We start from the raw sequence: 121896 nt of genomic DNA, 5'->3' as shown, positions 1-121896 counted from the left end.
GAGAACATTATCTCGGAAAGCAAAAATGGGTATGTTTGAAGGAATAGTGGTTCCAACAATGTTGTATGGTTGCGAGGCGTGGACTATGGATAGAGTTGTGCGCAGGAGGATGGATGTGCTGGAAATGAGATGTTTGAGGACAATGTGTGGTGTGAGGTGGTTTGATCGAGTAAGTAACGTAAGGGTAAGAGAGATGTGTGGAAATAAAAAGAGCGTGGTTGAGAGAGCAGAAGAGGGTGTTTTGAAATGGTTTGGTCACATGGAGAGAATGAGTGAGGAAAGATTGACCAAGAGGATATATGTGTCGGAGGTGGAGGGAACGAGGAGAAGAGGGAGACCAAATTGGAGGTGGAAAGATGGAGTGAAAAAGATTTTGTGTGATCGGGGCCTGAACATGCAGGAGGGTGAAAGGAGGGCAAAGAATAGAGTGAATTGGAGTGATGTGGTATACCAGGGTTGACGTGCTCTCAGTGGATTGAATCAAGGCATGTGTATGGGGGTGGGTTGGGCCATTTCTTTCGTCTGTTTCCTTGCGCTACCTTGCAAACGCGGGAGACAGCAAAAAAAAAAAAAAAAAAAAAAAAAAAAAAAAAAAAAAATTTCATACTACTACTATTCGCCATTTCCCGCATTAGCAAGGTAGCGTTAAGAACAGAGGACTGGGCCTTTGAGGGAATATCCTCACCTGGCCCCAATAAAGTATAAAAAAGAAATCTTTTCTACACTAGTTAGTTGTGAATACAGGGCACAATTAAATGAGTCGAGAATTGAAAACGAAAATACCTACTGATCTATGAAGCATGCTTGTTTCTTCTTGTTCAGTGTTATTGTTTTCCTTTCAACCGACACAGTGGTATGCATATTGCTAGATAATTTGGGTATAAAGTTTCTTGACTAGTGTTATTACTAGAGCTGTATTATATCAATGAGAAGGGAATACATTTTTTTTGTTAATCATGGAAAATAAAGCATCACAATATCACTGTAAATATTTATTGTAAAAGCTTCTGTACAACATACAGGCAGGAATAAATACTCAAGAAATACTACAACAAATGTATGGTATGATCTGTTTGTATATATATGGATATTCTAAAGTTAAGTTACTTACATTGGAACTGCAAATACTGTATCTATTTTGCTTACAGAAAAATGTGAAAATAATATGACTTCCTCAAGGCAAAATAAAAAATCCTTACAGTTAATCAAAAACTAATCTAAAGAATTTTTGGCTTTTACACAAACTTTATGAGGAACAATGCTTGAGGTTATATGCACTGCTTTAAACAATGCAGTAAATAATGGAATTATGTGCAGCTTTTGGATAATGATTAATGAATAACAGTTCCTTACTTGTTCACTTGGCATGATAAAATATTTCACATAATTCAAAAGAAAATTCTCCACTCTAAGCTGTGAAGTTCTAACTTATGTGGTCAATAGTAGTAGTCATAAATCAGATTCTTAAGTTGCATTATCTTCAGGCCAGTGAAGATATGATCAAATTTACCATGACAAGTCATTCACAGAAAAATAATATACCATTTCCCATCAACATAAGAAGAAAAGAGATTATGGTGCTTAGGATGACAAATTTATCAAGCTAATGATGAAGTACAATCTAAAAGGTGGAGATGAAATACATCTAAAACACTGAAACATCAAATCATTAAAACCAAAACCTAATGAAAAAAATAACATGAAAGCATGATTTAAGAAAGTAAAATCTGATCAAACTACAGCGCTGTTTAAGAAGACATATTATGTATTTGAGGCCTGGAACCAAATACATTCCAGAAGAGCTGAGAAACTTAAACTAATTTCTTTCCTTTAATTAATGATAAAAAGTAATTCTAACATATTTATATGATGTATAAACATAACCCTCTTTAATGATAAAAAGTAATTCTAACATATTCATATGATGTACAGACATAACCCTATGTCATTTAGTTGGAACTGTATTTTACATGTGAACTTTTTCAAAAACTTCACATCTAAAGGAACTAACCTTTGTGTGTGTGCATTTCAAAGCACATAATCATTATATTGATTAATGTTTCAGAATGAAAGTCCAAATACCTTTTTTGGAATCTGTCTTTTTGATAATCACTGAATCCTTAGTTAAGGCTGAGGAATGTCTGGAGATAAAGATGCTTCAAACTATCACAGTATATCCAAATACTGAAGCATAGATACTTAACAGATACATAAATCATAGTAAACTGCCCTTATTTCAAATGCAATGATCCTGACTAGGTCACAATGGTGCAAATTCAGTATGATTACAATTTACTTTGAGAAAATTAAAATACCTCATTGTATTTTCATCATCATCATCATCATAGAGAAAAATATCTTCCATGGTAAAACAATGATTTTCTGCAAATCTTTTTCTCATAGCAATTACTTGAGATATCTTGCATAAAAATACTTATACCACACTACTTAGTATCATAAGGCCTCTTATAAAAATCCAATCAAAAAATCTCTGCTCACCCTAAAAATGTGAGCATGTAAATACAACTTCCTTGTCTCTACCATAAAATTAAGTTATAATCCAGTGTGGTTTATTCTCTTCGTGCCTTGCGAAGCCTTGGGGAAGTGCGAGTCGGGGCATCCTGAAAAAAAATAAAAATGGTCATCTAACCTACTATTCATTTAATTTATTATACTTTGTCGCTGTCTCCCGTGTTAATGAGGTAGCGCAAGGAAACAGACAAAAGAATGGCACAACCCACCCGCATACACACATATATACATACACATCCACACACGCACATATACATACCAATACATTTCAACGTATACATATATATACATACACAGACATATACATATATACACATGTACATAATTCATACTTGCTGCCTTTATTCTTTCCCGTCACCACCCACACCACACATGAAATGACAACCCCCTCCCCCTGCACGCGCGTGAGGTAGCACTAGGAAAGGACAACAAAGGCCACATTTGTTCACACTCAGTCTCTAGCTATCATGTATAATGCATCGAAACCACAGCCCCCTCTATAACCTATCAGTAATAATTATCTATTATCATGATCTTATTCCCAGTTTTACGGGGAGAATCGAGGATATAAAGCCACTGAAATCACTCATATACAACTTCAATCCGTGTCCTGTTAGTCAAAGTGTAACAATGACTTCAGCATGTATAAGTCTTTTGTAATGTTTCACCTTAAAACTGATTTGTCAACTGAGATCAGTATCTCCATCCGTCTTTTTTTTTTTTTTTTTCGCTGTCTCCCGCGTTTGTGAGGTAGCGCAAGGAAACAGACGAAAGAAATGGCCCAACCCACCCCCATACACATGCATATACATACACGTCCACACACGCAAATATACATACCTACACAGCTTTCCATTGTTTACCCCAGACGCTTCACATGCCCTGATTCAATCCACTGACAGCACGTCAACCCCGGTATACCACATCGATCCAATTCACTCTATTCCTTGCCCGCCTTTCACCCTCCTGCATGTTCAGGCCCCGATCACACAAAATCTTTTTCACTCCATCTTTCCACCTCCAATTTGGTCTCCCACTTCTCCTCGTTCCCTCCACCTCCGACACATATATCCTCTTGGTCAATCTTTCCTCACTCATTCTCTCCATGTGCCCAAACCATTTCAAAACACCCTCTTCTGCTCTCTCAACCACGCTCTTCTTATTTCCACACATCTCTCTTACCCTTACATTACTTACTTGATCAAACCACCTCACACCACACATTGTCCTCAAACATCTCATTTCCAGCACATCCACCCTCCTGCGCACAACTCTATCCATAGCCCATGCTTCGCAACCATACAACATTGTTGGAACCACTATTCCTTCAAACATACCCATTTTTGCTTTCCGAGATAATGTTCTCGACTTCCACACATTCTTCAAGGCTCCCAGGATTTTCGCCCCCTCCCCCACCCTATGATCCACTTCCACTTCCATGGTTCCATCCGCTGCCAGATCCACTCCCAGATATCCAAAACACTTCACTTCCTCCAGTTTTTCTCCATTCAAACTTACCTCCCAATTGACTTGACCCTCAACCCTACTGTACCTAATAACCTTGCTCTTATTCACATTTACTCGTAACTTTCTTCTTTCACACACTTTACCAAACTCAGTCACCAGCTTCTGCAGTTTCTCACATGAATCAGCCACCAGTGCTGTATCATCAGCGAACAACTGACTCACTTCCCAAGCTCTCTCATCCACAACAGACTTTATACTTGCCCCTCTTTCCAAAACTCTTGCATTCACCTCCCTAACAACCCCATCCATAAACAAATTAAACAACCATGGAGACATCACACACCCCTGCCACAAACCTACATTCACTGAGAACCAATCACTTTCCTCTCTTCCTACACGTACACATGCCTTACATCCTCGATAAAAACTTTTCACTGCTTCTAACAACTTGCCTCCCACACCATATATTCTTAATACCTTCCACAGAGCATCTCTATCAACTCTATCATATGCCTTCTCCAGATCCATAAATGCTACATACAAATCCATTTGCTCTTCTAAGTATTTCTCACATACATTCTTCAAAGCAAACACCTGATCCACACATCCTCTACCACTTCTGAAACCACACTGCTCTTCCCCAATCTGATGCTCTGTACATGCCTTCACCCTCTCAATCAATACCCTCCCATATAATTTACCAGGAATACTCAACATATTTATACCTCTGTAATTTGAGCACTCACTCTTATCCCCTTTGCCTTTGTACAATGGCACTATGCACGCATTCCGCCAATCCTCAGGCACCTCACCATGAGTCATACATACATTAAATAACCTTACCAACCAGTCAACAATACAGTCACTCCATTCGTACACTTCAATAAACAAAATGGTTCCATTGCATTCAATCCCACAACTAATCTAGCATCTTCATCTGAAACATTCCTATCCCTAATCAATTCTCTTACTATTTCTCTTCCATAGTCTACTTCTCCTCCTTGTGTCCTTTAATGCACTACTATACATATTTTGTTTATTAATCTCTAATCGGCTATATGCTCTACATAACCATATCATCTATGTGCCTTTTTGATTTTTCTGAACATATAACCTGCTAACAGCTCCACTTTATCTACCAGTATTATCCTAATTCCAACTGTAGTAAGCAAGTTATCCATCTCTATGAAAGTGTACTAAATTTTTTTTCCTATCCTGACCTGCATTCATTTGGGTTTTATATCTATATATCAGTGGCAAAACAAGGACTCTCAAAACTTCTTGCATAATCTGTGCTTAAATTTTTTCAGTTCCTCAGAGCTTTCTCCCCTGCATGACTGCTTTTAACTTCAGCTTTCCCATTGCTATCCCTATCAAACCTTATTTCTAATAAAATGATTTAAACATCAACATCTTTCTGTTCTCAAATCATTCAACTTTGTAACCATCCCTCTAAAATATATGTATATGTTTGTAAATTAATCAGCTCATTAAGAATGCTAAAATATGCATTTCAAAAATCTAAGCGATAAATGCAAAAATGTTTTAAATCATTAACAAGTACACTATCAGGATATGATCCAAATACTGAGAGGATAAGTAAAGTAGGTAGATGCACAAAAGGAGAATGGACATTACAGACATTTTCTAAACCAAATGACACTAGAATATAATTAAATGTAGTGTGTATCAACTATGCAAATATTCATAACTTGAAAGCAGAAGAGCTGAAATGCAATCCAAGCAGGATGATATGATATGAGAGAGAGTTAAAGAAAAGTATTGAATAAATTTTGAAAACACTAAGTCATGTTACTCTGAGAAAGGAGGTACATATATCTGCAGCTTTGATGAAAGCCTTGCACAAGATGAAGTGTAAAAGAGTGACTGGAGTGTACAGAATTGCAGGTGAATCAGTCATCTCCCAATTATCAGCACTCCTTCCTTGTAAGTACTGCCCCAATGACTTTACTTCCCTTTCACTAGGAACTTTACTTCTTCATCCTACCAGTCATTACCCCTTTTTACTCTGCCCACCTTCCTCCTTTCGCATGTCACATACATCTCTTGCACATGCCATAACTGCTTCCCTAAATACCTCCCATTCCTTATCCACTCCCCTCACTTCATTTGCTCTTACCTTTAGCCATTTTATGATCAGTCTCTCCTGGTATCTCTTCACACAAGCCTCCTTTCTAAGCTCTGTTACTCTCATCACTCTTTTCTCCCTGACAGTGTCTCCTCTTTTTCGAAAACCTCTACAAATCTTCACCCTAGCCTCCACAAGATAGTGATCAGACATTTCATCTGCTGCCCCTCTCAGCACATCTACATCCAAAAGTCTCTCTTATACACACCTATCAATTTATACATAGTCTAATAATGCCCGCTGACCATCTCTTTTTAAACTAGGTACAGGTACACCACTGATTTTCTGGCAACTGATGGTTCGCTACCTCCTTTAGTCTGGACGAAATTACAAAAGGGAACTTGAAATTACTGCAGCCACTAGACTAGTTTACTGGGCGGCCACAGATGGCATTGTGTGTAGGTCACGCTCATTTAAATTCTTTACAATGCACTTGGTGGTGATACCGCAATTCTGTGAGATTCTTAGCTTATTTTGCTTAAATTCAGCCCTAGCTATGGCTTCTATGACATATGAGAGAGTCAGTTGTGGTGTCAAATGTAAACACCAGTCCATATGGATCCAAGATAAAGTAGAAGTGTTGAAAAAATGGACCGTGGTGTTTTGGTGCTTAAGCTGTGTGATATCTACAGTATTGGTTCATCAACTGTTTATGATATAAAGAAGCAAAGGGAGAAAATTTTTAAATTCTATTCAGACAGCAATTCCAAGAATCAAATGATGATTAGAAAAACTATGAAAGATGGTAAAAGTACTGAGCACGATCGAGTGATGATGCAATGGTTTCGACAGCGTCGGAGTGGACTTGTCAGGTAGCATGATAATGGACCAGGCTAAGTTGTTCCATAAAGAACTTAAATTACACCATGAGCGTGACTATAGTGAAGGATGGATTCAAAGATTCAAGAGGCGTCATGGAATTTCCATGAATAAACTGTGCTGAGAAAAGCAGTCTGCCAATCATGAAGGAGCTGCTGAGTATGTGGACGAATTTGAGAAACTCAATATTGACGAGCACCTTAGTCCTGAGCATGTGTATAATGCATTTCATTTATCTATTTAATTTACATTTAATATTTGTTTACTTTAAATTTCTAGCAGTCCATGGTATACTTCGGACACATGGGAGATGTATAATTAGTGGGTTACAGGTGTGTTGATGAATTATTATTACGTGACCATGGTTGGTCCGGCAAAATGGTAAATTCGGCAATGCTTTGGAACAAAGAGTGCCAGAAAATCGGTGGTGTACCTGTATTCCAAATCACCAGTCTTTTTACAGTGCACAACTTCATAAGCCCTTCACCATTTCCATTCATAACACTTAATACCTCATGTGCACCAATAATACCCTCAACTGCCACTTTACTTACCTTCACATTCAAATCACCCACCAATAATACATGGTCTCATGCATCAAAACTACTGACTTAAGTGCTCCCAAAACACTTGCCTCTCATGATCTTTCTTCTCATGACCAGGTGCATAAGCACCAAGAAGCACCAGTTTTACCCAAATCAGTCTAGAATTTACTTTCTTACACTATATCACACACTTCCATAATTCCTGCTTCAAGAGTAGTGCTACTCCTTCCTTAGTTCCTGTCTTCTTGTTGGGTATACATGAAAAATTGCTATCAAACACAAATTTGTAAAGGCGTATCAATAATAATTCTATATTTGGTTACACGATTCTTTGCCTTTCCAGATGAAATATCTCACCTCAGCTCCACTGTCCTTGTCATCCTTCCCTTGCTCCAACTCTTCTTCCTCTTCTTTTCTTTCTTCTTCCTCATCATCATCATCATCCTCTGTGTTGTCTGCAGGCTCATCAACACCTGATGCATCCTCAACACCTGTTGCATCCTCACCACCTGCAGGTTCACTGACTCCTGCAGGCTCACCATCAACTGCCCCTCCCTCTTCCTCAGCATGGGGATCATCTTCAGTAGGTTCATCAGTCTTTTTACGTTCTGCTTCCTTCTCTATCTTTGAGTCCTGGTGTATATGTGATGTTTAATATTGAATGGACAAAAGATTAATTAAACTGGCTAAAGCAAATTTCATTAAAAAAAAATTTTCAGATGTAATTTACTTTTGAAACAGTACTAATATAAGAACACTATTTCACTCACATATGAATCAATATAATTCATTTTGCCATATCAAACTTTCAATAAAGGTAAAGGGTCACTTAGTGTGAGGTGTACTTATGTTATCATAGAGATTTTTATACAAAATCTAAACAACTATATCATCAAAGCTAGTCTGCTTTAAGGAATCTAACTAGTTATTAAAATATTACCTTTGCTTCTGCACAGCAACAGGTGATTATCAAAACTACAGGAATGGCCACAAGAAGAACGTAGATAGCATACAGCCAAGGATGCTTATTGGAGTAATTAATGATGCGTCGGAAAACACCAACCTATAATACAAACTCACAAGGATGGATTCTATACAAGGAAACTACACTAATAAAATGGATAACTCACTCACTCACTTATCCAATACCACAGACAGACATATTAACCATCCATATGTTAACAAGCTTAAATCCAAACCCAAAATCATTCCACATCCAACAATTCACTTACTTCCTACAAACAAAACACACTCATTCATTCTTACTCTTTCTCAATAACTCACATAAAAAAGGGCCGATGCATGTACATGCACGTAAAAAAACTAAAATGGAAACTATATTAACACACACACTGGCAAAAACAAACCCACACATACCAACACAATGACATCAAATACATGTAAAATGAATTAGCATTTGTAAATGAAAATACACATAATTCATGGTAAATCTATGTAATATCCATGTACATGTGTACACACACACATACATTCAAGACATTGGGCCCCATCAGTGTAGAATTTCCTCCCCATACTATGTAAACAGGTAGAAACACATGGATAACAAAGAAAATCCAAAGGAAGCCAACAAAGACTGTGCATGAAGCAAGAGTTACAGTGAAGGTTAAAGGCCAAAAATATGCCCATTATGGAAATAAAGAAGACAGAGGAGATTTGATCAAAATCTTCAAGTTTATAAACCAGGAACAGTTCCTCAAACTAAAAGGTAAAGCAGCTTCAGGTCACAAGAAACTACAAAATAAGCTTGTATAAAAGATGTAAGAAGGTACTTTTACAGTAACAGAGAATTACCTTAATGGAGTAGATCAAAGTATGAAATGGTGAATATTGGAAAAAAAAAAAAAAAAAAAAATTGCTCAACATTAGAGAAAGTTCAAAATTTAGGGACCCAAGAGGATAGACCTGATCAATCTTCATACACCAATGTTATGATGTCAACTGTGAACATTTCTTCTCAAGTTGAAAAGGAAGAGCAACCAGAAGTCACAAGAAACTACTCAAGAAGCTTGTTTAAAAGATGTAAAGAAGTCCTTTTATAGTAACAGAGAAGTAGAAAAACAGAATAGATTGAGTGATGAAACTGAATGCCAACTGCATACGAAATTTTATTAAGTTGTTGGAAGTAGTGAGAGTTTTAACATATGGGGCCCTGTAAGTGTACAGCTCCCTCACTCTAATGTAAAAATAAGTAAATGCAAATAAATCACATTTGGTCATCCCATTTATGAACATTTTGCCCTGATTCAAAAGGTCCAATGAAGGAAAACACAGATGGTACCCAAAATAAAGTGGGAAAAAATATTTAGGAGAAACATAATTAATCAAGTTTTTGAATGAGGCTGGCAGTCAACTGAAAAGTTCTTTATAATCAGCAAGATGGAGTAATATGCAATAACAACACTAAGTAAGAAATACACCTGTTCTGTAGTGGAAAAGAGATGAAGAAGTATTTCTACAGTAATAGAATAAAAGGAATACACTGTCATAAGAATGAGGATGTAAACTATAAAAACAGAAAAAGTTATGCTATAGTAAAACAAGTTTAAAAGATAGGCCCCATCAGTAAAGAAATTCCTCTCTGTAGTGTACAAACAGATAATTACAAATACAGGAACATATAACAACACCTAATGGAATCCATGCCACAACCACTTTACCACAACCATCTATCTCTCATTTGTATATGTGGTTTTGTTCATATATCATCCCTAAGTGTATCTGCAGAATAAGCACACACTCAAACACATCATAAATAAGGCCAAAAAAATAATATGGAAGGGCCAAAGGAGAGCAAAAATGATGGTACAAAAATTAAGAGAGGTGAGTTACAGGGAAAAGCTAGAGATCTTAAATACACCCACAAAGTAAGAAACGCAAGTAAAGGGCGATTTGATCACAAACTATGTTATTAAACAGATCTTGATGCAGATAGTGACGGTTCTTCAAAGAAGTAGGGACTGAACAATCAGAGGATATAACATGAAATAAAGCAAGAAACTTATAAAAGAAAGAGTATGTGAAGAAGTACTTCTAAAGTATGAGTGGTGGATGAAAGGAATAATGTAAACAGAATACAGAAATTTCAGAAACTTTAATAGAGAATGTTCAAGAGATGGGGCCTCATTATTGAAAAACTTTCCCATACAGTAAAAACATGGAATTCCACACACACAGAGCTGACTACACTGAATCCAAGATGTGCTCCCTGTCTTTAAAAGATTCTGAAGGTTCGAAACCTCATGAAGTCTATCATAAACAAGTAAGGTGGAAGTAAAATGTGTGTGTGTGTGTGTGTGTGTGTGTGTGTGTGTGTGTGTGTGTGTGTGTGTGGGGGGGGGGGGGGGGGGGCTCCTGAGTGATACATGCATGGGAAATTGTTTGAATGTGCTAAATTTTGAGCTTTATTAATAAGGTTTGGGAGCAGAAGTTTCCCAGCTTCAAATCGAATGCTCAGGAATGTTGCTAATTTCAGTACATCATTTTCTTTTAATTACTGTGCTTTTTTAAGGAGATTCAATTTCTAAGGGAGTAAGTAGCTACAATGATGAAATGAACAAGTGTCGCTAAGTTCTACTGTATAAAAGTGCAGCTTTGACTTGGCTAAAGAGAGCTGAATCTTAGTCTAATCGAAATGCAATATTGTCTGTGTCACTTAAAGGTTATAATCACTCTCATAATTGAGTCTATTTTGTCTAAACTTCAACACTGTTACCAGAATTAATATGGGGATCATTTTAAGACCTTTAAGAGGTTTTCAAGATGGTAGATAAATTAGACCAGAAAGTTGGGACAAATTTGTCAACAAAACACTAACAAAGATAAATACTGTACATTAATTTTTCGTTTCACCTTGGATTACAGTCTGGTATGGACTAAAATAAGGGAATGTTCCAGGATCATAAGATCCAGAGGGAAGAAACATAGGGAGAGATGAAAGAGGAACTACCAGAGGAAAAAATCTTTGGAGTTTCCATGAGAAAACAGTAAAAAATTAGGACCAGAAGATAACACAACTATGATGAGGTAAAGAAACTGGGTGCAGACAAAAATTCAATTTAGTGGAGGAGATTCTACAGGCACATAATAATCAGAGGAAATATGGTGAATTCATTTAAAAGCAAATATAATCTACAGGTAGTTTTATAGATGTTCTAGAGGATGTTCAGTTAGAGGAAAGGACTAAAACACACAGAGAATCTATTGAAAAGGTGCAGAGGAGCAACTGCAACAGTTGATCAGTTAGAATAAGGACAAAAATATAGAGAACATAATCTACTGACAATAGCTGGGAAGGCACTGTAAAATGTGCATTTTTGGAGCTGATCAACAGATGTATCAAGAATGATGAAAATGGACACAGACCTGGGATCACATAAACAGAGAATGATGATGTGGATAGGTAGGCAGCTAACGACTAGGGAGGTGTATTACCATTACTACCTGCCTGGGTATCAGGAAGGTTAGTGAGCCTGCACTTCACTGGTTGTCAAGTTGCACTTCTCCAAACTAGATAGCTGAATTTTCTTTGTCTCACTGACAAGTGGACTGCTGGCATTGTGTCCATAAACATACCAAATATCTCTCCCTGTCACATACAACACTGAACTCACACAGCTCAATCTTAGTAACTCTAGATTTCCTGCGGTAAGTGCTATGTGCTAGCCATGCCTTTTGGTAAAATGGTATCAGCAATAGATAGCAGCAGTAGGTAGAAACATACAGGTAGAAAAATTAGGCAGAAGCTTCTGTTCATACAGTCTTAAAAGTTATATATGCTGTCTGCACCTACCATCCCCTTAAACAATCTGTTTTACAGTCTTAAACTTACATATGGTGTCTGCATTTACCATGTTGTCAAGCAATGTTTCATTCATTTACCACTCTTTTTATACTATAAAAGTATTTCTTTACATCCTTATTGATGAGTTTCTTACTTAATTTCACAGTATGTCCTCTTGTTGCTCTATACCTACATCTCTTGAAGATCTATTTATATCTCTTAACACCTGCTCCCTTCAGGAACTCCCTCAAGGGGGTGGCCACTGCAATAGTCTTTCCATAACTAGACTGGCCCTCTGCCAGTGGCCTGTTAAGGGTGAGGCACTAAAGGCTAAAAGACTGGATAACCACACAGGAATAAGGGGGGAAACTCCTTCGAAGGACTATAGAATATTTCAGTCAAAGGGAGCAAAGGACGCACGTCAGAGGAGCCTTCTCCAAATGGGTCAAGGTGACCTGGAGAGCATCACAGGTTCTGTTCTGGCACCATTATTCTTCTTTGTCTTTGTCTATCTTCTTTATCTATCTAAATAACTGGACAACCATGCAAGAATAAGGGGGAAACTCCTTCGAAGGACTATAGAATATTTCAGTCAAAGGGAGCAAAGGATGCACGTCAGAGGAGCCTTCTCCAAACGGGTCAAGGTGACCTGAAGAGCATCATAGGTTCTTTCCTTGCACCTTTATTCTTCTTTATCTATCTAAATAACTTACCATAAGGTATAGATTACTACCTAGGAATATTTGCAGATGATGCAAAAGTTATAAGGAATGTGAAAAGCAAGTAGGGTTGCATCATCTTACAAGAGGACCAAAACAGACTCTAAAGTTGGTTTGATACATGTATGATAAAATTAACCAAAGTAAATCTAAAGAAATGAGGATGGTTGAAAGTGAGAGGTCTCAATATCATTATTTTCAATCTGGAAATAAGCTTACGGATTCAGTGTGTGAGAAGGACTTGGGAGCTGACATCATCCCTAACCTGTTGACAGATTCCCACTTTAGAATGGTTAGGTCTTCATGTATATGGACAAGGAAATATTTATGAATCTGTTCATAACATACATAAGGGCAAACTTAGAAAATGCTTCTTCAGTTTGGTTGCTGCACTAAAACAAAAGTCCAGAGAAGGGGAACAAACGAGGTACCAGCATTAAGCGAGCTGAGTTATGGGGGAAGATTAGAATCCTTAAATTCCCACCCTTTGGAAGAGATAAGAGTGAGGAGTTACTAAATCAAAACCTTTAAGCTTCTAAGCAAGAATGATGATGACTAAGCAGTTCTTTAAAAGATGAACAGAGAGGATAAAAACTTGTTAAAAAAGACGGAAAGAGATGATGACAGTAAGCAGTTCTTTAAAAGATGAAAGGAGAGGATAAAAACTTGCTAAAAAAGATGGAAAGAAGTATGTTTAGTATAAGAGTAGGGTATGAATAATAATGAAAAAGTGACAAGACAAGGTTAAGGCAGACAACATAAATCTAAGAAGCTGTAAGACAGCAGAGAATATTCAAGATATAGGGGCCCTACAAGTGTAAAAAAAACACCAATACAGTACAAACACTTAACTATAAATAAGTGATCACACACATACACACACACATTCAGATTTCATGGCCACATCCTCACATCTAAGAGTGCACACAGAGAAAAAAAAAATCCAAGAACGAACACCACATATATACACACAAACAGGCATACGGATACTTAAAAGATCAACCTAAAATACAAAAATACTTGTATGTGGGATGCAATTTTACTTGCAATGAAATAAAAGCTCCTCCTGAGTACTGTCACCTTACATGACTTTAACAATAATAATACCAAATGATATACATGAATAATTGAGTTAAATCACCTTAAAATTTTCCTTAATCACACTAAAGGTAATTCATTTTTCTTTAAGCATGTACTCCTCTGCTATGAATGACTACCAAAGCATCATAGAAAAAAGAAGCATTTGCAATATCCTACAGCTGGTTACTTTAGCTATGCATAGTACCATCCACATGACCATAAAGTATATCCCTACAAATATATTGTATATCAAAGGTATCTCACAAGACAGCTAAATTGACATGAAAATATTTGGCGATGTTGAGTACTATAGTTGGCTTCAATTATAGCAAACAAAGCAAAAAATACACTGAATATAATAATCAAAACAACTAGTTATTCTATCATTCTTTAAGTTCTGGGATCACTATATCAAACATGGTATCAAAGCTTTTTGGCAACATTCTTTTTTCCACATACGAGAAATACTCCTTACATAAAATAAATACAATCAAAAGAGGAAAAGAAAGTGAGGGTGGACTTGGGACAGGGGGATAAGGTGTCAGGTGCACTGGGAAGTCAATGGAAGGAGGGTGTGTGTGAAAGTATAGTAGTCCAGACAAGTGCTGAATGGATGCAAGTCTTTTGCCTTGAATACAAAATCAGTGGAAGAGAGTGGATGTGTTGGATGTAATATGTCTGATAATGTGGTGTGAGATGGGTTGACTGCATAAGAATGACAATGTAAAAGAAAGGTGTGGTAGTAAGAGGAATACGTATAAAGCAAGTTGAACTGGATTAGACATACAGAGTGAGAAAAGAGGGACCGACTCAAGAGACATATGTCAGAATTGGAGTAAAAGAGGCTTCAAGTTATTGAGGCCCAAGCATTCTGGAAGGTAAAAGGTGAGCATGGGACAATGAACTTCAGCACTAGGCTAAACCAGGGAGTATATAAAGGTCAAGGGAAAATGATTAACATATTGTTCCCTCCACCTCTGACACATATATCTTCTATAACAACATTTCCTCACTCATTCTCTCCATATGTCCCACCATTTCAACACAGCCTCTTCTGCTCTCTCAACCACACCCTTTTCATTACCACACATATCTCTTAACCTTTCATTACTTACTTGATCAAACCAACTCACACTACACATTGTCCTCAGACACTTCATTTTCAACACATCCACTCTCCTCCGTACAACCCTATCTGTAGCCCATGCCTTGCAACCATATAATATTGTTGGAACTACTATTCCTTCAAACATACCCATTTTTGCTATGAGATAATCTTCTCTTCTACACAGTCTTCATTGCTCCCATAACCTTCACCGCCTCCCCCACTCTATGACTCACTTCCGCTTCCATGGTTCCATTCACTGCCAAGTCCACTCCCAGATAACTATACACTTCACTTTCTCCAACCTTTCTCCATCCACACTTACATCCCAGATAACTTGTTCCTCAACCCTACTGAACCTAATAACCTTGCTCTCACCCCAAATATCATTTGCACTCTTTTTCAGCTCATGCACCATACTCTTAATCTCATCATGCTCTCATTTCTATATCTCCTAATTACTGGTACTCCTTACCCTTAACAACCATACATCTCTCCTTTCTCTTTCATCAGCAACTTAACCTTGGTTCTAATCAGTCACTCTACAGCCTTTCTCACATATGCACATTCCACCTTCCACATGCCATACACTTCTCTCTCTCACACGCCTGCACTGCTTCTTTAAATACCTTCCTTTTCCCACCCGCTTTCCTACCTTCATTTACTCTTAACTTTATCATTCTATATTCAGTATCTCCTAGTAACTTTTCACACAAGCCTCTTTCCAAGCTCTCTTGTTTTCACCATCCTCTTCTCACCCATCTTATTTCCTTTTTTTTTTTCTAAAACCTCAAGAAGCCTTCATCATTGCCTCTACAAGTGATCAGACATCTCACCACCTGCTCTTTCAACACATTCACATTCAAGAGTCTCTCTTTTCCATGCCTATCAATTAGTATGTGATCTAATAATTGCTTCCTTTTATCTTTCCTCCTCACCCACATATTACCTTATGTATGTCCTTTTTCTTAAAGCAGGTGTGGTATTCGTAATGACCAGTCCTTTTCCAGTACACAAGTCTACAATCTGTTCACCAATTCAATTCACATCACTGAATACCCCATGCACCCTAATATCATCCTCAATTCAACTACCACATTTGCCAGTTTCACACTCAAATTGCCCAGCACTCATTCTGATCCCTCCAAAACATTCTCTTTGCAGATTTCATTATAACCAAATGACCTTGGTACATTCCTTTATTTTAATCATTGCCAGACTTTCCAAGCTCAGTCAGAGCTAGAAGTCTTAAATTGATCCACTACAGTAATAACTGTCACAGTAATGAAGCTTACGCACATAAAAATAGTCTCATGCATGAGGGTTGTTCATATCTTTAACCAACACAAGTGTTGTCCTTTGTTTACACTAAACTTTTACTCCCTTTTGTTAAGTCAGAGCTGCACTTTCATACAGTAACTTAGCTATGTTTATTCACTTTTCCAATGCAACCCACTCACTCTTGTACAAATTGGGTCTTCTTAAAAGAAGAAAGAAAGAAGGCAACATTCCTGATAACTGATTCGAACCTGGGAAGCTCCTTGTGTGTTTGTGTATGTTCACCCATATAAATGTGCACCTCCTTGTAAAAGCATTTTGGTTATGTGCTATTCATCAATGGCAGTGGATGTATTTTTCTAGGTACCCTAAATAAGAGTACAAGCAATACAAATACAAATGCATACATAAGGCTAAATATAGCATGAAAGCTATCTAAATTAACAGTTTAAGATAACCATGAGCAAATACCTCATATACTCTCTTCATCAGATAATAAATAAGTAATGCCGTTGGAATAGTAACGTACAGCAAGTACAGGGTCCACATTACTGGTTTATAATTGGTGAGCTTCATGAACTTCTCCCAGAGGGTGGTCTAAATAAAAGTGCTTGGCTGTTTAGGATTGTGCTAAGAAACTAATATAGTAAATTTTCAAGTACATTGCTGATTCTTCATTCAAAAGTATTTTCCTGTCTAACATGGAAACAATTTCAAGATAAATAATGAAATAAATGCAGGTGCTAGACATTCTCCCCTTTTTGCATTTTCATTCCTTAACAGTGAAACAAGAAAAAGCAAAGCAATGTGCACATCCTCCTGAAAGGCTCAAGGTGGATAGTCTGAATATTCGTGGATGCAACCAATAAGAGAAGATAGAGATATGTAATGTTTGAGAAAAGAAACCTATATGTTTCGAATGAAACAAAGCTCAATGCTTAGGGGTATGAATGGTCGGGGAATGACTTAGATGAGTTAGTGTGTAAAGAAGTGATAAGGAAGAGGGTAACACTTCTGCACAAGGAGCTATGGGAATGCCTTCTAGAGTGCAAGGCTATGAGCCCTAGACTGATGTGAGCACAACTGAAAGTAAAATGACTAATCATTAACTGATACAAACAAGGGTGAAAATTTGCTAATTATTTTCGGAAAAGAAGAAATGATTTAAGTGAAAAGAGGGTGGTGAAAGTAAGAGGAAAATGGAGTGTAGAATGGCATAAGACGAGAGTAAAAGAAGCTAGGGGAGTGGTTAAGGAATAAGAGGTATTTAGGGAAGCAGAGCTGACATGCAAAGAGAAAATTGTGTGATGTGGATGGTGGGCATTTGATAATGGGTGCCAAAAGGTGGGATGACAAAGATGTTGGTGATAGATAAAAGAGGTGCAAGTGATTAAGAGACATACAAAAGAAAGCATCAGAAGCACAAGAGAAAGGTGAAGAGACTGACAATGGGGAAAAATGAGAACTGGTGTGAGTGAGCACCCAAAAGCTAACTTTTAGGAGAATATGTTTAGGAGGGAAGTTTATCATGTAACAAAAACAAGAAAACAAATGGGAACATAACTGAAGGGGGCACACGGGAAAATGGTAACATTCTTAGATGAGGTGAAGAGGAGGTGGAGTGAGTACTCTGAAGGACTGATGAATATGCTTGATGACAGGGTGGCAGATGTGGGGTGTTTGTGACTGGGAGATATGCAAAGCAAAAGAGTCAAGACAAGTAGTTTGGTGAAAAAAAGAAGAGGGGGGGGGGGGGTGGGGTGTGTGTGTGTAAAAACTTTGTGTAAGATGGCATGTGGTAAGGCAACTGGACTGGATGGTATTACAGTTGAATTCTTTAGGAAAGAGAGTAACTGCATCATTGATTGGTTAGATGAGATTATCAATGTATGTATGAATCATATTGAGATGCCTGAGGACTGACAGAATGCACAATGCATACACAAGGAGAGACATCTTTTAAAGGAACCTCGTATAACAAATTTTCATTTAACAGACTTGTAAAAATATTCATTCATTGAATACAATATGCACAATTTTTTTAATACTTGATCATCATTTCCTATGTTAGTGCCAGGAACAGATGAAGGAAGGCCACATCCGCTCACATCTATTCTCTAGACGTCATGTGTAATGCACCAAAACCACAGCTTCCTATCCATAATCAGACCCTTCACACCTTTCCATGATTTATCCCAGATGCTTCATATGTCCTGGTCGAATATATTGACAGCACATTGACCCCAGTATACCACATTGTTAATTCACTATCCTGTGGATGCCTTTCACCTTCCTGCATGTTCAGGCCCTGATTGCTCAAAATCTTTATCACTCCATGCTCCTATCTCTAAATTGGTCTCCCTTTTCTACTTGTTTCCTCCACTTGACATATACATCCATATATCCTCTTTGTTAACATTTCCTCACTTATTCTCTTATGTCCAAACCATTTCAACACCCATTCTTCAGCTCTCTCAACCACACTCTTTTCATCACCACATCTCTTTCTTACCCTTTCATTACTTACTCGATCTAACCAACTTACACCACATATCGTTCCCAAACATTTAATTTCCAACACATCCACCCTCCTCCACATAGTCTTGTAATGACCCTATGCCTCACATCTATAAATACTGTTGGGACTATTATCTCTTCAAACATATCCATATTTGCCCTCCCAGATAATGTTCTCTTTTTCTAAACATTCTTCAGCACCCCCAGAACCTTTGCCCCCTCTACCACCCTATGATTCACTTCCACTTCCATGGTTGAGGGACAGGGTTGTGGTTTTAGTGCACTCTTTATGATGGCTACAGAATCAGTGCGAACAAATGAGGCTGTTTTCTTCATCTGTTCCTGATGTTACCTCACTAATATGGGAAACGGTGAACAATCATAAAAAAATATAATGGCAGAATCAGGAATCATTATTTCCAAAGGGTACTATTCCTGAAGATCCATTTGCACAATAAGATGTCACCTTAAGTCATAAAACCAATCAACAGCCTTTCTGTTTTCACAACTTTTAAAAGATCCTTCAAATTCTGAAAATAATACCAATCAGTGTACAAAAACCTTCAACCATGTACACTATACATAAAACTGTCTTTATCAAAATGCATGGAAATTAAGGATCACCTTGCCAGAATTATCAGCAATGCTAATGAAAACTGTGTTATATGTTACAAACAAAATATATAAACAAATCATCATCTTAAATAATAAGCTATTGGCATGAGATAAAATCAAGAAAAATACTTTTCCTGCAAAGGTGCTTTGTACACACTTAGTGCATCTGCAGTACTGGTTCTAAGAACATTACAAGGAAGATAACCTTTAACAATACCTTACTGTTCTTGATAAAACTGTTGAACTCCAATGATCTATATTTTGGAGCCAGTTTACATGAAAGTTTGCCTATTTACCTCATACACAAAGGCTTTACAGCAAACATACAACTGCTATTCATTCATATTTTTGCTAAATCCAATCTCCATATCACTTTGCTACAAAAATGTGAGGGAAGGAATTCTACAATAAATCACCAATATGAATAACCAATTACCACTATCTATAGTGCAAAATTTAGTTTAATTTGTGCAAAAAAACTCTGGTCAAATATTTCTAAATTAAACCTTCCCTGACCTTTTCCTCATCTGTTTCATGTTGTTGAACCCACCAAATCAAGAAAAGGAAGAAGAGGAGGGCTGGGGAAGCACATGCCACTATATATGCAGGCCAAAACCAAGAACTGCGGTTCATCCATTTACCCCATAACTGGAATGTGTATCCCCACTGCCCAGCAGCGTTCATGAAGGATATTAATAATTTGCATTCACTTGAAAATGTGAATAAAATCTTAAGTTTGATTTATGTTTTCTAAAAGGGTAATCCATAATCGAGATCCTTTTTTTCTGCTTCTCTCCTTTTCCTGTTCTCCTACAACTAGATATGGGAAAAATGTGATTAAATCTCTGTTCCTCCCTATGTAAACTATCTTCTACCTGGTGAACCTAAATAATACTCAATTCACCATACAATCAGACAATTAATCATATATTGGCCCATCAGCTGCTGCCCTGGAAAGCAAACAGAATAATCACAGTGTAAATACATCCCTGTCCCTTCCAAACTTCTGCATGAAAAAAATTGCAGACAGAAACTGGCAGACCATCAGAATTAATCATGCATAACACAGATGGAGAGACATGCTAGCTTCTATTGTTGATGAGCTAATGGGAAAGTACACAGTGAATGGCTGTAAAGGCATCATGGAAAACAATGAAGATCACTGTGAATGGCTGTAAATGCATCATGGAAAACAATGACTGATTATCATTTTTGGAAAGCAGCATGTATCCAACAGAGTGCTCTAACTTTGGTAGGTCTCAAGAATGATAAGGATGTTTAGTGATGAGTTTATACTGCTCAACATCTGCATGATCCCATGGTATGGGAACTGGGGTTGATCCAATCTTAAGCCTTCTTTTATGGGAATCACAGAGCTTTAAGGCTGCATTACACCAAGATGTCTGGAAATGATGGATTCTTTTGGAGCAAAAAGACCCTTGACAGGACTGTGCTGCTTCTTGTTCACTGACAATGATACAGCCTTGCTGAAGATGACTTTTTGTTCATGTTTTATTCACTGGCTGCCAAGTTTTGTTAACATGGGAGTGGGAATCATAAACCAATGTTGACTGATATGTACATCATTGTGTGTTGAATGGATTCACAGGGGGTAAGGATACGCAAAAACAAAGTGTTTCATTACTTTGAGTTAATCTACTGTCCGATTTGGTGGATCATAAACTACAAGGAGAATACTGCATAAGATGATTTAGCAGCACACCTATGACTAAGCAAAGGACTGATAAAACTAACTTCTCACTAATTAAATCATTACCTGCTTGGTTATTGCTGATACCCACAAAAACAGTCTACCTAACCTCTAAGTACAGAACAATGGCATCTTTCACAACCTACATAATATCTGTTTCTCCACACTAAAATGAAAATTATATTACAAGACTTGAACTTGCCTATTCATTTATACATTTCTTAAAATATGCATAACTTGCCAGAGTAATATGTATTCTGTTTCTGGAATCAGATAGCAAGTGTAAGTTTTCAGTACCTGTCCCATCATACCATCATTTTCAATACAAATATATTTTCACCAACCTGACTGTAAGTAGATACTATTCAAAATTTCTCTGAAGCTGATCACTAGTGATATGTAATTGGGAGGCTGTTAAGTGTTCAAATAAAATTTTCACATTGTTAAAAGATAAACAAGAGGTAATTTTCAAAAGTATAACAGCAACTAAGCTCTCAAATTTAAGGAACATAAAAATGTGCTAATAATGTAAAGCATTCTTAGAACAGAAAATATCAAAATTTTTCTTCATAATGCCAAAATCATTTAGCTTTTTCATGCCATCTCATCTATTCTGCAGAAATAATCTGACCTCATAAAGAAAACACTGTAGAACCTAGGATGATTCATTACAAACAATACTTTTTACCTCATTCATGTTTCTTCTATATATACACTACAAACAGACTAAACTCCCGGCACCTTCCTCATATCCAAATTCATTTTCAATAAACATCTCACATATTTGGAGCACTGAATAGTGAATATCAAGAATCTGTGTATGTGTAAACTTACTTCCAGCCCCAAAAGCCCCTTCCATCTTTACAAGGCTTCTGCAGTGCTCAGGAAGCTGGCCATGTCCACCAGTTGGAGCCACAGGTGATAAAGTGTACACATGTGTGAGTCTATGCGCAGAGGGTACAAAGCAAACAAGTAGTAAGTGCTCAATGTCATCATTGTGACAGATTCATCATAGCCATGAAGGGTCTTCGGACATGTTGAAACAGTGTTTGTGGTGTTGCAGGGATAGATGATATCCAGATAATTGATGGGTGAGTGTGACTCATGCCTGTCTAAAGAATGGGGCTTCTGCTAAGTGGTTGCTCAGTGCTTGACAGTTTATTTCAGCGTGAATATCTTTTGTCAGTATTATATTTGTTGGGGTGGGGGGATCTTTGAATACAGGGTGCTGAAGTGTGGGGCACAGATTGGCTTTTTATTTCTACTTATGAGGTATGAGGTGGTGGTTGGTTATAGAGTGTTTGGGTGGGAGGGGTCTTGTAATGATGCATAGAAATCATTCTGAGGTGGGATGGTATTAGGAGGATCTTTCTCTCATTGTGTTGGTATTTAGCGTTTATGGTTGCTTGGCAGCTAGTGACTGTTCTGTGTTCACTATTCTGTGTGGTTTGCAGTTTTATTTCCTTTTGAGAGGATGTAAGGTAGTTTGATGACAGGGTGGCAGATGTAGGATATATGGGTTCAGGAAGTAAGTGAAGTAAGAGTCATGGCAAAAGGTTTAGTGAAAAAAGAGATGGTGAAAGCCTTGCATAAATTGAAATGTGGCAAGGCACCTAGGGACGATGGTACTGCAGCTGAATGTCTTAAGAGGGTGACTGTGTTGTTGACTAGTTAGTTAGGATTTCAATTAAGCATGGATCATGGTGAGGATTGGTAGAATGCATATAAGGTGCCACTTTATAAAAGCAAGTGGGACAAAAGTGATTTTCGAATCACAAATGTAAAAGTTTGCTGTGCACACTAGTAAGTTGTATGGAAGAGTGGTGACTGAGAAGGTGGTATGCACAGAGCTTTAAACTGGAGAGGAACAATGTGGCTGCAGGAGTGGTAAAGGATGAGTGAATCAGATCTCTGCTTTGAAGACTGTGACTGAGAAATACTTTGAGGAACAGAAGGACTTATACGGAAAAGTTACGGATTAGGAATAAGTATATGAAAAGACTGATAGGGATGCTTTGTGGAAGGTGTTACAATCGTATGGTGTTGTAGGAAAGCTATTAAAAGCAATGAAGAGTTTCCATCAAAAGGGTAAGAGATGTGTGCTAATAGGCAAAGAGGAGAGTGAGTGGTTCCATGTGAAGGACCTTCATGATAAAGTTTGCTTGAAGCAAGGGGAGGTCATATAGGGAGAGACTGAGAAGAGTCAGAGGGAGAAATGCTTCTTGCAGGAACTTCACTGTAGAGTTTAAGCATTTTAAAGGTGAATCTAGGTTAGAGTGCTGAAGGCTTTGGTGATGTCTATTACCATAAGGCTGTGTGTGTGTGTGTGTGTGTGTGTGTGTGTGTGTAACAGACAAAGAAAGAAAGTAAACTCTCCTTATATTAAATAAACAGAAAAACTGTCATCACATACACACTGTCTCACTCTAACTCTCTCTCTCTCTCTCAAACAAGAATGAATATCTGCAGTTATATCTAATGAGATTTTGAAAAATATTCATCCCCTTCCAATTCCTCATTTTCAGGAGACTATGTTGCAGATATATATATATATATATATATATATATATATATATATATATATATATATATATATATATATATATATGAAACAAAGTATAAAAAAAAAAAAAAAAAAAAAAAAAAAATATATATATATATATATATATATATATATATATATATATATATATATATATATATATATTTCTTTCTTTTCTTTTAAACTATTCGCCACTTCCCGCGTTAGCGAGGTAGTACCAAGAACAGAGGACTGGGCCTTTGAGGGAATACCCTCACCTGGCCCAATTCTCTGTTCCTTCTTTGGGAAAAAAAAAAAAAAAAAAAAAAAAAAACGAGAGGGGAGGATTTCCAGCCCCCTCCCCTTTTAGTCGCCTTCTACGATACGCAGGGAATACGTGGGAAGTATTCTTAATCCCCTATCCCCATATATATATATGGATATGAAATTAACAGCCAAAATATGTACAGCACAAACAAAACACTGATAATCTGTTATTGACATTAAACAAAAATTTTTATGATCAAAACTTATTTAACCATACCTGTCCTTTCTCCAATTTCATAACTTTTAAGTCAAATGTTTCTTGGGCCAAACGATAGGCATCAGCAACATTTTCTGCGACAATCAGGTTGTCAAAAAGTATGTTATCAGACATGGACCATAGCTCAATACCAACAGCATCCTGTAAATAGATGATATGTAAATGCATACACATTATTATAACTATTTTATTCTTGTTTGCTGCTTTCTTCATTAACAAGGTGACATCAAGAACAGAAACAGTGGAAGATGGCTCATCCAGACAATGCATAATTGTAAGAGTAAATGGAGGAAAGAACAGCATAGTGGTGTTAATATTATATGATCCTCTAAAAACTGAAGTAAATCAGAACAAATACAAAATGCTAACACTCAAGATGGTAAACAAAACTGTAAAACACTCACGTAAGAGATGGTACAATACTGATAATGGAGAATTTCAAAAATTATAAACAGATTGGGGGAATTGGGATTCTCATGATGATACTCAAAAAACCATGGTTTTAGAGTGCATACAAGAAAATATCCTCATGAGAAGGTCAGTGAGCACACTTGGATGAGAGGGACTGATGCACAATCACTGTTTTGATCCTATCTTCACACATACTTGATGAAGGTCAATGAACACACTTGGATGAGAGGGACTGATGCACAATCATTGCTAGATCCTATCTTCACACATACTTGCATGGATAGAGCATATCAAATATGATACATCATTTGAAAACAGTGATCATGTAAAGCTCAAGTTTAACTATGTGGCAAATGAGGTCATTAAATGAATAGAGGTGAGAGAAGACATAGTACTGGAAACTACAAAAACCTCAACAATTTCTTTGGTAACACAGAATGGGAAATAAAGTGCAGTGGCCTGGAATCAGGGCTTTGTGGTGAAAGGGTCATTGTAAATTATAATGAAGACAGGTACATCTTTATCTTTAGTTTCAAATACAAGGAAAATGATAAGAAAGGGGAAAACATGGTTTAATCAAAGATGTCTAAAAGCAAAGGAACTTCAAGATATTCAAAGACTAGATACAGACAGCACTTCAGCCAGCCAGCTTTTGCAATGCATAAAACAAGAAATGGGTAAACCAGGATAAGACATAAGGAACAAAGTATCAGTGATAAGAGTAGTAGGAACGAGATGAGAGAAAATCCAAAACTTTTCCAGAAATTCATCTGGAGTCAATTGCCAGTTAGAGAGCAGTTAATCAGGCTAAGGGACAACCAGGCCCCACAGACCTCTTTGTAGTTTTCCCCAGCTGTTTCATATACCCTGGATGAGTCCCCTGACAGCACATTGCCCCATCTATACCAAACTACTCCAATTCACTCTATCCTGTGCACGTCTTTTACCCTCCTGCATGTTCAAGCCCTGAGCATTTAGGTCTTTCAGTCCACCTTTCCATCACCAATTTGTTTTACCTCTTCCCCTTAACCCCACCAATTCTAACATTTATATCCTATTTGTCAACCTCTCCTCAATCATCCTCTCCATATATCCAAACCCTTTCAGCACAAGGGCTATAGATGGGGTTGTGCAGAGGATGCTGGATGTGATTCAAATGAAATGTTTGAGGACAATATTTGGGGTGAGGTGGTTTGATCGAGTAAGTAATGGAAGGGTGAGAGAGATGTGCGGTAATAAAAAGTGTGGTTGACAGCAGAAGAGGGTAAGTTGAAATGGTTTGGACATATAGAATGAGTGAGGAAAAGTTGACAAAGAGGATATATGTGTCAGAGGTGGAGGAAAAAAGGAGAACCAAAAGACCAAACTGGAGGTGGAAGGATGGACTGAGAAAGATTTTGAGTGATTGGGGCCTGAACTTGCAGGAGAGTGAAAGGTGTGCACGGAATTGAGAGAACAGTAACAATGTGGTATACTGGGGTCGATGTGCCATTTATGGACTGAATGAGGGCATGTGAAACTTCTGGGGTAAACCATGGAAAGGTTTGTGGGGCCTAAATGTGAATAGGGAGCTGTAGTGTCAGAGCATTACATATGACAGCTAAAGACTAAGTGTGAACAAATGTAGCCTTTTCTGTCTGTCTTCCTGGCACTACCTCGCTGAAGCAGGGGTAGCGATGCTGTTTCCTCTGAGGCCGAGTGGCGCCAGGAATAGATGAAGGCAAGCACATATGAATATTATTTATTTTATTTATTTATTTTGCTTTGTCGCTGTCTCCCGCGTTAGCGAGGTAGCGCAAGGAAACAGACGAAAGAATGGCCCAACCCACCCACATACACATGTATATACATACACATCCACACACGCAAATATACATACCTATACATCTCAATGTACACATATATATACACACACACAAACATAAAGATATATACACATGTACATAATTCATACAATCTGCCTTTATTTATTCCCATCGCCACCTCACCATATATGGAATAACAACCCCCTTCCCCCTCATGTGTGCGAGGTAGCGCTAGGAAAAGACAACAAAGGCCACATTCGTTCACACTCAGTCTCTAGCTGTCATGTAATAATGCACCGAAACCACAGCTCCCTTTCCACATCCAGGCCCCACAAAACTATCCATGCTTTACCCCAGACGCTTCACATGCCCTGGTTCAATCCATTGACATCACGTCAACCCCGGTATACCACATCGTTCCAATTCACTCTATTCCTTGCACGCCTTTCACCCTCCTGCATGTTCAGGCCCCGATCACTCAAAATCTTTTTCACTCCATCTTTCCACCTTCAATTTGGTCTCTCACTTCTCCTAGTTCCCTCCACCTCTGACACATATATCCTCTTGGTCAATCTTTCCTCATTCATTCTCTCCATGTGCCCAAACCATTTCAAAACACCCTCTTCTGCTCTCTCAACCACATTCTTTTTGTTTCCATACACCTCTCTTACCCTTACATTACTTACTTGATCAAACCACCTCACACCACATATTGTCCTCAAAAATCTCATTTCCAGCACATCCACCCTCCTGCGCACAACTCTATCCATAGCCCATGCCTCGCAACTATACAACATTGTTGGAACCACTATTCCTTCAAACATAGCCATTTTTGCTTTCCAAGATAATGTTCTCGACTTCCACACATTCTTCAAGGCTCCCAGAATTTTCACCCCCTCCCCCACCCTATGATTCACTTCCGCTTCCATGGTTCCATCTGCTGTCAGATCCACTCCCAGATATCTAAAACACTTTACTTCCTCCAGTTTTTCTCCATTCAAACTTACCTCCCACTTGACTTGACCCTCAACCCTACTGTACCTAATAACCTTGCTCTTATTCACATTTACTCTCAAGTTTCTTCTTTCACACACTTTACCAAACTCAGTCACCAGCTTCTGCAGTTTCTCACATGAATCAGCCACCAGCGCTGTATCATCAGCGAACAACAACTGACTCACTTCCCAAGCTCTCTCATCCACAACAGACTTCATACTTGCCCCTCTTTCCAAAACTCTTGCATTCACCTCCCTAACAACCCCATCCATAAACAAATTAAACAACCATGGAGAAATCACACACCCCTGCCGCAAACCTACATACACTGAGAACCAATCACTTTCCTCTCTTCCTACACGTACACATGCCTTACATCCTTTATAAAAACTTTTCACTGCTTCTAACAACTTGCCTCCCACACCATAAATCCTTAATACCTTCCACAGAGCATCTCTATCAACTCTATCATATGCCTTCTCCAGATCCATAAATGCTACATACAAATCCATTTGCTTTTCTAAGTATTTCTCACATACATTCTTCAAAGCAAACACCTGATCCACACATCCTCTACCACTTCTGAAACCACACTGCTCTTCCCCAATCTGATGCTCTGTACATGCCTTCACCCTCTCAATCAATACCCTCCTATATAATTTACCAGGAATACTCAATAAACTTATACCTCTGTAATTTGAGCACTCACTCTTATCACCTTTGCCTTTGTACAATGGTACTATGCAAGCATTCCGCCAATCCTCAGGCATCTCACCATGAATCATACATACATTAAATAACCTTACCAACCAGTCAACAATACCGTCATCCCCCTTTTTAATAAAGTCCACTGCAATACCATCCAAACCTGCTGCCTTGCTGGCTTTCATCTTCTGCAAAGCTTCTACTACCTCTTCTCTACATATGAATATGTACATGTATATATATATGTATATGTCTGTGTATGTATATGTGTATATGATGATACGTAATGTATGTATGTGTATGTGCATGTATGGGTGTATTTATTTATATATGTGTATACGAGTGGATGGGTCGTTCTTTATCTGTTTCCTGGTGCTACCCTGCCCCACAGGAAACAGTAATGCCATTCCCTGTGTCAGCAAAGTAACGCAGGGAAAAAAAAATAAATAAAAATAGAAAAGCCACATTCATTCACACTCAGTCTCTAGCTGTCAAGTGTAATGCACTGAAAACACAGCTCCCTATCCACATCCAGGAGCCACATGCCTTTCCCTGGTTTACCCCAGACATTTCACATGTCCTGGTTCAGTCCATTGACAGTATCATAGATCAACTGTAATCCTATAAGCAAAAAGTGACAACTGTTGAATCTAAAATAGCTATAACTAAAATCAAAGTACACATTCTTACAATAGATGTCATCTTGAAAGGTTCTAGATCTTCAAAGAAGTCAGGGTTGGGGATTTTGCGAGGCATCCACTTGCCACGGTAATTGGGATTGTCAATCATTGGTGGCCGCCATTTTCCTTTGTAGCTGGGATTGTCTATCATTGGAGGTTTCCATTCCCCACATCCTGGAGCTTCAGCACATTTTGGATTGTTAATCAATGCAGGCTCCCATTCTCCGTCCATTTCATCATCCCTGAAATGTTTACCTTACTAATAAATCACCTCATTTGGAATGAGAGACATTAATAAAAGTAAAAGTTTCCCTTTCTATTATCTTTACTTATTTCCCAGATATATATCATGGATCAATACAATTGTTCTGAACATGCACATCTCAATTTAGGTCTAATGTCCTGAAGTGAACAAAGCTATACAGACTACTTTTTGTTTTCTATTTTTACACTAAAGTGACTCATCAAGCAACAGAACAAACTTCATTCACATCACCATTAGACTCACATAAACATACATTCCTCTAATACTTACATCTAAAATATTTGCAGCCCTCTACATCTTATTCCTGGCACGTCCATATAATTCATTACCTATTTCTTTTCCTTGTATCTCCATCCATACTATAGATGTACACTGAAACAAACCTACAGTCTTCCATTTACCCTAAATGCAAGTCCTCTTTATAGGCTTTCATTAGAGAGTTTCTCATGATTCCTTCACCCCACTTTCATTCTTTACTAAATCTTAACTTAATCAAAGTTATGTTATATAGGCTACCCATCTCTACAGCTTTTGCTTTCAAAACATATGGACCCAAAACATGTGGGAGAAGCTTCTTTCACATTCTAAACATCTTTTTTCATTATACTTAGTTGCTGTCTCCCACGTTATCGAGGGAGCGCAAGGAAACAGACGAAAGAATGGCCCAACCCACCCACATGTATATACATAAATGCCCACACATACACATATACATACCTATACATTTCTACGTATACATACATATACATAGTACACATGTACATATTCATACTTGCTGCCTTCATCCATTCCCGTTGCCACCTCGCCACACATGAAAAAACAGCACCCCCCTAACACATGAGGTATTCTATTCATTCATAATTCTAAACATATATGCTTAATATTCATCAATCCTTAGTGTATCTAATAATTTTCCTATGACTGATTATACTTTCAGCTTTAACTTTCAAACTTATCAATAATTTTCCCATATCCCTAAACTTTATCGAAAGTTCTTATTCTTTTCTCCATTCAGACAGATATTGCCAAGTGATAGCCCATATCTTTCAAAAGCAGAAACTTACTTTTAATAGAATTTTCTTTCAACATCATTCTTCTCTACACATTATCCAAGCAACCTGCATACAAATAAAAGTGGTAACTTTCATTCTGTTTCACTATTCTTCAGCAGTACCATAAAATCATCTCCCACTCCTCACTTTCTTCTATATTGTTTCACCCATATAAACTTTTATTTTAAACTGTTCACATTTACCCTCGCATAAGCAATGCTCCCATCATAAAAATCTTAATACCATTCATAAGTTCTCTATACACCAAAGAATCGGATCATCCTATAACTCTTCCCTGTCTAACGTTATAAATACACATTCCTATTCTCTACAGCTTTTTCCAATAATGGTTTGAGCAAAAATCTCATTTGCAAACCAGTCCTTCCTAAAGTTAACTACATAGGACTTAACCAATCCTTTAAGGACAGCCATAAACCTACCATCTATTAAGCCAACTTTCATAACTAATTCCCATATAAATTTTAATTTAATTCTTTTGAATTTCAATCAATCTGTAAGCAATGGAAAAGACACTACCTTCACCCAATCAATCAGCACACAACCATTTTCCCACACTCCCAACATGCTTTTAAAAGACATTCCCCTTCCCTCTTTACTCACTAACTCTCTAGCTAGATAATGGATCTAAGTGGATGTGGTCATTCTTTGCCTGTTCCTGGCGCTAACTTGCTAATGTAGGAAATGGCGATCAATTATCAAAAAAATAATCTATCTATATCTCTGAATCCTATTCCCTTTGGGAAAAAGAATCTCCATAACTGGTGAATTCTAGTGCCGTGTCTCAGCCTTTTGGTGCCTAACCCTTAACAGGCCACTGGAAGAGGGCAACTCTTGCAAAGTTCTTACATTTGCTCCAACCTAATATTTCTACCAACTAATTCTATCATTGTCTCAAACTTCTATTTCTACCTAATGCTTACACCTAAATATTCCTATTTACTACTTCTACTTAATTTTCCTACCTACTACTTTAATCAATAAAATATTTTTTCTCATACTTGATACAGTTTCCTGTGTTAGTGAGACAGTGCCAAAAATTGACAAAGAAAGGCTGCATCCGCTCACATCCATTCTCTAGCTGTCACATGTAATACACCAAAACCACAGCTCCCTATCCACAACTATGACTTACAGACCTTTCCATGGTTTACCTTGGATGCTTCACATGCCCTAGTTCAGTCCATTGACAGAATGTCGACCCCCATAATACCATGTTGTTATAATTTTACCCTATCCCATGCACACCTTTAACCCTCCAACATGTTCAGGTCCCAGTTGCTCCAAGTCTTTTTCACTCTGTTCTTCCATCTCCAATTTGGTCTCCCCATTCTCATTCCATCCACTTCTGACACATATATCCTCTTTAACAGCCTTTCCTCACTCAACAAAATATAAAATAAACAAATTCTGCATAAAATAAACAAATTCACCATTTCTATTCACAACACTGAACACCCCATGTACACCAATCATACCCTCAACTGCCACATAACTCACCTTTGCATTCAAATCATTATCATATGTTATTACACTTAGCTGCCGTCTCCTGCGTTAGCAAGGTAGTACAAGGAAACAGACGATGAATGGTCCAATCCACCCACACATGTATATACATAAATGCCCACACATGCATATATACATACATATATATTTCAACGTATACATACATAGACAAACACAGACATATACATATATACACATGTACACATCCATACTTGCTGCCCTCATCCATTCCCGTCACCACCCCGCCACACACGAAATAGCATTCCCCCTCCAGCAAGGCAGCGACAGGAAGAGACAAAAAAAGGCTGTCTTCGTTCACACTCAGTCTCTAGCTGTCATGTGTAATGCATCAAAACCACATCTCCCTTTCCACAACCAGGCCCCACAGACCTTTCCATGGTTTACCACAGACGCTTCACATGCCCTGGTTCAATCCATTGACAGCACGTCGATCCCGGTATACCATATCGTTCCAATGCACGCCTTTCACCCTCCTGTATGTTCAGGCCCCAACTGCTTAAAATCTTCACTCCATCCTTCCACCTCCAATTTGGTCTCCCGCTTCTCCTTCCCTCCACCTCTGACACATATATCCTCTTTGTCAATTTTTCCTCTCTCATTCTCTTCATGTCCAAACTATTTCAACACTTCCTCAGAAATTTCTATCAAAACTGGTAATCTGCGATTGTGTCTGGGCACATATAACAACTTTTTTGGTACGGTGACTTACACAGAAAAAGTTCATCCCCTACATACTTTTTTGTCCCCAATGAGAATATTTTTGTGGGCATTTATGGTTAAAATGCAAGCACAGTGGGCATCTCAGCTATCACATGGCAAGTGAAGATTGCCAAAAGTCTACTGAATAATGGTGGTGCTTCTGTCATTTTTAGATGCTGCAGGCATGACTCATGTTCATCATTGTCCCCTGGACAGAAAAGTATAAGTCTTTTTTTGGAGTTTATATATTGTTACAACTGTGAAAAATAGCCCTTTATCAAAACATTTCTGTCATGAATAATGCATAATTTGATTGTGGGCAAATAAGTGGGGAAGGAATCTGCAAGTGGGAAAATGATCTAAATGAGGAAAAAACGAAATAGACTAACTACTTATTGTATGCTTTAAAATGTTTAATGGATTTACTAATTTGAAATTCAACGGCTCACTACTTTTCTAATAAACTATACAATAAACCTACCAATCTTCAGGTTTCTCTGCAGTGGGGTCAGGCACCATCTCAGGTTCATCATCCATCCAACCACTGGGCTTTACAGCATCTGGATCTGAGATCTGCATTGGAGCATCCTCGTCCCAGTCATCAGGCTTTGTGGCATCTGGATCAGGTATTTTCTCCCTTTCATCCCAATCATCTGGCATGACATCATCAGGATCATCAATTTCCTTTGATGGATTAACTGGTGGAGAAAAGTCTTCAAGAAGGCTTCCAGAGTTGATTACCTGAGAAAATGAATGTTTTAACAAACAAGCATTAAACTTATATACATTACATCACTATGAGAAAGGGATGGTTACAAAAATCTATCTTTGATTAAAGAAACCTGAATGACTTGAATCCTAAAGAAACAAGTTAAAGGGGAGGTGGGTAGAGTGGTTCAGGAACATTTAGGAGGTGCAGAACAGGTTGATGAGAGGACAAGAGAAAAGGAAATGGTGGCACTTCTGATAAGGAATGAGCTTATGACTGTCAAAAAATGCAAATACGTACGTCAAGGCTTATGAAAGAAGACAATGAGTAGTGGGTGACTGCTAGTGCTTATGCAACAAGAAGGGGTAAGAATGAAGAAAGGGGATGCATTCTAAGAGAAATTGAGACCTTTGGCAGTTACGATGCACTGGATCATATCATGATGCTAAGAGATCTAAAGGGAAGAATGGATTAAGAGCAACTCAGGATATAATCAGGGGGAGGGGGATCCCCTGGTGTACAGTGAAGAGAAAAGCTTGTTAGGAGATGAAAGAGGAAATGAAGAAGGTGAGTAAACAAGAACTTTGCATGGTAACAAGTAGCAGAGAGAGAGAGAGAAAAAAAAAAGTAAACAGGAAAGTGCTTGGGAAGCTTCTTAACTTTGAATACTCCAAAGAACTTTTACAAAGGAAACAGTTCACATGCAAGGGTAAGTGGTGGTATAAGTGAGTGGTTTGAATTAAATGTGGCAATGCATCAAGATTGTAATCTGTCACCTAAATTTTCTACTATTTTAATGGATGGGGCACTACATAATAGCAAGTTGAGGTGAAACATTTACCTGTACACCAGTGGATGGGTCTTTCTTCAACTGTTTCCTGGTGCTACCTCACTAATGTGAGAAATGGCAATGCAGTACAATAAATATAAATAACTGAATTTTTTTTCATACTATTCGCCATTTGCCGCATTAGCGAGGTAGCGTTAAGAACAGAGGACAGAGCCTTAGAGGGAATTCCCTCACTTGGCCCCCCTTCTCTGTTCCTTCTTTTGGAAAGTTTAAAACGAGAGGGGAGGATTTCCAGCCCCCCACTCCATCCCCTTTTAGTCACCTTCTACGACACACAGGGAATACGTGGGAAGCATTCTTTCTCCCCTATCCTTAGGGATAAAATAACTAAATACATATACATACATACAATTATTTTTTATTTTTTATTATACTTTGTCGCTGTCTCCCGCGTTTGCGAGGTAGCGCAAGGAAACAGACGAAAGAAATGGCTCAACCCCCCCCCCATACACATGTATATACATACGTCCACACACGCAAATATACATACCTACACAGCTTTCCATGGTTTACCCCAGACGCTTCACATGCCTTGATTCAATCCACTGACATCACGTCAACCCCGGTATACCACATCGCTCCAATTCACTCTATTCCTTGCCCTCCTTTCACCCTCCTGCATGTTCAGGCCCCGATCACACAAAATCTTTTTCACTCCATCTTTCCACCTCCAATTTGGTCTCCCTCTTCTCCTCGTTCCCTCCACCTCCGACACATATATCCTCTTGGTCAATCTTTCCTCACTCATTCTCTCCATATGCCCAAACCACTTCAAAACACCCTCTTCTGCTCTCTCAACCACGCTCTTTTTATTTCCACACATCTCTCTTACCCTTACATTACTCACTCGATCAAACCACCTCACACCACACATTGTCCTCAAACATCTCATTTCCAGCACATCCATCCTCCTGCGCACAACTCTATCCATAGCCCACGCCTCGCAACCATACAACATTGTTGGAACCACTATTCCTTCAAACATACCCATTTTTGCTTTCCGAGATAATGTTCTCGACTTCCACACATTCTTCAAGGCCCCCAGAATTTTCGCCCCCTCCCCCACCCTATGATCCACTTCCGCTTCCATGGTTCCATCCGCTGCCAGATCCACTCCCAGATATCTAAAACACTTCACTTCCTCCAGTTTTTCTCCATTCAAACTCACCTCCCAATTGACTTGACCCTCAACCCTACTGTACCTAATAACCTTGCTCTTATTCACATTTACTCTTAACTTTCTTCTTCCACACACTTTACCAAACTCAGTCACCAGCTTCTGCAGTTTCTCACATGAATCAGCCACCAGCGCTGTATCATCAGCGAACAACAACTGACTCACTTCCCAAGCTCTCTCATCCCCAACAGACTTCATACTTGCCCCTCTTTCCAAAACTCTTGCATTTACCTCCCTAACAACCCCATCCATAAACAAATTAAACAACCATGGAGACATCACACACCCCTGCCGCAAACCTACATTTACTGAGAACCAATCACTTTCCTCTCTTCCTACACGTACACATGCCTTACATCCTCGATAAAAACTTTTCACTGCTTCTAACAACTTTCCTCCCACACCATATATTCTTAATACCTTCCACAGAGCATCTCTATCAACTCTATCATATGCCTTCTCCAGATCCATAAATGCTACATACAAATCCACATGTACATATTCATACTTGCTCACCTTCAACCATTCCCAGCACCACACTGCACCACAGAAACGGCAGTGCCACCCCCAACATTAATGATGTAGTGCCAGAAAACAGACGAAGAAATGCCACATCTGATCACATTCATACACAAACTGTCGTGTGTAATGCACCAAAACCTACACCTTCCTATCCACATTCAGGTCCCACAGAACTTTCCCTGGTTTACCTCAGACATTTCACATGCCCTGGTTCAGTAAACTGACCCTAATATACCACATCGTTTCAATTCACTTTATTCCAGGCATGTTTTTCACCCTCCTATATGTTCATGCCCCAATCGCTCAAAATCTTTTTCACCCCATCCTTCCACCTGCAATTTAATCTCCGGCTTCTTGTTCCCTCCACTTCTGACACATATATCCTCCATGTCATCCTCTTCATTCATTCTCTCCATATGTCCATACAATTTCAACACATCCTATTCTGCTCTCTTATCCAGACTTTTTTAAAATTACCACACATCTCTCTTACTTTTTCATTACTTAATCAAACCACCTCAAACATTTCATTTCCAACACATCCACCCTCCTCTGCACAACCATATTGCTGGAACTACTATTCCTTCAAACATATCCATTTTTGCTCTCCAAGATAACGTTCTCTCTTTCCACACATTCTTCATCACTCCCACAACCTTCACCCCTTTCCCCAACCTATGACTCACTTCCACTTCCCTGATTCCATTCACTGCCAAGTCCACTCAGTTATCTAAAACATTTCACTTCCTCCAATTTTTCACCATTCAAACTTGCATCCCAACTAACTTGTCCTTCAGCTGTGCTGAACCTAATAACCTTGCTTTTATTCACAATCACTCTCAACTTTCTCCTTTCACACACTCTTCCAAGCTCAGTCACCAACTTCTGTAGCTTCTCACTTGAAACAGGAGACCAAATTTGAGGTGGAAGGATGGACTGAAAAAGATTTTGAGTGGGGCCTGAACAAATAGAAGGGTGAGAGGCGTGCAAGGAATACAATGAATTGGAACGAGCGTGGTGCAAGGGGTTGACATGCTGTCACTGAACTGAGCCAGGGCATGTGAAACATCAGGGGTAAACCATGGAAAGGTCCATAGAGTCTGGATGTGGATAGGGAGCTGTGGTTTCAGTGCATTACACATGACAGCCAGACTGAGTGTGAGCAAATGTGGCCTTTTTTGTCTGTTTTCCTGGAACTACCTCGCTGATGCAAGGGGTGGCAATGCTGTTTCCTATGGGGTGGGGTGGCACCCGGAATGGATGTTTCTGGATGGATTTTGAGAAGGTCCTTTATGACTCATCTGTGTTCAGGTGTGGTCATGTGGTTGGTTTGTGGCTTATTTTTGAGTGCTCTCTCAAGAGTGTGATATGTGTGTTCTTTGGGAGAAAGGATTTCATTAGAATGGTATAGGACAGCTTTATGGGTAGGGCTGGACTGGCACCATAAGTATGGATTTTCTTGAATGTGTGCCACAGTTGGTTGCTAAGGGTCTTGTGATTCACAGTGTTGAGGATGGAGTTTCAATTAATCTTTCAGTGATTAGGTTAGTGATGGTGTTATTCAGAGTGTGGATTTGTTCTCTTATTTCTAACAATGGTAAGTGGCTGTCTATGCTACTTCCTCTCAGTTTCTCTAATTTTTCAATGTAAAAGTCCTATATTTCACTAACATACTGGACATGTGTTCAGGATGTATACCAGTGATTTCAGAGGCTATACATACCTTATCCATCCCAAGAAATAGGAAACTTAATAAAAATGACACAAACAGATGGAATGTTTCATACCTCTTGATCAAGGCGAATTTCAAAGGAGTTGTCAGGTTGAATAACTAAAGTATACAGATGAGGTTTTTTGTCCTTAAATGGTTCCTCAATCTTGTCACGAGGTCGCTGAAAAGAAAATAATTCATTAGATAGTTTTTTCATTTCCATAATATAATTATCAAGTGCAAAGAGGTGAGTTTATTGATCCAATCCATGCAGCTGTGTAGTAAACGTCCCATTACCTTTTTTTGCTCATTGTGGCCAGGTCATTTATCAAAAATTCTTGAATTCCTACCTAAGCCTTGATATGAAATATATAATGACATCCAATACAAAGATGCTGCAGCCCAAAATTTTACCCTTCAATGATCAGTCTATGTGTGAATGTCAAGAAGGCCTGTACAAAATCTGCACTCCCAAGTTACGTAATACTTTATGATGCTGACACTCTTACAATATTTTTAAGGGACAGAAACCATTAGTAATTACTTCTGTTTGTGAAAATAGCCTTCCATAATACCATGCATCTATCTTGGTGTACCTCATATGCCTGGCAGTGGAGGAGCAAAATTAAAGGAAACATAGCACATATGAAATTATTTTTCACCAGTTAGAGCTGTGCATGATTTTATATGGATAATCATGTTCTAGCTGAGTGTTTAGGACAAACTAATGGAGACATATTTGGATTATTTGAGAATATCCTACATGCACTGCACAATCAAACCATAAATTACTTTTACCCCTGGGTATGTCGGACTTCAAATTGAACACTACCTCTCGAGTTGTTTCATCAGAGTTGGTAAGCATGAATGTGAAGTTTACCTTTTCCTAGTTTTTTAAGATATTCAAATTACATTTCAAAACATATCATAATGAGTTCAACTCCAAATGAGGCAAACAGCATTATGGTAAGTGACAGGAATAGTGTCACTAATGGCTCCACATATCACCATATAAGGAAGGCAGGGCTACCAATGTGAAAGATGCTAGAACTTTATTCAGATTTTTTCACTGGTTTGTTATGTTTGACACCAATGGGATAAAAGTAATTTATAGTCTGACTGTACAATGGATATTCAGACTTATACAGTGAAGGATTTAATATCTATGCCCCCTTCAATAAAAGCCTTCAAAAGCTATGAGCATCAAATATAGGTAAGTGTACTGCCTCTGCATTAACATCATATCAAGTAAATAACCACATACATCAGCTGCACACAAACCAAATTCATACACTAGACATATTAAGTATACACAGACCCAATCTTTAAGAGAGTAAGCAGGTAACAGTGGGGAAGTGAACATGTGTAGCTAAGGTACAATACCACATGAACATAACAGACAGAATAACAGGCAACAGCAATCCGCTTAAAGCTAGCTCTACATACAAACCAGTCACCATTCAAAAGAATTTATGATAAAATGGATAACACATCCTATGTGGAAAGATGACTGTATGTCAGGTCTTTCTTCCTTTTTCTTTCTTTCAAACTATTCGCCATTTCCCGCGTTAGCGAGGTAGCGTTAAGAACAGAGGACTGGGCCTTTGAGGGAATATCCTCACCTGGCCCCCTTCTCTGTTCCTTCTTTTGGAAAATTAAAAAAAAAAGCAAGAGGGGAGGATTTGTATGTCAGGTATGTCACGTAAAACATTTATCTACAACCTCATACGATGCCCTGATCATAGCAATGACATCAAAATTTATATAAAATCTGTCCATTTTGATATAGGGGAAAGCCCTAATGGATGGTTGGATTTGGACAATGAATTCAACTGTACTGGGGAGGATGAAAGTGAAGACTCAAACAAACAAATTCTATAAGTGATGTGTTCATTTTTCAGCCCTGCCATTGCAAGACTCATGCAGGATGGTGTTTTGGAGACATGGATATTACAGTAGAGAAGCTATAGCCAAGTATTTTTTAATCCAGGAAGAGGTCGAGTCTTGAAACATCTAACGAGTGCAAAAAGTAAGTTAAAATGAAAAAAATGATTGCAATGCATTATAGTTCTATAGAGAAATAAAAGGTGAGAAAATTATATTCTTAGGAAGATTACCTTTGCATGTTTTTCTTCAATATCTCCTGTGAGAGGATTGACATGTCTAAAAATGAAGTGTAACTTGAAGTCATTACCACACTTATCAGGTCCAAACATAATGGTGTACGGGGTCTTGTCATTGAAGTTTTTCAGATCAGGTTTCCCTTCCTTAGAACTCAGTAACTGCAAAAAATAAAAGAAAAATATTGTAAGTAAAGCAATGACAAAGGCAAAAGAATATCAAAATCTACAAAATGACAAATTACATTCACTACAAGCAAAATGTAATATGCAAAGGGAATCATGATAATCACACTTTTTTATTTCTAACAGCCTAATTCTACCTTAGCGAGACAGCATCATGAACAAATGAAGAACAGTTTCATTCATACACATCCTCTCTTTAGATATGAAATGTACTGAACAAGCAACTACCATCCAGAACTGATCCTCATAGACTGCTTCAAGCTTTACTCTGATCACTTCATAAGCCCTTACTCAGAACTTGGCACCATATTGTCATCCATATATCACATCAATCCAATCAATTCTATCCCATGCAAACTTCTCAATCTTCCAAATGATGAGGCCCTGATTGCTCAAAACCTCCATAATTTCATGCTTCCATCATCTTCATCTCATCACTCTCCTTGCTTACTCCACTTCTGACACACAGATCCTCTTAGTCTTTCTTTACTTATCTTCTCCACAAGTGTGAACCACATCAGCAAACCCTGGTCACTTCTTCCAATCAGCCAGTGTAACTATGTTAATCCCAGCATTGCTGTAGTGATGTGTCTTGGGCCTTAAATAATCAACCTACCTCACACCACAGACTGTCCTTCAGCATTTCATTTTCAAGACATTCACCTTCTTTTCTTTTGCATTCACAGCATACAACAATGTTGGGACTATCACTCCTTCAAACATACCATTTTTGCCCAAGCAGACACTGACCTCTCCTTCCATACACTCTTTAAGGCACACATGAATATCAAAAATATGTAAATAAATCTCACTAAACACAGAGCAAACTTTGTGAAAATTTTGCCTATTGTATTACCTATCAGTTTGGGGAGGGTTCTACATTTGTGGGGACCTATCTCTTTAACTTTCTTTCCCATCATTTAACAGTTCAAACTTCATGGTACTGTCTACACTCACAATTTTCTTACTAAGCTAATATCAACTTATCGAAAACTCTTCTTTATTCCTTTTATATCAAGTTTCTTACTTAATTTCTTGTTATGACTTTGCCCATTGTTCCCTTCAGCTAAAACGATAATCTACCCATCAAAGTGTAAAACGATAATCTACCCTTCAAAGTGGTCTCTCCCTTATTCCTTCCCACTAATCCAGCTTCCCAATCAGCCTCCCATATGGTACAGTGAGATTAACTTTCAGGCAGTCCAGATACACACAATGCACTCTGCCTACTCCTTTGTATACAACAGAGCTCGCTCTCTTACAGAAATCTTGTAGTTTTGTTAAATGTGACCTCCTTTTCCTGAAACTGTGTCATCTCACATATGTACTTCCACCTCTGCAAATATTCATCCATTTGCTTTACAATTATCTTTTCTACTACCTTAGAGATGACACTCGCCAGGGAAACTGGTCTGCTGTTTAATGTCTCTTCCCATCTCCTATCTTACAGACAGGTTAGGTTAGGTTCTTCAACTCCCCTGGTACTTTACTATTACCAGGTGATACTGTGAACATTATTTCAGTAAGATTTTAAAAAGTATCCTCAGAAGTATTGAGCACATATGGTGAAATTTCAACAAGTATGGGTCACCCATTTAGTATTTTCCAGATACCTTATTGATTTCTAAGAACTCCTCCCTATGCCATTTCACTGGTACTAGGGCTACAGTGAAAAGAGTTTAGAACCTGTCATTCACTTCCTTGCATATCTAGGCATGTCAATGGAATCACAGTGAGTCTCATGAAACTGATGTTCTCACGGTTAAATGCACTACTCGCAGAAAATGTCATTATTACCAGTTTTGTGATGCTTTATTAACCTTCTAGGTATCTACTGTATTTTGCAATGGCAATAGAGTCTGAGATGTCACAGAATACTGGTAGAGGATTTGGCTTTTCATGTTATCAAATTTCAAAAGATTTCTGGAGAGCATGCCCCCAGAATCCCCCTACAATGAGCAGAAAACAGGTACATTCCTTAGTAATCTTAGTGATTCTTACACTAAATAGTTTGCATCACTCTATATCCTCACATCAGCTTCTACAACTCTTTCATCGGAATCCCACAGGCTGATTTGCTACCCCTTAATTGACCATTCACCCCAGATAAATCTAAGGCAAATTTTAGGATTTTCCCCTGCTTTGCTTACTTTATTCCACATATCTTTGTTCCACCTTTCTTTTCATTCTATACTTGTTCTCTTACAGCTTACAAAAGAAGGCTGGCTGGAGTGCCAACTACATCTTTTTTTACACACTTCTTGAAGCTACTATTTGTTAAACCAATCCCTTCTTTCTTTCTTGGCCTTTCCTTAGTATTTGAGGCTAGATGTACCAATGCTACCTCTACCATGCAGAGCCTTTCACCAAAATTTCCTGGTTCATAGGTATACAACTCAATTTCCAATCTATGTTATCTCTTTTTAAGTTTGTGCAGTTTTTATGATTATAATATCTCCTCTTTACCTTTTGTCTCATCTCTTTTTTTTAGCATCATTTACCAAATAATCAAACTTAAGCACTACATGATCACTCTAACTGGGATATCATAGATGATATTTTCAATATCTATGTATGTATGTGGGAAGAGGAGGTCTAGTAATGAAGGTGTATCAGTCCCTCTGATCATATTGTGCTAACATGCTTAAATAAAACACTTTCCAGGACCTACTTTGACAAGTGGTCTCTGACTCTATGTCACCATGAGAACCTGAATTCCCAGTCATCTTTTTGTTTTTAACTGAAATCATCCATTTTTAGTTCACCATCACTCAGAAATGTAAGTTTTTCTGCTTCATGTACCATCCTCAATGTCCTCATAGAGTCTTTCGAAGTCTTCATCCCACAGAACGGGCTGGGCAAAGTTCTAGACTGTTCATACTCCCTGGAAGCTTATATATATTTATATATATACATTCCCTGGGGATAGGGGAGAAAGAATACTTCCCACGTATTCCCTGCGTGTCGTAGAAGGCGACTAAAAGGGAAGGGAGCGGGGGGCTGGAAATCCTCCCCTCTCGTTTTTTTTTTGTTTTTTTTTAATTTTCCAAAAGAAGGAACAGAGAAGAGGGCCAGGTGAGGATATTCCCTCAAAGGCCCAGTCCTCTGTTCTTAACGCTACCTCGCTATCGCGGGAAATAGCGAATAGTATGAAAAAAAAAAAAAAAAAAAAAATTTATTCATTCATTACAATCACTGTTTCCTGTGTCAGCAAGGTAGCGCCAGGAAAAAGACGAAGAATGGCCCAATTTACAACCCATGCCTCGCAACCATATAACACTGTTGGAACTATTATTCCTTCAAACGTACCCATTTTTGCTCTCCGAGATAATGTTGTCTCCTTCCACACATTCTTCATCACTCCCAGAACCTTGGCCCCCTCCCCAACCCTGTGACCCACTTCCATGGTTCCATTTGCTGCAAAGTCCACTCCCAGATATCTAAAACAATTCACTTCCTCTAATTTTTCTCCATTCAAACTTGCATCCCAATTAACTTGTCCCTCAACCCTACTGCTCTTCTTCACATTTGGGCAAAAGCAGTGTGGTTTCAGAAGTGGCAGAGGATGCGTGGATCAGGTGTTTGCTTTGAAGAATGTATGCGAGAAATACTTAGAAAAACAGATGGCTTTGATGTAGCATTTATGGATCTGTGTAGTTTCCAAGATATCTTCTCTTTAAGTCTGGTCTCATCTTTGACCTTTCAATTTCCTCATTAACCACATAATCAAACTTTAGTTTTATATGACTACTTTTTCCAATTAGTGTATCCATGGTAATGTATAAAGATAAGATCTACTAATGATGGTGTATCAGTACCTCTCATCCAAAAGTGTTCACTAATATTATGATACAAGAAATTTCCCTAAACACATTCTAAGAACTTGTCTCTCCATGAGAATCCAAATCTTTCTCTTTAAAACTGAAAATGCCCATTATCAATACTTTATCTTGTTTGAGGACATGTTTTACTGCTATCTGTATCATGATTATTCCTTCATTGTTGTCACTAGACATTTGTTCTGGATCACTAAATTATTTGGAGTGTTATATAAAATCAACAACATTATGCACTTCTTTCCTACAATTACTTTCCTAATATATATGATCTGAATGAGCCATTAACAACTACATCCTGAAACTTAAGGTTATCTCTTAGTTGGAGGGCAAATGCTCCTCTATTTTCCTTTTTCCTGTCATATACCTTTCTGGACAGAAAAGGAAAGACCACATCTTTTTAGCAAGCTTTGCATGTATTTACTGTGTACCTGTGCATTTGTGTGAACTTGTGTTTAAACTGTGATCAAAACTATATTAATATCCTTATAGATAGCTCTAACCTTAATATAAGCTCCTCCACATTCCTGGCCATTCTGCAAGTTGACTTCATACTGTACAACAAATGGTTTAGTATTGAATATAAATGGTTTCTTGAGAGGTACAGAGATGGCAGCATGTTTTGCCTTTGACTTCAACACCAAACCACGATCCCCAGTCAATGCCATACGTTCAGCAGATTCAACAGCCCAAACACCTGTCAAAAAGAAAAAATTTGTTTACTGTTGGATGAAAAGAATGAATTACAAAACTGTTATCCACTGGCTATCAATCCCTTCAGATGTAAGCTAAAGTATTCAGAATTTCAACAAGTACTCTTGGTATTGATAATGCACATCTCTGAAAATAAGATAATGATCCTTATTTCCTCCATTAGTACTGTAGCACCAGAAAGAGATAAAGAAACTGCAAGCATCTGATTGCATTTACTTTCTGGCTGTCATGTATAATGCACTGAAACCAGAGACCACCAATCCAAACTTGAACCCCATGGAACTTTCATGGTTCACCCTTATTTCTTACATGCCTGGTTCAGCCCTCTGACATCAAGTCATCCTGTGTAGAACGTTACTCCAGTTCTCTAACTGTGCATGCCTCACACCCTACTGCAAGTTAAGGTACCAATAAGCCAAAGAATATTTCACTCCATCCTTCCATCATGTCCTTGGTCTCCACCTGACCATCTGATAGGGGTTAGCTGAATACCATTGTTATGGACTATATCAGCTGTTTCCTGATCTAAATATCTTGGAGATAAGTTATCTGGGCCATTGGATTTGTGAGGAATTAATTGGTCCAGGTATTCAAGTACTTCAGAGCTCTTTATTTCTAGCCTTCAACTCTTCTTCATCAGATCCTTGAAGTATTCATTGGTTGCAACATTCGAGATGTTTCTTCAGTTGTGAATACGGAGTTAAAAGAATAGTTTAGTATGGTAGCCATTTCCTTGTCGTCAGTAGTTAGTGTGTCATATTCATTTTGTAAAGGTCCAATTCCTTCTTTTACTGTCTTCTTTTGTCTTATATATTTGAAGAATTCCTTAGGAATATTCTTAACTTTCAAGGATATTTTTTTCTTTGTCATGTTTACTCTGTCTTACAACATTCTTACACTTTCTTTAGATTTTGATTATTTCCTGGTGATTTTCATTAGTTCCCATTGATTTGAATTTCTTGTATGTTTTCTTCTTTTGGCAAATTCGTCCTTCTGTTCATCCATGAAGGGTTTGAAATATTGCAAGTTCTCTTTGTAATTTGAGAAATGTTTATTTTCAATCTTGAGTAGTGTGTTTTTAGAAGTATTCCACATTTCCTCTACTGTGTAAACATCAAGAAGTTTTGTCCATTTGTGAAAGCGAATTTCTTGTCTAATGTTTTCAAAGTTTGCTCACCTGCAATCTGGGATCAAGAGTTTGTCGTCATTTATTTCATAATCTAAATTTATCTCTAATATAAACAATCTAATCAAACTGTGATCGCTGTTTGTTTGACAAACTTTCACATACTTCGCAAGAGTTGATTAAGTTTGTGTCACTGGTGAGGACAAGATCAAGAAAGTTTTTGCCTCATTGGTTTTTTAATCAACTGTTTTAGAAAAGCATCTTCAATCAGTTCCATTAGTCTTGTTCCCTCTCGGTCACTTGTTAACGTGTTCCAGTTTATGCTTACACTGTTATTATAACCTCTTTACTCTTTATCATAGTTCTGATTTCAGTGTATAATATCTTATCACTGTCTTCTTTTTTCTTAGGTCTGTAAATAACACAAAGACATAGTTTACTTTTGAACTTGTCAGTAATGTCAATATAAAGAGTTGTAAGTGTGTGTGTCTATTTTTTTCATCTTAGAAGCATTAGATTGTTATCAACGTAGACCAAAATTCCACCATCTACCCTGTACAAGCGATCTTTCGTAAATAGTTTGCATCTGGGCATTGCTAACTCAGCAATCAAATGTTTATTCTCATAGGTTACCCATGTTTCTGAAATTGCAATAGTGTTCGTTTTTTCAGCAACTGCATAAGATATGAGTCAACCGCGTTTCGTAATGATGCTCCAGGCATTTGTGTATGTTAAACTCATTTTCTTCTGAGTTGATTTCAGGACTGAACTTGCTTTTTCTTTTTACTGTTGGTATGTGTGTTTTTACTATCACTGTTAATGTCTACTTGTGAAGCGGTGAGAGAGAGAGACAGTTCTCCATCTGTTCTGGGTTTGTTGCCTTACTCTAACCCTCCCCACACTGGACATTACCAGAATTGTTCCTAAAAGTTACCTGAGAGTTGACCTGTACCTGTGCTAACCCACTGCTTATACTACCAGAGTTGTCCCCAACTGACCTTACTTGACCTATCTTTGCTAATTCCTCTGCCTGTGAGGTTACCTCTACAAGCCAAGGATCCCTTCCGCCAAGGTCCCAGCCATCTTCTATCTTCTTCCTCAGATCCCCCCTGCACTGACCTACCCCCAAGAGATACTTCCTCATCCTCCCCCTCTCTCCTAATTCCTTCATTAGCCAGACAGTGAATTGCTCTCCTGAGTAGTTTATCTCTATTGAAAAAAAAAGGCCTAATATTCTCATCCAGTACTCTGCCAAGGCAGGCTTTCCCTATTCCATTTAAGTGAAGACCATCCCAGAATACAGTGATCTATCATGAGTATACTAAGTCTATACTAAACACGCTCTCCTCCTCCCTACTGAGGGTACAGGAATTGACATCATACGTTGGCGGGGTTGAGCAACATGTTGGTTGGGATGCAATGGAGAAAAATTGGAGGAAGTTGAGTGTTTTAGATATCTAGGAGTGGATTAGACTGTGAATGCATCCACAGAAGTGAAAGCTAGTCATAGGGTGGGGAGGGGGCCAAGGTTCTGGGAGCGATGAAGAATGTGAGGAAAGAGAGAACGTTATCTCAGACAGCAAAAATGGGTATGTTTGAGGGAATAGTAGTTCCAACAACATTATATGGTTGCGAGGCATGGGCTATAGATAGGGTTGTATGGAGGAGAGTAGATGTGATGGAAATAAAATATCTGAGGACAATATGGGGTGCGAGGTGATTTGATTAAGCAATGAAAGGGTGAGAGATGTGTGGTAATAAAAATTGTGGGTGAGAGAGCAGAAGAGGGTGTGTTGACATGGTTTGTACATATGGAGAGAATGAGTGAGGAAAGGTTGACAAAGAGGATATATGTGTCAGAAGTCAAGTGAACAATGAAATGCAGAAGACCAGGGCATGGGAAGTGTCTGGGGTAAACCATGGAAAGGTCTGTGGGGCCTGGCTGTGGTTTAAGTGCAGCACACATGACAGCTAGAGACTGTGAATGAATGTGGCCTTTTTTGTCTGTTTTCCTGGTGCTACCTCACTGAAGCAGGGGGTAGTGATGCTGTTTCCTGTGGGGCAGAGTAGAGCCAGGAATTGGTGAAGGCAAGCAAGTATGAATATGTACATGTGTATATATGTATGTGTGTATGTATATGTTGATAAGTGTATGTATGTATGTATGTGTGTATGGGCCATTCTTGGTTTCCTGGCACTACCTCGCTTGATGCAGAAAACTGAGACAGAATAAAATCAATATGTGAAGGGCTGGAAATCCTCCCATCCAGTTTTTACTTTCCAAAGGAAGTAACAGTTAAGGGGGTAAGTGAGGATTTCCCCTTAAAGACTTGGTTTTCTATTCTTGATGCTACCTTGCTAAAATGGGAAATGGCAAATATATATGAAAAAAAAAATACTTGCAGGGGTTTTTATAGGACTCATCCTGGTCCCCTTGAACAGCACATTTCCATAGGTTTCATGTGCATTTGGGAGATGTCAAACCACCCTTTTGAACAATGATGACCCTCCACCACTCTGTACACCTAACTCTATCACTCACCTCTCAACCTTAATGTACTTCTCTAAGAAAGCTTGTCAAGATGATTAAGATAGTGTTCATGTTATTTATGCTGTGCTTTATATAACAATATCTATATGCACTACATAATAATTATAAACTTCTGCAGTTCATCACAAAAATATTCTCAAGTTAGTTTCTTAATAGAAAATGGATTCAATCAATTTTTCATTTTTCAAGAACAGTGAGGGTGTAAAAAGATTCAAAATGCTGATGAACTAATTAATTATCATTAAAAAAAGGGCAAAAGTTGCTAATATTATGGATCCAGGAAAATCCTAAACAATGAGACTGTACATTCATGTGATGGAATAAAACAGTATTTGAAAGTAAATTTATCAAATCCCAAACTAACCATCATATTTAGCAATGTCCTCATCAACTCCGTCTTTTCTGGCTTGAGATTTTATCCAAGAACTTTCAAAGGCTGAAACATCATCAAATGTTTCCATAAGGTAGACACCTTCAATCATCTTTGGAGTTGCATAGATCACCTCTTCCACCTCCTCATCCTCTTGCTGAAACAGGAAAATTAAAATGAATAGTTTCAATCATTATTTGTATCATGTTATGATACTTCAAGTCAAACATGCCTTTCACCAAGGAGCCCTAGAACCATAAACCCAGGATCCTCCATCTAGGGGATCTTGCAGCTCTAAGGCTGCACTACATTCAGCAGCATGGACTGGACGGATTCCTCTAAAGTAAGAAATTCTCAGACAAGATTATACTCTCCTTTATCAACTAATGATAATACATCCTTGCAAGTGTATAGTCTTGACATAATCTCCATTCTAATGCTGAAATACTACATTACAACCTTAAACCCTCTATAACTACTATTATTATACTTTGTCGCTGTCTCCCGCGTTTGCGAGGTAGCGCAAGGAAACAGACGAAAGAAATGGCCCAACCCCCCCCCATACACATGTATATACATACGTCCACACACGCAAATATACATACCTACACAGCTTTCCATGGTTTACCCCAGACGCTTCACATGCCCTGCTTCAATCCACTGACAGCACGTCAACCCCGGTATACCACATCGCTCCAATTCACTCTATTCCTTGCCCTCCTTTCACCCTCCTGCATGTTCAGGCCCCGATCACACAAAATCTTTTTCACTCCATCTTTCCACCTCCAATTTGGTCTCCCTCTTCTCCTTGTTCCCTCCACCTCCGACACATATATCCTCTTGGTCAATCTTTCCTCACTCATCCTCTCCATGTGCCCAAACCACTTCAAAACACCCTCTTCTGCTCTCTCAACCACGCTCTTTTTATTTCCACACATCTCTCTTACCCTTACGTTACTCACTCGATCAAACCACCTCACACCACACATTGTCCTCAAACATCTCATTTCCAGCACATCCATCCTCCTGCGCACAACTCTATCCATAGCCCACGCCTCGCAACCATACAACATTGTTGGAACCACTATTCCTTCAAACATACCCATTTTTGCTTTCCGAGATAATGTTCTCGACTTCCACACATTCTTCAAGGCCCCCAGGATTTTTGCCCCCTCCCCCACCCTATGATCCACTTCCGCTTCCATGGTTCCATCCGCTGCCAGATCAACTCCCAGATATCTAAAACACTTCACTTCCTCCAGTTTTTCTCCATTCAAACTCACCTCCCAATTGACTTGACCCTCAACCCTACTACTATATATTCCTTTAATTTTTCATGCTTGATCACAATTTCCTAAGTTAACAGATGAAGAAAGGCTGCATTCATACACATCCATTCTCTAGTTGTCATGTTCACTGCACTGAGACCACAGCTCCCCATCCACAACCAGGCCCCACAGAGCTTTCCATGAGTTCCCTGCTGCTTCACATGCCCAGGTTCAGTCAGGTGAGAGCATATTGACCATTGTATCCACACTGTTCCAATGCCTATGGAGGGTGATAGGGCCCAATTACTCAAAATATTTTTCCCTTCATCCCTTCTTCTCCAATTTGGTCTACCCCTTCTCCTACCCATTTCTCACACATGTATCTTGTTTGTCAACCTTACCTCAATCATTTGTTCCATGTGTCCACACCATTTTGGCACACCCTCTTCAGCTCCCTCCACCACATTCTTTTTATTACCAAACTTCTCTCTTACCCTTTTATCACTTACTCAACCAAACCATCTTACACCTCATACTGTCCTCAAATATCTAATTTCCAACACTTTCAATCTCCTCTGTGCAACCTCATCTGTAGCCCACGCTTCACATCCATGCATCTGAGTGAAGTGTGGCTGTAAACTGACCTGGGCATAATGAAATGGACATAAGGAAAGGATAAGCAATGTATAACTGGCTAAGAGGGTCTATGTGTCTGAGATGGAGGGATTGAAGAAGAAGGGAAGACTAAGAAGGAAATTAAAGGATGGAGCGGAGGAGGCTCTAAAGTATTAGGATCAGAACATTCAGAAGGGTGAGTTGTGGATAGGACAGAATGAACTGGGTTAACACAGAGAGTACAGTGCTGTTAATGGGCTAACCAGGGAATATGAAGAGGTTTGGCTGTGGATGGTAGGCTCTGGTTTCAATACATTTTACATAAAACCTAGAAAGTGAAGCATGCAAATAATGCTTTGTTCCAGATAATTCCTCACTAGAGCGGGAAAAGCAAATGAGCTTTAAACTGCTATAATCATCAACTGATGATTCATGGTTCAATACTATTATCGTCAACTGATTATTCAATCATTACTGCCCTCATCAGAATTCCTAGCTAACATAAGATTCCACCAATCATCCATAGATGTCAATAGTAATCTCGCACCTGAATGTGACAAAATATCATGTCTTAGTCATCCATGTATTATAAATGCTCCCACTCTCTTTCCCCAAGCAATTCACCAACTAAAACACCCAATAACATATCACTTACATTTTGGAGAAAAGAAAATCACCAGTGTTATTGCATATGCGGTAACAATGATTTACATATATCTGTGTAAAGTTTTGTAAAAAAAAATAAAATGTATACAATATCATAAAGAGAGTAACTCTAGCATGACCAGCATACCATATAGGGTATAAATAAATGCCTGAAAAGTATTATAAACAGAATTCAGTGCTGTGCTTAGGTGCAAGTAAATAAAAGAAAATATGTGATGTCTCCATGGTTGTTTAATCTGTTTATGGATGGGGTTGTTAGGGATGTAAATGCAAGAGTTTTGGAAAGAGGGGCAAGTATGAAGTCTTTTGGGGATGAGAGAGCTTGGGAAGTGAGTCAGTTGTTGTTCGCTGATGATACAGCGCTGGTGGCTGATTCATGTGAGAAACTGCAGAAGCTGGTGACTGAGTTTGGTAAAGTGTGTGAAAGAAGAAAGTTAAGAGTAAATGTGAATAAGAGCAAGGTTATTAGGTACAGTAGGGTTGAGGGTCAAGTCAATTGGGAGGTGAGTTTGAATGGAGAAAAACTGGAGGAAGTGAAGTGTTTTAGATATCTGGGAGTGGATCTGGCAGCGGATGGAACCATGGAAGCGGAAGTGGATCATAGGGTGGGGGAGGGGGCGAAAATTCTGGGAGCCTTGAAGAATGTTTGGAAGTCGAGAACATTATCTTGGAAAGCAAAAATGGATATGTTTGAAGGAATAGTGGTTTCAACAATGTTGTATGGTTGCGAGGCGTGGGCTATGGATAGAGTTGTGCGCAGGAGGATGGATGTGCTGGAAATGAGGTGTTTGAGGACAATGTGTGGTGTGAGGTGGTTTGATCGAGTAAGTAACATAAGGGTAAGAGAGATGTGTGGAAATAAAAAGAGCGTGGTTGAGAGAGCAGAAGAGGGTGTTTTGAAATGGTTTGGGCACATGGAGAGAATGAGTGAGGAAAGATTGACCAAGAGGATATATGTGTCGGAGGTGGAGGGAACGAGGAGAAGAGGGAGACCAAATTGGAGGTGGAAAGATGGAGTGAAAAAGATTTTGTGTGATCGGGGCCTGAGCATGCAGGAGGGTGAAAGGAGGGCAAGGAATAGAGTGAATTGGAGCGATGTGGTATACCGGGGTTGACGTGCTGTCAGTGGATTGAATCAAGGCATGTGAAGCGTCTGGGGTAAACCATGGAAAGCTGTGTAGGTATGTATATTTGCGTGTGTGGACGTATGTATATACATGTGTATGGGGGTGGGTTGGGCCATTTCTTTTGTCTGTTTCCTTGCGCTACCTCGCAAACGCGGGAGACAGCAAAAAAAAAAAAAAAAAAAAAAAAAAAAAAAAAAAAAAAAAATCTACATGAACAGTGTTAAACTCAACTAGCTTGCGGTCATGCCATGAATGAAAAGTCCCTTTTGGCAAGGTTGTATCAAAGGAATGCAATTCCGTCAAAAAACTTGTCACTCTAAAGGGGTCCATCCTTTCCCTTCTACTGACTGACTGTAGTGCAGGCTTAGAGTTCCAGAAACCTCTGGAGAGGGATCCTTGTGGACATATTACAAATTACACCAGCCATTTCCACACCACCGTAAAATATTCACTTTACAGTTTTTCATTTTCAGACAATATACATATATTCTGCAAGAATTTTTTTTTTCCCAATATCTTATTTCTTTTTTTGTGGAGATGATACTCCCTGAGGGTTAACAGCAAAGTCTATGGGATAAGTGAAAATACATAAAATGAAACCTATGCCTAAGTGCCATAAACATGTGCATTCAAGTTTAAGCAAAAAGGCTTTGAAAGATATCTCTGGAATTGTTAGTTGTTTGTTGCTTTATAGTCTTCGCATTACAATACAGCATTGGGCTTTTAAAACATTACAACTGAATACAACATTTGAAATATTCCCCAAAACCCACATACCCAAAGCACTTTACTCTAAAAGTGTGTGAACAGCCTCAAAGCTGCAGGAGCCCTACAAAAAGGGTTCAAGAGTTGTACAATAACAATTACAAAATGATGTTCCTCTTAATCACACTGATTAACTGTACTTACCTTTATCTCCTCTGTGACAGTTACTTCATCCACTTCATCAGCTATTATTCCACAGGGTAATAGGAAAGCAGCTAAAACCACTGCAAATATAGCATTTCTCCGCCGCCACCACACAAACATCATACCTGAAAAATTTAATCAAGTATTGTACTACACAAAAATGTATGCTTTGGAGTGTGAAAAAGCCTTTCTCTCTGGGCTTGCATTCCACGAGTCAAATAATAATTCTCGGACCTCTGAGGATTACACATATCAACCCGTTTTACTAACGAGGCACAAGCCTCTCATCTTCATTAACTATCTGTTCAGTATTTAAGCTGTTCCCCCCCAGTCTGAAATTGTGTTTATGCCACAACCCTCACAATTACCTCCCTCCCATACAATCTACCTGCTGCACTTCTGTAATTTGAACATTCACTTTTTTCCCCACTTGACTTTAAACAGTGGCAATATACAAGCATTCACCTAATCCTTAGGTGCATCCCCATAAACCACAATATTTTGAAAATCCTAACCAACTAATCACCAACAAAATCATCTCCTTTATTAAGGAAATCAACTGCAATACCATTCATTTCAGCCACTTTTCCACAACTCATTTTACGCAAGCTTTTCACCTCTTCTCTTTATGAGAAATCACTTACTGTGACTCTCACACCGCAGACCTTCACATCTGCCACCCAATCATCAAACACATTTAACAACCCTTTAAAATACTCATTCTACTTCCTCTTCATCTCATTTCTGCCTGTTACCACTTCCCTAATTGCCCCTTATGCCAATGTTCCTATTTGTTTTCATACTACTTAACTCCTTCAAAAAATTTTCTTACTCTCCTAGAAATTTGTTGATAATCATTCATCCTAACTCACAGATAGTGTTCTTTTCTCTTGATCTCCTCAAGCTTCCTCTTGTATATTTCCCAATCACTTGCACCCCTTCCCTACAAACAATACCTGTACACCTCTCTTTACTCTTTCCCAAGCAACTTTTTTGACAGTTACACAGCACAGACAAATAACATGCCCCAGTCAAGGCCATCTTGGGTGAAAGAAAAAGTCAAAGAGAAAGAAAGCATGAATCTATCTGGGCTACACATCAGAGTGGATAATTTATACTCTTTTTTGATATTCATATGTGGGTAGTGGGTAAAAGTTGTGGATCCATCAGGAAAAATTCTGCAAATAACATGGGTTTTCTGTGCCAACATATTAAGCTCCACCCCAGGGGCTCAAAATTTGAAAAATATAAAAAATGCACATTTATAGAAAAAATCTGAATCTGAAAATATGTTTATTTTTCAAAGTGGTAGGGTTAATCTTATAGAAATCCACTTAAAGTATTTCTGAAATCTAGAAGTAACTGAACAACTCCTTTAGCCCAAGAAAATTGAAAATATAGAATTTTTGATAAAAAATATCATCTATTTTTTCAAAAAATCAAAGAATCGAATAGGTGCTATAATAATGATGTTTTAGATACATTTGAATATTGCAAAAAGTTTATTACAAATATTTCAACAACTTATCTAATACATGAAAGATGAAATCTATAGATTATTTCACACAAGTACAAAATCTAGCAATTACCCCAACTGAAGAGGTTGCCAGTTAAATGGTTATAGTAAACGATATTTTGAGCACAGAACATTATTTCCCCATAGAAACTAACTAATGTGAGAAGGAGATGGAGTGAGTATTTGAAGGTTTGTTGAATGTGTTTGATGATAGAGTGGCAGATATAGGGTGTTTTGGTCGAGGGGGTGTGCAAAGTGCGAGGGTTAGGGAAAATGATTTGGTAAACAGAGAAGAGGTAGTAAAAGCTTTGTGGAAGATGAAAGCCTGCAAGGCAGCAGGTTTGGATGGTATTGCAGTGGAATTTATTAAAAAAGGGGGTGACTGTATTGTTGACTGGTTGGTAAGGTTATTTAATGTATGTATGACTCATGGTGAGGTGCCTGAGGATTGGCGGAATGCTTGCATAGTGCCATTGTACAAAGGCAAAGGGGATAAGAGTGAGTGCTCAAATTACAGAGGTATAAGTTTGTTGAGTATTCCTGGCAAATTATATGGGAGGGTATTGATTGAGAGGGTGAAGGCATGTACAGAGCATCAGATTGGGGAAGAGCAGTGTGGTTTCAGAAGTGGTAGAGGATGTGTGGATCAGGTGTTTGCTTTGAAGAATGTATGTGAGAAATACTTAGAAAAGCAAATGGATTTGTATGTAGCATTTATGGATCTGGAGAAGGCATATGATAGAGTTGATAGAGATGCTCTGTGGAAGGTATTAAGAATATATGGTGTGGAAGGCAAGTTGTTAGAAGCAGTGAAAAGTTTTTATCGAGGATGTAAGGCATGTGTACGTGTAGGAAAGAGAGGAAAGTGATTGGTTCTCAGTGAATGTAGGTTTGCGGCAGGGGTGTGTGATGTCTCCATGGTTGTTTAATTTGTTTATGGATGGGGTTGTTAGGGAGGTGAATGCAAGAGTTTTGGAAAGAGGCACAAGTATGAAGTCTGTTGGGGATGAGAGAGCTTGGGAAGTGAGTCAGTTGTTGTTTGCTGATGATACAGCGCTGGTGGCTGATTTATGTGAGAAACTGCAGAAGCTGGTGACTGAGTTTGGTAAAGTGTGTGAAAGAAGAAAGTTAAGAGTAAATGTGAATAAGAGCAAGGTTATTAGGTACAGTAGGGTTGAGGGTCAAGTCAATTGGGAGGTGAGTTTGAATGGAGAAAAACTGGAGGAAGTGAAGTGTTTTAGATATCTGGGAGTGGATCTGGCAGCGGATGGAACCATGGAAGCGGAAGTGGATCATAGGGTGGGGGAGGGGGCGAAAATTCTGGGAGCCTTGAAGAATGTGTGGAAGTCGAGAACATTATCTCGGAAAGCAAAAATGGGTATGTTTGAAGGAATAGTGGTTCCAACAATGTTGTATGGTTGCGAGGCGTGGACTATGGATAGAGTTGTGCGCAGGAGGATGGATGTGCTGGAAATGAGATGTTTGAGGACAATGTGTGGTGTGAGGTGGTTTGATCGAGTAAGTAACGTAAGGGTAAGAGAGATGTGTGGAAATAAAAAGAGCGTGGTTGAGAGAGCAGAAGAGGGTGTTTTGAAATGGTTTGGTCACATGGAGAGAATGAGGGAGGAAAGATTGACCAAGAGGATATATGTGTCGGAGGTGGAGGGAACGAGGAGAAGAGGGAGACCAAATTGGAGGTGGAAAGATGGAGTGAAAAAGATTTTGTGTGATCGGGGCCTGAACATGCAGGAGGGTGAAAGGAGGGCAAGGAATAGAGTGAATTGGAGCGATGTGGTATACCGGGGTTGACGTGCTGTCAGTGGATTGAATCAAGGCATGTGAAGCGTCTGGGGTAAACCATGGAGGGCTGTGTAGGTATGTATATTTGCGTGTGTGGACGTATGTATATACGTGTATGGGGGTGGGTTGGGCCATTTCTTTCGTCTGTTTCCTTGCGCTACCTCGCAAACGCGGGAGACAGCGGCAAAAAAAAAAAAAAAAAAAAAAAAAAAAACTAACAAATTATGTGCTCTATCTGCATGGCTCAAGTCAGTCATGTGATAACGGAGTGATAGCTTGGATTTCATTAGCCCAACCAGCAAAGGGACAGCTCATCTCTCAGTCTCATTTGAGTGCTCTTAGAGGAATGGTGTCATATTTATTTTCATCAGTGAAATGGCAAGCTGCAGTTCTAGGCAAGCAACTAAGCATTCTTTATTTGGTCAACTAGAACTGAAACAAAATGTTCTTCCAACATATGAAAATTTGATGAAAGCATGCCAGTTGGAGCAAAATAAATCACTATTCTCTACTTCAAAGGAACCAGCATTTTCAGGTATATATGATGAAGTTACTAACTTCATTATGGAAATCTAGTAGTCAGCATCAATTCCTATTGTATTAAAGTGTATTAAAGATATGATCAATAATTATCACACAAAATATAAGACTTTTACATCACTATAAAGACAGAAATGATATTGCCTCATATCAAGTGAAGCTTAATGAATTTCAGAACCATGGAAAAGCGCTCTTCAATATTGCTGCTTGCAAATGTCCTGAACTGAATTGTAACTGTCCAGCTATAAGAAAATTCGTACAAATGATCATGAATTTTTGACTGATCAAAGGTAAGAAAGATAATGATTGGAAGTGTAGACTTTCAAGAAGGCTTGAGGATTAGAAAAAGGTCTGAATGCAAAAAAATAAGGATAAAAATAAATAAGATATTGAATTAGGCCATTCATCTTTTGTAGTTCTTCCTTAATCTCCAGAATCAGACCTCATATGAACCATTAGACTGAAACAAAGTTACCTTCTTGCACTAAGAGAGATTTCAAGAGAAAGATATTGACCTCTAGTCTCTCAGCCGTAGCATGTGCTTGTGACAGAACAGGTGTATCAGACACAGTAGCTGCAACTATTTCTAGTTCACTACTGTAGGATACAGGTTAAATTGATGAAAGCAATACCAATTTAGTTACTTACAGAGAGAAAATTCAGCATGAACAACAAAAAGCATACAGTGAAAGTCAAGAAAGCTATGATATGGATATGGACACAAATATACAATTTTGGCATTTACTTTGATGGGCACAAGGATAAAACTATTGTCAGAGAAAAAAGAACAAAAAGGCAACAAATTTTCAAAAACAGTTGTACATGAAGAGCATATTTGTCTTCTACAAGTGCCAGGATCAAAATTCATTACTCTAGTTACTCTGAATTCCAGTAATGGCAGTGATATTACAAAAGCAATGCAAAGTTTTATTTCATTAGATGTTGATCTATCATTTTTGAGGGTAACTGTGTGCAATGGCACTAAAAATGGACTAATAACAATTCAAGAATTTTTTTTTTCCAAGCCATTGCAATGGTTTATTTGCCAGCTTCATGCTAATGAATTGCCTTTAAGGCATCTGATCACATCCATGGATAGTAAAACAAGTGGACCACATGGATTTACAGTTGGCAAACAGTTACCAGACTGAGAAAATTCCAGTTGATATAAATTCAAGGTTATAGAATCAGAAGATATTGAAGTAGACTGGTGAACTGAGTAATGATCACAAACACTTATTTGATAATTATCAAGCAATTTCTAAAGGTACATTGGATGATGCACTATCACATCATAATCCAGAAAAAATATCTCATTCACAGTGGTTGACTACAGTGAATCAAGTTCTACATCTCAATATTATAACATTTGAGCCTTCAAATACTTTGCAATTACAAGCTGAATTCATAATGAAAGTTTATGCATCTATGCGGTTCAAGATAAAGTGCAAACCCTCCATCAAATACGGTGCTCAACATTTGTGCGAAACCATTGTCTGTACTTGTTGCTTCACTAGTATTATCAAAGATGGGATGCAGTCCTCCATCTAAGCCAAGACAACCTCTATGATGCATTCAGCAAAACACAATGCATCCAAACCAGAGTGGTAGTATCCACCTCAGGGAAAAATCAATACAGAAGCAGTGCATGGATACGCAGTGAGCCCTCCAAAGTGCCAAAGTTGGTGTAACTGTAGGGTGTATAGAGGTTGGGCATGTCCATTACAGGTAACAGAAACAAGATTGTGGTCAGAGGGCCGGCCCTACAGGGGCAGATATGATGCAAGTTTAGTGGGAGGGTTAAAAAAAAAAAAAAAAAAAAAAAAAAAAAAAAAGTAATGTGTTAGAAGAACATTCATGATGGTCAGGAATTTGGGGAAGGTTTTTAACCAATTGTTCTAGAATGTTGAGGAAAGAAAAAGATAAGGCCTTGCTTCCATCAGAATCATTCAAGTTAAACCCTACCCAATGTTTGATGTGCAATTTGAAATCCTCTGCATTGCTGATCTCAGTGAATGGATTAGAAGACAGCAGAGCTTCATGGCAAGAAGTCAAAAAGTTGAAGTTAAACTCGGAGGAATTGGGGGGAGGGAATAACAAAACATAAAAGCAAGGTCATAAGAGGAAGAGTTTTTAGGCCAGTTGGCATCAAAGGTAGAAGATTCAAGATCCAAGGGGTGAATAGGCATTTTTGTATTACAGTATGCAAAAACTCCACCTGTAGAGCAAAATACGAGAAATTATAGTTGGAGATTTGACATTGTTGAGGAGAAGCACTTTTAGACAAATGGATTTTCGAGAGAAGTAAAACATCAGGGAGGAGGTAGTCGATGGTGTTCAAAAGAGAAAGGATTAAAATCAAAGCCACAAATACAGCAGAAATGGATAGATAGAGCCAGATTTAGGCACTGTAGCTATGGAAGTGGGAAGGATCCCAGTTGCATAATGGCAGTCAAGTTGGCCATAAGATCCACTCACCACCCCTCAACTGGTGGTACTGCTCCGAATCAGTGTTGGAGAGTTCTGTAATGGCTTTACTGCCATAAATTACAAAGCTGAAAAAAGAAACAGAGATAAAGATGTTTGAAATAAGTGCTGTGTATAACAAAAAGAGTGTGCAGTATTGGGGTTAGACACCAGCAATGCACATGATTGAGGCAAGGCATAAATAAAAAGCAGCAATCTGAGTCTGAAAGAAGGTATGTAACAAACACCACAATATTGCACTGCAGCCATAATCTCTCCTAAAATCCAGGCAGCAGTGCCTCCTCGGTCAGTGGCTGCCTGACAACCACTACTACTACAATAGCAGCAGCATTAGGTGTCAGCAACTAAATATAACTACCTAATCCCACCACTCAGTGTCCTTTCTCACCTGTCCACCTCCCATCTTCCATATACCATAAACTTCTTTCACAAATGTAAGAAGAGCTTCCATAAATATCTCCCTTGTTCACTCACTTCCTTTGTTTCATTTGATCGCAATTTTTGCCATTCAATACCCAATCTCTCTTAGTATCTCTTCTCACAAGCCTCTTTACCAGGCTCACTCACTTTCACAACCCTCTTCCCACATGCCACATACTTCTTTCACAAATGTAAGAAGTGCTTCCCAAATATCTCCTTTGCTTACTCACTTCCTTAGCCTACATTCATCTCAAGTGCTTCCCAAATATCTCCATTGCTTACTCACTTCCTTAGCCTAATTTCATCTCAATCTTAGCCATTCAACACTCAATCTCTCTTAACATTTCTTCTCACAAACCTGTTTACAAGCATTCATTTTCACAACTCTCTTCCCACCCACATCATTTCCTCTTTCCCTAAGCCTCTCCAAACCTTTAACCCCACCTCCACCAATCAATGATCAACCATCCCACCAGCTACCCCTCTCAGCTTTTTCACATTCAAAAGTTTTTTTTTAGCATTCCTTTCAATTGTACATAATCCAATAATGCCTTCTTACCATCTTTCCTACTCATTCATGTAAAATTATGTACACATATCTTCTTAAACCAAGTTTTCTAGTCACCAGTCCTTTTGCAGCACTCAACACCATAAGCTGTTTACCATTTCTATTCACTTACTACATACATCATGCTCCCTAATCATACCCTCATCTGTCGCATTACCCACTCACATTCAAATCACCTATCACTAATACCGTACTCCATCCCTTGCATCACAACTGCTGAGAAACATATCTCTCCCTTTTTAGTTACATCCACACGCACATTCATATATCCTAGCTTGAGTCTCTGGAAAGGATGAGCTCTACCCCCAAAAAACAAAAGGCAAGTGTTTTCAGTCCCCTGCTCCTTCACCCTTTGGTTGCTTTCTACGACATGCAAGATAAACATGGAAAGTATTCTTTATCCCCATCCCCAGGGATCATGCCCCCTTTAGTTACTGTCTATGACATGCACAGAATGTGTGGGAAGTATTCTCTCTCCTCAAATAAAGTCATTATTAGTTCTGCCACTAAATCATCTAACATCATAATGTCTACGGTTTTCACAAAAATAGCTGCTGATGACCTGTCTAACCTATAACCCATACTGAATGATACTGAACAAGATTAAACTACATAAAGTATCAGGGAAAACATGGAGTTAATGTAGATGTAGGTAATATACTTATAAAAATCAACAGAACCTATGAAAGCCTTACCTAAACCCCCAAGCAGTCAAGACTCATTCTAATGTTCAACATTCTGAAAAAAATATGCCACTCAAAACAGCTACTGAGTACTATGAAAATGACAATGTCGACTAAGAGACTACACAGCAAGGTCATGCGATTCATAACAGCAGATGAATCTAATGTTGAAATATTCCTGCTATTGTTTTGGCATATGGGTAGGTGAGCTTTTATAGGTTCTAATGACTTTCTGCACAAGTTTACCAACTGTTGTATCGAACTCCACAATTTCCCTGATATGCATACCAGTTATCCCCTTACTACTGCCTTATTTAATATCTTCCAATAAGACAAGATACTTATGATTTAAGTGCTTTGTGTACTTTACTGTGATTACAGAGACACTTGAAGAGCATGATTTAAAGCATTAATTCTACTGTATGATATTTAAGGTGACAGCAGGATATCCAGGATAACATGGGGCTAAACAAAGTAAAATCAAGTAATACAATAAGAAATAGAGCAGAACCTCAGAAACCTCACTTAACCCCAAGAAGTCATGGTTTATCAATTTCCAATATTCCAGTAAAAATCCCTCTCATACCCATAATACATTGTGTGAAGATCAGAAAATAACATTTACCATTTTAGCTTTGCACCAGAACTACCTCTGGATATTTGATTTACCAGTTTATCTCTACATCATCATTTTTTATTGAAAATGCATAATATTGGTATCAGAAGATTAAGTAGCACATCTCTAGGTGATTAAGTAGCACACGTCTAGGTATGGATGAATGGCATTAAAACGTAATAGTTATTTTCCTAGTTTACCTATGTTGACTTGAGTGTTGAAAGATTTTGCCTAGTGTTATTGCACTGAGAATACAATGACAGTTGTAAAGCCCCTCCTGGACCATGACAGTTTGAATAACATTACAGCAAGGTTTTTGTATACCAGGGAAAGTATAACGCTAACTAATGTAGGTAATGGTAATACACTTGAACAGTATGAATAGAATGCATTAAAACTTCACAGCTTATGGTAGGCTCACTCTTTATCAGGATTTTAGATATCTGGTGCCATGCTGAATTGTCATGCAGACTGTAAAAAGACACCATCACATTATACTGATGGATTCGTGGCAGGGCCAAACTACAGCTCCACCACGTTATTTTGACATCTAATTATGGTCAAACAGAAATGACACCTATCCAAGAAACCTGAGCTATACTTCCTTACGTGATCACTGCAAGTACATGAGAGTTCTCCTAAATGAAAAAAATCATAGATATGATCGTTAACATTAAGTTACGAGTTGTCACCCCTGGAGTAAACACCTTATCTTCACATTGGTGAATTGAATTTATCACCATCCACCGTAAATACAGATTTGGTCACCTTCTCAACTAGGTCAGTTAATCTCCTACACATCAATAAAGGTTTAATTTATATCGTTTTACATCTAAGAAGCCTACATTATTATGTAATCAATGACTAAGCACAGGACTAGCTCAAAACACTTATCCATGGGAAACTCACCGACGGCCATGCCCTGCAATTTAGACCATTAACGTTTACAGCTTATATGAAAGAGACCAACATGTCCAAGGCCAATGGGGGTACTAAGACACCTCTCTCTGATTACGTGAGCTTGAATAGTAATGGTCGCATCGTGTCCGCACCCTGATCACGATCTGTAACCACCTAACCAAGCAGACGACAGGCTACCTTAGCCTACCGGCGTCAACTTCTTGGGCTTCTTTAAATGATCTAATATACACTAGTCAGAATCTAGATTATACCTAATCGACATATGAACACTTTAAAATTACTAAGCTGAGTAAATACTAGATACAGCCATCCCTTACAGGGAATTTAGTCACCAATACGTGGACAATCCGTGGTATATTTGGGCACAACAAGCGTCAAAACACAACTTCGATGTCTCGCGACTTCCTTAGCGCGTGGTTGTTCTTGATTGGTCAGCCAACACCTAACCGTGATCTAAAGTAACTTCTCATTGGAGAATATTATATCAAGTTATTTCCTCTACGTTGATTGGCTAGCAGACGACGGATACTATTGTTCTCCGTCTTCTTTGTTTTTTGTTTGATAGAAAACGAGAAAACTCAAAATTTATGAGTAACTTTAACTTTCATCGTTAAGACTATCTTATAGTTCCAGAACAGGGTTCAAGCTGAGACGGAACGAATCGGAAAGCCGCCAGGAAATCATCTTTTAATGATCTATCATTTTGGCTCTTAAGCCGCTCAAAGTACATATAATCAGACTGATACTAGTATGGTAATTATTATACTTATGGTAGTGAGTGCAATTCAGGTATAAACCCGAAGACCTATAAAGCTCCTAAACCAGTACACTTTTTATGAGTCAACATTTCACGATTACTTTAAGAACATTTAGCTTCTAAACTCCGAATACCACAGGTGTTGAGTTTGACTATATTTTAGAAAGATCATAGACTGAACATTTTCAAATGATTTGTCAAGCACATGCAATCAGTTGATACTTGCAAAGTAATCTTCATACCTATGGTAATGAGTGAACTTCAGGGAAAAAACAGAATACATGGAAGCCTCCATATCAGTAAATTAAGTACAAATTTTCTATTGAGTCAGCATTTTAAAATGGCTGAATCAACACTTACTCCAAGTGAGTGTAGTATTCTTAAACTATAAATACCACAAGTATCAAGTATAAATATGTTTTGGCAAAATACATGAAAGATGAACACATTCAAACATTTCATCTAAGACAGCGAATAAAGTAGATGAAATTACTTATTTTTCATGTAGTCCTTAAGAGGAGGGTAGCAGAATCGGTGTAATACGCCTATAATATTATAGAATACTCAGTCTACTAATGAAATCAAACATATATGTCACAGGTGATTACTCTTCTTTATGCACATATCTTTAGAGAGTTTGTTTCGTGTCGAACCCAATGATGTGAATCCATACTTAGCGGTCTCCGAAAAATTGGATGTTATGCAAGTGAAAAATAGTCTCTAAAAAAAAGAATATAAAAGAAAATCAGGGAACAAGTTATATAGGTCTCATCTTACCTAGAGGGAAATGACAACCTTCAAGCATAGAGCGTAATACTAAGATAGCGGTAATTGCTACATTGTCAGCAGTTGGCGAGTCTCACTAGGCGGCTTTAAGTTCTTTTTATATTAACACAAATCTCTTTTGCCAATCCATTTCCACAAGTCTCTTTTGCTTCTGAAGACGTGTTTATAGTTTTTCTATGACATCTATTGTGGTATTCGACAATATTCATTAATGTCCGTTGCTGAACCAAACCCTCGAGCAGTGACCTGGCAGTTTTTTAAAAGCGTTTTTTTTTTTTCTGGTATTCTTGAGGTTTATATGAAAAATAAAAGAGGCAAATGATAGAAAATTAGCGGCATTGTTCTTCAGACCTACATAGTATGAAGAGAATGGATGTGAACTGTGAGGCCTTTTCTTCGTCTGTTTTAATCACCACCTCACAAAGTCAGTAGACAGCGAATAAGTAAGAAATTATATATATATATATATATATATATATATATATATATATATATATATATATATATATATATATATATATTGCAGTAGGTCATAGTGATGCGCGCGATCTAGTATTTGCTGAATACCACAAGAAAAGTTAAACACGAGAAGTCCCTTACCATTTCACTTTCCCCGTGGTTATCAGCATATATATATATATATATATATATATATATATATATATATATATATATATATATATATATATAATATATATTCCCTGAGGAGAGAAATAATACTGCCCTCTTTTCTCCATCAACAGCGATGTTCTGTCCTGTCCCCCACACCTTTTCTCTTTTTCCAACGATTTCCTCTCCACAAATAACCAAATGCACTCGTACGCTGACGACTCAACAGCGCATTCGTCTACATCCTTCAATTCTGCTCCTTCTTCTCTCACTCGATCTGCATCTCGTCTAGATGCAGCTTCTTCCATAAACCTAGACTTGGACAGTATATCTCAGTGGAGTAGACGAAATCAAGTAATGCTTCCAAGACCCAGTTTCTACACATCTCTCTCTCTCTCTCTCTCTCTCTCCTTTGACGGTTTATGATACCACCTCTTGACTCAATGAACATACTTGGTATTACTGGAACATCCACTCTCTTGGAGACCCCACATTACGGAAATGGCTATGTCTGCCTCTGAGAAACTAGGTCTCCTGTTTAGATGTCGAAACTTCTTTTCTTCTAAACAGTTACTCAGTTTATACAACGGATTGATTCGTCCTTGTATGGGGTACTTCGCTCACATTTGGGGTTGTTCTAGCTCTGCGTCCTTACTTGACAGTTGAAAGCGGTCCGACTTAAAAACTGTCCCAGGATAATTTCCAAACTTGACGCTCTTGCCGTAGTCTGCAATGTTGGTTCACTTCCCTTTTCTATGGGTATTACCTTGGTTTTTGCTCCTGAGAGCTGGCTGCTTGTATTCCCCCACCACTTGGCAGACCACGCGATACTTAGCAAGCTGATGCGTCACATGATTACTGTATGGCCATCAGCAACTCAATGATGTGCCGTTTTGATAACTGTTTCGTTCCCTACACGTCGAGGCTTTGGAACTCTCTACCTTCTCATGTCTTTCCCAATAGCTATGACCAGGCACATTTTAAAAGATAAGTTTTTCACTTTCTCCAAAATTCGTAAACACTTTCCCTTGTTGACGTTGACCCCATGGAGAGCGTTGAAAAAAAAAAATAAACTGGAATGGACGAAGTTGTGGACTGCATACGAAAGTGATGATCAACAGAAAAATTAAGAACACAAGAAACTGAATTACTTTGAAGGTATTCTTGTCGATTCTCCCCTGAATCGATGTAACTCTTAACCATGATGACACCTACTCTGAGAAGGGTGGCGAATTCTGCTCCCTGAGGGAAAACTAGACAGCTTTCCAGCATGATGCTCTGTCGCAAAGTCGACTGTCTGAGTCCTGAGATGATATCCACCGTTATCTGTTCAGAGAGCCAGTCCTTGACCATGGGATGTAGAAATGCTATGCGTGTAAGTCTAAGTGCTACCCTAGTTAAATGCTCCCATTTGCCTTTTTTTCTTTATGTTAGCTGAAACGGCACGGGTAACTGAGGCCATAATCAAGGTCATCCCAGTAACGCTATATACATCCATACCCATTTCATCGACCAACCCCTTATGGGTGGATGAGCAGCTGGGTTGACTGCGGACCGAATGCCGCGACCATGAATCGAACCTATGCGCTCGACCCTGAGCGGCCCGTGAATGGGTCACGGCCAGGAACGCTAACCGATACTTCCTCTGGACAACTGCATACAGCCATTTGTCCCGAGGATGGGGATTCGAACACTACTCAAGAGGGGTTATGCGCAACGGCTATGCTGTCCAAATGGGAGCTGTGACTAACTCCCTTCTCCTAAAGGTACGAAGCTGGAGTCAGAGGTATGAAGATCTTGGATGTCGGAGTAGGGAACAGTTTTATGAAACTCATCTGTTCCAGTTCGTCGGAAATGCGTCGGGACACCCTCCGCTGTGGTGGGTATCGAGCAGGTGAAGTACTGAGTCAGCTGTGGGTTGGAAGCTGTAAACAGATCCACTCTGGTCTGCCCCAGCGAACAGTTGCGGCTCCCGGGCCCACTCTGTCTCTCTCTCGAGAGCGTCTGCCCAGAAGTTTGTATTGAAATACAGTGTTCATTAACTCCACACTCCATCATAACACATACTTGGACATATTTCCAAGATCTCTTCTTTCATTCATACACATCACTGCACGAGACAACCTGTTATCACCACCTCTCCTAATTGTCTTAGAGTAGCAGTTACAGCAAGTTCCTTTAGTCTATTTTCATTACTTGGTAGATATAATTCCATTCTCATCGTTTCAGTTTTAGTGTCTCCTAAGGCAACATAGAACTGTTCTCATGGCTTCAATCTGCATGACTACAAGCTTTGGAATAATCTTCTGTTATGAGAATAGGTGCTGCTTAATCTGTGACCAAACGTACCGTACTGATATTCTCCCTTTTTAGAAAAGGCCTGCCTGGAATGGGAAAATCTCGTCATTGGAATTAAATGGGTAGGAACACCATTTTGTAGACTGGAAAGGTGGAAGGATAAGCGGTACGAGTACAACGATGAATAATTTATTCAGCGGAGGAGTGTGAGCAGCTGGAGGGGATAGTGAACACATGTGGATGATTACAATGGGGCGCAGGTGTTCACAAGCTAGCAAGAGCCAACAGCACAATACATATGATCATCGCAAATAGTATGGCGCTCTTCCCAGACCTGGAAGTAGATAAGACAAGTACATCAGGCCATAACTTCCAGGAAGTAACTACAATCTAATTCTTAGAGAGAGAAGGAAGAAATGACCGAACAGAAGAAATAGGATGGCGTTAGCGTAAGTGACCTAAACATTCACGATGACCAGAAATCTAGAAAGAGATTTTATGAGAGGAAGAAACAAATAGCAGAAGCTTAATGATCAATTGAATGAAAATATGGAAGTAAGAAAAAAGAAAATACAAAGAGAGAAGGAAGATAGTGGTTGAAAACAAGAACGTGGAACATGAAAAGGGGAACACCTACAAACGTCCAAAAGACACTACGCTTGAAAAAAGAAAATCATGAACGATAAAACGGTAAAGAACCAGATATACAAAAGTTGACAAATCACTGCAAGACAACATTCAGTACAACAGGCACATGATATACCAACGATGAGCCATGTTATCAGAGTTACAAGATGGTCATAAAAGTTATCCTAATAAATGTAAAACGCCATAAAAGTTATCCCAATCAATGCAAAACGCCATAGATGATAACAATGGACGAACTCGGAGAAAACTGATCACGGGAAGCAAATGGAATTTTTGTTAAGAAAAACTAAGACGTCATCAGTAACAGCTAAGATGTTACTTGCTAAGACACAGCCATGGTGACAGCCGTATGAAGATACACCAAACGGCTCATGTGTCACCAAGACATTACAAGAGGAAGATCTGAGCTTCTACTGAAACACTGTAGACTTGGTAAGTCTGACATCACCTACAATAGAACATTCGGAGAGGCTGAGAGAGAAATATTAGAAATAATCAACAACAAATACCCAACACAAATAATGGCCAATATGGATTTGTACCAGGCAAAGCTGCATAAAATCAGCAGCTAGTGTACTACTGAACTACATACATATACGAAACAAACGAAACACTACTGCGAAGGAAGGCAGCAGATACTGTCCCTCTTAAATTTGTTAAGGCGTTTAACATATACTCTCCAAGACTCTGTGAGATAAACTAGCGATAGCAATATAAAGGTAAATGAAAAACATGTATCAAGGAGTTTGTAACGAATACCAGATTCGAAGTAGTGTGGAGGGTCAAGAGATAAGTTGTGCGATAAGAGAAATCTTCACTCCGGGACATAGAAAGCTGATGAGAAAGAATCTTGAATGTGATGTTAAGGTTAAGTTAAAAGATTCAATTCATAAACAATATCAAGAAAATATATGTAAACTATCAGGGAAAGTTGGGAATTTATTATAGAGTCTAAGAATAATATCAAAGGAGATTCCAAAAACGTGCTTAACCAAAAACAATCATAACAGAGTAGATATGGAGTAAGTCTGCAAGGCTCCTGTGGGATATGTCAAAAAGTGTGTCAATCGTAGAAATAATGGAGCTCAGAAACAAAGATGGAGAGACTTTTTGTTCCTGCCTCGAGAAATAATGACAAAAAAAAAAAAAAAACTGGTTGGGATAGAAACCTTTAATAAGGCAGGATAATGATCAACAACAGTCCCAGAAGGACCCATGAATGACAGCCATGCACGAATGGCGGCAGAGTACAGCAGTTTTGTGAGAGAAGCAATATGTTGCATAAGTCCTCCACGCCAGCCCGGCCTCATTGGAAAATCCGGTCGAAGGTAGTGATGAGTTAGGTACCCTTTCTCTCTCTCTCTCTCTCTCTCTCTCTCTCTCCATACCTTATCAGTTTCCCCTCCTTCCCTTTCCTACACTATTTCCGTCTTCTCTGCCCGTCCCTCTGTCTTCTCTCTTCCGTCAAGAACAGGAAAGTTACGTCCGTGGTATCCCGCCTCACTCCCCTGATGTCGCCGGCCCCAGGATAACTAATATTCCTCATTCTTCACTCCTCTGTCTCCTGCACTTACAGGGAGATTCTCGCACGTGAACTGTGGCACCTCACTTGACTATTTATCTCTACCATGAACCTCGAACTGGTAATGACACACCTTTTGGTAACTTCCATGTGTTGGTTATCTACTGGAGTTCTCATCATCAGAGCAGACACATTAGCATAATAAAAATCCCTGATAAAATAACCCATCATGAAGTCTATATACTATCACAGAGGTCATCGACCTGCAGTGCAGCCTGTCACACCTGCTGTACGCCAGCAGACTGTGTTACTTATGTTAGACCGTATCTGTGGCAACACTCCTCCCGGGGCAGGGAGGGAGCGATGGGGACGCGTCCCTCACACACCACACAGGGTGAGAGAAGGAGGGAGGGAAGTTAAGCATGGGAGATGTCCCTTTCACACCACACCGGGTGAAGGAGGGAGGGAGGGAAGTTAAGCATGGGAGATGTCCCTTTCACACCACACCGGGTGAAGGAAAGAGGCAGGGAAGCTTAGCATGGGAGATGTCTCTCTCTCTCAAATCACACTGGGTGAAGGAGGGAGGGAGAGAGGGAAGTTAGGCATGAGAGATGTCCCTCCAATGCCATATCCTGGTTGAGGAAGAGAGGGGAGGGAGAGGGAAGCCGGGCATGGGAGATGTCCCTCCAACACCACATCTGGGTGATGGAGGAAGGGTGGGAGGGAGGGTATGAAGGAAGCAGGGAATGGGAGACATTCCTTCCACACCAGATCTGGGTGAGGGAGGGAGAGAGGGAGGGAGTCCAAGCATGGGAGACGCCCCTCCCACATCACACGTGAGGGAGGGAGGGAAGGTGGGGGGAAGCCGGGCATGGGAGACGTCCCTCCCACACAGCACCGGTAAGCCTCTTCCTCAGGAGACAGTGCTGCTATGAACATAAGAGTCCACCAGTAACCACACAGTGTAGAGTTATATTCTTTTCCTTCATCAGCCACTGTGCCCTCCTCTCACTCTCCGTGTGTCACCTCTCTGTACTCCAGCATGACGTGCGTCCTGGCCAGTGTTACATCAGCGAGTGGCGGTGGTGCGGTTGGGTTGGTGGTGAAGCGGCACAAATGAGTCGGATATCCCCAGTGGCAGGAGTGTGGGGAGGACTGAGCCGAGCCCCCATGTAAACCAGTTTTCGGCTTAAGTGTAACAGGTTTAATGAAAGGAAGAAGGCTATGCGAATATCATACATACACAACTGATATAATGCATAGCACATGTTCCTCTGTGTAGATGGTCATTTTACTAACACAAGGATAACGTATTCTTAAAAAGAAAAGAACAATCATGACGTGTATGATGTTGATTTGTTTCGTTATTCAGTCTTACACTTGGCTGTTGTTTCTTGTTTTTGGATCATGTGTAAGAACAGAACTAGGTTAAGTCACACACCATTTTAAATACAGCACTGACTTTCATCGACTCAACTGAGTTGAATATCTGTAAAAGGCTCGGGCGTATCTCTGCTGAGACAACAAAAATCTTAAATAGACACCCTTCCAAAAGAGGTGGAATCACTTGAAGAATTAATCTGGGTAAATGCATCAACGCAGCAAACAAGTAAGAAGCTTAAAAGTACCAGCATTTGGAGCTGTTGCAACTAGACTTAACCATGTGTACAAAAAGGCTTAGATCACCCAAAGCTCTAGCTGACTTCAGTCCATTATATGGGTCAAATATTTGATGTACATTGCGTACATCTATTCACTAACTTCTGTTGCTCTACCCCCTGAGAAAAGTTGTGGAAGGCTTGAGAAATCACCGAATGAAGCCATGAAAATAATAATTGGTTGTACCGAACACAACAAAAATCTTAAGAATGAGGGAAGAACTTAGGCTTTCTAGTACCAGTGACAGAATAACGGAAATAAATCTCCTTATAGGATCCGGAAGCTTAGACAAACACATCCCATCCAGGCACAAAAGCCATCCAAACTTTCTACGCAAAAAGAAGTGAGATCCACGCTAAGACAAGTAGTTTAATGCACTTCGTGCATGAGAAAAGGAAGCTAATAGATTCCATGTGAAAACAAATACGAGACATCCATATATATATATATATATATATATATATATATATATATATATATATATATATATATATATATATATATATTTATACGGGTTACGACAACAATTGGGCTCATGATATAAGATATCAATGAACTTTAAGTTGTGACACAGTAACAACACTATCCTGTCAAAAGCCAAGTCAACCTCTGTTACATCACTGATCCTTAATTTCTCCTAGAGTCTTTCCTTCAGATTACAACTGAGTTGAGGGAGGGAGTCAGATATGACATCCTTAGTCATATTATCATCACTATACACAGTCTCTCACAAATCATATAGACAGATGGGTTCCTTCAACGAGCCACTGGTGGTGCCAACAGTGTTATTGTTATAACTGGGTATCTGCACTCCACCAGACTGAACTGCAAGCTGCTCTCATTGCCCTGAAATTTGCGGATGTCTCCAAGAAAGATGGCCTGAGTAAGAATGACTCTATCTGCACAAAACTCCCGCAACCACGACTATGATATGTTGAGTCTGAAGCACGACACAGGTATGACAAAATTACCTATGATGGAGTCAGAGTGCTATTCTCTGGCTTTCTTCACAAACTGGGCTCAGAATGCATGACGGGGCTGATAAATGAGCAAGAACTTATTCCTCGAAGGATATGAATGACTATAACTTGGGTCTACCTACAAATAGCCATAGAACAATTATTCACAAAGGACTTGAGCAAAACCTTTTGGACTCAAGACGAAATAAAATCAACAAAGACAGATCCATCTACCATCACTGTATCACACAAGAAGGACCATATATACTATATGGCTCCAATAAGAGGATCAGTAGACACCTTGATGTTGTTGTCTGGCTGAGGCTGGGCTCTGGGTACTCATGACCGTTTGCCCCTCCTGTAGATCCTGAACAGATCAAACGTAGATTGTGTCTGCAAAATTTCTCTCACACCTGTAGCAGTTTTCACTTGACATATGTAAAATCAGTGCAATCGGAAATAATTCCAACTGAGGACTCTAAGAAATGTGTAAGCATTTCTTCCACAACTTGAAAAGTAGCGTAACTTTACTCACTGTAAATAGTTATTTTGTACATTGTTGTATAATCCGAACACTCTTTCTCAACCTTTCTAAAATTCAACCAGAATATAATCTGTTGAATAACTTACTCAATGTTGCTCATGTTATGGAATAGATGAAGTATGTTTGCCGTCCCAAGGTAACCGCTAGAAGGACTATTGTGCATTTTCATGACACCATCAACCAACGGCGCTGCATGATGTCGTCCACCTACTGCAAACCGTCTCACTATGCCCATTGGTTCTTAGCGCCAGGACCAGTGGCCAATGGTATGGCTGAACTTTTCCTTATGTGCTTAGAGATGAGCCTCAAATCCTGGTACTACACCTGCAGACTTCTAGTATCCGCTTCGGCAATGGCACTTCAAGATGTGGCCCAGTGACGCGTCCATGAAAGCTTCTCACATCCTGCAGTAATTATAAGTCGAATCACAGAGGTACGTGTTGATGAATGTAGCCTTCTTTTTAAGGTGAATGGAATTCTCCCGGCTATGGCCAACTGTTGCCTTTGCATAAGCAGCCCGCTCAAGTTCCTCAGCCCACTGTATTCTTCAGCCAACTGCCAACGCTCATTCTGTAGGTGTCCTAATTTGATAAAAGTCTAACACGGTCCCAAGGCTTACTGTTCACCGCTACCAGGTTGTCGTGCTCTGTCGAGCAGATACCTTACCTTTCGCACCCTTGCACTCACGCGTCCAGTGGCCCTCCTTGCTATAGTGCTTGTTTGTGCTTTGGAATCTTTGATATTGCTTCTTGTCTTCTGACTCGTAAGCTAGCTGTAGCTGCCCTTACATAAGTAAGTACTGCCGCACGCTGTCAGAGTCACTCTGTGTTCTAAACACTCGCTCTCCCTACCCTGAAGCCTGAATCACCTGGTGGTCGTATCACCCTGGTGGAGTCGACTGTACGTTGGACCTGACCTATCCCGTACTGACCAAGGTCTCCCCCGTTGGTTGGCTGGTTTGGACTACTTGACTTACATCGTAAGGGCCAAGGGCCACGCCATCTACAGCATCGATGAATGGCACTGATAACAACTGACTCTGGCAGGGAGGTTGGATTCGCCCTGCTATCCCTCATGAACTCGTGTGGGCTTTTGCTGAGTTTCCTTCAGGGTCTTGCAGCAGTGCCGTTCCTCCTTGAACAAATGCTCCTGTGGCTACAGTACTAATACTTTCAGTCTCGTAGCCTATAAGGCTCACTCCTCTAGCGTTCATCTTCGGCAGTAGCTCGATACGAGTCACACACGCCTCCCAGGAAGTCGAAGTTTTTGCGATCTTCGGCGTAGCGTCCTCTCTGTGGCTGGTTTTTGGCGAAAATTCGTTGTCTAATCAACAAATAAAAGGTTCACATTTTGGCATCACATGGTGCCCAGATGGTGTCCATTGCATTCATTTATATAATCGGGAAATATCTCCAACAGAACTCTGCTTTTACATCATACCTTACAAATATCAATGAAGAGCGACATGGAGGAGGAGGAGGAGGAGGAGGGGAGTGGGGGCCTGGCGTCTCTAACACCCACCATCAGACAAGGGAACACTCGATAAACCACTCATGCCTTTATCATATCGGCCGGTGACGTACCAGTGGCTTTGTGTGCGTGTGTGTGTGGTAGCGAGCGTGCGTACTGAATAAGAGTGACAGACGCCGTTTTTTTTTTCTTTTTTAAATTGACGACGCTAATGCTCTAGTTAAGTAAAGTTTATTGAAATATTCCCTTAATAATGCATGAAGGGAAATCTGTCATTGTAAAACTGGTATCATTTTTCACAGTCATTATTATAACTCACAGTAATCTCGATGGCTTGACACATGGCATTCCTAGATTTGATGCTCCCTCCAGATGATCGACTACTGGCGTCTTCAATAACTGGTGGGCTTGGGGAAGACGTCTCACTGCCCTGTAGTTGAAAAACGAAAAAGAAAATAAGCTACAACGCATACTTTCTGTTAGCAGAGACGGTGTGGGAAGTTGAGGCCCTAATTAATGCCATCCCATTAACGCTCTCTCTCTCTCTCTCTCTCTCTCTCTCTCTCTCTCTCTCTCTCTCTCTCTCTCTATATATATATATATATATATATATATATATATATAATATATATATATATACCTTAGCCTGAGCCAGGCACCCATTTTATCTACCAAAACCTTAGAGAGACGCCCATATGATACATAAAAAATGTGGTCGGTATTGATAGCGTTCGTTTTCTATATTCCATCTCAATTCTCTAACATTCTAGGGTACGTCTGCTGCTGCTGCTGCTGCTGTTGCTCAATCTATACTCCCCAGCTTAACCGCCTGTGGCAGAGGACAGACTCTGGGGTTTCTTGACCCTTGCGCCACAAGGAGGGGGATGGGTAAAGCGGCCGTGATCAAGCCATACGCATTCTTCTTGTGACATTCTTGTTCATTCTCCATGGGCATGAAGGGCTGTATCAGAATGAGGAATTAGACAGTATTAGAGCTATAAAACCACTCGCCATTTGTCATCAGGTAAGTCAGTGTCCATATTACCTAGAATGCGGACATTTTCTTTGGTTTCTGTTGTCAGAGTGACAATCGAAATTCCCCCATGAATTGGTTGGCATCCTGTGGAAGACAAGACTTGCCTGCGATGTGGCTATCATTACCAACTTCCCTCTTTATGAAAAGATTCAGCGAATACCTTTAAGAGTGAACATTTGTTTTTCACTGATGCTCTAAGGAATTCTATAACATAATGGATAGCTTATTTAAACGTATGGAGAGCCTAGCACACTGTCTTTTCGAAGTAAATTCTAGACCATCAGGTTTTAGTCAATATATTTATCTGATTCTTTTAAGCAATGATAAAATATCTTATGGATAGTTTGCGTAAGGTCTGCGATGACCACTGACAATAGGCAATATATCATAGCTGGTTGCACTTAATGTGTTGTTATACTAAATCAAGTCGAGTTAGATCAGGTAAATCTTTATCGACAGACTATGGTCAGTTATGGTAAAAAGGACTACGTGAAGTGCCATAATGGTTATGTTGGTCATTATGGGGAACCAAGTGATTACAGAGACATTTCTTGATTTGATTTACTGGCAGCTTTGCTTTCACATTACACACTTGGGTGCATGAAATTCAAAAGCCAATTATTTTTCCACTGACTACGCACAATCAAAACACCGATTATTGTGTTCAGGGATCTGTCAGACAATCTGAAATTTATTGCAAGATCACAAAGCTAAACTGAATCAAATTTTGCCCAGCTATGTTATCTATTTGTTGAAGGACATGGGTCTAGACTTACATACAACTCATTGATATAAGAGAATAAAAATGTTCTCGGATGATATCTTGTAAAATGATGTGTGAATGATACTTTACATGTACAATGGCCGATCGCACTATAGGAAAAAAAAAAAAGAATGTTTAAACACTAAAAAAGTTGAGTTAAGAATGCGTTGTTGCACTTTGGAGTGACGTAGCATTGGCTGGCATGACCATAACCCCCGGAGAATCGATCTAAGAAACCCAGTAACACTGATGTTAACACCAGCACCAAGGATTATTACTGTGGACGCTTCAGGTACCACTGTCAGTATCGTTCCCTGACAGAAAAGTATGTTGAGGCTTGTCCAACGTCCGTTACTTCCACGTACACGAAGAACACCTTCACGTGTGTGTCCAGCCTGATCTAAAAGCAAATACGATTTCTTAACGTAGAAAAGTTTACTTTACCTTGCGAAAACATTTTTCTTAAAGTGAATATGTATTTCACGCAGAAATTTCTTTAGTAAGAGGAAAACGGATTTTCATGTGTGAACATTATAGCAGACTGTCGTATTCCGCTTTATTGTGGCTAACTTGTTTTACTCGTTTTAATATCTAAGTTTTGCTTCGTGGTTCTTCAGGGGGTGATTAACGAAGTCAGCGGAGACCCAGTAATATATCCACTTACAAATACAAAGCAAAAGAGCAACGTTCCTTGCAACTCGGTCATTTTGAGTACAAAATATTTGATCCTAGAAAACTTTAGTTGATTATTCCATAACCCATGGCCTCAAACAGGTTAGCCATCCAAGCAACGGATTGTTATTCAACAGTATACAGTACTGCTGCTGCTGCTGCTCAATATACTCCCCAACTCGGCCGCCTGAAGCAGAATACGGAATCTGGAATTTCTTGACCCTTGCGCCACAAGGAGGAGAATGAGTAAAGCGGCCATGATCACGCCATACGCATTCTTCTTGTGACATTCTTGTGTAACCTCCAGGAGCAAGAAGGGCGTGGCTGCACCATCAGCCTTTACAACCACCATGAAGGGGGTTCGGTAAGTGAAGAGGAACCTGTCCAACTTGGTGGTCATCTCCGGTTCAAGGCTCGAGAGGAGGAAGTAGATCAGGTCTGTTGCAAGTGATAACTCTTGTAGACCCAGCAGCAGCACCACCACCACAGGGTCTCCTACATCGTTGTACCTGTGGCGTAAGCTGTCCATTGTTGGCTTATTCTCCCTCGATGAGAGGGACGTATTCTTACCGAGGTTAGGCTTATATCTTTATCTTTTACCCAGGCTATCGAGCTTCCTGTATCCTGTATCCTTTCTTACCACAAGAAAATGAAACACGATAAGCTCCCAAGTGCACTTTTACTTAATGATCACATAACAGTCAGTGGTTATACGACAAAGGGACGTAATTAGGACACCATTGGGCAAACAAGTGACTACCCTAATGGAGGTCGGGTACGTTAAGTCTGGCATCAAACGTATCATGAAATCTATTATGTGGACAAGAAAGGGAACTGTTTACAAATTCTATGAACAATAAAGCTACCCAATTTGTATAGACCTTTACTAATATTAATGTAACAATTATTTGTGTATTTGATAAGAGAAGATTCAATGATACTTCTCGTGGTACAAGAGTTAGAGTTAATAACTGAGATGGTATAACTCCAATCAGTACAATGATCAGGATTTTTAAGGCCAGTGTATTGTCTATGATGGTAGACGTCAAACGGTACTTCTGTTGGGCTTAAATAAGTTTACTAATTATTGGCACCTGATTAGGTGGATTGTATCCATGAAGCATGTTCCACGTGTATAGAAAAATTACATGTTATAGAAATATATTAACTACTGAAGTGCGGTTACACCTTCATATATATATATATATATATATATATATATATATATATATATATATATATATATATATATATATAATATGTGTGTGTGTGTAAAATTACCTGTTTGGGACATCCACCTGGGTACCGGAGTTTTGGGTGGGGAAGACAACTAAAATTAGTGATTTGCGGTAGAAATGAAGGTCAGAATCGTTCAGACCATCAGATAAACAAACTCACCCAACCCAAACCTAACCTAACAAACCTAACCTAAAATTCTCTGGGTTGGGTGAAGCCTTACGCTTTTAAAGGATTTTAGGTCTTCCTTTGGTACACAGGATGACTTCATTTCAGTAGAGCTCATTCCTCATGTACACTACCGTGCTGCTGCACAAATGTTTATTTACATCGTGTGTGTGTGTGTGTGTGTGTGTGTGTGAGTTTAATCAAAACATTACCTATTTGCACCGTGTGTGTAGTGGAAGGAGATGGAGGGAGTCCTACACAAGGGGCAGCATTGTGTATGTGTGTGTTTTCACCTACGAGTTTGAGAGGAGAAGGTTGGGGAGTGGACGCTGATGAAAAAAAGCAGAAATTACGAATGAACCCGATCACAGAAGAGGCAAAGAAAAAAGTACAGCAACTCAGCCTGAGCCTCTGGTCAACACAGAGAGGAGAATGATAATAACGGTGATGAAATAATTGCGGTGACTGTGGTAGGGCGGGCGGGCGACAGTGGCTGGGTATACATACATTATCCAGTGTTTGTGTCTAGCCCTGACCCTCTCGCATAACGTCAACTGTTCTCTCATGAAAAAAAAATAATAATAACTTTAATATTCTTTCCACTGTGTAATTCTGTATCTCTCAGGAACACAGGCACATCCTAACTCAACTCATTGAATTAAAAGCTTAGTAAAAGTTCTCAGAAGGTGTGACTGTGTACGCGCCTGTCTCTCACTGGGGCCGTGGTGGGGACGATCGAGTGGGATCGTTGGTCGGTTGTTTGGGCTGTAGGCCTATCGACTGCTAGGGGTCACTCATGCTACAAGTGGGATCGGAGAGACTCATTCCGCGTGATAAGACGCTGTATCAGGCAGCACTGCCAACTCACACTTCTCACTACACGCTCGGTGGGGAAGTTATCAGGTGATTCTTTGATTCGCGTATCTTATCAAGCGATTACCTTGATATGAATATCTTGCATACCTCTCTATGTCTGAGCTATCTATGACAACTTAAATACGTACGGAAAAAGCAGTTCTCAGCGCCTACCGTAGTGATATGGTGAACTATAGATAATAAAGATATTGTATGTATAAAATAGTTAAAACGTACACAGTAGTCGTGATGTTACTTCACAGTAAACGAGTACCATTATAAACGGAACTTTATGAAAGTCGTTATTTGCTAGACGTGTGAGCCTGACTCGACTGCACTTTACACCAGATAATGACGGAGGTATGCCGAAAGATGGTCAGTGTTTCATACTGACAGAGGTTTGCCGGACGATGGTCAGTGATGTATAATACTGACGGACGTTTGCCTGAAGATGGTCAGTGCTGCCGGACGATGATCAGTGTTGCCAGACGATGGTCAGTGTTATATATTGAACAACAACACCGATGCAGCCCGAAGTACATCACTGTAAATAACTATCATCCAAGGCTTCAGAATCTGAGAAACTGAAGCTTCGACGGCAGGGTAAATGAATTCATAGGCAATGTCCTCCAAAGACGTTATACACAAGACTAACATAGCAGCTGCCTGCTCGAGATTACATGGCGAGTAGTAAGTCATTTTGGCGAGGCTGTATCGCTGGGAGTACAATCTCGTTAAAGAACTTTAACCTGTAAAGGAGTTCATCACTTCCCTGATACTGAAAGTAGCGCACGCAACCTTAGAGCTGCAGGAGCTCTTGGAATGAAAACGGAGTAACTCTGGCATCATTTTAAGAAAGGGATCTTGTCCACGACCACCGGTTGGGACCACAGGTTATATGATGGATGTAAGTCTGGTGGGTTGGAGTTTAAGACTGGGTAGGGAGGTTGGTTGTTTAGTGTTTGTTGGGTTATTTCAGTGTGTATGTGTACTGTCAGTGTCACATTTGTTGGAGGTGAGGGGCTCTGTTAGTGGAGGTTGTTGAGTGTGAGGAAAGGCTAAGCTTTTCATTTTTAGAGCAGTGAAAATTAACAAGAACGGTTCAAGGTGCATAATTACTCCCCGAATTCCTTGTTCAAAAACATTTTTTTTTTGTAACAAACATATGATTGTTTCTGATGCATATTGCTGCTTTCACTCAATATTTTTCCAGTAAAATTCATCACTTTACAGTAACATTCCCTTTTGGAGATACAAAGAAACGTTCGTATTTGGTTTTTGCGATAACGGCAGAACAAGCTGTTGATGCACTTCACAGAAATCAAAACTATTAGCTTCATGATAGTAAAGCTTTGTCTTCTAATGCACCTGGGTTCGAGGTCTGGGGAAAACTGAGGTGGTTGACGCTGCCCTGGGATTGGGCGGAGCCAGGTAAACACAGGTCATGAACAACCATCTGATCATCGAATCCTTAGTTCCAGCGAGTCGTTTTTGACAAACACTTGACACCAGATATTTTTGATAACTTTTGCAGTTACATGGGTAACTCTAGTAAGTTATCATGGATATGGCACTATTATCATTTTTAATCAACATACTCTATGACCATAAAGTACATGGCCTATCGACTGACAGAAATCAGCAGGACCATCAGCTACACTTTAATTCTATAATTTCAACCCAAATACACCCTTTTGTGTGTGTGTGTGTGTGTGTGTGTGTGTGTGTGTGTGTGTGTGTGTATGTGTGTGTGTGTGTGTCTTTATTGTACTTTTAACGTCTGAATTTGTATTGTGTATAATTCAATGAGTAGAAGAATGCGGCTGCTTGATAAGACATACATACATGCTTGATAAGACATACAATGTGGCAAGAGTGTAGTGTCCCCTTAAATGCTGACGTTTTCTGTAACATTTCACTGTTTTCTCTTTCATTCCACCTTCGTGTAATGTCTCTTGATAAACTCGACTTATGAATGCTCAGGAGCTCTGTTTACTTATCTTTTATATTTTGAAACTAATTCTCACGTATCGCAAGCCTACAAATACTGTTAATCATTTTGTAAATTGTATATCAACAGTAAGTTGATATACGTCGAAGAGATGAAGCTAGGACTGTTATATTTCTCTCTTGTCTCCCCTGATGATGTGATTATTGCACGAAAGTGCACTTGGGAACTTATCGTGTTTCATTTTACCTGTGGACTCATTGGAATATATATATATATATATATATATATATATATATATATATATATATATATATATATATATATATTTTTTTTTTTTTTTTTTTTTTTTATACTTTGTCGCTGTCTCCCGCGTTTGCGAGGTAGCGCAAGGAAACAGACGAAAGAAATGGCCCAACCCCCCCCCCATACACATGTACATACACACGTCCACACACGCAAATATACATACCTACACAGCTTTCCATGGTTTACCCCAGACGCTTCACATGCCTTGATTCAATCCACTGACAGCACGTCAACCCCTGTATACCACATCGCTCCAATTCACTCTATTCCTTGCCCTCCTTTCACCCTCCTGCATGTTCAGGCCCCGATCACACAAAATCTTTTTCACTCCATCTTTCCACCTCCAATTTGGTCTCCCTCTTCTCCTCGTTCCCTCCACCTCCGACACATATATCCTCTTGGTCAATCTTTCCTCACTCATTCTCTCCATGTGCCCAAACCATTTCAAAACACCCTCTTCTGCTCTCTCAACCACGCTCTTTTTATTTCCACACATCTCTCTTACCCTTACGTTACTTACTCGATCAAACCACCTCACACCACACATTTTCCTCAAACATCTCATTTCCAGCACATCCATCCTCCTGCGCACATCTCTATCCATAGCCCACGCCTCGCAACCATACAACATTGTTGGTACCACTATTCCTTCAAACATACCCATTTTTGCTTTCCGAGATAATGTTCTCGACTTCCACACATTTTTCAAGGCTCCCAAAATTTTCGCCCCCTCCCCCACCCTATGATCCACTTCCGCTTCCATGGTTCCATCCGCTGACAGATCCACTCCCAGATATCTAAAACACTTCACTTCCTCCAGTTTTTCTCCATTCAAACTCACCTCCCAATTGACTTGACCCTCACCCCTACTGTACCTAATAACCTTGCTCTTATTCACATTTACTCTTAACTTTCTTCTTCCACACACTTTACCAAACTCAGTCACCAGCTTCTGCAGTTTCTCACATGAATCAGCCACCAGCGCTGTATCATCAGCGAACAACAACTGACTCACTTCCCAAGCTCTCTCATCCCCAACAGACTTCATACTTGCCCCTCTTTCCAGGACTCTTGCATTTACCTCCCTAACAACCCCATCCATAAACAAATTAAACAACCATGGAGACATCACACACCCCTGCCGCAAACCTACATTCACTGAGAACCAATCACTTTCCTCTCTTCCTACACGTACACATGCCTTACATCCTCGATAAAAACTTTTCACTGCTTCTAACAACTTGCCTCCCACACCATATATTCTTAATACCTTCCACAGAGCATCTCTATCAACTCTATCATATGCCTTCTCCAGATCCATAAATGCTACATACAAATCCATTTGCTTTTCTAAGTATTTCTCACATACATTCTTCAAAGCAAACACCTGATCCACACATCCTCTACCACTTCTGAAACCGCACTGCTCTTCCCCAATCTGATGCTCTGTACATGCCTTCACCCTCTCAATCAATACCCTCCCATATAATTTACCAGGAATACTCAACAAACTTATACCTCTGTAATTTGAGCACTCACTCTTATCCCCTTTGCCTTTGTACAATGGCACTATGCACGCATTCCGCCAATCCTCAGGCACCTCACCATGAGTCATACATACATTAAATAACCTTACCAACCAGTCAACAATACAGTCACCCCCTTTTTTAATAAATTCCACTGCAATACCATCCAAACCTGCTGCCTTGCCGGCTTTCATCTTCCGCAAAGCTTTTACTACCTCTTCTCTGTTTACCAAATCATTTTCCCTAACCCTCTCACTTTGCACACCACCTCGACCAAAACACCCTATATCTGCCACTCTGTCATCAGACACATTCAACAAACCTTCAAAATACTCATTCCATCTCCTTCTCACATCACCGCTACTTGTTATCACCTCCCCATTTACGCCCTTCACTGAAGTTCCCATTTGCTCCCTTGTCTTACGCACCCTATTTACCTCCTTCAGGAACATCTTTTTATTCTCCCTAAAATTTACTGATAGTCTCTCACCCCAACTCTCATTTGCCCTTTCTTTCACCTCTTGCACCTTTCTCTTGACCTCCTGTCTCTTTCTTTTATACTTCTCCCACTCAATTGCATTTTTTCCCTGCAAAAATCGTCCAAATGCCTCTCTCTTCTCTTTCACTAATACTCTTACTTCTTCATCCCACCACTCACTACCCTTTCTAAACAGCCCACCTCCCACTCTTCTCATGCCACAAGCATCTTTTGCGCAATCCATCACTGATTCCCTAAATACATCCCATTCCTCCCCCACTCCCCTTACTTCCATTGTTCTCACCTTTTTCCATTCTGTACACAGTCTCTCCTGGTACTTCCCCACACAGGTCTCCTTCCCAAGCTCACTTACTCTCACCACCTTCTTCACCCCAACATTCACTCCTCTTTTCTGAAAACCCATACTAATCTTCACCTTAGCCTCCACAAGATAATGATCAGACATCCCTCCAGTTGCACCTCTCAGCACATTAACATCCAAAAGTCTCTCTTTCGCACGCCTGTCAATTAACACGTAATCCAATAACGCTCTCTGGCCATCTCTCCTATATATATATATATATATATATATATATATATATATATATATATATATATATATATATATATATATTTTTTTTTTTTTTTTTTTTTTTTGCTTTGTCGCTGTCTCCCGCGTTTGCGAGGTAGCGCAAGGAAACAGACGAAAGAAATGGCCCAACCCACCCCCATACACATGTATATACATACGTCCACACACGCAAATATACATACCTACACAGCTTTCCATGGTTTACCCCAGACGCTTCACATGCCCTGATTCAATCCACTGACAGCACGTCAACCCCGGTATACCACATCGATCCAATTCACTCTATTCCTTGCCCGCCTTTCACCCTCCTGCATGTTCAGGCCCCGATCACTCAAAATCTTTTTCACTCCATCTTTCCACCTCCAATTTGGTCTCCCACTTCTCCTCATTCCCTCCACCTCCGACACATATATCCTCTTGGTCAATCTTTCCTCACTCATTCTCTCCATGTGCCCAAACCATTTCAAAACACCCTCTTCTGCTCTCTCAACCACGCTCTTTTTATTTCCACACATCTCTCTTACCCTTACATTACTTACTCGATCAAACCACCTCACACCACACATTGTCCTCAAACATCTCATTTCCAGCACATCCACCCTCCTGCGCACAACTCTATCCATAGCCCACGCCTCGCAACAATACAACATTGTTGGAACCACTATTCCTTCAAACATAGCCATTTTTGCTTTCCGAGATAATGTTCTCGACTTCTACACATTCTTCAAGGCTCCCAGAATTTTCGCCCCCTCCCCCACCCTATGATTCACTTCCGCTTTCATGGTTCCATCCGCTACCAGATCCACTCCCAGATATCTGAAACACTTTACTTCCTCCAGTTTTTCTCCATTCAAACTTACCTCCCAATTGACTTGACCCTCAACCCTACTGTACCTAATAACCTTGCTCTTATTCACATTTACTCTTAACTTTCTTCTTTCACACACTTTACCAAACTCAGTCACCAGCTTCTGCAGTTTCTCACATAAATCAGCCAGCAGCGCTGTATCATCAGCGAACAACAACTGACTCATTTCCCAAGCTCTCTCATCCACAACAGACTTCATACTTGCCCCCTCTTTCCAAAACTCTTGCATTCACCTCCCTAACAACCCCATCCATAAACAAATTAAACAACCATGGAGACATCACACACCCCTGCCGCAAACCTACATTCACTGAGAACCAATCACTTTCCTCTCTTCCTACACGTACACATGCCTTACATCCTCGATAAAAACTTTTCACTGCTTCTAACAACTTGCCTCCCACACCATATATTCTTAATACCTTCCACAGAGCATCTCTATCAACTCTATCATATGCCTTCTCCAGATCCATAAATGCTGCATACAAATCCATTTGCTTTTCTAAGTATTTCTCACATACATTCTTCAAAGCAAACACCTGATCCACACATCCTCTACCACTTCTGAAACCACACTGCTCTTCCCCAATCTGATGCTCTGTACATGCCTTCACCCTCTCAATCAATACCCTCCCATATGATTTACCAGGAATACTCAACAAACTTATACCTCTGTAATTTGAGCACTCACTCTTATCCCCTTTGCCTTTGTACAATGCACGCATTCCGCCAATCCTCAGGCACCTCACCATGAGTCATACATACATTAAATAACCTTACCAACCAGTCAACAATTCAGTCACTCCCTTTTTTAATAGATTCCACTGCAATACCATCCAAACCTGCTGCCTTGCCGACTTTCATCTTACCAAATAGCGTCCTAGCTTCGTCTCTTCGATGTATATCAACTGACTGTTATATTCCTCTCTTGTGTCTCCCCTGATGATGTAATAATTATACGAAAGTGCACTTGGGAACTTTTCGTGTTTCATTTTCCCCGTGGACTCATAGGAATATACATATATATATATATATGTATATATATATATATATATATATATATATATATATATATATATATATATATATATATATATATATATATATATATATATATATATATATATATATATATATATATATATATATATATATATATATATATATATATATATATATATATAATGGGTTTTAGAGGAACTAAGAAACGGAAAGAATAAGATAGCCTGGTAAATCAGTACACGGTATCTTTTGAACTTTATTGTACATAACAAGTAAGTGTTAGTGATTGATGGTGTACGTACCGTGCGGTGTCCTACCATGACCTTTGCCCTGGACGACACCATCAGTAGCATGACTAATAATACCAGTGTCATCAAGGGGTTCACCCACAGGACAGGTCAGGTATGTGCTTGCAAGCAACTCAACGCTGGTCTCGAGGTCGGTAACATGAACAGTAATTCTAAACATGGTTGTTCCAGTTGGTTCACTCGTCTGGAAAGGCTTGGCATATAAAGTTGTACAGCTCGTTGTCGGCTCCGTCAGCTAAGTAGCCAGTATTGGAGATGGTGAGGTGGTTCTCCGCGTTGCTTCCGTCAGGCTGGCCTGGATACCAGAAAGGCACACCCATTGTCACCAGGTCGTTGTTCCTGACCCACCTCCATATTCCCTCGTGACCCACGTCTGACCCACCGATCCAGTAATGAACCTTCATGTCTGGAACAGAGACGGGCATTTTTCTATACTGCTTTTGAGATAGAATAGTTGCGAGATTTGCTTTCGGGAAGTTTGAGAAGTTAAAGAAGAGAGAAAAGTTGTGAGGAATTTTCGATGGAAGATGGGTAGAAACTGGTTCATGGATTTCGTCTACCCCACTGAGACATCCTGTCTACGTCTGAGTTTACTAAAGAAGTGTCGAGACGAGATGCAGATCGGGTGAGAGAAGAGGGAGCAAAACTGAAGGAAGTGGAAGAATGCGGTGGTGATGCCACACAATGTCAAAGCTTTGGATATATCATTGGCACTGGCTTTCCAAATGTTGTATGGCACAGGCTTTCCTAAAGTTGTATGGCACTAGCCATCCTAAAGTTGCTTGGCATTGGCCTTCAGAATTTTGTATGGCACTGGCTTTCCTAATATGATATGGCCTTGGCCTTCCTAATGCTGTATGGCCTTGGCATTCCTAATGCTGTATGGTACTGGCCTTCCTAATGCTGTATGGCGCTGACCTTCCTAATACTGTATGGTACTGGCTTTCCTAATGCTGTATGGTATTGGCCTTCCTAATGCTGTATGGTATTGGCCTGCCTAATGCTGTATGGTACTGGCCTTCATGATGCTGTATGGTACTGGCCTTCATGATGCTGTATGACACTGGCTTTCATAACGCCCGAGACATGTTTTAGTATGCCCCTCACCACCTTCAAGTAATCTTCCTCACTCTCGTGAACTCATGATGGTACAGGTCTCATCTCCCTGGCTCATACATTCCCTGTCTCCCCACAAGTCCCTCAGACAGCCTAGCCTCCACGTCTTCACGCTGACACTTACGCAGGCTGTAGGCAAGGTAGTTCCAGATGTAGGAGAGCTGGGAGCAGTCGTCCAGGATGGCCAAGTCTGTATATCTTGACTGGGGTAAGTTTTGGCAAAAGTGTCTCGCGTCAACCCTGCAGTGGGAGACAAGTTATAAACTTACTCCGAAATGGTGTAACATCTACAGATGTTGTATACAGTTAGGAGAGCTCCTTATCTAATTCGTATTCACCACTCTATCATTACTTTTGAAATGAAAGCTAGTAAGTAGGTAAAACAACATCAATGATCCTTGAAGAATCCTGTTTGCCACGTTTGTAGATACAATATGAGGTTTATTATATTTTTAGAATAAAGTTTATATTATCTGTTCTTATTTCATGTTTATCATTCGTTCATATTTCATGATGTTTCCTTTGGAGTAACAATACATAACGTCTATAGATACTATAAGGAAAACAGATACAGTGTCATAAGAAAGGCTGAAATGAATAGGAAGTCATACTTACCAATTCATTTTCTTTTCTGGCGGGACGTGTAGGCAGGAGTAGTTACCAATCAGAATAAAGGGGTCATGGCAAGTCACTGAAGGAAGAAATGTTAAAGTTACAATACACATGGCAGTGATGTATTGAGGATGGCACTGAACACTTGAGAACGTCACTGGAACCAAGTGAGACGCTACAGGCCTGAAGAACATCCAACACTGTGTTGTACAGTGAGAGGATAGAGACAACAACTTGATAACTGGAGCAGCACCACCTGGTGTAGCACAGCAGCACCACCTGATGTACCTAAGTAGTACCACCTGATGAAGCACAGTAGTACCACCTGATATAGTACAGCAGCACCACATGAGATAGTACAGCAGCGCCACCTGAGATAGTAAAGCAGCACCATCTGATGCAGTACAGCAGCACCATCTGATGCAGTACAGCAGCACCATCTGATGTAGTACAGCAGCACCATCTGATGTAGTACAGCAGCACCATCTGATGTAGTACAGCAGCACCATCTGATGTTGGACAGCAGCACCACCTGATGTAGTACAGCAGCACCATCTGATGTAGTACAGCAGCACCATCTGAGGCAGTACAGCAGCACCACCTGATGTTGTACAGCAGCACCACCTGATGTAGTACAGCAGCACCATCTGATGCAGTACAGCAGCGCCACCTGAGATAGTACAGCAGCACCATCTGATGCAGTACAGCAGCACCACCTGATGTAGTACAGCAGCACCACCTGAGATAGTACAGCAGCACCATCTGATGTAGTACAGCAGCACCACCTGAGATAGTACAGCAGCACCACCTGATGTAGTACAGCAGCACCACCTGATGTAGTACAGCAGCACCACCTGATGTAGTACAGCAGCACCACCTGAGATAGTACAGCAGCACCACCTGATGTAGTACAGCAGCACCACCTGAGATAGTACAGCAGCACCACCTGATGTAGTACAGCAGCACCACCTGATGTAGTACAGCAGCACCATCTGAGATAGTACAGGAACACCACTTCACCTCAGACAATAATAAAGTAATGAAAATTTCCATCTGACTTAATAATTGCACTAATTCAGGTTTAGTTCTCCATCAGCTTCAGATCCTTCCATCAAATCACCTATGGAAGGGCTGCATTAATGAGAGCATATTCTCGTTAGAAACCTTCTCACTTGAAAGATGACTACGTTTCCTTGCCACTGGGAATAGCGTAGCCTTGGGCTGCAAGAGCCTATGGAAAGAGGTTCTTAATAACAATAGGACTCTTGAGAAAGTTGTTTTGGGCTGCATCTTGAAAACAAGGGAATGTATACTCCTTAGGAGTGAGAAGTTTGGCAAGACTGTACCATTCCCAGTGACACATCCTCGCCAAAGGTGACCCTTAAGCAGAGGTATAACCTCAAGCAGGAGGATTATGTATGATACATCGAGGAATATGTATGAAGATGTCGTGGGCTGCGTGGATTACCTACCCTGGGCGGCCGACGAAGGCAACATGGTCGCCACCATCAGCGCCACCGCCACCAGTGATACACACGTCGTCATGGCGCTCCCTCAACTGGCCTGGCCTCGCGCCCGTACCTCTATCTATACAGGTACACCACCCTCCTCCACCTCCCCACACAGTCCGAGATCATCAGCTTCGGTTTCAAAAAACTAACTTCGACACAGTTCCTCCGCGTATCCACCCTGTGGTAAATGCCTTTAACTGGAGGTAACAAGACGAGAAATTGTGACGAAATCAGAGTACAAAAGGAGCTATTGAGCTCAGGATACCCTTACATACACACCGGTCAGTATCCGGGGCGACGCAGGTGTATATATGTATCACATTTTCACACACCTTTCCAGGTAGTTTGAGGTTAACCTGGAACTGATATCCCTGAGTGTCCCGCTGCCAAACAGATCATTGTTTATATACCAACACTCCCTCACTTGATGTGTAGATCCACCAGTTGACTTCATTGTTTTCATGTGTCTTGCTCTCTCGATAACTCTTGATGTTGAGCATCTCTAATGTCTTCTATCATTCTGTTGTTGGCAGTCCTTTTCTAGTATTATTGGTCGATGAAACGGCTGCATTTGAGTTACAGGCACCACTAAGAGCCTTTGCTATCCGGCGCTGCAAGATTGAATGCTATGTTTTTACTGACTGTAGACCGGACTCTGTTTTTATGGAATAGGATCCACAACTCCTAAAAACAAGTTCGTTGCTGTATTTTCTTGTCTTCATCTCTATCTTGTCAACAAACTGTTACCTAATTATCTGGAATTACAAACTCTAGACGAAACGAAACGTACGATATGAGCAAGGATGCTGAGACGAAGGGTGTGTAGTTGGTTCATCTTTGTTGCTCTTCTACTGAAGGCTGAAGGCCTGTAGCACAGATGTTTGTATAGGCTCGACCAGCTGGTGAGAGTACTGGTGGTGAGTCAGTAGTAATCATTCGTATTCCATATTAGATTTTCATTTCCAGTTTCAGATGTGCAATAAAGATATTTTTTCAATCATGATCTCTTCTGCCCTCACTAAAATAGAGCAAAACAAAACTTTTACTAATACTTTTTTCTTTTTTTTAAACCAAATCACCAAACTGGTTATCTTGAATAGTTCTCCTTAGAGTTTCATCCTAACAGGAGCGTTTCGTTTCCCCTGTGGTGTAAGAGGCATCAGCAGAAGCTCAAGAGACCATATCTATCACAACATAGGACAACGTCTGTATGTTTAAACGGCGAGGTTTAATGGAAGCGTCCCTGGCCCGTCGATGTAACGTACACATCATAAGGTTTATCGCCCTGAGAGACAAACAAGTGACTATGGGAATTTTTATTGCCTGTGGTGTGAACTTCTGCAGGCAGTGGGTCACCCTCCCTGGTGGTGTGATAATGGCCACTTCAGGCCAGCACGACACGACTGCACCGGGCGAAGGACAGTGAACCTCGTGTGAAGGAGGAGGAGGAGGAAGAGGAGGAGGAGGAGGAGGCAGGATGAGGAAGGGAGGGAGGGAAGGCAACAGGTGGAGACGTAGGAAATATATGTACCACTCTACTTACAGGTTAAGGTCTTCACAAATTGACAGGCTTGACTGATACTCTTGTACAGAGCATAAATCTAAATTTCTGTTTTCCCTTGTACGAACATTAGTGTGTGAAATGTTTCATCACTGCTCAACCCTCTGGCGTCCCTCGTGCAAACACACACACACACACACACACACACACACACACACACACATCCATCACTTCTGAACCTTACCCTTTCACTCTTACGTCATCCGCTAAAATTTTGTCCCCAAGAGACCTTTCTTGGGGCCACAAGGTCAGCCCTGTTATGAAGACCTGTAAGTAGGCCCAAGGCACCTGCCGACTTATTCCACGTGTGGTGTCTAGCGAACGCCTGAGTTACACGAGCTCTGGGCTGCTGCCGAGGCCATCCAGAGCATCCTGCCTTAGTGTGAGTGTATGATGCCTCAGTAACAGAAGTGGGTATCATCGGGTCTGAGCACGACAGTCCAAGCTTTACGTGTGATGACCTGGTCACTGACATGAGGGTCGGGTCAAAGCTCCTATCTGCGAGTCATACCATCGTGTTTTAGTGGTAAATGATAATGTAAGCTGTTCGTCTCAAAATCTCTAAATCAAAAGATTCCTGAATCTAACTCCTCAAAGAAGTATATTGCACTAAAAGACGACGAAAATACCGATGTGCAGAAGATAAGCATCTGGTGGGTCGACGCTGACTAATGTTGCAGGGACGGCCTGTGAAATGACAGTCTGGTAAATGATAATGATTTTTAGTTCATGTTGGAAGCGGTGCGGTCACAGGTGCCTGTCTCTCAAGAGCCACAACTATCACCTCTCATCACTCGGCTGAAAGGGCAATGGTTGGGTGAGGTGGCCCAGGTTGATGAGGTGAAGGCAAGGTTGGGGAGGGTTGTTGAATCAGAGGATCAGTGTTGAGGTGATGAGTTGTGACAAGTTCTTGGGTTGATCCAGTGAGTAAGGACGGAGGAGAGTTGACCATGAAGAGAGAAAGTAAAGACAGAGTTGGATGGAAGACTCCATATGGTGAAGGGTATCTGAGGAGACCAAGATAAGTCACCGCACTAGCCTTGGGTACAGGCCAACCTCCCACCGACCCTCATCAGACTACCAAGAATCGAATGCGAGCACCACATCTGCGTGCGATAAGGCAAGCATGAGACCATCGGTGAGGGAATCTTGGCGAAAAAGACAAAAAAAGGAAAAACTTTGCTTAAACATACCCAAATGAGGACAAAGGTAGAGACACATGACATGAGAACCTTACATGTGTATCAGTACAAAGTGAGCAAGACAAAGATGTTAGTTCCTCGAGTAGTGTGTGTTCTCCATCTCCTTTGTACTATATATATATATATATATATATATATATATATATATATATATATATATATATATATATATATATATATATATATATATATATATATATATATATATATATATATATATACATATATATATATATATATATATATATATATATATATATATATATATATATATATATATATATATATATATATATATATATATATATATATATATATATATATATATATATATATCATCCCTGGAGATAGGGGAGAAAGAATACTTCCCATGAATTCCCTGCGTGTCAGAGAAGGCGACTAAAAGGGGCGGGAGCGTGGGGCTGGAAATCCTCCCCTCCTGCTTTTATATTTCCAAAAGAAAGAACGGAGAAGGGGGCCAAGTGAGGATTTTTCCTCTAAGGCTCAGTCCTTTGTTCTCAACGCTCCCTAGCTAACGCGGGAAATGGCGAATATATATAACATTTACAGTATATATGATGCATGAAGGACTGAGCAAGCAAGGAAGGGCGTGGAAAATGCCTACATATGTCGGATGAAGTGATCAACAACCGTGAGGGCTTTCAACGTTGGGCCGGACCAGCGGCAAAATTAGCGATCATAGGCTGAGGAAGATGGCTGGGCTATGGGCACGACGTGGGGCGAGGAAGTACTCTTTGTGTGGTGATATACAGACGTGTGTCTTGCTCAGTTTCTCTGAAGAAGGCTCAGCGCAAGCCACTATTAGTATCCCAAATATTACCTTATAAAGGAGGCGAGCACAAAGTTTATCTTTTTTTTTGAGCGAGATTCAAGAATCTATAGTACGCATTTGATTGTCTTAAGCGTCCTTTGCGCCGAAGGTGATCCCCTTTCATTCGAAAGAAGAAAAAGAAAAAAAGAAAATCACGAAAGAATTGCCGTAAACATTTTTCATCTTTCTTATGATCCTCATTTTTAGATTATGTTTTTGAGTATGAAATGCTGTGTCAACGATACGGTAAAACAAGAAAAAGAAAAATCAAAAGCCATATCACCAGTCTGGTAAGCAATCCTGGTGGGAGTAGTCGGTGATAGGTGTGAGACCTGTGCAGCTGGAGAACATTTGCTTGATTAGAGGCAGGCAAAGAAAACGGCTCCTCCTGTACTCATTGAGGTAACAGCAGCAGCAGCAGCAGTACATCGGAGGAGTACCTCAGTCATTTAACTCACGCAGTATTATGAAACCAAGACGTTGCACAGCTGACACGGAAAGCATGTGGATCACTTTGTCTCGTCTGAGAGCAATACGAGACCTTTTAGTTTAATTTATCAGAAATATTCATTTCTCTTTTCTGGGAATTTTTTGATTCATACTGGATTTTCTATTAGGACAGAAACGTAATATGAAATAGAGTCTAATTATCAAAGTAGCTCTGCAAACATTACTAAATGTATTCGGGTCATATGCTGTTTGGGTCAACGGGTTACGGCTCGAGTAGGTCACGGGTCAGATGCTGGGCGGGTTACGCGGGGTCACGGGTCAGATGCTGGACGGGTTACGCGGGGTCACGGGTCAAGACTGGTGACTCGTTTCTCACTCTTCCACTTACCCATGCTGATAACACTTCACTTAAGAGAAAGAAAAAAAAAAAGAACATAAAGAAAGCAGATAAGCCAGGACTCACACAGTACAAGAGGTCCAAGCACTGAAACCCACGATAGATGATTTCCCAATCCTTTATCATGCCATCCTATGCTAGGTCAACATCACTAACCAAGCCAGCATATAACACACACTACAGAGACAAAACCATTTCTCAGTACCAGATGTCATAGCACAAACCCAGATTCAAAGCAACGCCCTTATTAACCTAATCACTGACAGGTAAACACCAGAATGGCTCTCCTTTAACATAACAAAATCCACAGCAACCAAGTCTGGCGCAGGCTAAGGAAGATCCACACTTACCGCACTAAACCTCACACATGAAGCGCTTCTAACCCCATCCAATGACATCCCTGCTCAAAAAGAACACACAAACATACTAATGAAACACTACTCAAATATCAGTCACATACCAACGACATGGTATGAAAGTCACGAAGAAACTGCACAAATTCCATCCTAAAACAAATGCTAACCAACCTTTCACTCTAAGTGACACAAACATAGCAATCGAAACAGCAGAGAACTCTAACAACAGTTCTCGCCAGCATATTAAACGTCCACATAAAACACTTTGGCCCAGCAGCAATTAAAGACAAACATCTTCAACCAGTCCTTGTTATACAACAAAATCACTAACATCTTGAAACTTATCAACACAATGAAAGATCTAAAAATCTGCAAACCACCCGACTTTCTCTCCTCTTACCTCGCTATGTCACTTCTGTTTTCAATATCCAAACTATGAAAAATAACCACGATAAAATGAAATAAAGTGTCCCACTCTCACCTAACAACGTGGCTTTAAACCCAGTCACTCAACAAACATTACGCGAAAACCTCACAAATCACAGCTTAGATGGCTTTCACCAGCCACAGTCCCTCTTAAGCTCAGTTTGTCGCAGCAGACATCAATAATGAATTTCATGTAGTCATCTGACATATCCTCACCCAAAAGATATTTCACACCACCCTCTACCATAACGACGAAAATTTGTTGTCCAGCTTCATTGCCGGCCTCTCCGCCTAAACTGCACACAAAGATTTTACCTTTATTTGTGATCTACAATGCGGTTCCCAAAGAGGCAGTTCTTTCTCCCACTCTCTTCAATCTTCTACTTGACCTCTCATCACCTTCTGCAAACCTGAATTTGAAGGTCCTGTCACATGAGGACGACCTTACAGTCACATCACAGCACTCTAACACTACGCAAGCATAATAAGAATAGTGCCAAACCCGAAACAGAATACTTGCATCTTTACAGATTTATTCAGTTACCCTTTTAACCTCAGACAGACACGAATCCATCCTGCATTCGCACGTCGCCTTGATTGGCTAATTGTTCCCACTCAACAAAGTACCAACTGTTCTGGGCATCATGTATGAGACACACATGACATTCACTCCCCATATCAGAAACTTCAGCACAAAAGCAACTGTCAAATTTTATGCAGATGTCATCAGATCAGTAACTGGCACTAGATTCGACAACACAAAAGAATCCCATAATATCCTCTACAAGCAATTCGTCCGCTCCACCTTGAACTATGCCTCTCCTACCAGGTCATCCACCCAATCCAAAGCAAATATAACGAACCTACAGATTACACAAAACAGAACACTCAGGACAATCACTAGCTGCCTGGCAACTATTAACACCCAGAAATTACACAACGAGACAAGCTTCCTCCCAGTGCTAATCCCATCTCAGTGTTCATATTTCTTTTTAGTGCAACGCTCAGTACCTCCTAATTCACTTACCACACACACACACACACACACACACACACACACAAACACACACACACCTGTATTCATTTGTTTAATAATAATTGCCCCAAGACCACTTTCTCGAAAGGGACCAGCTGGAGTTTACAAGACTACTCTCTTTCGTCAACTGATGATGATACAGCCTCTCCTAAGTGACTTTTCACTCGCAGTGTAACTTCAAGTGAAGCCCGGTAACAAATATACTTTAATTTTCTTTCAAACTTGTTCCCCGTTTCCTGAGTTAGCGAGGTAGCACCAGAGATAGACGAAGAAAGGCCGTATTCGCTCACATCGGTTCTCAACCGTCATGTGCAATGCATCGAATCCCCAACCCCCTGTCCATAATCAGGCCCTAAAGATATTTCCATGGTTTCCCCCGGCCGCTTCACATGCCTTAGTTCAGTCCACTTACTGGACGTCGACCCTTGCATACTAAATCACTCCAGTTCCCTCTATCCCGTTCATGCCTTTCACCTTCCTGCATGTTCAGGCCCCCAAGCACTTAAAACCTTATTCACTCCATCCTTCCATCTCCTGTTTGGTCTTCCTCTTCTTGTTCCCTCCAATGCTGACGAATGAATCCTCAACAGCTTTCTCTCTACACAATATATTCGTATGACATTTCACAATGCCTCTTTATGAACCCAATCATATGCTTTCTCCTGATCCATAAATGCCACATACATATCCTGTTACCCTGATTATTTCTCACACATTCTCCAAAGCAAATACCTGATTCACACATCCTCTGTCACTTCTGAAATCACATTGTTCTCACCTATACCGATGCCTTGCGCATGCTACCACCCTATCTATTACCACTATCCCGTAAGACTTAGCAGATACACTCAACAAAGTTATACCTCTGTGATTCGAACACTTATCTTTATGCAAACTCCTGCCTTTATACACTGGCATTACATATGTATTCCGCCAATCCTCAGGCACCTCCCCATGATCCATACATGCAATGAAAATCCTAGCTAACCAATGAACAACGCGCCAGCCTCATTTTCTAAAGAAGTTCAACTGCAGTCTTATCCACTCCAGTTGGCTTGATGCATTTCATCCAACACAAGGCTTGGGTCTTGAAAGGTATCTGGACTTTCCAGATCCTTCTGTTCTCCACCACTAAAGCTTAAAAGATTAAGAAAGAAGCATGACTTGGTATGACATCCTCGAAATATGGGAATTAGTGATAAAAGCCTCTTGACGATTCCTGTCCACATCTAACTTTTCACCTCTCATTTGCATCTTTTCTCCTGGCTTAATTTAGGCAGAACAGGAACTGATAGCCAAAGATTTAGAAAAAAGAAAGGGATGAATATATTAGTTAGTTATCAAAGTGTGAATTAATACAAAGTTAAAATGATCACATCGTTATCAATCTTCTCAGTTGGGTGCTGCCGCGGCATCGTGTGAAAGCTAGGCTATAAATAGAGCAGTAGAGGGAGACGAGTGACCAGTCAGTCAGACGAAGACGATGAGGCTTGTGTTATCGTTAGTGGCGGCTCTGCTCGTTACAGCTGCTGCTGAGGGTAAGGTCTCCCTGACAACTGTCATCACTTGCTGGGTTCTTTTAACTTGTAGACGTACTATATACTGAAGTTTGCGACAGATATTCTGAACGACTGAAATTTGGTAAAACCTTCAACAAGGCAAACACCAACTGTTGCTCAGGTTGGCGGCCTCTGCCCAGGTCTCAGTAAGCATAGAGATCAATAAGACTTGAGAGTTGTTATGAATAAGATTTCTGGCTAGTTCACGGGCTGCAGAAACAAATAAATCCTGTCTGTGAATGGATAATCAATACTTTAATCTGCTATGTATAATCCCCCGTGTCAGTAGATGACGTAGTGGTCAATCGTGTCTTAGAGAACAGTGTCACAGTGTTTTTCTGCCTGGGAGCCAGAGTCCGTCTTGCTTCTCTGGGTATGACAGCCCACAGGAAGAAGGAATGATGGCAAATGTAGCCCCTCAATAGCGACATGCAGGAAAAGTACATGGGTGAACACACACACACACACACACACACACACACACACACGTACATACATACATTACATACATACATACATACATTCAGTTCGTTTATGTGTTTTAAAGTGTCATGTATCTAAACCTCTATATCTATATCTATCGATCTATCTATCTATCTATCTATCTATCTATCTATCTATCTATATATATATATATATATATATATTTATATATATATATATATATATATATATTTTTTTTTTATACTTTGTCGCTGTCTCCCGCGTTTGCGAGGTAGCGCAAGGAAACAGACGAAAGAAATGGCCCCCCCCCCATACACATGTATATACATACGTCCACACACGCAAATATACATACCTACACAGCTTTCCATGGTTTACCCCAGACGCTTCACATGTCTTGATTCAACCCACTGACAGCACGTCAACCCCGGTATACCACATCGCTCCAATTCACTCTATTCCTTGCCCTCCTTTCACCCTCCTGCATGTTCAGGCCCCGATCACACAAAATCTTTTTCACTCCATCTTTCCACCTCCAATTTGGTCTCCCTCTTCTCCTCGTTCCCTCCACCTCCGACACATATATCCTCTTGGTCAACCTTTCCTCACTCATTCTCTCCATGTGCCCAAACCATTTCAAAACACCCTCTTCTGCTCTCTCAACCACGCTCTTTTTATTTCCACACATCTCTCTTACCCTTACGTTACTTACTCGATCAAACCACCTCACACCACACATTGTCCTCAGACATCTCATTTCCAGCACATCCATCCTCCTGCGCACAACTCTATCCATAGCCCACGCCTCGCAACCATACAACATTGTTGGAACCACTATTCCTTCAAACATACCCATTTTTGCTTTCCGAGATAATGTTCTCGACTTCCACACATTCTTCAAGGCTCCCAGAATTTTCGCCCCCTCCCCCACCCTATGATCCACTTCCGCTTCCATGGTTCCATCCGCTGCCAGATCCACTCCCAGATATATATATATATATATATATATATATATATATATATATATATATATATATATATATATATATATATATATATATATATATATTGATACTGTCTTAGTTGATATAGCAGAACTAGCGACGGTAATACAACAGCACCACTCATAACAGTACAGCGCTAACACCGTCCAAAGTAAAACGGCGCGATTTTAGGTAGTACAGCAGTACATCTGAGATAGTACAGCAGCACAACTTGAGATAGTACAGCAGCACCAACAGTTTGGTAAAGTGTGTGGAAGAAGAAAGTTAAGAGTAAATGTGAATAAGAGCAAGGTTATTAGGTACAGTAGGGTTGAGGGTCAAGTCAATTGGGAGGTGAGTTTGAATGGAGAAAAACTGGAGGAAGTGAAGTGTTTTAGATATCTGGGAGTGGATCTGTCAGCGGATGGAACCATGGAAGCGGAAGTGGATCATAGGGTGGGGGAGGGGGCGAAAATTCTGGGAGCCTTGAAAAATGTGTGGAAGTCGAGAACATTATCCCGGAAAGCAAAAATGGGTATGTTTGAAGGAATAGTGGTTCCAACAATGTTGTATGGTTGCGAGGCGTGGGCTATGGATAGAGTTGTTCGCAGGAGGATGGATGTGCTGGAAATGAGATGTTTGAGGACAATGTGTGGTGTGAGGTGGTTTGATCGAGTAAGTAACGTAAGGGTAAGAGAGATGTGTGGAAATAAAAAGAGCGTGGTTGAGAGAGCAGAAGAGGGTGTTTTGAAATGGTTTGGGCACATGGAGAGAATGAGTGAGGAAAGATTGACCAAGAGGATATATGTGTCGGAGGTGGAGGGAACGAGGAGAAGAGGGAGACCAAATTGGAGGTGGAAAGATGGAGTGAAAAGGATTTTGTGTGATCGGGGCCTGAACATGCAGGAGGGTGAAAGGAGGGCAAGGAATAGAGTGAATTGGAGCGATGTGGTATACAGGGGTTGACGTGCTGTCAGTGGATTGAATTAAGGCATGTGAAGCGTCCGGGGTAAACCATGGAAAGCTGTGTAGGTATGTATATTTGCGTGTGTGGACGTGTGTATGTACATGTGTTGGGGGGGGGGGTTGGGCCATTTCTTTCGTCTGTTTCCTTGCGCTACCTCGCAAACGCGGCAGACAGCGACGAGGTATAAAAAAAAAATATATATATATATATATATATATATATATATATATATATATATATATATATATATATATATATATATATATATATATATTCACATTTACTCTTAACTTTCTTCTTCCACACACTTTACGAAACTCAGTTACCAGCTTCTGCAGTTTCTCACATGAATCAGCCACCAGCGCTGTATCATCAGCGAACAACAACTGACTCACTTCCCAAGCTCTCTCATCCCCAACAGACTTCATACTTGCCCCTCTTTCCAAAACTCTTGCATTCACCTCCCTAACAACCCCATCCATAAACAAATTAAACAACCATGGAGACATCACACACCCCTGCCACAAACCTACATTCACTGAGAACCAATCACTTTCCTCTCTTCCTACACGTACACATGCCTTACATCCTCGATAAAAACTTTTCACTGCTTCTAACAACTTTCCTCCCACACCATATATTCTTAATACCTTCCACAGAGCATCTCTATCAACTCTATCATATGTCTTCTCCAGATCCATAAATGCTACATACAAATCCATTTGCTTTTCTAAGTATTTCTCACATACATTCTTCAAAGCAAACACCTGATCCACACATCCTCTACCACTTCTGAAACCACACTGCTCTTCCCCAATCTGATGCTCTGTACCTGCCTTCACCCTCTCAATCAATACCCTCCCATATAATTTACCAGGAATACTCAACAAACTTATACCTCTGTAATTTGAGCACTCACTCTTATCCCCTTTGCCTTTGTACAATGGCACTATGCACGCATTCCGCCAATCCTCAGGCACCTCACCATGAGTCATACATACATTAAATAACCTTACCAACCAGTCAACAATACAGTCACCCCCTTTTTTAATAAATTCCACTGCAATACCATCCAAACCTGCTGCCTTGCCGGCTTTCATCTTCCGCAAAGCTTTTACTACCTCTTCTCTGTTTACCAAATCATGTGAATAAATGTGAATAAGAGCAAGGTTATTAGGTACAGTAGGGTTGAGGGTCAAGTCAATTGGGAGGTGAGTTTGAATGGAGAAAAACTGGAGGAAGTGAAGTGTTTTAGATATCTGGGAGTGGATCTGGCAGCGGATGGAACCATGGAAGCGGAAGTGGATCATAGGGTGGGGGAGGGGGCGAAAATTCTGGGAGCCTTGAAGAATGTGTGGAAGTCGAGAACATTATCTCGGAAAGCAAAAATGGGTATGTTTGAAGGAATAGTGGTTCCAACAATGTTGTATGGTTGCGAGGCGTGGGCTATGGATAGAGTTGTGCGCAGGAGGATGGATGTGCTGGAAATGAGATGTTTGAGGACAATGTGTGGTGTGAGGTGGTTTGATCGAGTAAGTAACGTAAGGGTAAGAGAGATGTGTGGAAATAAAAAGAGCGTGGTTGAGAGAGCAGAAGAGGGTGTTTTGAAATGGTTTGGGCACATGGAGAGAATGAGTGAGGAAAGATTGACCAAGAGGATATATGTGTCGGAGGTGGAGGGAACGAGGAGAAGAGGGAGACCAAATTGGAGGTGGAAAGACGGAGTGAAAAAGATTTTGTGTGATCGGGGCCTGAACATGCAGGAGGGTGAAAGGAGGGCAAGGGATAGAGTGAATTGGAGCGATGTGGTATACCGTGGTTGACGTGCTGTCAGTGGATTGAATCAAGGCATGTGAAGCGTCTGGGGTAAACCATGGAAAGCTGTGTAGGTGTGTATATTTGCGTGTGTGGACGTATGTATGTGCATGTGTGTGGGGGGGGTTGGGCCATTCCTTTCGTCTGTTTCCTTGCGCTACCTCGCAAACGCGGGAGACAGCGACAAAGCAAGAAAAAAAAATATATACATATATATATATATATATATATATATATATATATATATATATATATATATATATATATATATATATATATATATATATATATATATATGGTGAAGTACCTGAGGATTGGCGGAATGCATGCATAGTGCCATTGTACAAAGGCAAAGGGGATAAAGGTGAGTGTTCAAATTACAGAGGTATAAGTTTGTTGAGTATTCCTGGGTAATTATATGGGAGGGTATTGATTGCAAGGGTGAAGACATGTACGGAGCATCACATTGGGGAAAAGCAGTATGGTTTTAGAAGTGGTCGAGGATGTGTGGATCAGGTGTTTGCTTTGAAGAATGTATGTGAGAAAAACTTAGAAAAACTGATGGATTTGTATGTAGCATTTATGGATCTGGAGAAGGCATATGAGAGTTGATAGAAATGCTCTGTGGAAGGTATTAAGAGAATATGGTGTGGGTGGCAAGTTGCTAGAAGCAGTGAAAAGTTTTTATCGAGGATGTAAGGCATGTGTACGAGTAGGAAGAGAGGAAAGTGATTGGTTCTCGGAGAATGTCGGTTTACGGCAGGGGTGCGTGATGTCTCCATGGTTGTTTAATTTGTTTATGGATGGGTTTTTTAGGGAGGTGAATGCAAGAGTTTTGGAAAGAGGGGCAAGTAGGCAGTCTTCTGTGGATGAGAGGGCTTGGGAAGTGAGTCAGTTGTTGTTCGCTGATGATACAGCGCTGAGAGCTGATTCGGGTGAGAAACTGCTGAAGCTGGTGACTGAGTTTGGTAAAGTGTGTGAAAGAAGAAAGCTGAGAGTAAATGTGAATAAGATCAAGGTTATTAGGTACAGCAGCGTTGAGGGAGAAGTCAACTGGGAGGTAAGTTGGAATGGAGAAAAAACTGGAGGAAGTGAAGTGTTTTAGACATCTGGGAGTGGATTTGGCAGCAGATGGAACCATGGAAGCGGAAGTGAATCATTGGGTGGGGGAGGGGGCGAAGGTTCTGGGAGCGTTGAAGAATGTGTGGAAGGCAAGATCATTATCTCGGAAAGGAAAAATGGGTATGTTTGAAGAAATAGTGGTTCCAACAATGTTATATGGTTGCGAGGCGTGGGCTATAGATAGAGTTGTGCGGAGGAGGGTGGATGTGTTGGAAATGAGTTGTTTGAGGACAATATGTGGTGTGAGGTGGTTTGATTGAATAAGTAATGAAAGGGTAAGAGAGATGTGTTGTAATAAAATGATATATATATATATATATATATATATATATATATATATATATATATATATATATATATATATATATATATATTTGCCGGGGGCTGCGTGGATTACCTACCCTGGGCGGCCGACGAAGGCAACATGGCCGCCACCATCAGCGCCGCCGCCACCAGTGATACACACGTCGTCATGGCGCTCCCTCAACTGGCCTGGCCTCGCGCCCGTACCTCTATCTATACAGGTACACCACCCTCCTCCACCTCCCATACACTCTGGTATCATCAGCTCCGGTTTCAAGGAACTCATCAGACCGCTAACTAACGGACTACCCAAACCTTGCCCAACGCTACACCAATTTGCGGGAAATATTACAGAAAATGTCGTTCGAAGTACAGACCAATTTGTCTCGCTTCGATTTTAGGTAAAGTATCTGAAACAATACTTAGAGATAACTTCGTTAGATTCCGAGATGAAGATAGATTGATAGCCGACCATGAACATGGTTTCTGGAGTATAGAGATCATGATGAACGAATGTGATTGAATTTCTTATTAAAAGACAACTGGGACTCATGTTGCACCGTTTCTTAACCTTGCATGTATGTGCCATGTACGTACACGCAGAAGAAACACCACCCCAGCCGAAGCCAGGTACCCAATCACCGACCAGCCCTTGGGGGAGGATGAACATCTGGGTAGGATTTCGGCCGACCGCCACAGACAGGGTGTGAATCCATGTGGGTTCGACCCCGGGCTGGTCCGTTCAGACTCGTGGTCAGTAATGCTAACCCGCCGTAGTTGTTCCCAAGTAGTCCGCCTGAGGTCAGTGTAGTTGCAGAGAGGTTGGCTGGCTTCTGTGTCTCCTCTGGGTGTGATTTCTGCATTGCGTCTGGACGCCTCGATAACTCTTGCTTAGGAGCAAACTGAAGAGAAAGAAAGAAAAAAATCTTAAACGTGTTATAATATCTGCGAAGATTATGAGTCTGAATTTAGAAAGACTTTTGAATTCCAAACAATTTTGAAATGTGTTGATGAAAACTGTCGATTTCTAATTTCAAGAATATACCATAAGAAATATTGTAATAAAACTTTTTCTCCATATACAGATGGACTTATTTGAGAGAGAGAGAGAAAAAAAAAAAAACCTGTAGCGATTAAGCTATACCATTATTATTTTTCTGCTTCTTGCTCTGATGAATAAGGTAATTTTCTTTCAAAAACTCAGGCAGACAATCCTGCTCGGTGCATCTGCTTTGCTTTTCTTATGAGTATCACTAAAGCCTTTGCTAACGGACATTAAAGTATTGAATACCACTTGCAGATTCGAGCCCTCGTCTGCTGGACTCTGAAGAACAGCGTTAAAATACCCCCCACCCCTCTTTTTGCAATCAGAATTTCATCTGCTGTTGCTTATTTCCTTGATAATTACTACAAACATTGCTTATCTATTCATCTAAAAGCAGCTCAGCAACATGAATATCTTGAATCCTCTATAGGGTTTCAGTTTGGTGATAACAGCAACGATTCTTTCCTGTTCTATTTGTGGCATTACCAAAAGGTCATCATTCACTGGCATCACAGCAGAGGACAATACCATTTTGTTTAGATGGCAAAGTTAAATGGGATCATCCCTGGCCCGTTAGTGGAAAGTGCACGTTTGTAGGTTTATCGTCGTGGGAGACAGAAAAGCGATTCTGCGGCTTTTTAGTAAGTGTGGTGTGAACAGCTGCAGGTGGCGTGGCGCCCATCCTGCTGCTCTGATAATGGGCCACGTCAGGCCAGCATGCCACGACTGCACCGACACAAGGGCAGTGAGTCTTGTGTTTGTGTGTGTGTGTGTGTGTGTGTGTGTGTGTGTGTGTGCGTGAGTTTGCGATGGGAAATAGAGAGAGAGAGAGAGAGAGAGAGAGAGAGAGAGAGAGAGAGAGAGAGAGAGAGAGAGAGAGAGAGAGAGAGAGAGAGAGAGAGAGGAAGTCGAGGGATGTGGTGGAGTAAAGGGGAAGGGGCAACAGGTGGTGCGAAGTACAAGGGTCACTAGGTTACTGGTGGGAATCATACCACTCATGTTCCTGGTTACATGAACACTAGGTTGGTAAATGTGTCGTTGTGTGGAGACGGAAACCGAATCCTGTAGACAATACATCAGGGCGGATCTGGAAGGCACTTGCAGTTCTTATGACGATGCCACACGTCTCTTGGTGTGAAGATAATTCTTTGGTTACGTCTTGCCAGCTATAGCTAATACTCCAGGGTGCTTACCTACTGTTTTTATGTACTTTATGATGCCTGTTATTGTCTTTCCTCAAATACTTGGCCTCAGTGTGCTTCATGGATCTGTGTGCTTCTGCAACATTCGCTCAGAGAACCAATGAAGAAGGTCCAGAGGAAGGCAGGATAGATGATACTGGAACTGAGGTGCCAGAGTTACAGTGAGAGGTCAGAGGTCATAGATTTGACAACATGGAAGAGAGAAGAGCAAGGGATAATCTAACCTCAGTCTTTAAGTCGATAAACCAGCTTGAGGAGCAATAGTGAACAGTTCTTTGAAAAATGTAAAGACAGGGTAACCATAGACCATCACATGAAATAAAGCAAGAAAGTTGTTTGAAAAGATGCAGAGAAGAACTTTTATTGCATACGAGTTGTGGATGAACGGAGTAGATGTTGTAGTACAGCTGTGATGGCGGACAACAAACGGGTGGGTGGCACCTATTGCCGATACGTACGGAGCAGTAGTAATGTGGGGGCAGACAAGCGACGAAGCTTTACAATACCTTAGATTACCGCCCGTTTGGTCTCGAAAGCTTTTGAGCGGGTGTCATCGGGGTCTGATCCCTTAGCTCTCCTCTCTTGGCTTGCCTCTATTACTCTGTTCTTTCTAGTACAGCTTTCCCTCTGGTTGGTTCATCTGACTGTTATATACCATTTTTTCCCTCCCTCTTGCTCACGTTGACAATATATATATATATATATATATATATATATATATATATATATATATATATATATATATATATATATATATATATATATATATATATATATATATATATATATATATATATATATGGAGAGTTATTGTAATGACGTGGCCATCATGCCATTGCCAAACATTAATACTGACACTAATATCGCTGGCTGGACTAAATTCCGTAGATTCTCTTTTGATTTTTCTTAGGTAATTGCTTTTATGTCCGCGGTTCCTGTCGTGAGGCCATCCGGACACAGGGCATTGCACATAGGATCTGGAGACACTCTTCTTACTCCGATTCGTATATAGCTTCTGTCTCCACTCGCAGTCATGATCAAGAAGCTATTCACGACGTGAAGTGTTCCTTTCTCTGAAGGAACTGTGACAGCCTCTCTTGTTCCGTTGATGGGTTTTTGTGCTTTTAAGCAAAATCATGTGCAACAACTTCCGATCTCTCCTCCCTTTTCTATTCCAAACGATAATACTGTCTTTTCTCCAAATGTCAAAATAACTTCTTTTTTTTCACTTCTATTTCATCTAAATTTACCTGGGTTGAATGCAGCATTCCCTCATTCCCTGATGCATCCCTTCAGTGATCTCTTTCCTTATGATCCAGAAATGGTCTCTTCCCTTTGATCCCTGATAAGGAATTGGGACCAGATGGCGCACCTCCTCGTGCTCTGAGCAGGTGTGCCTCTCAACTTGGTCCTGTTCTTGTTCGTCTGTTTTGCTTCTTCTTAAATACCAACACCTTTCTTTCTTGTTAGTGATGTGCGTTAGCACTGCCAGTTCCCAAAAATGGCGACCGTTCTAACACTTTATTGCAACCATCCCATGGCTCTGATTTCCATTATATCCAGCGTCTTTGAATATCTGCTCAACACCCATTCCATGAAGTATCTCACAGTCTATCTCTGATCATCGGTATCGGTTGCATAGCCCGTACCGATAGCCATCGTCTCTGATTTTGAGGAATCTTATGTTGTAGTCCTTGACACACCGGATGTATTGATCTCCATACGTGCATTCTAATTTCATTTTTTTTCCTCTATTTTCTTTCCTCACTATGTTTTTCATATCTATTTTCCCTCTGTGACGGGAGTATTTCCGTAACTGTTGATGGATCAGCCTCTCCCTCCTTTCCTATCAACAGTGGTGTTTCTCAGGGTTCAGTCCAATCTACCACACTTTTCCTCTGTTTTATAAGTATTTCTTGTCTTCCTCAGATGAGCACATGTACTCCTCTTCCCTTCCTCGAGGAATCAAGCACACATTCATTTTATGACAGTATGAACGACTGCGAAGAACAACTTTACAATGATTGCGAGTGTAGGGAATGATGAGTGGCCAAGTACACTACCATTGTCAACTTGGTCACAGCTTGCTTATATCTATGTAAACACAGATTTGGACTGGATCCTCCGGAGGGCAGACATAATCTAGTTCAGCTTGATGCTTATAGAATTCAGTCTTTCTTTTTTTCATCAGCCTCTCAAAAATTCCTCACAGCTTTACCATCTCCATTTATGGTTCCAGAATTCCATCGCCAGAGAGAATAAACATACTTGGTGTTGTCATCTAAGTCATCTTAGAGACCCAACACTGCACAGAGAAACTGGAGGTTCTGTTCAGATGCCGAAAATTCTTCTATTGAAAAGTAGCTCCGATAATGCAAAGTACGTAATATGTTATTTTATGGAGTACTACTCCTATATGCTGCTCCACAACCTTCCTTGACAGAGTTCGAATATTCAGAGCTGTTCGACGTATCAATTCTCCCAGTTTGAACCTTAAGTCTTCATCCGGTTACCCTCTGTGGCAGTGATATAGTTCTCTTTCCCGTCTTCTATATATACTAAGTTTAATTGTGGAGACTTGGTTACTTGTGGACTCCATTAGTACAAGACCGCGTCATACGACAACCTGGGAGCCCGCTTCGTCTCTTGATAACTGTGTGGCTGTTTGATATTGAAATGTGGGCCGTTGTGTTCTTTGTTTCTTTCCTTACACCGATGAGCTCCGGAACTCTTTTTTTTTTTATATTCTGACAAACATTTTCGATCTGTCCAGTTCTAAAATTTAGGTTTTCCACTTCCTCCCGAACTCTCATGTTACTCTCTCTCTCTCTCTCTCTCTCTCTCTCTCTCTCTCTCTCTCTCTCTCTCTCTCTCTCTCTCTCTCTTGTGTTTACTTCTTTAGATCATTGGCTCTTTTCATATTCCATTGAAGGTCTGACCAGACCGGAACATTTGACATGAAAGAGTCAGATAATGTTACTTATAAGTCGTACTGACTTTTACGTGATAAATCTTGTGCTAGAATATATGTATATTTTGTATAACTGAGTATTACATAAGGCCCAAAGAGAATGAAAACCAGTATCTCCGACAACACCTTTGAAAGTAAGTATGATTATAAACGTATATCTCTAAGGATTCAACAGCTTTTGAAGTCGTCAGGGATAAAAAGAAGAATTCCAAATTATGTAATGATAGCCGAGTTACTTACTAATATTTTACTTCAGACACAAATAACTGCACCAAACAACCGTAATCATTTGTAAACAAATCGTAACAATCAAGATAAATACTGAAAGAACTGTATCATTTATTTTTGGATTTCGGACACACTAGGCGGTCTCAGGACCTGCATTCGCTGCATCGTTGGTAAGTTGGTTGATTGGTTAGCTAGTCTTCTGCACGACTCACGCCTCCCTCACCTTCTACAGCAACTGACAGATGAACTTCTGCAGCAGGCTCTCGCTCTCGTCAGCGAAGTAACCGGTTTTCGACAGCGAGAGAGCGTTTTCACTCGTCCATCCATCTGGTTGATGCGGGTACCAGAAAGGAACCTCGCTGGGAATCTCGAACCCTGTAGAGACCCACCTGAAGGTCCCCTCCTCTTCCTCGTCTTTGCCGCCGATCCAGTAGTTGACTTTCCCGTCCGCTGTAGGGCGAGGAAACAAAAGTATCACACACACACACACACACACACACACAAACACACACACACACACACAAAGATGAGGCCCCTCTCCACACACTACAAATAGGTAATCACACACAGACACACACACACTCCGTGCTGTAGTGGACCCCATTTGGGGTTGGGCCCGCAAGGTTTCAAATCATGGGCGCGGTAGTTGGCCCACATCTATCCCAGGTGTTCATCCTCGCCTTGGCTCTGGTCGATAAATGGGTACCTAACTTAGGCTTGTGTGTGTGTGTGTGTGTGTGTGTGTGTGTGTGTGTGTGTGTGTGTGTGTGTGTGTGTGTGTGTGTGTACAATTGCTAGTCAAGACATGGGAGATCTGTACGAGATTAAGACACCCACTTCAGCTTTTGTGAGAGACTTTCTGCTCGACCAGACCTCTCCGTGTAATGCTTCCTTGTCTCGACTGTGTGTTTTATCTCTCAACGCTCAGCTGAACCCGCTCATAACTATCGTAATTGTTAGCACTGCGTACACAGACACATTCACTAACATATGGAAATGAGAGGGAGCAATCTAGAAGATGCATGAGCCTCACTATAGGGCTCCTGAGGCTGAATAACAATCATACATCAGTGTGACGAGCTAATCCCTGCAGGCCGCGTCTCCTTCCCCAGGTAGTGGGCAAGGGATCCGGCGAGAAGGCTTTCAGGTACTCCCGAAAACCAATAGGAAGCCACGAACCACAAGCTTACCCGACCGGCCTTGCTAGACGTGCATGGGACGCCTCACTCAGCTCGTCTGAAAGACAATCATCGTATATAACTCTGTCACGTGAGGAGGCTCAAAGGTGTGTACACTTACGTTGAGCTTCTATGTGTTTCCATAAGTTTGCATGCTGGGTGCAGTCCTCAATGTGAGCCAGACCGCCGATTGTTCCAGGTGGAGCCATGAATTTGCAGTATTCGTTGGCATCGTCCCTGAGAGTAACAGAACAGGGTGTTCAGTATGAATGCTTATCTACCTGAAACTTTTTTATTATATATATATATATATTATGCATATTTCAGTACTTTTTAAGGAATGTGTGAGCTGTTCAGTCGTTCTATACATCTGGACAATATTTTCTTTCTTTCTTTCTTTCTTTTTTCTTTCCTACTTTCTTTCTTTCTTACTTAATCGCCGTTTCCTGCGTTAGCGAGATATCGCCAGAAACAGGCGAAGAAAGGCCACATCCGTTCTATAGCAAACGTGTGTAATGCACCGACACAGCAGTCGCCCCCTGTCCACAACCAGTGTCCACTGACCTTTTCAAGGTCTTTCCCGCCTGCTTTACATTTACTGGTTCAATGCAGTGATAACACGTCGCTCCCTGTACACAACATCGCTTCAGCCATGAGGCATCTTTCTCTTCTTGCAATGATTTGGTTAACATTTTGACGACTGGAAATGCTATTTGTCGGCCTAGCCTCTTTCAGTATTCTGGGAGAGATATCTTCAGGAACAAGTGCTTTGTTGAGGATAAGCTTGTCTATATATTCAAATGATTCGTGGGATTCAGTATCCATAATGTCCAAGTGATCATTTTTACATGCCCAGAAATGTATTTTGTCCCTGCAGCATTCCTTAAAGAAACGCTCGATGGTAAAAATCGTGTCAAATTACCTGTTTAGAAGGGAAACCATTTTATTATTGTTGCTAGTAGATATGACATTATCATTTGATAATGAGCCAGTAGTATCCATGATTTTTTTTCTTTGCTTCTTTTGTATTTAAAGAAATCTTTGTTTTTTCACACATTTTTTGTAATCAAAGTGTTTTCTGCTTCTGATTTACCTCCAACATTCTCTTTGTACTCTTACGTACTTTTCATGGTCCTTATTTTGGCCCCAAGCCTTAGACACCCAGTGAGCCCTTCTTATACATTTGAGTCATTATTTTCTTTATTCCTCCAAGCTGGCCTTCCCCCTGCATAGTTCTCCTCCCTCCTCTCTTGTGCCTGTACCATATGTATGAAGGAACTGTATCATAGTTGAGACTTTATCTGCAACAATCGTTTTTCCCTGATGCACTTGATTCATATATCAACAGTTTGGATGCAAAGGATAGAGTCTTGATTGGTGATCCGAGTACGAGGGAGGGTAATGTGACAGTTGAAGGCATGATTTGCGGGAGGAGCACAGGGTGTCCGGTATCGTGAGTGAGAACGACGAACAGCTTGTGAAGTTGTGTGCCGAAAAAGGACTGGTTTGAATAGAGGGACATACATAGGTATACATCGGTGAGAAGGAATGATGATGGTAAGGGGAATTGATTAGATTATGTGCTAACTGACAGGCGTGCAGAGGAGAGACTCTTGGATGTGAACGTGTTAAAAGGGGCAGCTGGTGGAGGTGTCGGATCATAACTTGTGGAGGTGACGATGAAGGTTGTAGAGGCTTTAGAAAAAAAGGAAATGTTATAGATGGGAAGAGGGGTGGTGAAAATGACTTTGGAAAAGACATATACGAATTCCACTTACTCGTCCGTGATGTGGATACCATTCATCTCTGGAACATGACAAAGACCGACCCAACATTTTACAATAGTCAGAATCACCGAAGAGGCTGAATGTTACTACATATTTTTCTTCGTTTCTTCAACCTAAACTGAATTAAAATGCAGCTTCTTTACAAACCTCCTGTGTGGTAGTGTCAAAGGCTTTCGAGCAGTTCAGATTTACACAAACCACTCAACATTATATTTTGTCTAAAAAGGAGTTACATTTGATGTCTCTAAATTTGTATCGACTCTCATTCATATGGTTTCTGATAATCAATATGCATTTATTCTTTGGAGTCTGACATCTCGTTACTTAACCATCCTGAACTCTGTGCATACTTTTAAACATTTCATTCAACTGACTATATACTTCCTCCATTGTTCTGTCTCTAACAGTGTGCAGCAATCTCATTGAAACATTTCTTAATGATCGTCCTTGTACCTCTGTGTCATAGTCTCCTGATCTCTGTCCCACTGCATCAATCATGGAGCTCTGTCTCTCTTCAACAGTCCCAGTGTTCGCTTCCGCTCTCTATTCTCTATCATCCACAGTGTCTGATCTCTGTGCTGTGGGCATTTATACTTTTGTTGACCTACCTTAAGGCCATCCAGAAAAGACCTCCCATGACCCTTTTCATTTACTTCACCCTCCCTTCTCTAATTACATTCCTTTAAGTCCCCTGGACGGATCTGATTCCATCATCATGTCATGTGATTCTATTCCTCAGCTCCTTGATTTTCTTGCCCATCTTATGACTCTTGTCTCGATCTTTGGCGTGATTCCTAAGTTTATTTCTTCCTTCAACTGTTGCAGCTTCTGATCCTGGTTCCTTCTTTATACACCTCCGTGGTGGTGCAGCAGTTGACGTTGATGACTGATACGCATTCACGGGCCGCCCAGGGGTCGAGTCCGATATAGATTCGGACCTCGGTAGCTGCAGCTGGTCTATAGTTAACCCAGCTGTTCATTTTCCCCAATGAGCTGGTCGATAGAATAGGTCCCTGGCCTAGATTAGGGGACTGAGTTGCGCGTGTCATCTCAGATGATTCATCCTTTATCTCTTCATGGATTTTCCACGCATTGTAAAGAGTTCTCCTCCTAACAGATTTAGTCATGACTGTTATCATAATACTTCCCCTTTTCTGATTTAGAGTTGTTGTCCAGCTCTGCTCTAGGCTTTATGCTGGACTAGCTCCCAATTCTACAATCTCGGTCTAACGGTGATGGATCTTATCCGCCACAAAAGATAAGCTTTTGGATGACCAACCTCGATCTTGTTAATAGCCAAGAAAACACAATACACTGATCTAAAACATTTTCAGATTATTAGGGAGGCATTCCACTCGGCAGAGTTGAGCGTAAGAATAAGTATTTATTTTTCAGATCTTTTACACATCTCTAGAGATTCTTTTTTTTTTTTTCTATAAACTCCTTCATTCAACTTATGTCAGTGACTCACATCATCTCGTTAATCATTCTCTACAGAAGTGAACATCAAAGCTTTCAATACAGAATATGGCAACGTTACCTCAGTGTGTGGCTCTGAGTCCCTGACTCTCCCACCCACTGCACTTTGCAACACTGACGTGACATTTAAGAACTGTTTTGCGTTCAGGATCTCTCTCTCTCTCTCTCTCTCTCTCTCTCTCTCTCTCTCTCTCTCTCTCTCTCTCTCTCTCTCTCTCTCTGTGTGTGTGTGTGTGTGTGTGTGTGTAACGAAAAAAACAATGATATCCTTACCAGGTCGTCTCGAAGCTGGGGAAGGAGTAACAACCGAAGCCAATGAGAATGAAATTATCCGGACAATCTGCCAACAGTCAAGTCAAGGGTCAGTACATACGACACTGGAAAATCATCAATGATAAAGAAAAAAAAGGTGTGTTCTACACTGTGTTAATGTCTATGGAAAACGGGGAAAATCGTGTGGGTAGCTTTGAGGCCAGATGTTAAACCACTTGACCACAAGGTCAGGGCCCTCGATAACGATGGGCTTGTGTGTGTGTGGTGACCTGGCCTTTGGCCTTAGAGATAAGGAGAGGAAAAAAAAAGAAGAGGCTAAATCATCATACCCAAGGGTTGCAACGTTGGGTTCAATGGTCGACTAAGTCTGGAAAGAGACACCAAAGATGAGTGATTATTTGACCTTACCACTAACGTTGATCTTACGAGGTAGTCTCCCTTCAAGGCTTCGTTCTCTCGTGTCAGCAGTACAGGGACTGTTGTGGTTTCAGATCCTAAGCCATGGATATGGAGGTTGGCATATGTTTGATCTTAAGAGTTTCTGATTTAACTGTAGCCCAGTTCTATGTCAGGTAATCTTGCTGCACATCTTTTTTTAAGAAATCAGGTTCTCAGGCTATTTGATTATCCATCTATTGTGGTATCTATCCTCTCATTTTTCAGTCATGAATGATCCTTTAAATGCGTTGTAGATATTTTTAGTAAATGTTTTATAACTGTAGTTTGCTTTCATAGGTTGTTCCACATGTATATAGTATTCAGCTAAGTTCCCAATGAACCTTAAACTATTGGTGTGGATGACTGGTGATGGATTAAGACTCCGAAACGTTTGACTGTGAGCCCAGAGTTTGAAAAAGAAATGCTAAGTGTAGCAACATAGATTTTGGTTGTATGTGTATGTAGGCGAGGAGGGCCATTCCTCGTCTGTTTCCTTGCGCTACCTCGCTGAGGCGGGAGACAGCGATTAAGTATGATAAATAAATAGATGTATACTGAATCATGTAATTGTTCGTCGTTTCCCCGCGTATCGAGGTACCGCCAGGAACAGATGAAGAACTGCCTCGTAAGATGCTAATATTCACTCTCTCATGTATCATGCACCGAAACCAGAACAAATGTGAATCAAGAGTAAATGTGAATAGATCGTTCAGGTTATCACTGGAGAGAGAGAGAGAGAGAGAGAGAGAGAGAGAGAGAGAGAGAGAGAGAGAGAGAGAGAGAGAGAGAGAGAGAGAGAGAGAGAGAGAGAGAGAGAGAGAGAGGTTGGAATGTGACGTTGGATGGAGTCTGGAAAATTTAGTGGGGAGTTTTAAGTACCACGAGCTGGACCACGCAATGCTCGGCAACCTGCTGCGTCTCATGATTACTGTGTGTCTGTTGGTAACTCAAGGGTGGGCTGTTTTGATAACTGTTTCTTTCCATACACCTCGAAGCTTTGAAAGTCTCTACCTTCTTAGGTCTTTCCCAGTAACTTTGACCTGGCACATTTTAAAAGACAGGCTTTTTCACTTCCTCCAAAATTCGTAAATACTTTCCCTTGTCATTTCTTTTCCCGTTTCATAGTTCTCTCTGTATTTCAATTAAGGCCCGGCCTTGATGTGGACATATGTCCGTAACCGGAGCTCCAACGCAAAAAAAAAAAAAAAATGAGTGATGTTACTGCTTTATTCTATACGTATTGTTTTGGCCGTTGTTCTCATGAACTGTCTGCATGTGTCTGCACCCCTAAGGTCTGGACCCTTGGCATATGTTTGGCTTCTGCTTTCTACAACTGTGTGGAGACCAGCCACACGAGGATTGGTTGTCACCTTATCCTTCTTTCAGATAAGCACAAGAATAACGTTTTTCATCACAGCGAAACGTGTAGAGTATATGAAGTTAACAAGGTCAGCAGATCAAAGGACGTAGTAACTGATAAATTAAGACTAGGCTATAGGTACGACTGGCGTTTTGGCTGATCTGGAGATGTTAATCATGGGAACTGTAAAGTTTGTGGTAAAAAAATTGGACACACGTAAGAACGTTATGTCTTGAAATGTGAAAAAAATAGAGCCCTTTAGGGCTAGATCAAAACAAACCTTGTAAGAAATGTCATATTATTTATAAAAGATACCTGAAACTCAAACTGTATCCACTTTTTGCTCCTAGTCGGTAAAACTTACCGTATGAAAGACTTTGTTTGCAGGGTATTTGATGAAGACTGTATGAAAAGCCAATTTTGTAACATATTATGTAATATCAACCCACTGGGGTTGACACAAACCCTTTCTGACCCCTGTAATCCTTTTGCGCTACCGCTCCCTGGATGATCATGGGGTGCACAGTAGATTTGCTACACAAATCAAATCAATATAACTTTTCCTCCTTTAAGAGTCAGGTCCACATACACTTGCGGAACCCTGATTAATCTCTACTTTTTTCCTCTTAAATATTTTATCCTTTCACTCAAGAAGGCCTTGGCTGGAGTATATCATTTGTCCGTGCCATGTAAGTCAGAAAAAAAAAAAAAAATAAAGTGTAAGTTTTCTGTCTGCATCTTTCGACGAACTGTTCACTGACTGCGTCATTATCTGATGGGCAAATTTAAATCCTACAGTGTAGCCTTTCCAAGTAAGTTAGTCCTCATTAATTCTACTACCTTCTCTCTCTCTCTCTCTCTCTCTCTCTCTCTCTCTCTCTCTCTCTCTCTCTCTCTCTCTCTCTCTCTCTCTCTCCTCTGAACCTTCTCTCTGATCTCTTTTCGCTTCCTTAGGTGCGGCGACCAAACCCGAGAAACATACTCTCGTTTTGGCTTGAACAGTTTGCTGAATATTTCCTTGCCCATATACCAGTGCTTTTCTAATATTTACCAGAAAACAGTTGTGTGTGTGTGTGTGTGTGTGTGTGTGTGTGTGTGTGTGTGTGTTCACCCATGTACTTTTCCTGCATGTCGCTAGTGAGGGGCTACATTTGCCATCATTCCTTCTTCCTGTGGGCTGTCATACCCAGAGAAGCAAGACGGACTCTGGCTCCCAGGCAGAGAAACACTGTGACACTATTCGCTAAGACACGATTGACCACTACGTCATCTACTGACACGGGGGATTATACATAGCAGATTAAAGTATTGATTATCCATTCACAGACAGGATTTATTTGTTTCTGCAGCCCGTGAACTAGCCAGAAATCTTATTCATAACAACTCTCAAGTCTTATTGATCTCTATGCTTACTGAGACCTGGGCAGAGGCCGCCAACCTGAGCAACAGTTGGTGTTTGCCTTGTTGAAGGTTTTACCAAATTTCAGTCGTTCAGAATATCTGTCGCAAACTTCAGTATATAGTACGTCTACAAGTTAAAAGAACCCAGCAAGTGATGACAGTTGTCAGGGAGACCTTACCCTCAGCAGCAGCTGTAGCGAGCAGAGCCGCCACTAACGATAACACAAGCCTCATCGTCCTTGTTTGACTGACTGGTTATCCGTCTCCCTCAACGGCTCTATTTATAGCCTAGCCTTCGTACGCGGTAGCGGCAGCACCCAAGGAAAAAAGTGTGATACAAGAATATGGTTGTGAAGTGTCATCAATAAAGATTCTCTCGTGAATTCACTCATTCACAAGTACCTTATCCTTCCTCTGTTTTTTTTTTCTTTTATTTGACTCTGGTTGTCAGTAACTGTTATATCATAATGCCAAAATAAAAGATGAAAATGAGAGATGAACGATTATCAGCGTAAAAAAGATACCAAGACACTATAATGACAGTACATGGGAGAGGCAAATCATATATCTGATTTTCCATGACGTAGTTGTCAACTTCCTTAACCTAAATTGTGCATGAAACAGAACAGTGCGAGTACATCAAAAGGCATCTCATGCCCACCTCTCTCTCCGGCTCACCTGCCGGCAGAAAAAAAAAAGATGAAAATATCACATGACAAAAAAAAAACAAATGTATTATGTAGAATTCATACGACCACAAAAAATGTATAAGGAAGTGTGAACGGGAAAAATTCGAAATTTCCTCCCAAAGTTACAAAAATGTTGAAGTAGAAATAAATTTCTTGAAGCGGAATATTTTCTTTCTTTTGGTTATAATGCATATCACTGATGACTGTGTTTATCCATGGTTTAAAGGTACTAGCAGTCCTTACATTCCCTCTAATCAGTCGGTCGTGTACTCAGTTCTACCACTCTATCGGTGACAACACTTTTACCTACGTTACTATTATATCCTCTTCCATTAACCTTCATAATATCATTTCTTAGGTGAAGAAATTTTCGTGTGCTTTGTTGTCGAAATCATTTAGCATTTTTGAAATCTTCTTTTACGTATCCTTGGTAATGAATATTGATTTCTTACGATGATGCCTCTTACACCAGAGAGGGAAACGAAACATTCCTGTTACACTGATGCTCTAATGAGAACAAGTCCCAGATATCCAGTTTAGTGAGATGATCTGAGGACAGGCAAGTAATACTGATACATTTCTTACTTGTTTTAGCAAAAGTTGTTGAAATTCTGTATGACAAAGGTTTTTATTCTTACACTGACACAAAATGATCCAACATGACTTACGAGCGAGTGTTAGAGACTCAGTACCAGTACTCACATCAGCTGGTCGAGCACAGACGCCTGTGCTAAAGTTCTCCAGCTGTCAGCAAGACAGGAACAAAGAGAAATTTACGACGCAACCTACGAACAGTTCCGGTCCTTAACTTCTGATTGTCAATCTACGTCTTTGTCCAGCGTTTGCTTCTCCGGACAATTGGGTGAGAATGAGTGGAAGAATGAAGAGGAAGACAATATAGAAATCAGAAATCCGTGTTAGAATATGGGAATATTGCTCGCTGAAATTAGCGTCGGAAAATTTAATGTTATAGCGTTCAATCTTGTAAGCACTCGATAGTAAAGGCTCATTTCAGGGTCGAAAAATTGAACGTTAAAGAGTTCAATCTTGTAGGAGCTCGATAACAAAGGCTCTAGTGACCACGGGACAGATTCATTGAGCAGTACTGTATGGCTGTCTTTTTCAAACAGAACTACTCTATTCATCAAAGTGAAAAAAGGAAATAGGAAAAGTAAAAATATGATGTAGTTTAAAAAGTTATAGTTTGACATTGAAAAAAGTCCTTATCTAACAGCAGAAATAAGGTCATAATGATAGTTTTACTATGTACCTGGAGATATTAGGTCGACAATTATTATGAAGGTTTTCCACTTAGGATTCAAAATCCTTTTTAGGTTGGCCCCAACCAAGAGGTTATCGAGGTATCAAACGTGTGAAAATAAAGTGAAAAATTAATCGTCAATAAGTGACAACACGTGAAGGATCGAGTGTATCATCCACACACATCTGAGCCATCAAGAAGGATGAGAACCCCTCGCTTGGCTCCTCCTTCTGTTCCATCTTTCACAAAGTGGAATACCAGAAGGGACAAGTTCAGGACTCCCGTTCCATCCCCATTTCAGTCGCCTTTTACGACACAGGATATGCGAGGGTAGTATCTTTTGTCCCCGCTCCTCATACTTCCAATTTTATGTTTCTCTTCCATTCCAGTTATTACATCAGAGTTGTAGACCCTGAAGTTTTAGATGTTGGAATGAAAATCATATATATATATATATATATATATATATATATATATATATATATATATATATATATATATATATATATATATATATATTTTTTTTTTTTTTTTTTTATACTTTGTCGCTGTCTCCCGCGTTTGCGAGGTAGCGCAAGGAAACAGACGAAAGAAATGGCCCCCCCCCCCATACACATGTACATACACACGTCCACACACGCAAATATACATACCTACACAGCTTTCCATGGTTTACCCCAGACGCTTCACATGCCTTGCTTCAATCCACTGACAGCACGTCAACCCCTGTATACCACATGACTCCAATTCACTCTATTTCTTGCCCTCCTTTCACCCTCCTGCATGTTCAGGCCCCGATCACACAAAATCTTTTTCACTCCATCTTTCCACCTCCAATTTGGTCTCCCTCTTCTCCTCGTTCCCTCCACCTCCGACACATATATCCTCTTGGTCAATCTCTCCTCACTCATTCTCTCCATGTGCCCAAACCATTTCAAAACACCCTCTTCTGCTCTCTCAACCACGCTCTTTTTACTTCCACACATCTCTCTTACCCTTACGTTACTTACTCGATCAAACCACCTCACACCACACATTGTCCTCAAACATCTCATTTCCAGCACATCCATCCTCCTGCGCACATCTCTATCCATAGCCCACGCCTCGCAACCATACAACATTGTTGGAACCACTATTCCCTCAAACATACCCATTTTTGCTTTCCGAGATAATGTTCTCGACTTCCACACATTTTTCAAGGCTCCCAAAATTTTCGCCCCCTCCCCCACCCTATGATCCACTTCCGCTTCCATGGTTCCATCCGCTGACAGATCCACTCCCAGATATCTAAAACACTTCACTTCCTCCAGTTTTTCTCCATTCAAACTCACCTCCCAATTGACGTGACCCTCACCCCTACTGTACCTAATAACCTTGCTCTTATTCACATTTACTCTCAACTTTCTTCTTCCACACACTTTACCAAACTCAGTCACCAGCTTCTGCAGTTTCTCACATGAATCAGCCACCAGCGCTGTATCATATGATAGAGTTGATAGAGATGCTCTGTGGAAGGTATTAAGAATATATGGTGTGGGAGGCGGGTTGTTAGAAGCAGTGAAAAGTTTTTATCGAGGATGTAAGGCATGTGTACGTGTAGGAAGAGAGGAAAGTGATTGGTTCTCAGTGAATGTAGGTTTGCGGCAGGGGTGTGTGATGTCTCCATGGTTGTTTAATTTGTTTATGGATGGGGTTGTAAGGGAGGTAAATGCAAGAGTCCTGGAAAGAGGGGCAAGTATGAAGTCTGTTGGGGATGAGAGAGCTTGGGAAGTGAGTCAGTTGTTGTTCGCTGATATATATATATATATATATATATATATATATATATATATATATATATATATATATATATATATATATATATATGAGCATGTGTTGGTAGATAAATACAAAGGAGATGGAGGACACACACTACTCGAGGAACTAACTCCATCTTTGTCTTGCTCAGTTTGTACTGATACACACATGTAAACTTATATCACGTGTGTCTCTACCTTTGTCCTCATTTGGGTATGTTTGAGCAAGGTTTTCCTTTTTTTTGTCTTTTTCGCCAAGATTCCCTTGCCGATGGCCTCATGCTTGCCTTATCGCACGCAGATGTGGTGCTCGCATTCGATTCTTGGTAGTCTGATGAGGGTCGGTGGGAGGTTGGCCTGTACCCAAGGCTAGTGCGGTGACTTATCTTGGTCTCCTCAGATACCCTTCACCATATGGAGTCTTCCATCCAACTCTGTCTTTAATATCTCTCTTCATGGTCAACTCTCCTCCGTCCTCACTCACTGGATCAACCCAAGAACTTGTCGCAACTCAGCACCTCAACACTGATCCTCTGATTCAACAACCCTCCCCAACCTTACCTTCACCTCATCAACCTGGGCCACCTCACCCAACCATTGCCCTTTCAGCCGAGTGATGAAAGGTAATAGTTGTGGGACGTGAGAGACAGACGCCTGTGACTGTACCGCTTCCCATGTAAACTGAAATCATTATCTTTCACCAGATTGTTATTTCACAAGCCGCCCGTACTGGCTATCACACAGCATTATACAGTTCAAGGTCTTCGTGCCAGACGCCTTACTTCTGCACATTGTTGTGTTGTTGTCTTTTAGTGGATTTCATTTATAGCAATTTTCTTGCTTAACTCATTGTTATGGCTTCTGGTTGTTCTATCTTTTGCATCTTTCGTAGAACTGCTCACTGTCGACGTTTGAATGCTTAGAAGTTATGATTAAGTCACTTCTTACTCTTTTTTCTTCCAGAGTAGAGAGATAGATGGCTTCTGATCTTTCTCTGTAACTCAAGAAACGTTTGTTGCGCTCTCTTCTGGATCGTGTGTACTAGTACGTATATATTACTTGAAGCACGATGAATAAACTTGAGAAGAATATTTTGATAATAGCCTAATGTAGGATGTGATCGGTTTTCTGAGCATCTCCTTGTCCTTATGATTGAATGCTATTCTTATATTTTCCAGCTGATAGGTTGTCTCCTTTACTGTTCTCTTACGGTAAGACTCTGGCGCCGGGTTGATGAAGTCAACACCTAAGTGGCAGTCCATATATAGAGACAATCAGTTCAACTGTCTCTCTACTCTAAACCGGAATTCGCTTTCCCATAGAAATCTATGAGGTTTCGCCAAAGATAATCTCCTTTTCCTGAACCCATGTTGTCTCTAACTCGGGTAGCTTCGCCTCTGCAAGAAGTCATCCATTTGCTTCTTGATCACCTTTTCCAGTAGACCGCTCTCGTCAGGGAGACTCGTCTATAGTTTAGCACACTATCCTTGTCTCCTTCTTACAGAAAGATGTGACGTTTGTCCTTCTCCACTGCCTTAATGCATTCTCTAGCGACATCTTGAGCAACATTTCAAGTGTTTCTGAAGAGTATGGATTGCCTTGTCGCCTTGTCTCTCTTCAGCACTAATTTCAAGAGTATTTCAAGAGGTTTATCAGGTGTATCTGCTCACATGGTGATTTCTTTCCTACATATCTCAGTGTTTTCCAAGACCTCCTCCCCGTTCTGTCTGTTTGGCGTCAGGGTTATAGTGTCTTTCACTGTGGAGAGAGAGAGAGAGAGAGAGAGAGAGAGAGAGAGAGAGAGAGAGAGAGAGAGAGAGAGAGAGAGAGAGAGAGAGAGAGAGAGAGAGAGAGAGAGAGAGAGAGAGAGAGAGAGAGATTGCTATTGGTGTCACACTCATGTTGCCCCGTCTATATATCTTGTATACATGTACCACGACTTTACCTCTATGTACACGTAAGGAGACCCGGTGGATCTGTTGCTCTCTGAATTCCTTTGTATTTGTGTTATGATGATCAAAAAGGCACTGATGCACACACCTGGCTGGACATGTGGCAGTCAGAGTGGGTCCAGGCTCGCCGTCTGTTGGAGGGAGTTGAAGGTATGCATATTCTTGCCTAAGCAACGGTTCCCTGGTGGCAGCCGCGGGAAGTAGGACGTAAACACTGGAAACCACGCAATTAAGGGAAGCTTCATCTCACGTGTGCCTGCAAGTGAAGTAAGCTTTATTGACTGCTTGATTATCAAATATCATCTATCGCGTCGACAGCTAAGAAAAAAATATGGAATAAAGGTGTATTCTTAAAATACAGATATATAAGACATTTTTTTTTTTATCAAAATGAACATATAGAAATACAAAATGGAACAACCAGAAATATAGGCGGATATGGATATTGGATTGGAGGAACGGGAGAGTATTGGACTAGGCTCAGTGTACCCTGTAAAAACAGGAAAACTTGATGAAGTGAAATGGATGTGATAAGAGCACCTGCGAGGGGATACAGAGACAA

At 40.2% G+C, this 121896-nt stretch overlaps 3 protein-coding genes and 2 long non-coding RNA genes across 9 annotated transcripts; 2 read left to right on the top strand and 3 right to left on the bottom strand.

Moving 5' to 3' along the window:
- Window positions 1-977: 977 nt before the first annotated feature.
- Window positions 978-63068, bottom strand: LOC139765914 (calnexin-like). 4 transcript variants are annotated; one of them, XM_071694174.1, is made up of 12 exons: window positions 62887-63068; window positions 53019-53143; window positions 48428-48590; window positions 44176-44369; window positions 39648-39812; window positions 37607-37711; window positions 33043-33302; window positions 29011-29242; window positions 24404-24544; window positions 8453-8575; window positions 7870-8145; window positions 978-2621 (listed from the first exon to the last, which is right to left on the bottom strand). In XM_071694174.1, exons 2-12 carry the CDS (start codon window positions 53139-53141, stop codon window positions 2571-2573), a joined length of 1833 nt encoding a protein of 610 aa, XP_071550275.1. In that variant the 5' UTR covers window positions 53142-53143; window positions 62887-63068; the 3' UTR covers window positions 978-2570. The 4 variants fall into 4 exon arrangements, with proteins under 4 accessions (XP_071550275.1, XP_071550183.1, XP_071550099.1 ...); XM_071694082.1 differs by lacking the exon at window positions 8453-8575 and adding an exon at window positions 16967-17092 and having other exon boundaries at window positions 62887-63039; XM_071693998.1 differs by lacking the exon at window positions 62887-63068 and adding an exon at window positions 62558-62776.
- A 22449-nt stretch (window positions 63069-85517) lies between these two features.
- Window positions 85518-102467, bottom strand: LOC139765663 (perlucin-like protein). Of its 2 annotated transcripts, none has more exons than XM_071693420.1 (4): window positions 102373-102467; window positions 87314-87389; window positions 86823-86938; window positions 85518-85988 (listed from the first exon to the last, which is right to left on the bottom strand). In XM_071693420.1, the coding sequence occupies exons 1-4, from the start codon at window positions 102443-102445 to the stop codon at window positions 85759-85761; spliced, it is 495 nt and encodes a 164-aa protein (XP_071549521.1). In that variant the 5' UTR covers window positions 102446-102467; the 3' UTR covers window positions 85518-85758. The 2 variants fall into 2 exon arrangements, with proteins under 2 accessions (XP_071549521.1, XP_071549605.1); XM_071693504.1 differs by lacking the exon at window positions 102373-102467 and adding an exon at window positions 88783-88915.
- On the top strand, window positions 91950-121259 carry LOC139765886 (uncharacterized). Its single transcript, XR_011716755.1, has 2 exons — window positions 91950-96619; window positions 119684-121259. It is a non-coding gene; the product is annotated as an uncharacterized lncRNA (long non-coding RNA).
- LOC139765776 (C-type lectin galactose-binding isoform-like) lies at window positions 107725-115900 on the bottom strand. The gene is made up of 4 exons (XM_071693600.1): window positions 115816-115900; window positions 112438-112504; window positions 109020-109135; window positions 107725-108170 (listed from the first exon to the last, which is right to left on the bottom strand). The coding sequence occupies exons 1-4, from the start codon at window positions 115868-115870 to the stop codon at window positions 107947-107949; spliced, it is 462 nt and encodes a 153-aa protein (XP_071549701.1). The 5' UTR covers window positions 115871-115900; the 3' UTR covers window positions 107725-107946.
- LOC139765850 (uncharacterized) lies at window positions 108180-115142 on the top strand. The gene is made up of 2 exons (XR_011716747.1): window positions 108180-109005; window positions 114262-115142. It is a non-coding gene; the product is annotated as an uncharacterized lncRNA (long non-coding RNA).
- Window positions 121260-121896: the final 637 nt, after the last annotated feature.

The sequence above is a fragment of the Panulirus ornatus genome, chromosome 1 (genome assembly GCF_036320965.1).
Source record: "Panulirus ornatus isolate Po-2019 chromosome 1, ASM3632096v1, whole genome shotgun sequence".
Lineage (NCBI taxonomy): Eukaryota > Metazoa > Arthropoda > Malacostraca > Decapoda > Palinuridae > Panulirus > Panulirus ornatus.
Note: the sequence above shows the minus strand (reverse complement) of the source record. Positions and strands in the feature narration are given on the sequence as shown.

Excerpts from the sequence above, each read along its gene's own strand:
- LOC139765914 (XM_071693908.1), bottom strand. Across the intron at positions 37,712-39,647 it reads TTGAAGAAAAACATGCAAAG|CGACCTCGTGACAAGATTGA; the intron begins GTAATCTTCCTA and ends TTTTCTTTTCAG. Across the intron at positions 33,303-37,606 it reads AAATTCGCCTTGATCAAGAG|GTAATCAACTCTGGAAGCCT; the intron begins GTATGAAACATT and ends TCATTTTCTCAG.
- LOC139765663 (XM_071693420.1), bottom strand. The coding sequence starts at position 102,445 with ATGACGACGTGTGTATCACTGGTGGCGGCGGCGCTGATGGTGGCGGCC. Across the intron at positions 87,390-102,372 it reads GCCTTCGTCGGCCGCCCAGG|TGACTTGCCATGACCCCTTT; the intron begins GTAGGTAATCCA and ends TTCTTCCTTCAG. Across the intron at positions 86,939-87,313 it reads CCAGAAAAGAAAATGAATTG|GGTTGACGCGAGACACTTTT; the intron begins GTAAGTATGACT and ends CTCCCACTGCAG.
- LOC139765776 (XM_071693600.1), bottom strand. The coding sequence starts at position 115,870 with ATGAGGCTTGTGTTATCGTTAGTGGCGGCTCTGCTCGCTACAGCTGCT. Across the intron at positions 109,136-112,437 it reads CCCAGCTTCGAGACGACCTG|GGACGATGCCAACGAATACT; the intron begins GTAAGGATATCA and ends TGTTACTCTCAG. Across the intron at positions 108,171-109,019 it reads GAAACACATAGAAGCTCAAC|CGGACGGGAAAGTCAACTAC; the intron begins GTAAGTGTACAC and ends CTCGCCCTACAG.